General features: G+C 34.8%; 11 protein-coding genes across 14 annotated transcripts; 1 reads left to right on the top strand and 10 right to left on the bottom strand.

Annotated features, from left to right (window-relative positions):
• Nucleotides 1–779: 779 nt before the first annotated feature.
• On the bottom strand, nucleotides 780–2,711 carry LOC145303949 (uncharacterized). The gene is made up of 2 exons (XM_080145619.1): nucleotides 1,685–2,711; nucleotides 780–927 (listed from the first exon to the last, which is right to left on the bottom strand). The coding sequence occupies exons 1-2, from the start codon at nucleotides 2,640–2,642 to the stop codon at nucleotides 839–841; spliced, it is 1,047 nt and encodes a 348-aa protein (XP_080001745.1). The 5' UTR covers nucleotides 2,643–2,711; the 3' UTR covers nucleotides 780–838.
• Nucleotides 2,712–6,479: 3,768 nt separating this feature from the next.
• Nucleotides 6,480–32,199, top strand: Fdh (alcohol dehydrogenase class-3 Fdh). 4 transcript variants are annotated; one of them, XM_080146004.1, is made up of 25 exons: nucleotides 6,480–6,599; nucleotides 8,367–8,432; nucleotides 8,823–8,892; nucleotides 9,239–9,334; nucleotides 10,458–10,539; nucleotides 11,393–11,486; nucleotides 12,314–12,365; nucleotides 13,411–13,491; nucleotides 13,883–13,969; nucleotides 14,669–14,754; nucleotides 17,360–17,450; nucleotides 18,146–18,258; nucleotides 18,628–18,707; nucleotides 19,576–19,697; nucleotides 20,243–20,338; nucleotides 21,222–21,302; nucleotides 21,761–21,842; nucleotides 22,150–22,249; nucleotides 22,709–22,807; nucleotides 23,161–23,243; nucleotides 23,797–23,925; nucleotides 24,861–24,955; nucleotides 25,621–25,784; nucleotides 25,909–25,978; nucleotides 32,054–32,199. In XM_080146004.1, exons 2-24 carry the CDS (start codon nucleotides 8,392–8,394, stop codon nucleotides 25,934–25,936), a joined length of 2,052 nt encoding a protein of 683 aa, XP_080002130.1. In that variant the 5' UTR covers nucleotides 6,480–6,599; nucleotides 8,367–8,391; the 3' UTR covers nucleotides 25,937–25,978; nucleotides 32,054–32,199. The 4 variants fall into 4 exon arrangements, with proteins under 4 accessions (XP_080002130.1, XP_080002131.1, XP_080002132.1 ...); XM_080146005.1 differs by having other exon boundaries at nucleotides 6,493–6,599; nucleotides 8,370–8,432; XM_080146006.1 differs by lacking the exon at nucleotides 6,480–6,599 and adding an exon at nucleotides 6,603–6,832 and having other exon boundaries at nucleotides 8,370–8,432.
• A 14,908-nt stretch (nucleotides 32,200–47,107) lies between these two features.
• LOC145304647 (synaptotagmin-2-like) lies at nucleotides 47,108–52,645 on the bottom strand. Its single transcript, XM_080146578.1, has 8 exons — nucleotides 52,510–52,645; nucleotides 51,699–51,761; nucleotides 51,015–51,065; nucleotides 50,230–50,305; nucleotides 48,629–48,720; nucleotides 48,150–48,239; nucleotides 47,520–47,609; nucleotides 47,108–47,252 (listed from the first exon to the last, which is right to left on the bottom strand). Exons 1-8 carry the CDS (start codon nucleotides 52,576–52,578, stop codon nucleotides 47,205–47,207), a joined length of 579 nt encoding a protein of 192 aa, XP_080002704.1. The 5' UTR covers nucleotides 52,579–52,645; the 3' UTR covers nucleotides 47,108–47,204.
• An 8,086-nt stretch (nucleotides 52,646–60,731) lies between these two features.
• Nucleotides 60,732–62,387, bottom strand: LOC145303966 (uncharacterized). The gene is made up of 3 exons (XM_080145636.1): nucleotides 62,014–62,387; nucleotides 61,713–61,780; nucleotides 60,732–61,344 (listed from the first exon to the last, which is right to left on the bottom strand). The coding sequence occupies exons 1-3, from the start codon at nucleotides 62,028–62,030 to the stop codon at nucleotides 61,097–61,099; spliced, it is 333 nt and encodes a 110-aa protein (XP_080001762.1). The 5' UTR covers nucleotides 62,031–62,387; the 3' UTR covers nucleotides 60,732–61,096.
• Nucleotides 62,388–64,489: 2,102 nt separating this feature from the next.
• LOC145304119 (uncharacterized) lies at nucleotides 64,490–66,204 on the bottom strand. Its single transcript, XM_080145876.1, has 3 exons — nucleotides 65,687–66,204; nucleotides 65,330–65,461; nucleotides 64,490–64,825 (listed from the first exon to the last, which is right to left on the bottom strand). Exons 1-3 carry the CDS (start codon nucleotides 65,773–65,775, stop codon nucleotides 64,711–64,713), a joined length of 336 nt encoding a protein of 111 aa, XP_080002002.1. The 5' UTR covers nucleotides 65,776–66,204; the 3' UTR covers nucleotides 64,490–64,710.
• A 334-nt stretch (nucleotides 66,205–66,538) lies between these two features.
• LOC145335157 (uncharacterized) lies at nucleotides 66,539–70,480 on the bottom strand. The gene is made up of 5 exons (XM_080180888.1): nucleotides 69,856–70,480; nucleotides 69,187–69,714; nucleotides 68,770–68,856; nucleotides 68,089–68,283; nucleotides 66,539–67,587 (listed from the first exon to the last, which is right to left on the bottom strand). Exons 1-5 carry the CDS (start codon nucleotides 70,478–70,480, stop codon nucleotides 66,776–66,778), a joined length of 2,247 nt encoding a protein of 748 aa, XP_080037014.1. The 3' UTR covers nucleotides 66,539–66,775.
• A 341-nt stretch (nucleotides 70,481–70,821) lies between these two features.
• On the bottom strand, nucleotides 70,822–73,196 carry LOC145335156 (uncharacterized). The gene is made up of 5 exons (XM_080180887.1): nucleotides 73,161–73,196; nucleotides 72,761–72,883; nucleotides 72,254–72,451; nucleotides 71,225–71,843; nucleotides 70,822–70,971 (listed from the first exon to the last, which is right to left on the bottom strand). The coding sequence occupies exons 1-5, from the start codon at nucleotides 73,194–73,196 to the stop codon at nucleotides 70,826–70,828; spliced, it is 1,122 nt and encodes a 373-aa protein (XP_080037013.1). The 3' UTR covers nucleotides 70,822–70,825.
• A 564-nt stretch (nucleotides 73,197–73,760) lies between these two features.
• LOC145335155 (uncharacterized) lies at nucleotides 73,761–75,735 on the bottom strand. Its single transcript, XM_080180886.1, has 5 exons — nucleotides 75,555–75,735; nucleotides 75,110–75,261; nucleotides 74,565–74,881; nucleotides 74,111–74,334; nucleotides 73,761–73,903 (listed from the first exon to the last, which is right to left on the bottom strand). Exons 1-5 carry the CDS (start codon nucleotides 75,733–75,735, stop codon nucleotides 73,761–73,763), a joined length of 1,017 nt encoding a protein of 338 aa, XP_080037012.1.
• Nucleotides 75,736–76,719: 984 nt separating this feature from the next.
• Nucleotides 76,720–80,362, bottom strand: LOC145303837 (uncharacterized). The gene is made up of 4 exons (XM_080145476.1): nucleotides 79,105–80,362; nucleotides 78,666–78,840; nucleotides 77,646–78,198; nucleotides 76,720–77,155 (listed from the first exon to the last, which is right to left on the bottom strand). The coding sequence occupies exons 1-4, from the start codon at nucleotides 79,183–79,185 to the stop codon at nucleotides 76,996–76,998; spliced, it is 969 nt and encodes a 322-aa protein (XP_080001602.1). The 5' UTR covers nucleotides 79,186–80,362; the 3' UTR covers nucleotides 76,720–76,995.
• A 100-nt stretch (nucleotides 80,363–80,462) lies between these two features.
• LOC145303953 (uncharacterized) lies at nucleotides 80,463–82,780 on the bottom strand. Its single transcript, XM_080145623.1, has 2 exons — nucleotides 80,862–82,780; nucleotides 80,463–80,609 (listed from the first exon to the last, which is right to left on the bottom strand). Exon 1 carries the CDS (start codon nucleotides 81,185–81,187, stop codon nucleotides 80,882–80,884), a length of 306 nt encoding a protein of 101 aa, XP_080001749.1. The 5' UTR covers nucleotides 81,188–82,780; the 3' UTR covers nucleotides 80,463–80,609; nucleotides 80,862–80,881.
• A 19,431-nt stretch (nucleotides 82,781–102,211) lies between these two features.
• On the bottom strand, nucleotides 102,212–103,324 carry LOC145304182 (uncharacterized). The gene is made up of 2 exons (XM_080145999.1): nucleotides 103,211–103,324; nucleotides 102,212–102,563 (listed from the first exon to the last, which is right to left on the bottom strand). Exons 1-2 carry the CDS (start codon nucleotides 103,283–103,285, stop codon nucleotides 102,264–102,266), a joined length of 375 nt encoding a protein of 124 aa, XP_080002125.1. The 5' UTR covers nucleotides 103,286–103,324; the 3' UTR covers nucleotides 102,212–102,263.
• Nucleotides 103,325–127,982: the final 24,658 nt, after the last annotated feature.

Raw genomic sequence — 127,982 nt, 5'->3', positions numbered from 1 at the left:
ACTTAATTTTTTTAATGATTTTGACTATAAAAATGAGTATATTTATTGTAAAAATAAAATTAGTTACTGGCAACCGAAATGTATGGCAAAAATAAGCTTATAATTTTGTTTCTAGGCCACGTAGTTTAATTTCAAAATTTCTAACATTAGCATTGAGATTCTTTCAAAATTTTCATTGTACGTACATAAAATGTTATTTTAAAATGCCTAGAATTTTTTTTGTTATAGAAGCTGAAGGCTTCATATTTGGGGTATTGGGTCTACTTGTGGCAGTCTTTCAGCAGTTAAAGCGTGGTATTTCTTGCAGGCTTCCTTTAAATCAATATTTTTAAACTGTACCAAAATAATGTCAAATCAAATTTTTGCCAAAGAATTGTAATTTTGCTTTACTTTGTTTAGACTTAAATATACGGATACTATCAATTTTTTTTTTGTATAACAGGTTCTCTATAATTCAATTTGTCAGTTCATCAGATTTGCTCAGTTACTATTGAAGATAGAGAGCTGAAATTTTCAGTAAATATGTATATCTAGGACATAAGCACATCTAGTCCATATATTATTTTGTCCGTATGACTGTAAGTCATGTTTCAAAAGATGTAATCCTTATTTTTTAAATGTTTCATGGTTTACTATGAGTTTTTGAATGCTTTCAATCTTTTTTTCTTTGTTCATTACATAATTCTTGTATGCTTGGCTACTTATGGATGTTGTCATCATTGTTATTGTATTAAATGAAGATTTAAAGTGATGAAATAAAGGAACCGGTGTTTTAAAAAAAAATCATTATTATATAATATATATAGGTATTATACATATATAAATAAATATATAAACATTATATAGGATTATCCTCAGTCTTTATTGAATCAAAATCATACTCTTCTTTGATGGGCGGTTCTAATGGTGATTCCTCTTCATCTGTATCTGAAAATAAAGTAGTTTAATTAAGAGTATTTGCCATTTTTATAGTTAGTCATGATTTACTTGTCATAAAGGGGTAGTTTCACGAAATGCATTTAAAGGGGGGGGGGGGGGGGGCGAAAGTGACACTTTTTGTAACCAAAACTAAAAGTCAACAAAGGAACTCAACTAAAAAAAAGAGTTACAGGTCTGAGATTTTGCATGGCAGTTGCTTTATAGGGGTACAATATGGAACTGTGAAGAAACGGCGGCGCAACCGCCGAAAACCGCCGTTTCCCGCCGAATTTTTTTTGCCTTTTCTCGGCGGTTTTCGGCGGTTGCGCCGCCGTTTTTTCACAGTTCCATATTGTACCCCTATAAAGCAACTGCCATGCAAAATCTCAGACCTGTGACTCTTTTTTTAGTTGAGTTCCTTTGACTTTTAGTTTTGGTTTCAAAAAGTGTCACTTTCGCCCCCCCCCCCCTTTGAATTTAGTGAACTAAATATATTTTCCTTTTCAATGGTTAGAACTTCATTTGTTTGAAAGAATTTGAATTTTCCACCATGTAGTTTTAATAATATCAAAATCGTACTTTTGTGAAATATGCAATTTATATAGCTGGCTTTTTTTCACAAAAGTATCAGGACGACTAATTTATTGATGTCCAATTGTTTATTATTTATTGTAATACAAAATGGTATACTTGTAACTTATGCTTGAAATCGTTTTTCTGATATACACCTCATGCACACACACTTATAAAACCTGTTAGTATTTACCTGACAAAGGATTTTCTTCTTTTATAATTTTGTGTTTCTTTTTGTGTCTATTCAGGCAGCTCGTGGAAGTAAATTTCTTGTTGCATTGATCGCAGCTAAAGGGTGAAACTTTGGATGAATGGATTAACAAATGACTATTTAAATGGCGTTTACTCTTGAATGATTTAGAACATTTGTCACACAGATATGCTGTATCTTTTCTTTTTAAGGCATTTCTTTTTAATTCATATGCTGGCTTTGGCCCATTGGTGTGAGTTATAATGTGTCTGGACAAAATGCTACTGCTAGCAAATGATCTTTGGCAGTACTCACATGTAAAAGGTTTTTCACCGGTGTGACTTCTTTCATGCCTGGTCAAGCTATAACTTGATGCAAAAGATTTCTGGCATGTTTTGCAAGAAAATAAGTTTTCTGAATGCATTTTGTTGCAATGGTAAACTAAATGTTGTTGGGCAGTAAATGATTCATTACATAAAGAACAAGAATAAGGCTTTATTCCACTATGTATTCTTTGGTGACTTTCTAAATTAACCTTGTATGTAAATTTCTTATCACATTTGTCACATGAAAATGGAATAATGCTCTCATGAGATTGCATGTGCCTTTTCAAGACAGGCCTTGAAGAATATTTTTTTTTACAAACCTCACATGGAAATGATCTTTTGTGGGTTAGTTTATGTCTGACAAGGTAGCGCCTGGTGGCAAATTCTTTGTAACAAATTTCACATTCATAATTGGCTATTACTACAGCTTCATAATTATCTGCATCATTTTCATCCTTTTTAGTGATATCTTCAGTCATAATATTATCTTCTGATAAATTTTCTTCACATGAAGTTTTTATGAAATCATTTTCACTTTCGTTTGGAATGTTGGAATTGTCAAAGTCTAAAGAATCACAATCATCTTTGTTTACTTTAATTAATTCCATGGCTTTAGTTGAGTCTTTGGTCTCCATGATTTTATTATATTATTTTTGTATTTCTAAGTTTCTTACATTAGCAGATGTTACATTTTTATACTATCTGAAATTTTTATAAACATTACTACATGAAAATTGATATTGATAAAGTATATACATAAGATTTTGATACTTAAGTTAAAATATCATCATTAGAGGGTAAAACATGTGCAGCTTATTAAAAAGCATTGATTATAATAAAAAGCTTTTTCTGAGTTCATTATTGTTGACTAGAATTTGCGGCCCTAGCATCTAGAGGATTCGTTTTGGACAGAGGAAATAACAGCAGAAAATGAACAGAAAATCTAAAAAATAAAATAGTCTAAAAAATCCCCATACCTATAGAAAGTTTCCCTCAAAAAATTAAAACTCTTTTAGTTATGAAATCTTAAGCTTCAGACAATAACAAAAACCTTAGATTTAATAGGAAAACCTTAAAATTAAACAAAACAAAAGTATTCAGTTTGTTTACATTACATAAATGCCGGGAATTATTTCAATAATAAGATGTCGTCTTTGCGTAATAAAATTTTAAAAAAGAGGCAAAAAGTCTTTATTCTTATTATGTTATTACTCAATAAAATACGCATTTATTAAATTAAGGACCTCTCTCCATAATTTTAAACTTTCCTCATAAGTTAAAAAAACTGTTTTCTTAAACTTTTTATAAGTATAAAATGTCCGTGAAGATTTTGTCGCAAAATTCGTCTGCTAAAAAAAGAAGTACACATTTAAGTGTTCATCAAAATAAACAAAAATATTAAATTTTAATGAAGCTATTTTATTATTGTCCGTAGCTAAATCGTTAAATTCCTCTTTTATTCATACGATTTTCTTTTTAATGAATACTTTTTTGTTATAATGGTCGTTTATTTTAATTTTAATTCATGTCGATATGTTATTTAAAGTTTGCCTGCAGTGGCGTGCGAAGCACTTTGTCTAGGGGGGGGCATTTTGAAGATTTTGTAAAATTTTGCCCCCCCCTAAATCAAAGTGCCCCGGGGGGGCACTTTGCTTTAGGGGGGGGCATTTTGATTATATATATTAATTTTAAATAAGGGCGTTTTAAGGGGTGGGATTATTTGATTGTGGGCCTTCGAGTCCTTATCCCTTCTTCCCCATCCCTATTTCCTATTTATATCCCCCATCTTCCCCCCCCCCATCTCTTCTCCCCCATCCCTTCTCCCCACCCTGCAATGACCGAAGGGAAGGGAGCTAGAAAGCATCTTCAAAAAAAAAGTACAGAAGATAATTTAACCTTCCCCCCCCCCCCCCCCCCACCACAAAACATTTTTTTATGGATGGAAGGGGATGTTGTAAAATCTCAGCAGGAAGGATGAATAACCCCAATAAAAATTTTTTTTTGGGGGGGGGAGATAAAAACACTCATTTTGGAAATAATTTACCAAAAATTAACCTAATATGTAAAACTGATTTTAAATATTTCTTTATTGTATGACAACAGAGATGACAACATCTTTAAGTAGCAAAGCACAAAAAATCATTAATAAGAATACAGACAAGTAGATTTAAAGAGCATCTTTTGAAATAAATATATATTTTAGGTAGAAAAAGTCACAAATCCTTTTTCTGTATGTTGTGTGATGACAGTCAAAGTAAATTACATACTGGATGCTCGAAACAGCGAGAAATTTTATTTTTTTAAATATTATAATCCACAAAAAAAATTTATCGTACCTAAAAACCAAAGATATAAAGAACTATGTAAAAAATAAAAAAAATTACTTGTCCTTTCATCTACAGATATAAAAAATCTCTTAGAAATATGGAAAACTTTGGGGTATAGTCTCTTTTGTGGCAACCCCTCTTAAGGGGCATTTCGTCGTATTTTCATAGTATCTTTTAATAGGTTATTCTAGGTTAAGTTAGGTCAGGTGATTTCCCCGCAGGGTTAGGCAATTAGCCCCGCAGGAGCTATAAATAGGTGAAAAGCTACTGTGAAAATATGATGAAATGCATCTTAAGAGGCAATGTCACAAAAGAGACTATACCCGAAATTTAAAAGATACAAAAATAGCCAAAAACGTTCTGAAAAGCAGTCTGACCTCCATGAATTTTTAATAGTTAATTATACTCCATAATAATGGGAATGTTAACATTAAGTTTTAGCCTTCTATCTTTAATTGCAGTTGAAAAAATCACATTTCCCACTTAGCATCATGTACTGACAGCCATAGTGAATTATAGAGAAGCTAAAAAGTTATATCAAAATACCCTACCCTCTTTAAATGGCACTTTAAAACTCTGTTAATTTTTGATTAAGTGGTGTTTCCAAGGATTTATAAGGGCGGTGCGTGAAGCGCACCTAAAAATATTTACTCCCCCTTTGAACTAAAATCAATTAAAGACAACAAGAGTGGCGTATTTTATCAAGTTAGGAATATAGAGTGTAGTTAGTTTTAAGGGTTTTTAATGAAAATTGCCATAAAAAAAACATGTCTTTTTGTAAGTGTATGTACACAAAAAAATGATAAACTTATCCTGAAAATAATATGACATCATATATAGTTATTCATTTAGACAGACATACAGTGTTGAGAAAAAGGCTTAGATAAATATCAACGCTGTTTCTTTTTTATATAAATAACTTTTTGATTAAATATTTGTTGTTTACACATGTTTTTATAAAAATAAAAACAAAATATACAATGTGTTAAAAAGCAGAAACCATTTGGAAGGGCGCGAAGCGCAAATTTTTTTTTTCAAATATGCAGGGAGGGAAGGGTTTTTGGGCTATTTATTACACTAGTCCCCAATATTTTATATAAAATTTTCTTATTCATTGGCTCAACAACTTTGGGGACTTTAATGGAATTTTATTGGTTGGTTAATTAAGTCGAGTTTCCATACATTTCATCCACTAATTGTAATCTATATAAGGGGTAATTTTGTGTATCATTATTGGGGATGTATAAAATTTCTTTGGTAAAAAGTTTATATTATACAAAATAAAATACTTCCTATTACCTGGTTTGTTATGTTCAGTGAAAAAAGATTATAACCTAATTTCTACACTAATTAAAAAATTTGGTAAGGTCAAATGAATAGTAACTGTCTGTTTGGCGCGAAGCGCCAAAATTTTTTGTTGTTGAGTATTTCTTGATCTTTTTTTTGGGAAACTGGGATAGTTTTGCTTTTTGTAGAGTAGGGGGCAAAAAGGGGCATTTTTGTTGACCAGGGGGGGGCAAAATGGGGCATTTTTCAACATTTAGGGGGGGGCAGGGGGGGCGGTTGCTAGGGGGGGGCAGGGGGGGCATTTTGGTCGCTAGGGGGGGGCGATTGCCCCAAATGCCCCCTTCGGTTCGCACGCCACTGTTTGCCTGAGCCCGCCAGGATGAAGATATTCCAAATGTTATAGCTGTTACAGAATTTGGTATGTCAAGCAAAGGTAAAAAAGAAAAGAAACCAACAGAATACTCATTGGTTTTAGTGAGGAAGAAAAGGCAATAGAAAAGGTAAAAGATTTTCAAATCCTTCTTTGTAGGATTTAAAACTCACCCCTTACTAAAATATAAACATAAACATAAATATCTAATGGAGTATATAAATAAACGGCGGCCAAATCGCCGCTCCCGCCGAAAACTGACGAATTTTTGAAAATCAAACTATAATTTTAAACATTTTCAGACGATTTAAGTTATAATTGTAACCCCCCCCCCCCCCCCCCCTAAAACAAAAACGCGACGGTTAATTTTGAGACGTTATATAATAGTCTATTTAGATAATTTTGCTATATTATAAAATTTGCTGTTTTAACTATATATGCTCAGACACCACACACACACACACACACACACACACACACACACACACACACACAGACACACTCAAACACTACCGCTTAGTAACAAGAAAAACAAGCTTTTAAAACAGTTAACAGCTTCACAATTTTTTAATATTATAATATTCAGGCCCATTTATTCATCTTAACCGGTAAGTTTTTTATTCACATATGCATTTTTACATTGATAAATATATTTTTCATTATATAGGAGTTATTTTCTAACACGTTTAAGCGTTTTTTATCAATGATAATGTTATTTAATAATTAAAATTTTTCTTATCAAAAGTTAACATTGTATATAGTAAAAATCACGTGATTTGAAACGCTATTATAATATATACATCAGTATAGTGAAATTCTAGTTTTATTTCTTATTTAAAAGGTGTGTAGTTTTGAATATTTTTAATAGCGAAGCTTCTCTATAATTCAAGATGTCAGTCTGTATGTCTGAAACGTGAATTTTGCGGTTGCTATTCACGATAAATAGCTGAAATTTTTGGTAAAGATTCCCTGTTCCAATAAGAATCCAATATAAATTATTTTGTCCGTTTGTCTGACCTGTTGGTAATGCTCTACAACTCACTGTGTCCGTTCGCAAATCTACGATTTTGTTGCTTTGCTGCTTTCGGAGTATGTCATCCTTGTTTTTGATGTTTTCAAACCGGTTAAATTTATGTTGTTATGATAAGTTATCTAAATCGCGATTTTAAATCAGTGACAAATTGCATTTAGTTAAGGAGTTATAAGTTTGAGTTTTTGAGTCTATTTGATATAGATTTCTATTTAAATGTGAGTAGAAAATAACCGGGGTCAGACCGACATGATCCAATAAATAGCCATAAACCTGCCTATCTCTATTACTATTAATGGTTACTTTGTTAATAAGATCTTATATTAAAAATTTTTTATTATAAGGCTAAATTTTGTAAATGCAGTCCTTATAATTTGAAAATTCAAGTTTTCTTAATGAAACTTTATAGATTTGGTCAGGGGGGTTAAAACCATTAACATCATGTGGTTGTTTATTTGCTAATACTAGTTTAGTTTAAAATTATTCGTTTAAGTGAAAATTATTTTTGTTAAGTCATTTTAAAGTGAAGCTTTTCTAGAATTATGGTTTGATACTCTATTACTTTTATTTTTGGAGAGTATTTTTTTCCAAGGAAGATTTCTCTTAGGAGGGTGGCAGTACCCTTCCCTTAAATAGTTATTAACCTTCCTTAAACATATAAGAAGCTTCACTGTTAAGTGTAATGGAGAACCAAATCGGTTCAACGATAAGTTAAACCTTCGGTATCTATAGTTTAGCTTTGCTTTTATAATTGTTGTCATTCTTGTTTTGTTATGCAATTTATAATTTACACAAATTATGTTTTTAATTCAAATTTACGCCCATTTCATGTAGATTTTTTTATCTTCTCTAATTCATGTTATTTATACTGAATTTTTGGCTAAAACTTGCTTTTGATATTTATATTTTCTAGTGGCGCGAAGCTACTCTATAATTCACTTTGTCAGTCACTTCGGAACGCTAAAAGGGAGTTGTGATTATCTCGGCTGATATTGAAGATAAATAGTTGAAATTTTAGTGAAGATTCCTATGATGACCTATGCGCATCTAGACTACCTATACAATATACATTATTTTGTCAGCCCTGCTTCAAAAGACACAAACCTTGTTTTTATTTAGGTTGCGTGATTTTCTTTAAGTTTTGCATATTATCTTTTTCTGTTTGTTATGACAACTGAACATCTACTCTATAACTCAAATTGTCCGTTTGTCCAAAATATGTAATTTATCTTTCCATCTAAAGTATTATCTATCTATCTAACTGTTTCTATCCTAATATGTTTCTTTCTAAATATCTATCTATCCCAATGTGTATCTACCCAAAGACACCAAGTATGTTTGTTAGTAGACAGTTCACCCGCGGCAGAAAGATGAGCACAGCCCTTGTTGAGTCATTCAAGGCCACCCAAGGAAAGTTAAAATAATATTCATGGAGATTTTAACCAAAATAATTAGATTGTTGTCCTAGTCTATTATAAAAAAGGTCGTTTGATCATAATCATAATCATGACCATTATTAAACAAGATTCAGCTCAATGATACACCAAAATAAAATTTCGTGTTGTAATCGAGGTTAGCCTATTTAATGTTAGAGGGGATAACTTTTTGGGTTATATTTTGAAGATTTTTTTTACCTGCCTGAAAATAAATCAAAAAATTTAAATTCAAAAGATATGTATTTATTCTAAGTTAAAACCACCTTGCAAAAAACAATTGAAAGAATCACTTTAAGATCCATTGTCCTATCCCTATATCCTGTCAGATAATATATTTGAATATTATTTGATGTGGCGTGCACAGGCAAGACCATCACATGCAAAGCCGCCGTAGCCTGGGAAGCCAAGAAGCCTCTGGATGTCACTGACATTCAGGTATAAAGATTATAGCTTTCATGGGGAGGGGGGGGGGGATTTAAACGTTCTCATTATTATAGAGTGGGAAGGGATGGTACTTATACTTAACTTCAGGCCTCTGAAAGCTAATGCCTGATGTTAGCATCCTTTAAATCTCCTGTTCGTGATTAAACATCCCCCCCCCCCCCCCATCTAGCATGAATTAGAAAGTCCTCTCCCTCCTCCCTCAAATATTAAAATAACAACTTATTAAATTAAAAGTTATCTTTCTATCTATTCATTTATAATCTTCTACCTAACTAGGTTTCAACTTCAACATTCTATATATCCATTTAATAATAAACCTATGTACCTATTAATTAAGGTTGACCCACCGAAGGCTGGCGAGGTTAGGGTGAAGGTTATGGCCAATGCCCTGTGCCATACTGACATCTACACCTTGGACGGACATGACCCTGAGGTAAGAGTTAATTCTAGAGTAGCTACGATTCTCTTTTAAGGTATTCAGGCTCTATAAAAAATGAAATATCAAAATATTTTTTCAAGTAGGTAGTACTCACATTTTAAACAGCTCATAATTATATATAGCTTCGTATAAAAAGGTATTAGGAAGCTTGAAGTAAAAATCTACATATTGACCATAAAATACCTTATTTTATATCAATATTTGTTATGATTTTTAGCCTTTTACTAATATTATAGACAACAATTTTGCAATCAAAGGGTTGTTTATTGTTGCATGTATCAAAATCAAATGACCAATAAACATGTCTTTAACTGCCTTAATACATTTTAATACATAAGGGGGGGGGGGGGAAGTTTGTACAGTTATAGGAAATGAAAATTCAGTATCAAATTTTGCCCTGGCCGTTTGGGCCTGTTTTTATAGTTATCAACCTAATTCTTTTTGTAAGCTCTCTTATATGATTGGATCTACCTGTAAAATTCTGAAAATTGAATTTCGGGACTTTCCCTCTAGGTGCTAGTGGGGCAAAAGACCCCCCAAAACACTAAAATTTTAAGCTATGAGCTTATTTTTTAAGATATCGAGCTGATTTTTTAAATGGAACCTTTTATTACATAGATGAGTTGACTAGCCACCCCATATTTCATTTTTGCACTTTACTTCTAGGGGCTTTTGGGGTAAAACAACTCCCCCAAATACAAAATTTATAAGTTTTGAGCTTACAAGCCCCTAGAAGTAACGTGCAAAAATGAAATATAGGATGGCTAATCAACTCATTTATGCAATAAAAGCTTCCATTTAAAAAATCAGCTCGATATCTTAAAAATTAAGCTCTTAACTTAAAATTTTAGTGTTTGGGGGGGTCTTTTGCCCCACTAGCCCCTAGAGGGAAAGTCCTAAAATTCAATTTTCAAAGTTTTACAGGTAGATCCAATCATATAAGAGAGTTTACAAAAAGAATTAGGTTAATAACTATAAAAACAAGCACAAACGGCCAGGCCAAAATTTGATACTGAATTTTCATTTCCTATAACTGTACAAACTTCCCCCCCCCCCTTACACAAGATTTAAGTTTCCCCAGCAGTCATAGTCAAAGATAACTTATTTTTCTTTTCAGGGACTCTTTCCTTGTGTGCTTGGACACGAGGCTGCTGCCGTTGTTGAGAGCTGTGGAGAGGGAGTCACCAGCGTCAAGCCAGGTTATTGTTTGTTCCATCCATTTAGGGTTATTCAGAGCTGGATCTTTAAATCATTTTAGTGGTGAGCCAGATCGGGGTGAGCTGAATTTCAGCCAATCACAGCTCGGCATTTCATAAAATGCTTTGCTCTCATGGGTGGAAAGTTGACTCACCCCGATCTGGCTCACTACTAAAATGATTTAAAGATCCAGCTCAGTTAAACAGCCCTCTCTGCTTTACATTAGTTACTTTTTAGCTAAAAATTGTGTTATGTCCAGAATATCTAAAACTTTCTGATCTCTCAAAGTAATGAAATCAAAGAGCCTCCATTTTACCTTGGAAGTTAAACCTTAATAAAGAACTGTGTCGGTCCAGAAGTCCAGAAGTAAATTCCAAAGATACTGAAAGACTGATAGACATCCTGTTACTTTATCCTGACTAGCGGCTACGCCCATAGAGGCCTCTAGGGGCACTTGAGGAGGGGGGGAGTCGAATTTGATAACCCAATTTCTTATTTTAGATTTTAAAAGAAAAAGTAAAAATATATATTGGGGGGTAGAAATTTTTTTTTTTTTTTTTGGGGGGGGGGTGCCCCCCCCCCTATCATTTTTATTTTTAGTTTAAAAAATGTAAAAAAAAATTCTTTGAGGGGGATTTTTTTCATTTTTGAGGGTTGGGGGTGTCCCACCTCCCCAAAAAATAGTTATAAACCTTCCCGGGACTTATGAGAAGCTACCCTGTTAAGGAGAACCCGATCGGTTCAGCGGTTAGCGAGATCCCTCGGTACAGACACACACATAGACAAAAAAACAGACAAACATCCTGTTACTTTAGTATAAGGATATGATAGCAAATGATGGTTGATATATATTAGGTGATGTTGTGATCCCGTGCTATACTCCTGAATGTAAGAAGCACGACTGTATTTTCTGTCAGTCACCAAAGACAAATTTGTGTCCTACAATTAGGTAGCTTCATATTTTTATCACGCTCAGTGTTTCATACCTAAAGCTTATCTACTTGTGAATTAGTTACACTTATTGAATATCTATTTATGGGGGGTTAATCAAGATATTATAATTCACTAGCCTTGAGAGGCTTCGCCCCTTGAGAGGAGAAATCAAGGAATTTGCAACATATGCAATGCCAAAGTTGTTTTTTCTTGTAAAAAAAATGAGGAAAGGGGATTATTTTTTTGTGTGTGGGGGAGGGGGCATGACATAGACGTCCAAGGGGGGGGGGGGGTAGAGGGGTAATTACCCCCCCACAAATGAATTTGGGCCCAAAATTTTGAATTTTAATTTTTACCCCCCCCCCCAAATAAAAAAAATGCCTCTATGAAGTAAAGAATACCCCCCCCAAAATTTATATTTTCAAAATTTTACCCCCCCCCCCCTAAATAAAAAAAGCTGTAATCCAACGGAGGACCGTATCTATATTCGTTTTAGCGATTACCGAGATCATAAGCTTCATACAGACGGACGGACAGACCTCGTTCTACGTATCCAGAGTACATGAGAAAACCATAGACAATACAACTGTTGTAACCAGGGAGGACAGACATATTGGGCTATTTATTAAACTAGTCCCCAAAGTTTTATAGTACCTACTCGTTGGCTTACAACTTTGGAGACTTTTATTGAATTTGGATTGGTTGGTTCATTAAGTTGAGTGTCCAAACGTTTCAACAGCTAATAGTAATCTACAGAAGGGGAAATCTTGTTTATTATCATTGGGAATGTAAAGCAATTTATAGGCTATTGTCTTATCCCTAGTTTTAATTGACCTTTTTCAGAGGTACCCAAGGTCAGGGAGTTATGCCCGATGGAACTTCCAGGTTGTCAAAGGTAAGTAAACCAAAAATTACCAAGATGTCTGTTTATATGTATTTACAATTCCTACTTTTAAAAGTCACTTAGGTATTATTTTTATCAAAGGGATGGTTTCATGAAAAGGATTCGATCTCGGAATTTCTCATTTAATATATATGATTTAATTTTAATAAACAAATTACGTTTAAATGATCATTCCATTGCAAAAAACGCGATATTCAGTTTGTTTAAATATTCAATTAATTAGGTTTTTTCAAGAATGTCAAGCGTGGGAAAATTTTTAGAATGTGGGAACCATTTAATTTTCATTTAAATGGTACATATGTTTTTCATTTAATTTCATTTTTAGGACCCGTGAGAAAATTTTTTTAACGTGAGAACCATTTAATTTTCATTGAATTTCATTTTTTGGAAGTGTGGGAAAAAACGTGAGAAAAAATATGTTTTAGTATAAAGAAATGTTCTATCAGTTTCAAACCTTTTTCATTCGATAGATCATACTGACTTTGGAAAAACTGTCAGACCGATTTTTGAAATTCAATCTGTGAAAAAAGATATTCAAGTTTTAATTTTTTGTTTTGAAAATATTATTTTACATGTATTGACGCCATCTTGGATTATGATATTTTTTTTTGTTAGAAGATTTTTTTTCTAAAATATTTTTTAAAAATTAACTTTTTACAATAAAAAAATCTTTGAACTTATATTGACCAATAATTAAAAGATTTTTTCTCTTTGATTTGGAAGATTTTTTATGATTTTTATTTTTAATGTCAAATAAAAACACAACAGTGAAAAAAATGAAAATTAAATGAAAAAACGTTTTATGATTTTATTCAAGAAATTATTTGCTAACATCACCTTTTTGTTGCAATAGAATGTTATTTAAGCAAACAAAATTTAGCATAAATGGATATTTAAATCCCTCGGTATTAAATGATGAGCTAACGCTCGATCATTTAATACCTTGGGATTTAAATATCCATTTATGCTAAATTTTGTTTGCTTAAATAACTCATTGATAATATTGATGTTATTGACAAAAATATTTATTGTTTAGGATGGCAAACCAATTTATCACTTCATGGGATGTTCCACATTTGCAGAGTATGCCGTCATTGCGGAAATTTCAGCAGCAAAGGTAGGGTTTTGAGCGGATTTTATAGGGATAAGACAATGAGCGATAAATTGATTATATTCCCACTGATGGTAAAGACAATTACCCCTCTGTTTCCTGAGACTTATGGAATTGTATTATGCTAATTAAAATCATTAGGTAGGTACTAAATTTTAAAAAGTCTAGGTATTTTAAAGATGTTGATTTTTAAGTGAAAATGACGCCAAATTCTTGTTAAATATCTTATAACCTTGTGTTTTTTTAAAATTTTGATTTGATTACCTACACAGATAATTATGCGGTTTGTGGATTTCTTAAGATTCATTTTTTCAGATTATTAGCTTCTTAATATTGTTGTTTACAATTATTTTTGCAATATTGGTTGTACATGGACATAATTATCTTATTTTTTTAGATTAATCCTGGAGCCGACTTGAACAAGATGTGCTTGCTAGGATGTGGTGTGGCTACTGGTTGGGGAGCTGTTTTTAATAATACCAAGGTATGTTTTTTATTGTATTGTTGCCACACTGGTTGGGAAGATGTTTTTAATAATACCAAGATATTTTTCTTTTGTTGTATTGTGGCCACACTGGTTGGGGAGCTGGTTTCAATAATACCAAGGTATGTTTCTTATGTTGTATTGTGGCCACACTTGTTGGGGAGCTGTGTTCAATAATACCAAGGTATGTTTTTTTATGCTATGTTGTGCCACACTGGTTGGGGAGCTGGTTTCAATAATACCAAGGTATGTTTCTTATGTTGTATTGTGGCCACACTGGTTGGGTAGCTGTGTTCAATAATACCAAGGTATGTTTTTTATGCTGTATTGTAGTCACACTGGTTGGGAAGATGTTTTCAATATGAAAAAGGGCATTATGCTGTATTATATGGTTAAAGAAGGAAATTTCTAATTATTTTTTCCCCATTTTATACATGTGATAAATAGAAACAATAACTTTAACGTGTAATATTTACAAGTAAAGAAGACGCTGATTTTGAAGTTATTTTAAGTTAAATATTTGGACAAAGCAAATATTTATGTTTTCTATTGAATTCACAACAGCTTATTTTTTATCTTTATTCTAATTGTCGTTTAATCTTGAGTGTTTTATGAATAAATATGCTCTAAGCCCCCAAAAACTCCACCCAAAACAAAATTTAAGAAATGATGAATAGACTAATATGGTTATTATTTTAGGTCCAACCTGGAACTACAGTGGCTGTGTTTGGTCTTGGAGCCCTTGGTTTGTCGGTCATCCAGGCTGCAAAGCTGGCTGGTGCCAGGTAATGGTTAACTGAGATATAAGGTGCAGTGTCTGGGCAGCTTTTTTTTATCCAATTTTAAGAAGAAAATTGCCTTAACAACTTTGGAACCTTAAGTGAAATTTGATTGGTTGGTTCATTAAGTTGAGTGTTTAAACGTTTCAACCATTAATTTTATCTACAGAAGGAGTAATTTTGTGTATCATAATTGTGGATGTACTACATCAATTCATCGCAGTGGCGTGCGAAGCACTTTGTCTAGGGGGGGGCATTTTGAAGATTTTGTAAAATTTTGCCCCCCCCTAAATCAAAGTGCCCCGGGGGGGCACTTTGCTTTAGGGGGGGGCATTTTGATTATATATACTAATTTTAATTATGGGCGCTTTAAGGGGTGGGATTATTTGATTATGGGCCTCCTAGTCCTTATCCCTTCTTCCCCATCCCTTCCCCCATCCCTATTTCCCATTTATATCCCCCACCCTGCAATGACCGAAGGGAAGGGAGCTAGAAAGCATCTTCGAAAAAATAGTACAGAAGATAAATTAACCTTTCCCCCCCCCCCCTCCACCACAAAACATTTTTAATGGGTGGAAGGGGATGTTATAAAATCTCAGCAGGAAGGATGAATAACCCCATTAAAAAAAATTGGGGGGGGGAGGGGATAAAAACACTCATTTTGGAAATAATTTACCAAAAATTAACCTAATACCTATGAAAAAATAATTTCAAATATTTCTTTATTGTATGACAACAAGGATGACAACATCTTTAAGTAGCAAAGCACAAAAATCATTAATAAGAATACATACAAGTAGATTTAAAGAGCATCTGTTGAAATAAATATATGTTTTAGGTAGAAAAAGTCACAAATCCTTTTTCCTGTATGTTGTGTGATGACAGTCAATGTAAATTACATACAAAGATATAATGAACTATGTAAAAAATAAAAAAAATTACTTGTCCTTTCATTGTGATAAAAAGCAGAAACCATTTAGAAGGGCGCGAAGCGCAAATTTTTTTCTTAAAATATGCAGGGAGGGAGGGGTTTTTGGGCTATTTAGTACACTAGTCCCCAATATTTCATAGCAGAAACCATTTGCAAGGGCGCGAAGCGCAAATTTTTTTCTTCAAATATGCAGGGAGGGAGGGGTTTTTGGGCTATTTATTACACTAGTCCCCAATATTTCATAGCAGAAACCATTTGGAAGGGCGCGAAGCGCAAATTTTTTTCTTCAAATATGCAGGGAGGGAGGGGTTTTTGGGCTATTTATTACACTAGTCCCCAATATTTCATAGCAGAAACCATTTGGAAAGGCGCGAAGCGCAAATTTTTTTCTTCAAATATGCAGGGAGGGAGGGGTTTTTGGGCTATTTATTACACTAGTCCCCAATATTTCATAGCAGAAACCATTTGGAAGGGCGCGAAGCGCAAATTTTTTTCTTCAAATATGCAGGGAGGGAGGGGTTTTTGGGCTATTTATTACACTAGTCCCCAATACTTCATAGCAGAAATCATTTGGAAGGGCGCGAAGCGCAAATTTTTTTCTTCAAATATGCAGGGAGGGAGGGGTTTTTGGGCTATTTATTACACTAGTCCCCAATATTTCATAGCGGAAACCATTTGGAAGGGCGCGAAGCGCAAATTTTTTTCTTCAAATATGCAGGGAGGGAGGGGTTTTTGAGCTATTTATTACACTAGTCCCCAATATTTCATAGCAGAAACCATTTGGAAGGGCGCGAAGCGCAAATTTTTTTCTTAAAATATGCAGGGAGGGAGGGGTTTTTGGGCTATTTATTACACTTGTCCCCAATATTTCATAGCAGAAACCATTTGGAAGGGCGCGAAGCGCAAATTTTTTTCTTCAAATATGCAGGGAGGGAGGGGTTTTTGGGCTATTTATTACACTAGTCCCCAATATTTCATAGCAGAAACCATTTGGAAGGGCGCGAAGCGCAAATTTTTTTCTTCAAATATGCAAGGAGGGAGGGGTTTTTGGGCTATTTATTACACTTGTCCCCAATATTTCATATAAAAATTTCTTATTCGTTGGCTCAACAACTTTGGGGACTTTAATGGAATTTTGATTGGTTGGTTAATTAAGTCGAGTTTCCATACATTTCATCCAATAATTGTAATCTATATAAGGGGGAATTTTTAGTATCATCATTGGGGATGTACAAAATTTCTTTGGTAAAAAGTTTATATTATACAAAATAAAATACTTCCTATAACCTGGTTTGTTATGTTCAGTGAAAAAAGGTTATAACCTAACTGTCTGGTTGGCGCGAAGCGCCAAAAATTTTTTTTTGGAGTATTTCTTGATCTTTTTTTTGGAAACTGGGATAGTTTTGCTTTTTGTAGGGTAGGGGGCAAAAAGGGGCATTTTTGTTGACCAGGGGGGGGCAAAATGGGGCATTTTTTAACATTTAGGGGGGGGCAGGGGGGGCGGTTGCTAGGGGGGGGCAGGGGGGGGCGTTTTGGTCGCTAGGGGGGGGGCGATTGCCCCAAATGCCCCCTTCGGTTCGCACGCCACTGATCCATCGTTTATTGTCTTATCCATTTAGATCCCTGATTGGAATTAAGAAAGAACAAAGACTTGAGTTTTAATCTAATTATTTTATTCAGATACATTGTCGGTGTCGACATTAATGACGCAAAGTTTGAGGCTGCAGTTAAGATGGGAGCAACTGAATGCGTCAACAGCATGACATGCGAGGTAATACAATTGTTGGACCCAGGGACAAGGAACCAGAATTCTGACAAATAATTCTAATTTAAAATTTCCCAACAACCCAATTTCTTTTCCTCCCCTTCTTAACTACGCCCCTTTAGTAATAGTTACAGAACAAAAAAGTTTACAACATTAAATATCCAATTTTTAACATTTTTAAATGGAATAAATTTGCTGAATCACAGCCCCTGGTCGGACATATTTATATGACTTTTAGAGTAGCTTCGGAACTTTTATCTTTGACTTTTTTTTGTCGTTTCCATAGTTTCAAATTTTTCAAATTTTCTTCCTTCAAGGACGATATTATATAAAAGATGCGAATCTGGGATTTTACATTAATTTGTCGCCAATTGTCTTATCTTAAAGATATTTCTAACATGTCACTACTCAACCCAAAAAGTGTCATATGAAAATATAGGTACCTAAGGTAATTTTTTTTGTCTCAAATGATTGAATATTTTATAATATGGCGAGAAAACAAAATAGATTGTCAGAAAACGTCAGAGCGGGAGTAGCGTTTCCGCCGCCGTTTCTTCACAGTGCCACATTGTACCTCATAAAAGCAACTTCCATACACATTCCCAGTCCTGTAACTTCTTTTTGGTTAAATTTCTGGTGTGTTTTATGTCTGGTTAAAAAAAAGTGGAACACCTGCCTCCTATTAATAAATACATTTCTAGGGTGGAGATGTAAAGAGCTGGCTGCTTGGTAAGGAGAAGTGGGGCTATGACTACACGTATGACTGCACTGGCAACGTCAATGTCATGAGATGCGCCCTGGAGGTTGCTCACAGGTAAAAATTCACTGGGGAAAAAATTATGTCATTTGAGCAGGAGGGGATACCTTCTAATTTACACTAGTTGACAAGATAGTTATAAGTTTTTAAACCATAGCTTTCATATGTCTAAAGTTACATCTAAAATATTAAAGAACTACTTTTATGATAATAACGTGTATTAAATGGTTATAAACCTTCCTTTGACCTATAATTAGCTTGACTGTAAAGAAGAACCATATCGGTTATTGAGATACTTCGTTACACACAGAATACATCCTTTTAATTTTACAAAGGAAATATATTCCGCCTGCATTGGGAATACGGAGTCATCACCAACAATTTAATCAAATCTTCTTCATGGAAATATCCCTGTCTATATTTCAGGGGTTGGGGTGAGAGCTGTGTAATTGGCGTGGCCGCTGCAGGCAAAGAGATCTCCACCAGACCTTTCCAGCTTGTTACAGGTAGTTTAAATAAATGAGGGCGGGGGAACTCGGAATAGTACCTACATATGATATATTTAGATAACACTAAACATTGAGGTTAAAAATGCTTTGGTGTGAAAGCTTCTTAGGTATTATTTATCCGCGAAAGTTCAGCTTTTGGCCATATAAAGCTTTTTTATTTAAAATTGCAACCTACGCGGCCAAGATCGGATTTTTCTACGTTTTCCCTACAAAGACCTAAATTATACTGAAATATTTATTAATCTATCTACGATTTATTTTTAGTCTAACCACTAAGAGATATAAGTTTTCCGGAATTTTAATGTAGGGAGGAGATTTGAAATCTGCATCAAATTTTAAGGATTTTTTATAAAATTCGTTTTTTGTATAATTCTTTATCTAAAAGCGGAAATACAAATTAAGTTAATTAATTTTGGCATCCGTGATTGGTGGATTAAAAAAATCAGCGCTCTGATTGGATGTCGTACATCATTCAACCAATTAGAGCGCAGGTAGTTTAAAATCCACCTATCCTATTGGTCAAAATTAATTAACTTAATATGTATTTCCGCTTTTAGATAAAGAATTATACAAAAAACGAATTTTATAAAAAAATCCTTAAAATTTGATGCAGATTTCAAATCTCCTCCCTACATTAAAATTCCGGAAAACTTATATCTCTTACTAACCACATTCGAAAAACGCTTCTCCCGTTCTCTTATTAAACATTAATTTAAGGTTAAAAGTTCGAGGACTAGCATGATCGTCTGTTGTGTCAACACTCCAATTAATGCCCGCATTCTTCTATTTTCATACCCTAATGGTTTCACATGATCCTATTGGTGAATTTCTATGCACGCCACTGATTTAGTATTGTCTTTTTCAGGAAGAAACTGGAAGGGAACAGCTTTCGGCGGATGGAAGTCCAGAACTGAAGTACCCAAACTTGTTCAAACCGTCATGAGAGGAGAAATGGCCCTAGATCCTTATGTTACACACACATACAAGGTATTGTAGAATAGTTTTGCTGAGTGAGATATGATAATTTAATATTTAGCAGGGGGGGGGGGGGGGGGGGGGGAATCAAAGATCATTTTAAAAGATTATCCTAGTTACATAATAGGTAGTTATTTCTCGCATCGTATTATAAACGGCTTTCCGCGGATATAGAAGGAACCGGCTAAAAAACTGGTTTTAATCTTATGATTGTACATTTTTATATTCGTAGAAAGCTGGATATAATATGATGCTAGACATAGTTTTTTCGTATGGTTGAGAACCGGTTCCTATCCACCGGATTCGAATGAATACGAGAAAGAGTGTTATAAACTACCCATTTTTCCAAAGTAGGGGCAGCGCGTCTAGAATCAAGAGGCTCTATATTCAAACTGGTAGGGAGGGGAGAGAAAATAGCCTAAAACCACCCAGGGATCTTTGTGAAGCTTTTTTTTGCAATAGATTACTAAATTGGTTAGTAGTTTTTTTCATTAAAACTTGCTAAGAAAAGGTCAAACAATTAAAGGTTCTTTGAATAATGTTCCTTTTGTTTTTAGGGTCTGGAGCATGTGAATGAAAGTATTGACGCCCTGCACAGTGGATCCTGTCTGCGTGCTGTTGTACAGATCTCTGATTCTGGTCTCACTCCCCAGGTATGTAACAGTCATTGATAGGATGTAGTCACGAAAAACGGTTTTTACCCTGATATTAGTTTCATTAAAATAATGAATATAGATGTATAATTCAGACAACTACCAGCCCCAAGTGTCCGAGAAACTTTTTTAAAGATAGAAAATCTTTTTTTTGTGTTGTGTTTAAATTTTCGACTCTATTAGCTGATTTCATACAAAATAGCGGCAGTGTTTGCCCTGGGGCGCGAGTTACATATAGCTCATACCCCCTCTATTCTTTTACTTTAATATTAAAATATAAATATTAAGACTTAATGTATTACCTACCATGTTATTTTACCAAAATTAAATACTTTAATGGTAAAAATTCTTATTCTAACCCCACTCATTGCTATGTGGTATCCGCCTTGGTTAAATGGCAGACACCCGAGTTCAAATGACTACGGCAGTGCGAACAGACGTGGACACATATATTATAGAGAAGCTACGCTTCTCTAGCAATCACTAAATAATAAACAGAGTCTATTCAGGTGTTACTTTATTCAGGGTCTAAGGTTTACTAAAGTTATATACAACAAATAATCAATACACAGATTGGAATAAATAATCCTAAAGCAGAATCAATATAAATACATATACAATAATCAGATTGGGCAATAATGATCCCCCATCCCTGGAAAGGGTGGGGGAACCAAACAATACAGCTTAACCATAATAAGGCTGTCAAAATCTATCATTAATTTTAAAGCATAGGGAGGGGTCAGGCTGACCCTTTCCCCAGTACTCGGGGGAGGGCCCTCGGCCCTTCTCCGAACCAAGGTCAGGGTTGCCATAGAACATGGCTCACGGTTGCCGAATACCACAGCTACACCTCTTGTGCAAAATTAAATGTTCCTTTGTTAAGACCCTGCCGAAGCTGAAGGGTAATGTGAAAGTTGAGGGTGGCTGGATGAAACAACTCAGTCACTGGTCTGAAGCATGCCAGGATTGCAAACATTTTTCATAAAAAAATACATATTATGTCCTATTATATATAGCAGTAAGCTTTCGATAATAAAACTACTTAACTGATTAAAATTTTAATTTATGTTTGATTCTTAGGTTCCTGGATGGTTTTAAGCTATTTAATTTACATCTTTAAGTTCAGTTTAGGCTAGTTTCCTACTCTTCTTACTCCTTCAAATACAGAGCTCCTAGATGCTTGAATTGCAGCCGCTATTAGAAAATAATAGAATTTAAAGATAGATTTCTTTAACCAACAAACTAGATTTTAATCTTGACTTGGGTATTATTTTAAAGATATTCGTTTAAATACCGAGGTAGGTACCTACTTTTTTTTCGTTTATATTTGGCACATTAAAATATTGCTGCTTAAAACCATTAAAATATATGTCAGAGGTTTTAAATTTTGAATAAATATCGGAAAAATGTGAACTGCCATAGTGTGAGATGACCTTCTCTGTATTTTTACCTGAGCAACAGTCAAGAACAGCCCCACTCCCACCTGTCCTGTACTTCTTGTCTGGTAAGTCTAGTTATTCTAACCTGAGAAGTACTTCGCGTCTGGTAAGTTTAGATATCCACTACTGTTTTGTACATCTTGTCTGGTAAGTCTAGTTACCCAAACCTGTGTTGTACTTATTGTCTAGAAAGTCTTTTATTTACAATATAATGAATCAAGAGAATAAAATTATATTTACTTTGTAAGAGTTTTAAATGATTTTTTATGTGCCTAATTCCTGAGCAGTGTCCCCAATAATTAAAACATATATAAAACTAAATTTAAGAGAACCCAAAAAAAAGAATATTGTAGATTATTTATTTTTATCCAGGTTTGACCTGCTCTGACGAGAATGCCCGGACCAAGGCCCACTTTGCCCAGGAGGCTGGCCGTGTCGGTCTGGCCGTCGTCTTCCCAGACACAAGCCCAAGGAACAGTTTATTAGAACATCTTATTTTTAGTAGAAAAGTTACTCCGAGGATAGTTGATAACAGCGGAGAGCCAAACATTTATAGGGGATCCTAAGCCAGTATCATTCTAACTATTGCTGACAACCAACCCCTGTATTGCCCGACCTTTGTCTGAAAGTCCTAATACTGTATTTTATGAGATGTACCTGTTTAGGTATTCCCTTACTCTTACTACTAATTTACATTGCAGCAGTTTTTAAAAACTTAACGTCTTTTGTTATGACACGTTGCGGGCAAGTGGGGGGCAATACAATGTTTTTGGAACCCGGCCGTAGAAATAACTAAAAACCACGATGGCAGCAATAGGACGTTGAATTTAATGATTACAGTCTGCAAAGGTTACTAAAATATTTTGCTTTTTTGAAAGCTAAAGACCGAAACAACGAATGAATGCTCATGAACTTTGTGTATGATCATCAGAGGAGTATCCATTGAGGGAGATGACGACTCCTATGATTTTGGAACGGCCGCCGGTTTCTATGTTAATGCCACCACTGATAAATGGAACAAACACTACAAGTAAGTCTTTAAAAGTATTAAGTTGGGTGCCCAAACGATTCAACCATTATTTGTAATCTACAGAAAGGGGTAATTTTGTGTATCCTTATTGAAGATATACTTCAATTTATCGGCCATTATCTTTTCCCTTTAAATCCCTGCATAGCTACGCTTTAATTTTAAATGTCAATACGTCTGTTAGGAAAGGCATGAGGGAAAAGGAACTTTAAAATTAAAACTGAATTAAAATTTTCATCAAAAAACTATATCTAGGTACAAAATAAGTTGTTTTGTAATTTTTTTTTTTTTTGGGGGGGGGGGTGGGAGGAAGAATAATTTATCTTTCATTGTCATATAACCTTGAATCCCTGTAGGATGTATGATTACGTGACCAAGGAGCTTCCTGAACTTATATCTGGCCTCTTCCCCGTGGATCCCGCCAGGATGTCAATCACAGGTAATTTAAATTGCACAACCTTTGTCTGCCAGTAATATGTATATTATTAAAAATTATTATCTGGCCTCGTTCATTTGAAAGAAAACGTATTTTTGATGCTTTATTTAGGTTATTTATAGGTTTGAAGATACATTAGATTTATATCAGAAAAAGAATCAAACTATTATTATAAACTAGTAGGCACTAGTATATATGATGTATAAAATCTCGTAAATGGATAGACCACTAATTTTTCAGAGAAGTTTAACATTGGTCAGGGAAAGAGTTTAAAGGGGGGGGGGAGGGGAGAGATGTGAGATTATCTTTTCATATTTTACCGAAATGTCATAAGAATCCATTTGGTAGATTTTAAATAAATTTTCTTTGTAATCGTTATGTTACGAATGAAACGACCAACCCAAAACTAAAATATAGAAAAGCTTCGCATTCTATAAAAATCAATTACACAAAGGGGATTATTTTTTCGCGTATTTTCCGTAATGCTGGGTGTAACTTTTAAGGCAAACTTTATGGAAAATACGCGAAAAAAATGACCCCCTTTTTCATTATTTAGGACACTCCATGGGTGGACATGGAGCCATGATTTGTCACCTGAAGAATCCTGGCAAATACACCAGCTGTTCAGCATTTGCACCCATCTGTGCCCCCACACAGGTCCCATGGGGCGTTAAAGCTTTTACAGGTAGGAAGTAAAAACATTTTTTGTATCGGACAAAGGGGACTATGAACGAACAAGAACAAGTGATTTTAAGCACCTTCCAGCAGTGAACCGGAGTATTTTTTTTGTCAATATACTATGTTTATTTTTAATATAGTCATATCAACTAAAAAAAACACTTTTCATCAAAAACTTATACTTTCATGTGTAAGGTTTTAAAACAACAATTAGAACTTAATAAAAAAATGCTCTCTTTCGTGCATAGTCCCCTTTAACATATTCAATTTCTTTCATTCTTATTCCCACATATGCATTGTTCTTTAGGGGATTTGTCATTGGTAGAAGTAAGTTTCCATTAATAATTTCTAGACGTTCTTTTGGGTTTGTATATCTGGTCATGAAAGGACAGTAATATTTTTTTCATTTGAAAAAAAGATCAGTTGTCCATATCCACCCTCCTGTAGCTGTATCTAATCCCTTTACATTAGAACAAGTTTACTCTTCACTACAACAATTACAAAGAAAAACAGGATTGATATATATATATATATCTCAGAAATCCTGGAATTTTGTACATATAAGAAACCTTACTGAAAAAAAAATGGCTGAAAGCACAGAACACTATCCCAGTTCACAAAAAAAATTTGAGTTCGACTTATTTTTTCCTTAGGTCAACCTAAAAAAGCACTTCCTACTTTTTTCTCATTTTTAGACTGTTTTGGTTTATAATTACTAAATACATTAGGTAAAATTATTTCTTATTTTGGAAGGAAATATTAAATTCTAGATTATATTTTGCTACATATTGAATGAAATATTTTCTTGTTAAATTATTTTTCCCTCGTTCCATGGTTTAGGGTTGACCTCTGCAGAAAAGGTTGACCTAAAATTTCTACAGGTCAACCTTTTTGCTTCTGTGAACTGGGCTCCTACTTTGTTCATGTTGTCCATGTTTTTAGGTTACCTTGGATCAGTGGAGGCTGGTAAGGAGTATGATGCTACAGAGCTTGTTAAGAAATATTCTGGACCCAAATCCAATATTCTCATTGATCAGGTACATAAATGTATAAAAATAGATGTATAATCCTGCATGACATCTACCTGGTGGAGACCCTTTTTTTTGTCTGTTAGCAAATTGCTTTCTGTTCTTTTGTAGAGACTCGGATGTGTTAATATTTCCACAAAATATGGACAGGGTCCCTGCCCTGAGGGTAGAAATACAAATAGCTCTTGCCCCCTCTATTATATTACCATAATGTTCAAGAACATAATAGTATGCCGCTTTTAGTTTTCATTTAGAATATTTTTCGTCTTCGCTTTACTACAATTATTCACTCTGTTAAGTTATAAAAAAAGTGAACATAGAGTTTCAACCTACAGGATTAAGTCTAATAACTCAAAAGTTTGGACCCTGCTAATCAATCAAGATTTAATGAAAGTAACTAAAAATCTTAGGCCAACGAATGAGAGATTAGGGCATATTTATAAAACTTTGGGTACCGGGGTGATTTACAGTCTAATGTCCGCTTCCTCCCTCATGTAGATAGAAATCAGCTGTGTTGACCTTATTTCTGTGCAGTTGGTAGATTAAAACAAAAGGAGGGTAGTTGGTTGTAGAGATCTCGTAGTTAAGGTGTAAAAGGCACAAAAGAAATCCTCAAATAGTTAAAAACTCATCAGCTATCTAGACTGTGATGTCATTTTTTATTTTCATTTTAGGGATCAGCCGACGGCTTCCTGAACAACCAGCTGAAGCCTGAGCTTTTCACCGCGGCCGCTGCGAGCGTGGGGTACCCCGTGACCATGCGCATGCAGCCCCTGTATGATCACAGCTACTACTTCATCTCCACCTTCATGAGGGATCATGTTGACCACCATGCCAGGTAAGATCTTGGAAACTACAGGTCTGCCTGCATTTTCATTTGTACATGATTGGGGGAAGGTTTTAATATATTTTCCAGTGTCGCTTTTAAAGCTGCTCTATAAAAAGATATATATTTTTTTCAGAGCCCTTGGTTTGAGACCCAAGCTTTGATTTGTGAACTGGTCAAGAATTCTTCAAAACATAAATAGCCAGGTCAGTTGATATAAATCAATATACAGGGTGGGGCAAATAAGACCGGACATTTTTCAAACGGCCATAGCTCCAAAACTACTTGACCAATTAGGACGTTTTACCCCACTATAAAAAGCTTAGTTAATGGCCTTTGTGCCCATAAAAATCTTTGAATCTGCGGTTACTCGCGTCTCGAAGGAGATTTGGCCTCCCAGCAGCCCCTTTCTTATTCCAATGGACTATTGGGCCTGGGGCTAATTTAAAGCATGCACCATTAGACATGCCCATTCCACAAAGACCTCCCTCGTTGCCATTATTAAGGAGAACTTCGCCATCTTGGACAGAGACATGGTGGTCAGAGCCTGCCGGCGGTTCAGGGGGCGGGTAGAGGCGGTGATTGGGGCTGGTGGCGATTTTATTGAATAATCTAATAGTCTTATACCCAATTTGCTTCCCAGTTTTTGAATTTTAATAAAATCTCTAAAATTGACGATTTTATGTTCATTTGTTTAAAAAATAGAATTTGTTCGGTCTTATTTTCCCCACCCTGTAGATGAATAATAGTTTTAAAAAGAATCATCTTATCAATGGACTTAAAGTGTGTACTAATGTAGGTTTATTTGCTATTTTTTGATGAATTTCAGATTTTGCCTAATAATGACCATCTATTTAAAAGTTATTGTGCCTGTCGGTAGACATCAGGAAGTGAGGGGCTAATGGACTGTAAAATATACTTTTACCCAAAGTTTTATAACTAATCTTAGACGTTGAATCAAAAACTTTGGGTTCTTTTATTAAAGGGGTAGTTGCACGAAATGCATTTGAACTTAATGTAGTGAACCGCATATTTTTTCCTAGTTAATGGGTTAAACTACATTTATATGCCATATATTTGAAAGAATTTAAATTTTCTACCACGTAGTTTTTAAAATATCAAGACTTGAAAATCGTCTTTTTGTGATATATGCAATTTTCAAGTCATGATATTTTAAAAAACTACGTGGTAGAAAAAATGAAATTCTTTCAAATATATGCCATGTAAATGTAGTTTAACCCATTAACTAGGAAAAAATATGCGGTTCACTAAATTAAGTTCAAATGCATTTCGTGAAACTACCCCTTTTGATTGGTTTGTATTATTAGTGTCTAAAGTTTCAACCAAAAATTTTATTCTATAGAATGAGTAAGGGGGTGGGGGGGTTTAATGCAACCATCTCGTAATCAATGTATAAATTGCACTTAGAATTCGAATTTCGATCTGTATTTTGCATGAGGAATCCTTGGTAGGTCTATTTTCCCTAAATCGAACACAAAGTTGGAAAAGTAACGGCTTACGGCTGGCGGCTCAGCTGTTTACCCATTTTTTTTGGCTTTTTTCTTTGCAAATCCATCACGAAACCTATCTCCACATAATACTCTTTAATGCTCCAAAACGTTTTCAAACGATTCTAGCCGGTAGTTACTGGTACTAGAAATCTCAAAAAATATTTTATGTATCATTTCACATGATTTAAAGCAAAAATATGTTTTAAAATGTTGATTTCTACTTAATTTATGACAGATTTGCCCTAAAAAAGCCAAAAAACGGCTTAACGGCTGAGCCGTTAGCCGTTACTTTTTCGACTTTTTGTTGTTGTTGTATTGGCTGTTCTTTGTCCATTTCCGGTCCGGGTTGTCATCAGAAGGATGGTGGGGGGGGGTAGATATACCACACTTTTCTGGGATCTTGCTGAGTCAAGTATCAACTGTTGGGAATATCAAAGGATGACTCCATGCAAAATTTGAGCCGGATCCGGCCAAAACCGGCCGTGAATTTTATGAAAAACCGTTTTTTTCCGGTTTTTAGGGGGTATCTGTAAATCGATTCAGCTGGAGCAAAACCGGTTAGAGGTACAAAAAATTTTACTTCACATGAAATTTAGCCAATGCAATTGCCTACAAAATTGTACTTCATCATCAACTTGATTGGACAACTCTTTCCCCTCCTAAATGTCCATTAAAACCTCGGAAACGGCAAAAATCGCCAAAAATCACGCCTTCGGCGGCAAATAACGGCTAAACGGTCAGCCGGAGGCGAATGAAACATAAATAAAGAAATGTCTGCCTCAAAAAGTTGTTCAACATCAAAGAGATGCTTGAAGTCTCTAAAACGACTCCTTCCCCTCCTTTAAGGGGAAAAACTGAAAAAACGTGATTTTCAAAAGTATGCCCACTTCGTGGGTGTGGGGGGCACTGAACCCGTCACCCCAGGGTCACCAAATATAAAGTCTAGGCGGCCCACAATGCTGAATTTTCAACAAGTGAAAGTCTTGTGTCATTATCTCTTATGAGAAAAAAGTTATTAATTAATTAAAATTTCAAATTGTGATTTTTTGATGGATTTCTTTGATGAAATGACAGGCCGGTCAATTTTTAGGCCATTTTTTGCGGTTTTTGGGCCGTCACGCCCAAACGGTTTCAGATAATCTCACGGGACCTTTTGCCCAACCTAAGTCTGGTTATTTGTGAGGTCTAGGAAAAAAAACAGACTTACGCAAAAGATTATAATTATAATCTTTACACAGAAAAATGGCACGAGGTGAGGGTTTGAGGGGGCAAAATGAGCCGACCAGCGATTTTTGACGGCACGCAGCGACGTCGTGCTTCATCCAATCCGGGATTTTTTATTTCTTAGACCTTACAAATAACCAGGCTTAGGTCGGGCAAAAGGTCCCGTGAGATTATCTCAAACCGTTTGGGCGTGGCGGGCCGAAAACAGCAAAAAATGGCCTATAAATTGACCAGCCTGTCATTTCATCAAAGAAATCCATCAAAAAATCACAATTTGAAATTTTAATTAATTAATAACTTTTTTCTCATAAGAGATAATGACACAAGACTTTCACTTGGTGAAAATTCAGCATTGTGGGCCGCCTAGACTTTATATTTGGTGACCCTGGGGTGACGGGTTCAGTGCCCCCTACACCCACGAAGTGGGCATACTTTTGAAGATCACGTTTTTTCAGTTTTTCCCCTTAAAGGAGGGGAAGGAGTCGTTTTAGAGACTTCAAGCATCTCTTTGATGTTGAACAACTTTTTGAGGCAGACATTTCTTTATTTATGTTTCATTCGCCTCCGGCTGACCGTTTAGCCGTTATTTGCCGCCGAAGGCGTGATTTTTGGCGATTTTTGCCGTTTCCGAGGTTTTAATGGACATTTAGGAGGGGAAAGAGTTGTCCAATCAAGTTGATGATGAAGTACAATTTTGTAGGCAATTGCATTGGCTAAATTTCATGTGAAGTAAAATTTTTTGTACCTCTAACCGGTTTTGCTCCAGCTGAATCGATTTACAGATACCCCCTAAAAACCGGAAAAAACCGGTTTTTCATAAAATTCACGGCCGGTTTTGGCCGGATCCGGCTCAAATTTTGCATGGAGTCATCCTTTGATATTCCCAACAGTTGATACTTGACTCAGCAAGATCCCAGAAAAGTGTGGTATATCTAGGGGGGGGGGGGCTTATGGTGGGGGCTCTGGAGGGGGGCGGAGGAGGGGAGGAAGACTAGTAAAACTTGGATAGGTGGAGAGGAAGGCAGCTACATGGGAGGGATTTTGCCAAAGATCCATAGGAGTGAGATTTGTGGGATTATTTGGGCAGGAAAAGAGATGTTGGACAGTTTCTGGGGTAGGATTGGCGGGACAGGATGGGCAGTTGGGGGTAAGAGAAGCGTTGATGGAATGGAGGTAGCTTTGGAGTTTAGGACAATACTTGGATCTTAATTGGGAGAGGATGGTTCTGTAGTGCCTGGGAAGTTGGGTCTCGGAAGGGTTGATGTCAGGGGGGGCGTGGTTGAGGACAGGATTTGGGGGGTAGGAATTTATGGCTTGGGTAACAGCACACGGTTAGACCCTCAGATGTCAAAACTTTATTTTAGTGTTTGGCCAAAATGACTTTGCAATTGTATCTGTAAGTACGTCTAATTACACCCTTTGCTATTTTTAAAATCCTAGAAAATTTTTTTTGCAAGAAAATTGCATAAATTCGCAACCTTTTTTAGAACCACTACATAACTCGAGTTTTAAAACTTTTTATATAAAATCCTTTTTACAAAAAATATCAATAATTACTTAAAATTAAACCTGAAAGAAAAAAAATCTCATTACACGTGTTAATTTGCATGTTTTAGGTCTTTTTTTGAGGAAAGTATAACTTCCACATTTTTGACAATAATTATATTTTTTTAACATTTCAAAGTAAAATATAATAAAACTTAAACGATTTTTCTTGAATTATCAGTTGAAAATTTCATCAAACATGCAATTTAAGTGATGAAAATTTAATAAAATCATTTTTTGAATGTTTAGAATTACCAATTTTCTACATTTAAAACAAAATGTTAACAAAATTTAAAAACATTTTAACATATAACTTCAAAAATCAATAACATTTTATAAAAAGATGTTTCAAAAAATAAATCATTAAAAGGTATTAAAATGCATTTCAAATTACTTAAAATTAAAACGAGAACATCTTTTTACAATGTATTCTGTGTAATAGAGTTTAAATGACATGATTAGTGAATGAAATATTTCCTAAACTCATTAAGCCTTTTTGTGACTATATTAAAAATAATTTATTTTGTTTTATAGTGTTTTTTTATTCAAATATTTGACAAAATTTTCCCTACGTCAATAAAATAAAGTCAGTTTTTTACTGTTTCCAGGTTTTTCTTTATAATTATAACAATTAAATATAATATAAATCTTCATTATCTTTTATTTGAATTATCATACACATTAAAATGTAAAGTATAAGCTAGAATAGCACTTTTTTTAACGAATATTTTAATGACATTATATCAAAATAATTCCTCTTAAATATCACACAACATATGATTGGGAAGTATAGCCATGTCTTGGAGGTATAATATTTACAAAAATACCATTAATTCTGTTTTTATCAGAAGTTAAAAAAATTTAACAATTCTAAAACAATGGTTGGCTGTCTAGATATTGAGTACACTAAGACTACGGCTCTGTTCTATTGAAATAACGTTGCAAAAAGAGGGGTTCTGAAAGTAATCTACCTAATTATTTTTAAAGAACCAACAAGTACTGTCAGTATCTTTTTTCTTGTAATCTAGCAGACAATCAAATCATAACACAATTTTCATGATAAAATATTCAGGTTTCTACTTCACATTTTAAAAAATATACTGATCAATAAAATGTTCAAAATTTTACTTTGTACTAATTGAAAAAATATGTTGTAATTCTTATTTTAAAGTTACATTTTTATCCCTGACAAAATCATAGACGACTTTTAAAGGCATCTTATCTAAACTTTTTGAAGAAAAACTTAAAAACGTTAATTAAGTATTAAAACTATTTTCTTCGATTTTTCTGAAGTTATTATCGCATTCTATGGGTTTTTTATTATCATTTACTTATATCGAAAGTGCCAAACATTGTACCCTAACTTATTCATTTAATAAAAAACCAAGCGTGAGCAGAGGTGTGGAGTCTGGAGATTGTGGATTTGTAGTTTGTAGGAAGGAGGGTGTTGTCGGGTGAAAGAAAAGGTTGTAGGGTAGAAAGGAACATGGATTGAAGGGTGGATTTTTTGGATCTAGGGCCAGGGGGGGTTGTGACGTTGTGGAAGGATGGATGGGAGGGACGGAGGGAGGAGGCCAGGTACTGGGAACATAAAAGGGAAAGGTGGTTCCGTACTGGTAGGATTTTGGTTTCTTGGTGGAGGTGGCTGATAGGAGATTTTTTAGTGGAGCCAGTACAGATGCGGAGGGCTTGGTTTTGGAGGACTTGGAGTTTGTCAATGTTGTTTTTGGAGGTGTTAGGGAACCAAACAGGACAGGCATAGGTGGTGATGGGGCGGAGGAGGGTGTTGTAGGTGGTGAGGATTTAGGGAAAATAGACCTACCAAGAATTACTCAAGCAAAATTTCAGATCTAAATTCGAATTCTAAGTGCCATTTATACATTGATTACGAGATGGTTGCATTAAACCCCACCCCCCCTTGTGTTTAATCATCATTGTGGATGTACATCAATTAATTGTTTTTTGTCTTATCCCTTAAAATATTTTATATGTTTTGTTTAGGATTTTTGTACCTGGTGCAACATTCTTACTCTTCAACAAGATAAAAAACAAATCACAAGTCAAATTAATTTTAAATTTTTGTGATATTAAAAAAAACTGAAATTAACAACTTTTTTTATACATTGAATAAAACTTTAAAATATTAATACATTTTATTAACTAATAGCAAGGCGACTTTATCTTTAATACAATGTAATTGTAATGTATGTTAGTTTGTTATCTTTTCGCTCGAGTAATTTCCTTGTGAATGGTCTGTCGGTGAGTACAAAAGGATCTCGCTAACTGCTGAACCAATAAGGTTCTCCTTTACAGTCCATGGTTCCTAAGAGGGGGGTTTTTAATGCAACCATCTCGTAATCAATGTATAAATGGCACTTAGAATTCGAATTTCGATTTGAAATTTTGCATGAGTAATCCTTGGTAGGTCTATTTTCCCTAAATCGAACAAAAAGTTGGAAAAGTAACGGCTGGCAGCTGGCTGCTCAGCCGTTTTGTGCCTATTTTCAGGGCAAATTCATCATTAATTACGCAGGAATCAACTTTTAAATACATATTTTTGGTTAAATTTATGTTAAATGATAGCACTAACCATTTTTTAAATTTCTAGTACCAGCTGCTAAACGGCTAGAACCGGCTGAAAACGGCTGGGAGCTGCAAAGAGTATGAAGAGTAGATAGGGCATGTGATATGTCTAGGGGTAGGTTTTTATGGTTGCTGAGCTCAAAAATGCTACCAAAAATATTGGCAGCCCATCCATATGGCAGCTGGGTAACAGCTGCAGCTCAGCTGGTAGCGGCCAAGAGTAGAATGAGTAGATAGGGCTTGTAACGTGTCTAGGGGTAGGTTTTTATGGGTGCTGAGCTCAAAAATACTACCAAAAATAGTGGCAGCTCATCCATATGGCAGCTGGGTAACGGCCGCTGCTCAGCTGGGAGCGGCCAAGAGTAGAATGTGTAGATAGGGCTTGTGATGTGTAGGGGTAGGTTTTTATGGGTGCTGAGCTCAAAAATACTACCAAAAATAGTGGCTGCCCATCCATATGGCAGCTGGGTAACAGCTGCAGCTCACCTTGGAGCAGCCAAGAGTAGAAAGAGTAGATAGGGCTTGTGACATGTCTAGGGGTAGATTTTTAAGGGTGCTGAGCTCAAAAATGCTACCAAAAATAGTGGCGGCCCATCCATATGGCAGCTGGGTAACAGCTGCAGCTCAGCTGGGAGCGGACAAGAGTAGAATGAGTAGATAGGGCTTTTGACGTGTCTAGGGGTAGGTTTTTAGCGGAGCTGAGATAAAAAATACTACCAAAAATAGTGGCCGACATATGGCAGCTTGGTAACGGCTGCAGCTCACCTTGGAGCGGCCAAGAGTAGAAAAAGTAGATAGGACTTGTGACGTGTCTAGGGGTAGGCTTTTATGGTTGCTTAGCTCAAAAATACTACCAAAAATTGTGGCCGCCCATCCATATGGCAGCTGGGTAACAGATTTTTTATTTTTGGGAGTAATGTATTAATGAGCTTGGCACCTATAAAAACTTGCACAACTTTGACACATCACAAGCTATGTCTTAAACTGTTTTTAACCTATTTTGAAAGGTATATCAAAAATATACTCTTGGCCGCTCCCAGCTTAGATGCAGCTGTTACCCAGCTGCCATATTGATAGGCGGCCACTATTTTTGATAGTATTTTTGAGCTCAGCACCCATTAAAACCTATCCCTAGACACATCATAAGCGCTATGTACTCATTCTACTCTTGGCCGCTCCCAGCTGAGCTGTAGCTTTTACACAGCTGCCATGTGGATAAGCCGCCACTATTTTTGGTAGTATTTTTAGGCTCAGCACCCCTACCCCTAGACATGTCACAAGCTCTATTTACTCATTCTACTCTTGGCCACTCCAAGGTGAGCTGCGGCTGTTACCCAGCTGCCATATGGATGAGCTGCCACTATTTTTGGTAGTATTTTTGAGCTCAGCACCCATAAAAACCTACCCCTAGACATGTCACAAGCCCTATCTACCCATTCTACTCTTGGCCGCTACCAGCTGAGCTGCAGCTGATACCCAGCTGCTATATGGATGGGCGGCCACTATTTTTGGTAGTATATATGAGCTCAGCACCCCTAAAAACCTACCCCTAGACACGTCACAAGCCCTATCTACTCATTCTACTCTTGGCTGCTCCCAGCTGAGCAGCGGCCGTTACCCAGCTGCCATATGGATGAGCTGCCACTATTTTTGGTAGTATTTTGAGCTCAGCACCAATAAAAACCTACCCCTAGACATGTCACAAGCCCTATCTACCCATTCTACTCTTGGCCGCTACCAGCTGAGCTGCAGCTGTTACCCAGCTGCTATATGGATGGGCTGCCACTATTTTTGGTAGCATTTTTGAGCTCAGCAACCATAAAAACCTACCCTTAGACATGTCACATGCCATATCAACTCTTCATGCTCTTGGCAGCTCCCAGCCGTTTTCAGCCGGTTCTAGCCGTTTAGCAGCTGGTACTAGAAATATAAAAAATGGTTACCTATTGCTATCATTTAACATGAATTAAACCAAAAATATGTTTTAAAAAGTTGATTCCTACGTTATTAATGATGAATTTGCCCTGAAAATAGGCAAAAAACGGCTAAATGGGTGAGCCGCCAGCTGCCAGCCGTTACTTTTCCAACTTTTTATTCGATTTAGGGAAAATAGACCTACCAAGGATTACTCATGCAAAATTTCAGATCGAAATTCGAATTCTAAGTGCCATTTATACATTGATTACGAGATGGTTGCATTAAAAAACCCCCCCCTTATTTTAAGGGAGGGTAACTTCCACCTCCCAAGATTGATAAATTGCCTGTGGAAAAAATACCTACACCTCCAAGTTATTATCTAGCCGTTAGTCTATATTTATAAAGCTTCTCAAAAACTACAGGAATAATCTATTTGCTTTTCATTGAAGCATTTAAGATGTCTTTCTAGTGTTGTCTTATACAGCGAAGGAACTAATTTCTATATAAATTAATAGGGGATACGCCTCTAGCTTCAAAGAGCACTTTTCCCTCCACTTTCTATTTTATTTTTAAAAAAGAAAGTTACAAAATGGGTGTTTAACGGTGATTGGCGGTCGAACAAACCCTAAATTAGGAGTATCTGCGCTACCAAAAATCCGCATAAAACCATTTTATTATAAGTTTCATAAATATTTAATAAGTTTTTGACCATTGGTACATCGTAACATGTACATGAATAAAGGGATAAGTCAGTGAATATAATAAATTAATTATCTATACATGTCTTTTCAGTAAGATCTCGTTCACGGCTAAACTTATTGATATAGGTTTTGAGTGTAGTGGTCCAAGTCATGTTTTATGCTATTTTGTGTAAGAAGCAAAAGTGTAGACCAAGAGATGTAACACTGGTGTATTTAGATTCCCATTTTCCAAACAATGAAAAATAGATTCCAAGGGTCAATCCTACATTAAATTTGTTGATTAGTATTAATTTAGTTCAGTAATCCTCGTCTGCTTGTAGATTGATTTATTTAGCGGCATTCTATGCAAAGTCTTTGAAATTAGCCAAAATAAGAAAAGCTGCTTTAGACCTAGATTTACTTCTTAAATTCAAGACAGCAAAAAAATGAATTTAGACCCATTGTCCCCTCCCTTTATCTTTGAGGGGTGGTAACTATGTATGCATGTATAACTGTTTAATGTAATACTTTCCATAGTGCCTGCTCCTTGGTTACATAACAATAGTCCTTTTAATTAAAAATTCACTTTTTAGCTTCAGTTATATATTTTAAACAATGATTGTAATATCAATAAAATCGAATCAAGTTTTTATGATAGTAGTTGGGCATAATTAACTTTGTCAGTTTGTAACGCTATGGGTTGATAAATGTTATTTTCTCGACTGCTATTTAAGATAGATGCCAGAATTATTTGTGAAGATTCCCCTTACTAATGACCATGCAGTATATAATTTACTTAATCCGTCATTCTGTTATTCATGCTACAAATAGATAGATATTAAAATATATAAAAGCCAGGTATAAGGTATAACCAACAAGCGAAAAAAATCTAAAATAATATTTGGAGGGGCAAATGGAGAGGTCTTTAATTTTACGATGTGTTGCCCCCCATCGACAGCTGAAAAACACGTATAGGTTTCGTGAATTTTTTCCCGAATTAATTTTGTTATTGGTATAAGCTGTGTAAAAGCTAATGTAAAAGGTTTCGTGATTTTCATAAATTTATTCCATTTTGGACAACTGAACATGTGTCAAAAATCACTGTCCATATTTCCATCTATGATTTGCTTGTGCTTATGGATTTTGTCATCCATGTTTTAGAAGTTGAATGTCTATTAACCCTTAACGGTCGGGGGGGGGGGGGGGGGGCGTTGAACGCCCCCCCCTCCGGTTTTTTCTATCTCATTTTCTGTGTGTGAAAGATGAAGAGCCCAAACTGCTTGACTTTTTAAGTATGGGTATGACACATAACTGAGAGTTGGAATTTTTTGAATATCTCCATCCTGGCGGGCACAGGATGCCAGCAAACCTGGCAGGGTCATCCAGGTAAAGAGCAAAAATATTTTTTTGACTAAAACAAAGCATTTTATCATACCAAAATACTAAAAAATCCTCTAGTAGTACATCCTTATATAAAATACAGGTGTTCAAGTCACTTTCAGGTTCCAGGTATGATCCTGCAGGTCCTGATCCTCCAGGTCTCCAGAAATCTTTAAAAGGTTCCTGTGGCCGCAATTTTTGACTTAGAGACTTCAAATTTTAAACTTAAGCTTTTCTTACATGTCTACATAACGTATTAAAATTTCATGAAGATCCGCTTCCGTTTTCCTGCTAACCGCCAACTGCGGCGGCTGGCAGCTGCCAAGTACAGCTGCGGCCACTGAAATTTATATTTTGATATTTCTAATGTAAAATTTACATAAAGATACAAATTTTCTAGAAAAAAAGTTTTCTTCTAGCTTCAAAAATAAGAAAATTACAGCCGTTTGAAATTTTTAAGTAAAAAAGGACCTAAAAACAAAGGTTGTTAAATAAAAGGGTGAAGGAAGCGAAAATTGACTTAGACTTATAAAAGGTCGGAAATTCATTATCAAACAGAGGACTTGCACAAAAAAAATTAGCCCTCTAGCTCTAATAGGAACTGAGATAATAAGGGGGGGCGTTGAACGCCCCCCCCCCCCCCGACTGATTAAGGTGCGGCAAGGGGCCCGACTGTAAAGGGTTAAGTTTTAGGGTTAGTTTTCTGATAATTTTATTAGTAAAAACAAGCAGCAATACCTAGAAATTTGTTGCGCTTTTCTCTTGTCACATCTAAGGGGTTTTTCCGGATTTTCAGTAGCGAAGCTACTCTATCATTTGAAATGTCCGTATGTCTGTTCCTATGTATGTCGGAAACCTTTTTGGGGAAACGTGATTTTTTCGGCTCCTATGAAAGATAGACTGCTAAAATTTTTAGTGAAGATTCCCATTATATATGCCCATCTAATATATACATCGTTTTGTCCATCTGTCTGTTATTTGAGTTGCTAGATCGATTCCTAGATTTTTATGTTTTCATGATTTTCTCAACTTGTTTCCTAGAAAGAGGCCTTTTTTTCAGGGATTAATTATTTTTACATTCTACATATATTCACCAAGTTTTATTAAGATTTTTTCATTAATTTTGGTGCTAGATCGATGCATAGATTTTTAGGTTTCGTGATTTCTTATGGATTTCGTCATCCTTGTTTTCCATACTTATTTGTTAACATATAATATTTCTTTAGTACATTGTTTTTATTTTAATTATAACTTGTTGCTGCGCTACTTATCAACATATTTAGATAAAAATGAAGTATAAAAGTTTGCTAATAATTATTGTCACCTTAAATGGCATGTGCTGCCAGGGAGATGGAACTGGTACTGGAAGTACTGGAACTGGCACTGGAACAGTTGCCCCAGGAAAATTTGTATTTTTTTATTTAAAAAGATTAATTTCTCATTGTTTGATAGAGTTGGACGATTTTGAATGATATTTATTTTGAATGTACTAAATACACCTACTGCTTAAACATTAGGTAAGAATCTCAAAAAAGGAAAAAAAACATTTTCGTCCTAAGGGCGGCCGCAGTCATGCATTTAAATCCTTAACCACCAGATTTTACAGAAATAGCATTAACTTTCCAGTTATTTTAGAATTTCACTTGTTAATATCAATCTTTTTAAAGCGAATTTTTTATCCTCATTCTCCTACTCGACAGATCTGGGAAGGTGCACTGATAGAAAGAAAAAATTTGCCACCTATTAGGGCTACCCCAAATTTTTAGGTGCACGGGCTCCCCTCCTTCCCCCATGGGCAAAAATCAGTTTTTAAAAAATATGTAGGTTCATTTACAATACAATAGTTAAAAATACAAAAAAATGTTCAGACTACACCTACTTTAAAGACAGTATTTCTTTGGTAAAATTTTTTAGAAGTGAAGTAATTCTATAATTCTATCTGTCTGTCCTTCAACGAGTCTGTAATGGTATGTTAGAAATGTTATTTTCTCATCTTGTGTTTAATATAGACGGCTGATTTTTTTTGTGAAGATTCCCTGTACCGATGAGCATTTAATTTACTTTGTGCGTCGGTCATGCTTCAAAAGACATAAATACCTATTATCCTTATACTAAAGTAACAGGATATTTGTCTGTGTGTCTGTACCGAAGGTTCTCGCTAACCACTGAACCGATCGGGTTCTCCTTAACAGGGTAGATTCCCATAGGTCCTGGGAAGGTTTATAACTATTTTGGGGGAGAGTACCACCACCCTCCCAAGAGAAATCATAATAAAATCGAAAAAAATTTAAATATTCCCGCCACATAGTGTCGCTAGCGTAGTGGCGCTGCGTAGAGACTTGAATTTAATTGCTGATTGACCATAGACAAATTATTTCTTAAATTAGATATTTAAAATAAAAATTTAAATTACACTATAGGCCTCTTGGGGGCGTAGCCGCTAGTCCTATTATAAAGGTTTATATTTTGGCTTTAGTAATCATATATTCACAATCACATTTTAAACTGATTAACATTAAGGTATATATATTCCCAGGGAGGTAGAAGACATTGGGCTGTTTATTAAACTAGTTTCCAAAGTTTTACAATATCTTTTGTCTTTGGGGACTTTTATTGAATTTTGATTGGTTCATTATGTTGAGAGTCTAAACGATTTAACCACTAATTGTATAATCTAAAAAAAGAGTTAATTTTGTGTATCATTATTAGAGATGTACATCAATTTCTCAGCCATTGTCTTATCCCTTTTGATCCCTGACATATTCCACTATTAAGACAACAAGGATGTATTTTTTTAAATTTAGCATTACATACATACGAGTTGAAAATGTAAAACGATATAATTTTTGCATTTTAGACTTAAACAGTGCATTTGTTTATGATTCTCTGTATTTTTTAATCAATTTACATTTTGATTTTATTAAGTAGGAAGATTATTTAGTCTGTAGCTTAAGATTTTGATAACTTCTGAATTGATTGAGTTCCCCTATTAAGGGAATCTTTACTTAGGTCCTAGAATGACTTGTGGCTAATCTATTTTTAGATTTGAGTTTTAGGATGGATTTAGGCTATTTTACAGCAGTACCCTCCTCCTTTGAATTCAGAACCCTTTGAAATTAGGAAAGCAGCGGATTATATAAAATAAAATTATATAAAGTTGTAAAGTCTTTTGTCTGTTGCTAAAGATTTTAAGCAAAAGTAGGCAAAAAGAACTTGTTATATGTATTCATCCATGACATGATATTTCGTAGACCAGGACAAGTGATGGAGGTGACACAGTTGTCTCTGGGGATATTCTGTCCTACAAGGTTCAGATGACCTTCCCAGCTATCCAGGCAACAACACCTTCTACCGTCACAATGGAAGCCATTGGCGAGGAAATTTTAGATACCCATTCTTTTAATCATTTTTGGTTGTAATATTATTTTTGTTAATTAAAATTTTCATTATAGCAAAGGATAAAATAATGGAAAAAAATTTAGGTAATTTTCCAGTGAGATAAACAAAATAACCCTTTTTATATAGATTAAAAATGTTGGATACGTTTGAACCAACATCAAGATTTAATACGAAAAAAGTACCCAAAATTTTATGTCAACAAATGGTTCAACGTGTTTATAATTTAAATTCTAATGTCCACTAACTATAAAATAAGTTTTATGTACATTACCGGGTTATTATTAAAACAAGGATGACAACATCCATAAAAGCGAAACTCTGAAACGGTAGGACAAACGGACATTAACACTTGTATAATGTCAGAACTGAATAATCAGAATGCGAATGTATAAGAGTCAAAGCAAAATTGTAAGTAAATTTGTTGAAAAACTGCTTGATACAGGATAATGATTATGGACATACTTACAATTTTAGGACTTGATTATAGAGTTGCTTTGCTTATGATATTGTACTTTGTTGTCCCAGGAATCAGTATACCAAAAATCAGACCAATCGGATAATTAGGTCACATACAAATTTGTTGTTAAAAATGTAAAAAAAATCAACATGTTTAAAATGAACGTACGGAAATTTTGGTAATGATTATAGAGTTGCTACGCTTTCTAACTCGTACCTGACTATTACAGGAATCACCATGCAAAATTTGAAATCGATAGGTCAATTCTAACATGCCTAAATTAACGGAAAAAACTATTTAAAAAAGTAAAAAAATCAATATGTTTAAAATGGACGTACGGACATTTTGGTAATGATTATAGAGTTGCTACGCTTTCTAAATCGTACCTAACTACTAAAGGAATCACCATGCAAAATTTGAAATCGATAGGACAATTCTAACATGTCTAAATTAACGAAAAAAGCTATCTGTGACGGACGGACGTACGGACGGACCGACCCTAATTATAGAGAAGCTTCGCTACTAAAAATGCATCTGACAAAAAAAATTGAGATAACTTTATAATTTAGTTAAGGAAGCTCTTGTTATTTCATACTTTTAAAATATTGTTTACATTTTGTAGAGGTTATAAAAAAAGGGGATAACTACGTTTAGATCACTAATCAGTAAACTGGATTAATAAGAACACAGTTAAGAAACAATCCGGCCTTATTATTGACATTTTTGAATTTATAGTTGAACCTGCGACTGTAAAGTAACACGTAGTGCATTCTCCTGTTGTCAGGAATGTGATAGGTTCGAATCTCATCCCGACACCTCGTCATATTTAAAGCAATAAAAATGCTGTCTTGTGCACGACATTACTAGTTATAGTAGGAAGAATCAGTTGGCCCCTCAAGCGCAACTCATTACCATGCTTAGTTAGGACTTCCAGGCAAAGGTCGTACAATCAAGGGGGGGGGGGGTTGGTTGTCTGAAAGGCTAAAGGCTATCCTATAGTTAGATAATTTAAAACTATTTATAAACAAGGGTATCTAAAGTACTTCTGCTTGACAGGGAGGTCCTCCAGCTAGCATTGTCAACTTTGAAATAAACTGTATGAAACTAAAACTAGGTACATTTTATTTATTCTACTTAAGTCTAAATTAAAGTTTAAAATACAATGGCATAAAATTAAAACCAAAATAATGTTGGCTTGTCATTGCTTTACTTGTGGATAGAATTGTCCTTGTTTTAGATATTTCCATTTAGGATCAAATCTTGTTGTAACGAATGACATTGATGGTTCGACCCCTTACAAGGGCATGCTGGAATTCCAAGTTCATACATCAGGAATTTCATTGTAACACAGCCTATATCAACAACAAAATTAATTTGGAAAAAAATCACCAAACATATACTTTTTTTCAGCTGTCCATGGGGGGTAAAATTGACAACCTCTCCATTTGCCTCCCAAATATTATTTTAGTTTTTTTGCACTTGTTGGTTATACTTGATTAAAACAGCTGTTTTGATTCAGTTTTTTTTTAAATCAGTCAAAGACTAGCCTAAACTAAATCCAACTAAAAAAAACTGACCAATCTAAGTTTCAGTGTAAATTCTATGGGTATAATTCAACCTTTCTGTTACAATCAAATTTTAGGGCTGGATGACCCAACTGGAAATACATTGGAAGTCACATTTCTGGTGTCAGCTAATGTTATCATATTTGTTGGAGAAGCATACCATGTAACATTTGGAATCTCTAAAGATTCCTATGAAAAGATCTGGATTTCAGATCATTCTCTGTCTGGAGGTTCTTTGGTTACTCCAAAGCAGTATAATACTTCTGGAACAATAATAAGTTACCCAACTCAGATGAAAATGGGTGAGGCGCAGGCAATTTTAGTTAACCTCACATCGGAGCTGGCAATTTCTCGGGTAAATATCAGAGCTTTGAGTCCTGACGGAACTTCCAACAAGTTCCATTTATCTCAAATAAATGCTGAATTTGAAGACAGCTATTCATGTACTGATATTGATAGCTTTGAGCATGTAACCAAGGAAAGCACATTTGATAGCAAATACAAAGGATGGTCTCAGCTAACAATACCAAAGCTTGTAAATTCAGAAGCTAAAAAGGCAAATCCAATTCAGTTTGTTGTTCCCATAATGGCAATCAAAGGTGTGGACAGTCCTGGTCTTCATACAGTAGGAGTAAGCTTGGCAATTAGTGATACTGATATTCTCTCATTTCTGGCTAATATTGAGATTTTGAATGAAGATTATCCTCCAGTAACAAGCACACCAGTCCAATCTGTAAGTGGTGGACTGGTGGATAGTGTTATATATTATGGGGGAGCAGCAGTTGTAAGAACAGAGATAAAAATTTCTCTATCACAGGTTGCTGACATAGAAGTAATATCTAGTTCAGCTACAACAGGAGTTAAACCTATTGTTACAACCATATTTAGCACTGGCACATGCTCATTTATAGAAGATAGAGCATCACTCTTAACTGGATCATCATTAACCACAAAGTTGGGAAAATGCACGTGCACAGTTCAAGCCACTACTGTTATAGTGAATGTTGCTTTTAGTATTGCATCTAATACATCTGACTCATCAGCAACAGTTAGTATTTCTGTAGGGGGAGTGTCACTTGCTGGTGATATAACTTTTCCTTTAAGTTATCCACCTATGGTACCAGATACAATATCTGTTGTTGCTGAAGCAATCAGCTTTGAAAATACCAATGTGCATCCAGATACAGGACTTGGCATTTCCTTAAAGTTTACCTTGCCACCAACATCTCTGCCAGGCAAGATCATGATTGAAATATATTCAGGACTATCAGATCCAACCCTCAAACTACAACTTTGCCATGCAGAGATTGTAAGTGTAGGTAATGGATTACCTTGCTTAAAGGGAAGTAAGACTAGTCCTGTACTAGCAACCAATGCAAATAGCTCTTATTTCGCCACTTGGGATCTTGGTCATTCTTGTCCTATTTCCAAAGGAAGCCATAACGGAGAAGCTCATATAGTGTTCCATATTCCTAATCAGGAGTTCTATTCTACAACCTATCAACTAAATCCTTCTTTTGGAATTAAATTAGGTTCTGCATCACCATCCATAACAGTAGTTACTGCAACAACAACTGTTGACACCATTAAGTTATCTGGAATAGAAGTAAAGTCAGGGATGATTGCTTCTGGTATTTTCATTTCTAACTATAACCTACCCCCACTCTATGTTACTGGTCCTGGACATATTCTTCATGACAGGTTTGTTTTGAAAGTAGAGCCCAAGACACGTGCTTCTTACAGTGTTGTTATTACACCTGATAGTGATGCAAGAGTTTGTAGGATTATCACAACACACGTTGGTAAAAATATGCCTTGTACAAAAACCTTTACAGATTATATTGATGAGTACTCAAGTATAAGCAAAGATTATGGAAATAAAGGATATGGAACTGTAGCAACTGCACAATTGGGTGTATTATCAAACTGGGGAGGAACCTCTCTCATAAAAGATCTTTATTCTGATAGAGACACAGTTGAAATATTAGTTTTTGCACAACACAACATTCCAACAAATGACTTAGCAACAGCAAAGATGCTTGATGTAGCAGCAAAGTATGGCAGTATCAGCAAAAAAACAATCAAAGATTACATCCTGTATGCAAACTTAACACTGAATGACAACAACACCTTGAACTTAAATCCTAGGTTTATAAGCACTATTGACAAGATACCCAGTACTGGTGGTTACAAAGGAATGGCTAAAGTTGTAGCATTAATTATTACTGTTCCTAAAACCTTTAAAGGCCCAGTAAATATACAATTTAAAAACACTGCTTTTGCTAAAGAAACATTTGAGTTTGGAGATATCAGAATCACAAAAAGTGGACTTAATGTTCCTTGCATTGATGTCAACATTCCTATCAAGGTTACTAAATCAACAACAATAACTTCTGATATGCATGAGATTATTCAAGCTGAAATCAATCTACAGCATTATTTGTTTACAAAAAATGATGAAGAAAGTGAGGTACACATAGAACTGACTGTTTTGATTCCAAAGACATATAGCAAGACAACTATTGATGTTGAAGCAACTATTGTTGAAACAGCTGAAACTAGTGTGCTTACTTTGGCAGTTGAAGATGCGCCTTCATCTTTGGCAAATGCTTCAGCCATCTATGATGATCTAAAAATAACAGTAGGTAATTTTATTGAAATGGATGTAGGAGAAATGGTTTGGATACCTTTCAATATAACAATACCTAAATATGATATTATTCCTTTTAATTTCGAGGTGGTTACACCATGCTCAGACCAAAGGGCTATACTAACTGTCCAAGATGTTAGATTTGCTCAGAATAAGTCAAATGTATGCTGCTTTGAGCATCATATTAACTTCACTGCTGTTTACGGTGCTAAGTTTCAAGGTGTTAACACTACAAAGTTTATGCAGCACGATAAGGTAGTTGTAGATATGAACTATGTCTATAATGCACATTATTCGGTTAGAAGAGAATTTGGTACACCTGATGACCTGACCTTGAATCTTGAGGTTCTAGTTCAATTGACTGACCATCATCTTACAGCACAAATGTCTACTCATTCTGTGTTCTTTGTGGGAAGAAGTGAAAATACAATTGTTACAGCATATCAAGATATCAAGGTTATACGAAAACACTTTTCTATGAGAACAAAGGAGTCCAGAGCTTTGATTTGGAATAACATGACACTACTAAATGCAGATACAGAATATGAAACATCTAATGAAGTAAATATTGAATCAAGTGTATTTCATGTGAATTATTCTAAAGCTGAGGCACATGATAAAACTGTTGTAAAAATAATTTTACCCACTTGGCTTGAGTTGAAGCCTGGATCTTGTTCAACTAATTACACTGTTGATAGCCAATGCAAAATAGAGCCAGTTACTGATGTAACATCTTTCAACATTATATTTGACACTGGTATTTACTTCAGTAGTTACATTGACCTGAAATTTACACTGAAAGTTGGATCTGGCATTCCAGCAGGGGAAACTTTGATTAATTCTGCCATCATGTCATTCACAGAATGCTCTCAGTCAGCATTTAATTCCTTTCCTTCTGATCCTTTAGTGAGATGTGGGGCAGTTTCATATCTCAATATTAAAGTAAAATCTCCAACCTGCAGTGCTCCAATAACATCTCCTTCTTGTGCATTTTCTGCAAGTTCTGCCCTTGACAATGACACATTGCCTGGAAATGTTGTTACTGGTGACTCAAAGGTTTGGTCACCAGCAGTAAGATCTGCAATTTTTGGGGAATTTATTATAGTTAACCATGTGGAAACATTGGAACTTACAGCAATAGATATAAAGTTTACTGGTGAAGCTGGCTATAGTCTACCTACCAATATAATTGTTGATAGCAGCATGACTGGCTATAGTTGGAAGACTGTTGCAGAATTAGATTCAGTTTCATTAGTGAACAACATAATGTTTACATCACAAGAAAAGGGTAAAAAGTGGAAAATTACATGCATGGCAACAGGCAACCCTTTTGGAGTAAGTTATGTTTCATTGAAAGGCTGTCCATTATCATCATCAAGTGGAACATGTCCCAGCAATATACCTAAAACAATGGTGAGCACTCAATCCGGTTCTTACAGACATCTAGCTTTAGATAGCATAAACCTAATTCTGTACTTCTGTGATGTGGATCCAACACATGGAAGATTGTTCTGTTATTCTATCAAGTCTGGAGAAACAACATTTAAAAGGTTACCAACATATGTGGCTGCAATAGCTGGCTTCAGTCCTTCAACCAAAAAAATGTATCTCAAGGAAAAAGCTTTATTTCTTTATATAGTAAACAAATATTCCCTTTGAGATATCATTTATTTATTCTGATAATATTTCTGTTCATAGTAATGTCTCAAATAAGCTTATTTATAACAGGATAAGAGTGATATTTTCTTGGCTTGTAAGGATGGACTCAGAGTTGAATTGTTACCACTTAATGCAATGGCAGCTGTTACAGATTTAGGTGAGAAATATCAGATTATTGAGACCAGATTAATTCATGAATTGAGAAAATATTTAATGCCAGGTTCTTCTCCACTAAGTGCCTATCAAGCCCTAACCCTGTTTGGCTTTTAATTGCGGTGCCCTAACCCTACAGGGCTACTCAGTAACAATATAACTCATTCAAAACTGTCCTGAAGTAATAACCAATCAAATGAAAACTTTGATGTTTGACATTTTTAAAATAAGGAGGGGGGGGGGGTTGAATCCATAATTTGGGAAAACCAATATAATAATCATACAATATACCCAATTTTTCATCCAACTGTTTGTAAAACTGTACTGGAAAAACAAGTAGTGAACAAATTAAAATGAAATGAAACAACACTGTATATGTTTATATGTCCAAGATTTTTTCTAGGATCAATAACAGATTTACCTGGAAATGGACCTACCATGCCACCAGTTGTTCTTGGTCCATTTACAGCTGACTTCTATGGAATTAAATCTGCTGGTGTGCAAATTGTCAAATGGTGATGATACCTTTAATTTAAAAAATTTCTCACAAATCAACTAATTCATTTTCTGTTGAGTTTCTTTGAATCATGTAAATCAAACTTGATATGACAATTTTAAAACTATTAAAACTTATTTATTTGTATAGTACATTTATCATAAATTAATCATACATATTGGTTTTTAAAACAATTTTGATAGATTTTTCAGTTCAAATAGGATAGGACCAACCATCTCCATACTCTAACATTGGCCTGGGCTAAATTAAGAAAAGTATTAATTTTTTTGTTGATCAGATATTCTACAACTCTCACAAATTTTTCTGAAGGATGGTAAAGTGTTCAATTTGTTAGATTTAAAGAAAATAAAAAGAATATGATATATGCATATATTTAATAAGTTTTTATAAGGGAATAATCCTATTTTGTCTCTAAAATGAGTGTTTTCTCTATAAGCCAGACTTTTTTTTATGGCCCAGAACCAGTTCATATCCAGTGGAAATGAAATATGACAAAAAAAACCTTACATGTCCATCAGTATGAGGTTTCTGAAGAGGTAGAGTGATACCAGCCTGGAGCCTGTCATAGCTGATCATGTCAAAAAAGGGTACTCGGATCTAGACAAGGACAATACTGTCTCTAAAAATCTCAAAGAATTATAATTGAATGAATCTAATAGTGAACATTCACTCTTCAAGTTTTTAGCAATACTTTGGTGGAGGTTGAAAAAGAACAATTTGACCTCTGTAATTTTGTCCAACCTCCCCCCATATTTTTATCTTTTAAAATTAAGCTTTGGGTGAGGGTAGGGACCAGTGGGCATGTTGTAAAAAATAAACTGTGGGTATAAAGATTTATATCTTCATCCCAGATTTTTTTGAGTGATGAGACAATTGACAATAAATTTATATACATACATCTACAATGACAAATAGAATTAATTTGGTAGATGAAAATTATTGGTTTAACAGTTTGGACACAGCTAGTTTTGAACCAACCAATAATATTCAATTGAGGCCAAAGTATTTTAGCCTGCAAAATAGATATATTGGTACTAAAACTTTGGATTCTAGTGTGATTTACAGTCCAAGTAATGGACCAATAATTGAAAGAATTCAGCAAAATACTGCAATTTAAACTTTACATGATACACTTACCCCTCCAATGTAGTCATCTGCAGAAGTTGGATCTTTATCCCAAACATTTATAACCAAGGTGCATCCCAGCACTTCTGCAACACTCAAGGGCTGAAAAATAAGAAAATTTTGTGCTCTCTCTCAAAGCAACTTGTTGATCACTGCTCCCCTTCTCCCCTCCACTTAATTTATGTAATAAATTTTGAATTAAAAAGGTGATAGTTTTTCGTTTATTTAATACTATAGGGCAGGTTGTGTTAGGACATTGCAGGTATAGTCCTTGTAGTGTTAGAGCCCCCTGTTAGTCCCTTATTTTTAAATCAATTGAAAATAAGGAGGGAGATTAGTTCTGAATAGGCAATTTGTGGGAAAGAGCCAAAAATTTTATCAAAAAAGTCCAAAAAACAAGAAACTGTAATAGGGTAAAAAAGATTTTGGACTCCATGAAATTTATATATCTTGTTTAATAATAAAGATAGTTTAAATTTTAAATAATAAACCTGGAAGTAAAATTCTTCATGAAAATCTGGGTTAGGTTGATCCTTGTAAGTTTCTGTAACTTCATGGCCAGGTATAACAATTCCAGTGGTACCTAGAATATGATTAGGTTGATCCTTGTGAGTTTCTATAACTTCATGGCCAGGTATAACGATTCCATCGGAACCTAAAATATGATTAGGTTGATCCTTGTGAGTTTCTGTAACTTCATGGCCAGGTATAACAATTCCATTGGTACCTAGAATATGATTAGGTTGATCTTTGTGAGTTTCTGTAACTTCATGGCCAGGTACAACAATTCCAGTGGTACCTAGAATATGATTAGGTTGATCCTTGTAAGTTTCTAAAACTTCATGGCCAGGTATAACGATTCCATTGGAACCTAAAATATGATTAGGTTGATCCTTGTGAGTTTCTGTAACTTTATGGCCAGGTATAACAATTCCATTGCTACCTAGAATATGATTAGGTTGATCCTTGTGAGTTTCTGTAACTTCATGGCCAGGTATAACAATTCCATTGCTACCTAGAATATGATTAGGTTGATCCTTGTGAGTTTCTGTAACTTCATGGCCAGGTATAACGATTCCATTGCTACCTAGAATATGATTAGGTTGATCCTTGTGAGTTTCTGTAACTTTATGGCCCGGTATAACAATTCCATTGGTACCTAGAATATGATTAGATTGATCCTTGTGTGTTTCTGTAACTTCGTGGCCCGGTATAACGATTCCATTGGTACCTAGAATATGATTAGGTTGATCCTTGTGAGTTTCTGTAACTTCATGGTCAGGTAGAACAATTCCAGTGGTACCTAGAATATGATTAGGTTGATCCTTGTGAGTTTCTGTAACTTCATGGCGAGGTATAACAATTCCAGTGGTACCTAGAATATGATTAGGTTGATCCTTGTGTGTTTCTGTAACTTCATGGACAGGTATAACAATTCCAATGGTACCTAGAATATGATTAGGTTGATCCTTGTGAGTTTCTGAAATTTCATGGCCAGGTATAACAATTCCAGTGGTACCTAGAGTATGATTAGGTTGATCCTTGTAAGATTCTGTAACTTCATGGCCAGGTATAACTATTCCATTGGAACCTAGAATATGATTAGGTCGATCCTTGTGAGTTTCTGTAACTTCATGGCCAGATGTAACAATTTCATTGGTACCTACAATATCACTTTTGAATTGATTAATTTTTCTACTGTCCTTATGATGAAATTGGCACAGGGTCCACGGGATGGGGACATACAGTTATTTAACCCCTTCCTTCTCTAGTGTTTTACTTTAATGTCCTTCCCCTTAGTACTGTCATGTTAAGACAAGGCCTGATTGAACAATGCTCTTTAGCATTACCTACCAATTGACCAAGGAAATACTGGATGTTCATTAAAATAGAGAATCCTTACAAGGGGTTTAGCCAACATTTTTATAAAGTGGACGTGAAAATCAGTTTCAGACGAACATATCGAATTATACAGTAGCTTCGCTACTAAAAAGTTACGTATAAACATGGATTATAGAATGGAATAGCCACTTGTAGCACCATGTCAAAATATAATGTAGTCATTCGATTAAATGCCAATGAAAAGTTTTACCTTGTACTTTATTTTCCAACAGGTAGACCTGAGCGTAGGGATCACTTTCTGATAAACTGTCCATCTTTTTCAAATTCTAAACAAGAGTGAAATACTTCATACTTTCTTCTAGACAATCAACATTCAAATCTCTGCCAAACATCGCATCATAACAAAAGATGTTGAAAATGGGTCCAACTGCTGGTATGTCAGATGCGCGATATAAACAGTAAGAGTAAGGATAATGCAATGGCAGAAAACAGTTGGAACTAATTACAATGTACAGTTAGGACTTCAAGACAACTGTAAAGCAATTCTTTGATTGCGTGAACTTTGTCTGTAAGTCCTTACAGTGCATTGTAAAGGTATCTAAAGGGATAAGACAATGGCCGATAAATTGATGTACATCCCTAATGATGATACAAAAATTATCCCTTTTGTAGATTACAATTAGTGATGAAAACGTTTGGTCACTCAACTCAATGAACCAACCTATTAAAATTCAATGAAAGTCCCTAATGTTGATAAGCCAACCAATAAGAAAAGGATATTATAAAACTTTGGGGACTAGTCTAATTAAAATGTACTGTTAAGACTTCTAGACAACTGTAAAGCAATGCTTTGAGTGCTCAAACTTTGTCTGTCAGTCCTTACTGTGCATTGTAGTAAAATATGCCTGTTTTGGGCCATGACATTTCCCCAACTCTGACTATTAAAATTGCGCACCGGACATAGCAGCAGTAGCAATTATTTATAACACTGTGCTTGGCCGAGATTCAAACCTATCACCCAACTGTATATCGTACCTCTGCTCTTTTGATTATGATGGTTAGTAACTTGTTTCCATCATGGACAACCTATAATAAATAGAACTAATATATTCAACGTAACAAACCCTGTGTACGTCACTGTATACCAGCTTATACCAAAAACGAAATTAATTCAAAAATAATCACGAAACTTACACACAAATGTTTATCAGTTATGGTTGGGGGCCAACACATAGTAAACTTGACGACCTATACATCTGCCCCCCAAATATTATTTTAGATTTGATTCGCTTGTTGGTTATACCTTTCGTTGTGATATAAGATTGTAATATTGATAAATTATCCTTAGAAAAAGTAACAGGATCTCTGTCTGATTGTCTGTGTAAACCAAAGGATCTCGCTAACCGCTGAACCGATATCGTTCTCCTTTACAATGTAGCTTCATTACTATTTTGAAGGAGGTGGTTACCATTTGTCCTTGGAAGGTTCATAACTATTTTGGAGGAGGTTACCACCATCCACTCAAGAAAAATTTCCCCTAGAACCCCCCCCCCCCCCCAACATTTATTTAACCTTTTATTTGTAAAACTCGAAATTAAAATAATGGAGGGAAAGGGGGCTTAAGAGCCCTTAAAGGCCTCTAGGAGGCGTAGCCACTAGTATTAGAATAGAATTAGAAACAAATTATTTCAATTTTTTTTATATAAATTATGAAATTACCTCAAATATTATTTTTCCTAGATTTTCAGTTTTTGCTCCATAAGTTTTCGGACTTTTCTTCAGCTAATAAATTAAACTTCTGTATTAAGTAATTTAACTATTCCTTACTTGGGGGGGGGGGGGGGTGAATCAAATTTCATCCGCTTCCCCCCCCCCCCATCCTATTATAAGTCGCATTTTTAACATTTTGTCAAGATTAATAAAATAAAAACAAAGATGACAATATCCAAAAAAGCAAAGCTCTGAAATGGAAGGACAAACGAACAAACTGAATTAGCAGAATATTAAATGCACCAGTACAAACAATATTGTAAGAAAATTTGTTGAATACTGCATAAATAGACGATACTGTTTAAGGACTATTATGTTACTTGTTTATAGAGATGCTTCGCTTATAACATTGTACCTTGTTGGAATAGGAATCAGATTTTTAAAAAAAATCAGAAGAATCGGATAATTTTAACATACAAAAATTTGTTGTCAAAAAAGTTAGAAATTCATGTTTCGAATGGACGTACGGACATTTTAGTATTGATTATAGAGTTGCTACGCTTTCTGAATTGTACCTAACTACTACAGAAATCATCATGCAAAGTTTAGAATAGATAGGACAATTCTAACCTGTTTAAACTAACGAAAAGAGCTAACTGTGACGGACGGACGGACCGACCCTAATTATAGAAAAGCTTCGCTTTTAAAAACCTATTTGTAAAACAGCTTTACTACTAAAAATAAGAAGGGAAGTTAGAGGTTGCTTTTTATAAAAATGTCATAATTATTTAATGAAATTATATTAAATAAAAAAACTCACCTTTTCTTTGATTTTTACAGCGGTTGTAATCTCTTTTCTCGTAAAATTCTCCTTGTTTTGACCCGACATTCTTAATTGTACTAAAATAAATACTTCTATATCATATTTTCATTGAGATAAGAGAGACTTTTTATTCCAAGGATAATGGAATAGGTCAATTAAAATAATTAGTAATATATAAAATTATTTTTTGTTGTTGTGATTTTCTAACGTTTGCAGCTGGAATGTATTGGGAGAAAATAAGCTGTAGATTAATTGTATCGCAAATGTCGTCTCCCCTTTCTTGGCAATTTTTCATATATTGCCATTTTGTGGTAACTTACCAAGGACGTACAACTTTTTCATTTTTGGGGGGGTTGGGGTAAAAAATACAATTTTTGGGGTGCCTACAGCACACCCACATTCATTTGGGGGGAGGAGGTAATCTCCCCTTTGATTCCAAAAGGTTAGGTTAATTAAGGCGCAGTAGACCCCTGCAGGATTAGTGTCTTTGTAGGTTAGGCCACTGTGTACTGCTATTTGATTAATAGAAGGGGGAGGTGGCTAATATTGGCGTTCTAATTGCTTTCTAGTTGTAAGAAACAGCTGAATTACTCAGATGCTAATTACGATAGACGGCTGTAACTTAGGATATCATAAGCATTCATTATTTAGTCTACTTTGTTTGACAGTCTGTTGGCTATACATATTTTTTTATTTTATACTATTGTGACAATGATTATCTGCATTATAACTTACTTTGTCCGTTTATCCATTAGCAGATATTTTGTGTATTGATTTGAATTTTACAATAGTTTTCATATTTTACAGTTAAGGGGACGAAGGTACAGACATACATAGTTATAGAGCAGCCACTCCTGTGAAGAGCTTCGCTTATTTTAGACACTAGTGTCTGTGCCTCTATCATCTTTAACCTCTGTATTGGAAGGGGTAAGGTAAGAGCAGAAAAGTTAGTAAAAACCATACCAAGGCTTAAAGATCCTCATGTTTTCTGAAATGGAGAACTCAATCGGTTCAATAATTATCAAAATCTTAAGCTAAAGACAAAAAACCTTACTACTTTACATAATAGGATAATTGTCCAAAATTAGTGTGTAACCTATCACTATTAAAATATGACTAGAATTGTAAATCCGGCGTCGAGATTTTTTTTGAATTAAACAAAAAGACTGATCTTCAAAATAATTTCGGGGATTGTACAGCATAAAGATGATATTTTTTGCTTGGTGGACATGTTTCGTATTTAACTTACCGCTCGCAAAATAGCTTTAAACCTGTCTTGGATCACAATTTAAAATAATTTCAGAATTACAAAGTAATTTAAAAAAGGATGATAACATCCATTACAGCGAAGTTTTAAAATCAGAAGGAAAGAAAAACTAATAATAACTCTTGTATAGTGTCAGAACTTAATAAGCAGAGCATTAATTTGTAAGTCTAAACAAAATTGTACATAAATTTGTTGCAAAATTGTGCGAATACAGGATACAGTAAAATTACACACTTTCGTTTTGAGTATTTGATTATTAAGATGCATTGCTTGTAATATTCTAACTTGTTTTCCTATGAAACTTTATTCCAAAAGTCAGATGAATAGGATAATCTTAACATACAAAAAGTTGTTGTAAGAAAAGTTTTAAAAATCAGCATGTTTAAAATGGACGTATGGACTTTCTTGTAACGATTATCCTAATTCGTACCGTACCTAACTCTTGAAGGAATCACCATGCAAAATCGATAGGACTAATTTATTAAATTGTTGAAAGAGCTAACCGTGACAAAGCCAGAAGGACGTTTTAAAAAAACTAGATAAGGTATGAAGTACAAAACCTAATAATAAATATATGTAATTAAGTAAATATCCTAATTCTTATCTTATATTAACAATAATGAGAGGATTTATAATGGATATAGAATATACGTTGATATTATGACATTGGAAAAATTGTCGTCAATTTAGACTGCTAACATGGACATTACTTATTGGTCAGTTCTTTCATCCAGTAGGAGAGGAGGGAATGGTTTGGATTAGGGGGTTCGTTATTTTTGCTAGCTACAAGTTTCACCTTATTAGAGTACATGATAATCTGGTGTAAGGTCCAATTGTTATTAAATCCATTGGATTCACCAAAAAAAATTTTTTTAATGAAAAATGGAAGGACAAACGAACTTAAACACGTGTAGATTGTCAGAACTGAATTAGCAGAATAGTAATGCATTAGTACAAACAATATTGTAAGTAAATTTGTTGCAAAAACTGCATAAATAGATGATACTGTTTAAGGACATACTTATATTTTGTTAAATGTTTATAGAGATGCTTCGCATATAACATTGTACCTTGTTGTAATAGGAATCAGTTTTCAAAAAAATAGAAGAATCGGATAATTTTTAACATACACAAATTGTTTTGTCAAAAAAGTAAAAAATCGACATGTTTAAAATGGACATACGGACATTCTGGTACTAATTATAGAGTTGCTACGCTTTCTAAATTGTACCTAACTACTACAGGAATCATCATGCAAAGTTTAAAATCGATAGGACAATTCTAACCTGTTTAAATTAAAGAAAAGAGCTAACTGTGACGTACGGACGGACGGACCGACCCTAATTATAGAAAAGCTTCGCTTTTAAAAAAGTACTAATTTATTCTGATTTAGCAAAACAGCAACTATCTAACAATATACCTACTAATATGCGAAGTAGTTTTTTTTTGCTTGTCTGTTAAGATCTCGATACTTCTAATCTGATGAAGTTCTCTATATTAGAGGAGAGTCGCTTTGATCCCCAGATGGTTTTAGGCTATATCTGTAGTACATATTCGAACAATGTCTGAAGCTTAAGATCTTGGTAACCGCTGACACAATGAACTACTCCATTTAGGGAATGTAGCTACTGGTCCTGTGGTGTTTTTAGGCCATTTTATTAGTGGTGGGACAACCCAAACTCCTTTCAAAAGATAACTTCCCCCCTAAAAAAAAATTAGTCGGGCTTAAACTTCCGATTACTTCTTAGAGCGAAGCCTAGACACGGGCTACTTGTAAATAATAAGATGCAAAAAAAGACCCCACATTTAGAATAATATGAATAGTGAGATTCTGAAAGGAAAATGCACAAAAAAATCTCCCCCTAAAAGTTGAAGTAAAAAATTCTAGATGTTATTACTAGAAAATATCGGGGAGATTAATTAAATCGCCATTATCCCCTCCCTTCCTTAGCTGCGATGGCGGAATTAAACTAAAATTAAAGAAAAAGTAAAACTCTGCCGCAATGCATTATTACTTGCTTGCGGGCATAATTTTCATAGATAATCGGTGTGCACATAAAGTTACCAAAAATTAGACGTGCAAATCCGCATAAAAACCTAGGACATTAAAGTAGTTACATACAATTATATAAATGCCTTGGCCTATAAACAGTAACTACTGAATACTATTTACAATAAGGACTTCAAGACAAGGCTATACAATCAAAGGTCGTCTACTATATTAGGTTTTCGAAAATGGCACAATAAGCATATGCTAATAAAAATACCTCTTTAAACTAATTATCTGTAACAAGTTAACACTTGGAAAATTATTTTGTCTATTTTTATAAGATTTAAATTTTGCAAAATATAGAAAACATCTTTTCTGATAAAGGAGTTTCATCACTTCCCCAAATTGTCATAACTGCAAAATGTTTACTGGTATGGGTCCGATACCAATTAATATCCTAGGTATTAGAACTGGTTCTCAACCATACTGAAAAATCATGTATAGCATCGTATTACAGACAATTTTCATCGAAAATGATAAAATTAAAACCAGTTTTGTTAGCCCGGGCCTTCGGATCCACGGGAATAACAAAGCTGGTTATAAATCTTATAGTTTGTTATTTTAATATCTGTGAAAAGCTGTCTATAATGGTATGCGATAAATAACGAGCATCTTATTCGCAAAAATACACAATTATGAATTATTTTAGGGAATGTTAAACAATGCACGAATCAAAAGCTAATGCATAATATGCTGGTTTGGCTAATTGAAATCTGATTTTGTGGAATTGATAGGACACCTCTTATAGATGATAATCGAGCAATTATTTGGTTGCAGGCTACCTAGCTAAAGCTACCCCCAATTTTAGAGGGTTCTACGTAACTGCAAAAAAATATATAAATCTACCATGGCAATCTTTATTACTATTTCAATAAAGAGGCGGGTTATCAAGGATTTAAAGGGATAAGACAATGGCCGACAAATTAATGTACATCCCCAATGATGGTACACAAAATTGTCCCGTCTGTAGATTACAATTAGTGATTAAAACGTTAGGTCATTCAACTCAATGAACCAACCTATCAAAATTCAATGTAAGTACCTAAAGTTGATAATCCAACCAATAAGAAAACGATATTATATAACTTTGGGGACTAGTCTAATAAACAGCAAATGTCCCCTCCATCCCTGTGGGTTTCCCATCACCTTAAATTTTCATAGAGAAATTTTTTGGAAGAAAATTATGGTGGCTATTTGTATATGGATCAAGCTACTCTTTCATCTAAAATAGATAGAAAACCTTCCTATGATCTATATGTAAGAATTCCTGTAAAGGAAGATTTATAGGTCAAGCAGTTACCGAGATCTTGTGTTTCATATACGCAAAAAAAAACTATGAACAAATATCATACATTTCTATATAATGATAATTATCTTATAATTTCATTAGAATATCGACATGCCGACGATAGAATATCAGCTATGACCTCTTTTATTAATTGTCATTAGTCGACATGAATGATTTATTAGGCCAAAAAATGTTATCAATACAATTAATTGTTAAAAAGGCAATAAAAATAAATCTAAAATAATATTGGGCTGGGGGGGGGGGGGGCAGTTAAGAAGGTCGTCAATTTTACTATGTGTCCCCCAACGACAGCTGAAAATCACGTATAGGTTTCGTGATTTTCCCCCCGAATTAATTTCGTTGTTGGTATAAGCTACATACAGTCTCTAATTTAATAATTTGTAGTACTCATAGCTATTTTTCATTTTTAGCTTTTTTGTAAGAACATTTCATTCAATCCCGCTATATATACTATTACTACTATAAACCAAATCAATCATTGAATAATCTACTACCTACCCACGAATCAAAAGGGATAAGACAATGGCAGATAAATTAATGAATATCCCCAATGATGATACACAAAATTACACCATCTGTAGATTATGTAAAATGTTTGAACACTCAACCTAATAAACCAACCAATCAAAATTCAGTAATAGTCCCTAAAGTTGTTAAGTCAACGAATAAGAAAACGTTATTATAAAACTTATGAAACTAATGTAATAAATAGCTAATTGTCTCCTCTCCCTCTCTCTAAATCTACCTTTATACCTCAATAATGGCTTCGTCCTTAGCCTCAACCTAAAGGGGATTTCCTGGTATAAGAAGCTCCATTATTCCAATTTTAAAGTTGTTGACCTAACTATTTTAAAATTCTTAACTTTTAAATAGCCGAAAACCTGCCCTTTGACTTTACTAAACTCACTTAATTATTGATGACAGCCGCTTACGAGATCTTACAAGTCATGCAAACAAATTAAAAATTTGTATTTTTAGGGACAATGGATGATAAACAAAATAGCCCCATTTATGCTGATTAGAATTATTGGTGCAATATTTTAGACACTGCTACTTTGTATGGTCCAATCATAGATTAACCCTCAAAGTTTTTAAGCCAACGAATAATAAAACGTGTTTCTAAAAGCTTTTGAGATCAGTATAATTTACAGACTAATCGAATCCAAACTTTGCATGATGATTCCTGTAGTAACTAGGTACAATTTAGAAAGCGTAGCAACTCCATAATTGTCAATAGAATGTCCGAACGTCCATCTTTAACATGTTGATTTTTAACCTTCTTAACAACTAATTTTTATGTGATAAAAATCTTTATAATCAAGTCCTAAAAATGTAAAGTTGTCCTGAAACAATATTCAAGCATGTCCTTAAACAATATGTTTTATTGTTCTACAAGTGTTTATATCCGTTTGTCCTACCGTTTCAGAGCTTCGCTTTTATGGATGATGTCATCCTTGTTTAATATGTATTCTTATATGCAAAAATTTAAATATTTCTAAACCGCAACTATGCCTTTATGAATAAATATTAATTTCTTTAAAATTTCAAATAAGATACCGCCAGGTTAGGGAAAGGACAATAGCACAAAAATAATCTAAAACGATCGATAGATAGATAAATAGATAGCTGAACAGATAGATAGTTAGATAGCTCGATAAACAGATTGATAGATAGCTAGCACGGTAGATAGATAGATAGAAAGCTGTATGAATAGAAAGGTTTATGGATAGATAGATATAAAGCTAGATAGGTAGATAGAAAGCTGGATAAATAGATATACATCTGGATAGATATATATAAAGCTGGATATATAGATATAAAACTGAATAGATAGATAGCACGTTAGTTAGATAGTTATATAGCTCGATAGATAGATAGATAGAAAGCCGTATGAATAGACAGATACATTGATAGCTAGATAGATAGAAAGCTGTATAGATATAAAGCTGGATAGCTCGATAGATTTGGATAGTTAGATACATAGCTCGATATATAGATAGATAGATAGCACGAGAGATAGATAGATAGCTCGATAGATACAAGATGGATAGAATAATATATAGATAGATATAAAGCTGGATAGATAGATAGAAAGCTGCATAGATAGATAGATAGTTGCATTGAAAAGTGCATATGCTTTAAAGGTTATATTACATTCAAAGTATTTCAAACAAAATATAAAAATATTAGGTGCGCCAAAAATAGCTAAATTTTAGAAGTTATTATTTCAAATGTAATTTCCTTTTCTAGATATGAAAGAAACTGGATGTATGTGTGTGTGTGTTTGTGTGTGTGTGTGTGTGTGTGTGTGTATGTGCATGTGTATGTGTGTGTGTGTGTTAAGTTGGAGCTCAGAAACTGTTAAACTCATACCATAAAAGAAAAATAATTCATTGAGAATATTGTATCTTTTACAATATGAAGTAGATTAATTTTGATATTCATAATACAATATATCTTTTTTCAATGGGGAGGATTTCTTCAATATGTCTAAAAAGTACCCGATTTGCCAAAAAGTAATGACCTTCAATGACACATTATAGGTTTGAATAAAATTTGATTCAAGGTGCTTATATCTTTTTTTGTAAAAATTTAGCTTTACAGACAGACAAATAGACCGATAAAGGTTATTGTAGATTAGTTGATACAAAAAAAACTTAATTTTTGTATACTTCGAAAATGAATTCATGAACTTTAACATACAAACTTTTGTATGCCTCAGAATTTTTCCCTCGCTAAAGGGATCTTTTTTCTATCCTAGCTCTGTTCTGATATACGGATGCATTTTAGGCTTAGTTTTTGTCCTAAGGGCTCTTTTTAGCATAAAGCCCTTTTTAGTAAGGCAGGCTGGCAGCTGCTTTCTGTAATTATTCATACACGTATGTAGGGGTGTGCAAGAAGGGGATGTTTGGAAGGGGCCCAGGACGGAATTAATACCATAAAAAAACCTAGTTTTTACCACTTTTATGGTAAAATTTTACCAGCCTATACGATTTAAAAGGTGGTAAAATTTTACCGTAACCGTGGTAAAAACACTTTTAGTGGTACTTTCTCACGCTTTTTACCATCGATTTTTACCACAATTATCGGTAAAATTTTACCAGATTTCCGGTAAAATATTACCATTTTAGGACGCAAATTTATACCAGATTTTGACCAATTTTTACCACTTTTTTGGTAAAATTTACCGCAAATTTCTGTAAGATTTTACCGAAAAAGTGGTAAAACTGTTCAACACCTGGTAATATTTTTGCCCTAAATTGGTAAAATTTTACCAGAAATAGGGTAAATATGGTAAAAATTTACCAAAAATTGTGGTAAAAACGGGTGGTAAAAATCACGAGAAAGTGGTAAAAAACTACCTTAATTATAGAAAAACTTCGCAAATCGCAAAAATAAAAAAAAAATTGTTTTCATTATTATCTTTATTGATTGAAACACTTAAACATATTTTTTTACATAATGATTTACATAGGTACGATAGCGCGATACTATATAGGTATATATTCACAGAAATTTTCTTAATTAGTCTATAATTCTAGACGTGGTTTAAATGGCCAAATATTACATAGTTTTATTCAGATAATATAACTGCATGTTTAATCGGTTTAAGCTGAGAAATTAACACAAATATACATAGGTTTTAATTGCTGAGATCTGGATTCTAATTGTACTTTATACTAGAACATTTTTATACACAAGAAAAATATATTACGAAGTTACTTTCCATTATTAAATTTTCAAAAATTTGCTATATAGGAATAGCGGTTTCAAATATAATATTATATGAATATTCTCATCGTCAGAACAAAACTGTCAAAACTGTCATATAGATTAATGTACGTACAAATTAAAGGTGGTTAAACATATTTTTGACTCAAGATATCTTGATATATATCACTTTTTTATCACAAATAGTTTATATATGATCTGACTGGAAGGACTATTATACATCAGCTTACTTTTGTCCTTCTTTTCTTTCCTTTTGCCTCTTGTGAAAGAAGACGCGGCAGTCTGGACACAAATAGGTGCATTCGATGAGTCTTGTGTTTGTTGGCAGCTCGCTTCGGGGATTGCGTCCATGGGCGCAGGTCTTGATTTTCCCCGGTGTTGCAGTTCTTTTGCGCCTACTCAGTTTTGATGCTGGCGGGATTGTAGGAGGGGGTGGTTCAAACATCTCCTGCTCATCATCTGACACCCGATACACTGAAATTAAAATATTTTTTAAAATTATTTTTTTTTACAAAAAAATACTTCAATTTTACAATAGTTTTTTTTTCTAGCCTAACCTAACCTAGTGTATTAATAGAAAGAGTAATATTTCTAGTTTTAGCCTAGCCTAGCCTAGCCTAGCCTAGCCTAGCCTAGCCTAGCCTAGCCTAGCCTAGCCTAGCCTAGCCTATTCTAACCTAACCTAACCTAACCTAACCTAACCTAACCTAACCTAACCTAACCTAACCTAACCTAACCTAGTGTAATAATACAATGTATTACGGCATTTTCTTAGTGCCTAGTACAGAAATGTTTCACTATATGCTTTGGGCACAGTCGCTAGTATAAATATTGTACTATACCTGGGCTTTTTGGTCCGGGATTCTTTATGTTCTCATAAATTATATCAAAATCCGGTTTGTCTTCCATCCTGAAATTAAACAATCTATACTACAAAGTAAAACGATTTTTGTTTGTATGTAGCGAAGGATCTTGTTAACCGCTGAACCGATCGGGTTCTTCTCATAGGTACCGGCAAGGGAAGGGAGTGGCAAAAGAAACTTTAAGGATATACTTCATATTAGAGGGTTTAGCGTACAGAAAAATCATTTACAACACAGTCGCCAGGATAAAGTAGTAAAAACAATTTTTAAAAAATCTTACTTTGCTGGTGTTTCCATAACAGTGACTTCCTTAACCTCGTTCTCATCCGAATTTTCTGGAGAGCCAGCTGCAGCTGTTTTGTTCCTGAATTAAACAATATATATATAATAATCTATTTAAATTAAGTAGTTAACTTTTTGGTTCCACATTTACCCCTTCCACCTTACCCAGCTAGAGGCGTACTTGCTAGTACTCGCTTTTAATAAATAAAGGAACACGTTGAATTTGTCTTTACAGAAAAATCATTTACAACACTGTCGCCCGGATAAAGTATGAAAAAATAATATTAAAAGAAATATCTTACTTTGCTTCTCCTTCCATAACAGAGGCTTGTCCGACCTTCTGGTCATCCTTTTGTGCCGCCGGACATTTCTCGGGTTGCTCCCTGAATTAAGCAATCATATTATTATTAAATAGTAAACTTTTTATGGTCCACATTTACCACTCCCACCTTACCCCTAGAGGCATACTTGCTATAGTTTTGTAATATATAAAGGTGAATTTGTCTGTACCGAAAAATCATTTACAACACAGTCGCCCGGATAAAGTATGAAAAAAGATTATTAAAAGAAACTAGTGGCTACGCCCCTAGAAACCTCTAGGGGCACTTAAGGTTGGAAGGGGAAAAATCAACATCTTCCCATTTTCAATTTCAGTTTCAGAAGAGTAAAAATATTTTTTGGAGGAGGGGGTGAAGACACCCTGCACAAAAATAGTTTAAAACCTTTCCAGGACCTATAAGAAGCTTCACTTTAAAGGAGAACAATATCGGTTTAGCGGTTATCCTTCGGGACAGACAAAAAACGCTTACTACTTTATATAATAGGATATCTTACTTTGCTTCTCCTTCCATAACAGAGGCTTGTCCGACCTTCTGATCATCATTTTGTGCCGCCGGACATTTCTCGGATTGCTCCCTGAATTAAGCAATCATATTATTATTAAATAGTAAACTTTTTATGGTCCACATTTACCACTCCCACCTTACCCCTAGAGGCATACTTGCTAGTTTTGTAATATATAAAGGTGAATTTGTCTGTACCGAAAAATCATTTACAACACAGTCGCCCGGATAAAGTATGAAAAAAGATTATTAAAAGAAACTAGTGGCTACGCCCCTAGAAACCTCTAGGGGCACTTAAGGTTGGAAGGGGAAAAATCAACATCTTCCCATTTTCAATTTCAGTTTCAGAAGAGTAAAAATATTTTTTGGGGGAGGGGGTGAAGACACCCTGCACAAAAATAGTTTAAAACCTTTCCAGGACCTATAAGAAGCTTCACTTTAAAGGAGAACAATATCGGTTTAGCGGTTATCCTTCGGGACAGACAAAAAACGCTTACTACTTTATATAATAGGATATCTTACTTTGCTTCTCCTTCCATAACAGAGGCTTGTCCGACCTTCTGATCATCATTTTGTGCCGCCGGACATTTCTCGGATTGCTCCCTGAATTAAGCAATCATATTATTATTAAATAGTAAACTTTTTATGGTCCACATTTACCACTCCCACCTTACCCCTAGAGGCATACTTGCTAGTTTTGTAATATATAAAGGTGAATTTGTCTGTACCGAAAAATCATTTACAACACAGTCGCCCGGATAAAGTATGAAAAAAGATTATTAAAAGAAACTAGTGGCTACGCCCCTAGAAACCTCTAGGGGCACTTAAGGTTGGAAGGGGAAAAATCAACATCTTCCCATTTTCAATTTCAGTTTCAGAAGAGTAAAAATATTTTTTGGGGGAGGGGGTGAAGACACCCTGCACAAAAATAGTTTAAAACCTTTCTAGGACCTATAAGAAGCTTCACTTTAAAGGAGAATAATATCGGTTTAGCGGTTATCCTTCGGGACAGACAAAAAACGCTTACTACTTTATATAACAGGATATCTTACTTTGCTTCTCCTTCCATAACAGAGGCTTGTCCGACCTTCTGATCATCATTTTGTGCCGCCGGACATTTCTCGGATTGCTCCCTGAATTAAGCAATCATATTATTATTAAATAGTAAACTTTTTATGGTCCACATTTACCACTCCCACCTTACCCCTAGAGGCATACTTGCTAGTTTTTTAATATATAAAGGTGAATTTGTCTGTACCGAAAAATCATTTACAACACAGTCGCCCGGATAAAGTATGAAAAAAGATTATTAAAAGAAACTAGTGGCTACGCCCCTAGAAACCTCTAGGGGCACTTAAGGTTGGAAGGGGAAAAATCAACATCTTCCCATTTTCAATTTCAGTTTCAGAAGAGTAAAAATATTTTTTGGGGGAGGGGGTGAAGACACCCTGCACAAAAATAGTTTAAAACCTTTCCAGGACCTATAAGAAGCTTCACTTTAAAGGAGAACAATATCGGTTTAGCGGTTATCCTTCGGGACAAACAAAAAACGCTTACTACTTTATATAATAGGATATCTTACTTTGCTTCTCCTTCCATAACAGAGGCTTGTCCGACCTTCTGGTCATCCTTTTGTGCCGCCAGACATCTCTTGGATTGCTCCCTGAATTAAGCAATCATATTATAATTAAATAGTAAACTTTTTTTTGGTCCACATTTACCCCTCCCACCTTACCCCTAGAGGCATACTTGCTAGTTTTGTAATATATAAAGGTGAATTTGTCTGTACCGAAAAATCATTTACAACACAGTCGCCCGGATTAAATACCAAAAAAAGAAGTGAAAAAAATTTCTTACTTTGTTTGTGTTTCCAAACAAGCGATCTCCTCTTCCAAAGAAGCAATTTTTTGCTTTGCTGCCCTAAGGTCTTGTTTTATTTTCTGCATTGTCTCCCATCCATCGTCGTCCCTGAAAAATAAAAAAAAATAATACTAAAGTAACAGGATGTCCGTGTTTATGTACCGAAGGATCTCGATAACCACTGAACAGATCGGGTTCTTCTCATAGGTACCGGCAAGGGAAGGGAGTGGCAAAAGAAACTTTAAGAGATATACTTCATATTAGAGGGTTTAGCGTAGCTGCTAATTTGAAATATCAGGGGTGTATATCCTATATGGGATCCCCTGTTCAGGTGGTGGGGGGAAAATAACTAAAATATGTGTGGTAGGACCAAAAATTTTAGTTCTTTCAATATTTCTCCATTTCCGTCCCTACTTGGTGAGATAAAAATAGGTGGGAAAAAAATACAAAATTTTGTACCACGGGAACAAAATAAATCTTGTGCGTAATGTACACCCCTGAATGAAACTATAATTATTCGCCATAACAATAATGTTTATCCTACTCTTTTCAATCCGGCTACTACCACCTTCCGAACAGAAATAGAATGGTAACAAAAATAAATAAACTTACGTAGTGCAATCCAAAGTTAGGTTCAAATCTTCTGTATCAGACGATTTAGGAGGGGTATCAGGCAGGTCAGCCAGCTTAGCAGGCAGCTCAGGCTCAGACACACTCATTTCGTTCTTCTCTTTTTCGCTATCACTGAAATATATAAATATATATTATATATCCCAGGTAATCGGACCTTTGCCCAAAGAAGTAATTACCAAAAAATATGTAATATGTATTTATGTAATTATGTTGTGATGGATTGTCGAATCCGATTCGATGAATGGTTACCAAAATATAGCTAGGGACGGACGGACGGACAGACAGACAGACAGACATCATTCTACTTCGTTTTATACATATTAAAATATTACTCACCCACTTGTGGTTTCCGGCTTCTGTTCTTCGTGCTGTTCGTCTCTCTCTAAGTCGGCTGCTGCTGTGGCTGACATGGACATGTCGGACATTCTATATTAAATTTGAAAAGAAACAAATTATCACTGGTAATTATAAATTTTCATGAATAAATGTCCAAAAAACTGACGTAGGGAATTTTAATATAATAGGGTCCAGCAAGATCACATATTGGTATATCTTATATTGTAAACAAGTATATAGACAAATTTCATTTACAAAAAGTTAATACAAATTTGAAACGTTCTCTTTTTTAATTACAGCACATAAACATTACGGATTTTACCATGGAAATCTACCACCGTATTAATTAAAACATTCCCTACGATAACTGTCATATATATAATATTTATATACAAAATTAAACAAATATATAAAATTAACAAAAGCTAGTTGTGAATACTTTTTTTCCTTAGTTTAGGGGGTAAACTACAACTGCTATATACTGAATTACAAAAAATGCGACAGATTATACAACAAAAAATTTTCAGTATAAGCTCTTAACTTTAAGCTCATTAAACTTAATTGGTGGAAAGGGGTAGTTTCACAAAATGCATTTGAACTTAATTTTGTGAATTGCATATTTTTCTTTGTTAAGATGGTAAAAGTACGTGGTAGAAAATTTAACTTTCTTCAAATTTATGCCATATAAATAGAGTTTAAACACATTTAAACAGGTTCAAATATACGGTTCACTAAATTAACTTCAAATGCATTTTGGAAAACTACTCCTTTCTAGATATTATAAAAAAAAGTTGAAGATGAAACTTATGAAATAAAAAAAAATTACATATAAATATATATATACGTAAAGTCCTGGAATTATTGGGATTGACTGGGAGCTATCAGGTCTTCGTCTTGTTCTTCGTCTTGTTCTTCGTCTTGTACTTCGTTTTCAGACGAAAGTTCCGACGAATAATACTTGTCTCCATTCTGCCAGGGATGTATATTCTACATGGTTCGGATGTGTAATATTTTTTCCAAGTCTGCACAGGGATGTATATTATATTTCATTAAATATAAATAGATGGAGGTAAGAAAAAAAGGTAATAATTAAGAAAACTGAAAACATTTGTAAATTTTAAAAATTTTTAGCCGTGGACAAACAATATTTCTTGTGCAGAATATACACCCCTTTCCCGAATCAGCTGTAATGTAGCTGCCAAAGATACTGTAATTGTTTATGTTCTGAGAACATTGTTGAGAACTTGCTCTCTGTGGTGGTCTGGAGCTTGATCTTTTCTTCTTCTCTAACTCTTCATCTTCAGGCCTGATTCCCTGTTCCCACAATCTTTGCTTCTTCATGTTGGCCTTTACTCGTTTGTTGGCATCTCTTCTTGTCCGAGTCTCACCACGCTGGCCGAAATCGGGCAAATGTGTATTTGTTCTGTTCAACATTTGCTGCATCCTAATTTGGTTAGGTTGCTCACTGAGTTGACTATTACTACAACCTGGCTCTGGACTGAGTTGACTATAACTACAACCTGGTTCTGGGTTTACGTCTTCATCAGGATTTGATGTGCCTGCGCAACTTTCAGCATATTCCCGGCTTTCATTTTGTGCTCTGCTCGTGCTTGCTCTGCTCTGGTTTCTGTACAACACCGCTTCAATTTGATTCGTTGATGGAAATTTTGTTTGTTTTCTGGGACGTTTAGGAACTTCTTTGGTAGGCTTTGGCTTTTGGGCCACTTTTGCTTTTGGCCTGCGTTCATCTTCTTCTTCTTCACTACTACTACTACTGCCAGTTCCAGTGTCTGGGTCTGATTGATGACCTTGATCTGTATCATCACTTTCTGGTGCTTCTTCTTTGATGTCAGAAATTAAATCACCTTCTTCTTCATCTTTTTTCCACTTTGCTTTTTCTCCTACAAAGAAATAAAAAATGTTAAAGCAAATGTACATAATTGTAGCTTCAATATTATTTCCATACCTTTATGAACATTAGTTACTATTAATCAGATTCAAATGAAAACAAGCAATATTTTTTACCCTATATTTATATGCCAATCAAAGATAAAAGGGGGAATTTTGCATTGGCAGTTGCTTTATAGGGGTACAATATGGAACTGTGAAGAAACGGCGTCGCCACCGCCGAGAACCGCCAATAAAAGCCCCAAAAAAATTAGGCTGGTTTTAGTTTTGGTTTCAAAAAGTGTCACTTTCGCCCACCCCCCCCCCCCCCCCCATTTATTACATTAAGACCTGTAACTTACCGTCAATGTTGATGAGTTCTAAAATTTCCCTTTGGTTGTGTATAGAAACATTTGAGCCTACTGCAACAACCTCATAATGACCCGTGTGGTTTTCAATTATAATGGCAAGTTTGGGTAATATTATTCCACATGGATGTATCCGAATTTCCTTACTTGCATTGCCGTCATTCTTGCCCTCAATGTCCTCAACCTCCAAAATTTCGTCACTCTCGTTTCCGTCATCTTCGTTATCCACCTCGAATGATGGTTCATTTGAGTCCAGCTGTAAACTTCTCTTGGTTTTTGCTTCGGCTTCCAATGCGGTTTGCCTTCGCTCCCGGTTCTTCTTTGGAATGATCGGCACATCATCTAAATAATTATTATAGTCATTATTTCAAATAGTATAAATGTTACCCAACCCCCCCCCCCCCCCCCCCCTCCAAGGAAATAGCTTAAAATCACCGCAGGACCAATACACAGAAGAGTAGAATCCGATCTCCAGGACACAATTAATACCATAAAAAACCTAGTTTTTACCACTTTTATGGTAAAATTTTACCAGCCTATACGATTTAAAAGGTGGTAAAATTTTACCGTAACCTCGATCGATTCAGTGGTTACTCAGATCTTAAGCTTCTGACGGCCGGACAGACATTAAGCTACTTAGTATTATAGATAGCGGCTGTGCCCATACAAATTTTAGCCTAAAACCCTGTCAGGGCCTGTACGAAGTTTCCCTTAAAACAAAATTAATCCACAGGGTTTTTATCTAAGACTACTTCTCAACTAAAATATTAATAAACTTAAATTTAGGTGATACAGTTCCTACGTTTTTCAAACTATAAATAACAATACCTTCGGCATCCTCATCATTCTCATCACTGCTGCTTTCCTCCACGACACTTGTTGCCTTTCCAGTCACCTGTCTCTCGTTACTGTTGCCTGTAAATAATTAATTTATACATTAATTTTATACGTTTCCAAACAAAAAGCAAGTACTGAAAACATTTTTTCCACCCCCCACCCCCCCTACTTGGTGGAAAAAAAATTTTAAAAGGAAATGTGTTGTAGGAGGGATAGAATAAATAAATCATAGAGTTCTTTAAATATTTTTCAATTTTCCCCCTACTTGGTGAAAAATAACTAGGGGGGGGGGGGAAGAAAAATTTAAAAAAAATTAGTAGCAGAGGAAAAAAAATCTTGTGCAGTATATACACAATACGAGGAAAGATAAAACTTATAAATAATAATTAATGTTCAACAAATATGTACCTGTGATTGAATTATTTCGTCCATAAAATTCTTTCTGTCTTTGCAGTGGTGGAAAGTTTGGTGGTGGTTCATCATCTTGCATTGGCACTGTATCATCAAGATTTCCCACATTTTGGCCCTCATCGTCTGTTTCACAAATAATTATCTTCTTCGACTTTTTCGAGCCCTTTCCATGCTTCTTCCTTTTGGAGCTTGTGATGTTTTCAAATACATTTACTTTGGGTTTATTATTGGACTGGCTGTTGACAATTGGATCTTCATATAACCTACGTGGCTTTACTGGTTGCTTTACTGGTTCTGGAGTTACTGCTGGATTCTCCGCGGGTGGTATGCGTAACTCATTCCCAATCTGATCATCATTTGAATTCATTTCAACGTCGTCGCCTCCGTCATCAATTACAAGCTCCTCACCATTGTTGCTTTCTTCATCAGCAATGTTTTCCATACCATTTTCTTCAACAGCATTGCCTTCAGCATCATTGTCTTCAACAGCATTGCCTCCACCATGATTGCCTTCACCATCATTGTCTTCACCATCAGTGGATTCATCAGCAGTGGAATCATCAGCAGTGGAATCATCAGCAGTGGAATCATCAGCAGTGGATTCATCAGCAGTGGTGTTCATTCTTCCGATCTTTCTATTTCTGGAAATTTTTGTTGCTTTCTCACTGGCATTGTGAATCTTTGTCTGTTCTTCACTCATTTCTGGTTTCAAATTTACTGTGGCGTACATATAATACATTACAGCTCTTGCTATAACCTTCTTATCACTATGGACTGTCTTGAAAAATTGCTTGGATTTCTTTGCATTCCCAATGTCTGCATAATTTTTGATCTGAAATGTAGTACTCGACCTGTCATTGTTTCTTTTCAAGTAAATCTGGTTCTTTCCTTGAACTTCGTGGGGTAAGCAACCCATTGAGTGGGCACCTAACATGTAGTAAAATTTCTTGTCTTCGGCTGTAACACCTGGTGTTGAAGTTGTGATTGTCTTCGGTTTAATACGCCGCTTAATTCTTTGTATCTCTGCAGGGGCCAGATACAATTCACACATCTGTAAGGCTGATCGTTTCTGTGGCTTTTCCTTCTTGTCTTTCTTGTCTTTCTTGTCTTTCTTGTCTTTCTTGCCTTTCTTATTGCTTGTCTCCTTGCTTGGCTTGAGTTCAAAAACCTGTTCGAACTTGTAGAGGGGGGTTGACAATGCGCGTTCTTGTTTTCGCGTTACCAGCCCTCGAAATAACCTCCAGCAGACAGGATCATCATTAGCAATCATATAATCTTCGGCCCTCTTCATATTTTCACAAAAACCAGTCGCGTCCTTTTTAAAAGTGTGTTCGAAATTGCGCTTGAACCTAGATAAAAAAAGGGTTTATATCAAAACAGTCTCAATATATAACATATAACATATATCAAGAAAAGATGAACTAAAAGTCTTGCCACATAAAAAAATACATGGTACAAAATTGAAATTCTTTGAAACATATGCCATAGAAATGTAGTTTAACAATTTAACAAGAATACAATATGCAGTTAACATTTCGTGAAACTACTTTTTTAACTAAAGAACATTGAAATGCATTTTGTGAAACTACCACTTTCACATTTAATAGACGCGGAATAGATGCGATAAATAATTGAATTACCTACAAGCTTGTATGTGGTTCCTCACTAGAAAAAGGTCGCTTGAAGACACATAGGTTCCTGTTCTCCACAAATTTGGTGGGATAGCTTCATGTAGGTACGTCTCGTTAAGCACTAACTTACAATGATCCAAGAAACGTTCCACTGAAATAGTAATGAAATTTTCAATTAACTATGCATAGGTACATGTTTATTATTGTACCAGGGGTGTATATTCTGCACAAGATTTATTTTCACAAATAAAATATATATATAAAAAGATTATTGTACATGGTCACCTGCTAGCAAGAATAGCAATGCCCCTTTTATTCGGTTTATTTCCCTTGCCCCCACCTCCCTTCTCCCTGTTTTAAACGTTTTCTCATCATGTCAAATTTACAAAATAATATTTACTTACCAGTTTCGTCATCAATAAGTTCCGGAGCAGTCCAAAAGGCAGCGGTGATGCGGGCGTCAAAGGTGAACTGCTCGAACACGACATATAGGAAGGTTATGATGTCTCGGCATACTTTCAGTAAGGTTTGCCAGCCTTTATCCACTTTCAGTGAGTCTTCGAAATTTTGGATGAAAAAGACAATTTCTTCTCTTCGCATATAACCATCTTTTTCCAAGGGGTCATGGTTCTGTATTCTTTCTTTGTAAAATTCTGGTGAGAAAATACGGTCCACGACAACATCCTGATTCTCACTAGGCCCTTTATTCGCCTCCTCCTCATCAAGCTCATCCACATTGGTCAGTCTTCTTAGATCAGTCACCAAGGTTTCCACTATTTTTCCGGTTTTCTTCATTTCTGTTGTCAGGGTTACAGTATTTTCAGCCATATCTCTTGATACACTGTCTTGCAGGTCTTTGATTTCATTCTTCACTAATTCATGGTTTGTGGACGTTTTGTTTACCAAGTTTCTGATGGACGCATTAATGGGCTCTATTTGATTTTTCATGTGTGAGGTCAAGAAAGTACGTAGCTGCTGAAATTGGTTCTGAATTTGGTTCATAACGGCCCCGGTGAACAAATCCTTAAAATTAAACACATTAAACCACATATTTTCAAGTCTTGGTATTTTAAAAACTACGTGGTAGAAAAGAAGACTATCCACAAACAAGAGCAAGTGATCCTAAGCATCTTCCATCATTTTTGGACTTTGACAAACAAAAAAACTTGGTAAAATTTGACCAACTTTTTGGTAAAAATTGACAAGGTAAATTTTTAGGCTAAGTCCAGATTTTTGGACTTTGACCAAAAAATCAACTTGGTAAAATTTGACCAACTTGTTTGTAAAAATTTACAAGGTAAATTTTTATTGGTCAATGTTTACCAAAAATTTAGTCAAATCTTACAAGTTATTTTTTCCAGGCTAAGTCGATATATATCCTAAATAATTGTAATTTGTATCCTCTGGATGACAAAATGAAATAAAAATAATACCTCGCTTTCTTCCATCTCACCAGAAGGGCCAGATGATCCCTGGGGTCGTGATGACTGGGACTGGGGTCGTGATGATGTTGCAGGAGGAACTACAACTCTCGCGGTCCGTTGACTCGCGGAGGGGTGCCGTGCCCGTGGAGATGGAGGTGGGGTAATATTTATTGGCCTTATTGGAGATGTTGTGGTTCTAGTTGTGTTCTAAAAATAATATAGATAATTATTGTAAAGCATTACTTACCGAGGATTATAGTTTTAAACAACACCGGCATTATCCTAATTTTTTTCTTCTATTTTTTAAAACTTTACCCTCCCCCCCCCCTCTCCCGACAAAATGACTGTGTTAGGTTAGGCTAGGTTAAGTTATATGGTTAGAGGGACCCAATTTGTTCAACGGTTAACGAGATTTGTTGGTACAAACCCACAAACAGACATCATGTTAGTAAGTTTAGTTTAACAACAAAACACCAACAAACCAAAAACCGATAACAATAAAACTTAAAATCCTACCTTTGCTGTTGTACCTTTGCCACCTCCAGTAGATTTGTTGCTTCCAGGTTTGGCACTTGCAGCTTTGGCACTTCCACCTCTGGCACTTCCATTAGGTTTGCCACCTCCAGTAGGCTTGTTGTTCTAAAGCAAGAAATAATTGTTGTATTTACAATGCATAATAAGATATTAGATAGCAGTGGCTACGCCCCTAGAATTTTAATTACTAATATCAAATGTTAAACACACTGTGGAAAATTAATAAATAATTATACTTGGTCAATAATCTTTTGTGGTCTGTTAAGCATGAACCGATAAGGTTTTCCTTTCGATCCGGTAACATGCGAATTTATAAGTTTTAAGAGCGAAGGGTAGCAGCAATTTGTACAATAGTAAATTAGGCCTTAAATATAATTTTTACCTTTACAGAACTAGCACTCTTTCCAGTCCTCGTCATTTTGGGATCTAGCTTGGTCAATTGCCAGTCGAAATTACGCTGTTGTATCCAGGTCGTTGGCATGGGCAATTTGCATAGTTTTAAATCTGAAATGTGTAGACAGAAATTAAAATTTTATGTAAAATTAAATTAAATTGCAAACATGTACTCTTTCAAATTACAGACTAGACTTATAACACTTTAACTTCATACCCATCGATGGCCAAAAAGGTAGGGTTTTGCTAAATAAAGTTGACATGCCTTTTTTAAAATTAGCTATAAAAAATAATTTTAATGAAAAAAATATTTTAAAGTACATTTCACATAAATTCCAAATAAAGAGGGAAGGGCCTTCAGTTGAATTTTACAACATTTTACATACATATTATAACAAAAGGGGGGGGGGGGAAGTGACACTTTTTGAAACCAAAACTAAAAGTCAAAGGAACTGAACTAAAGAAACAGTTACAGATCTGTCATTTTGCATGGCAGTTGTTTTATAAGGGTACAATATGGAACTTTTAGTTTTGGTTTCAAAAAGTGTCATTTCCCCCCCCCCCCTTTCTCTGCTTTCAATGTACAAAATTAAATTCCGATAGGAATTACGATGGAGACATCTTGATGCAACAGGTGTAGGGAGATATGTGCTACTCTGTACTTCAGTAGGTTGGAGGCTAGTTGTGTTGGAGGATGGCTATAGTCTTCGGGATCGTCAGTCTTGCCTACTCCTAATACCAGGGGTGTATATTTTCAGTGTTTAAAACCATAAAACTTAATTCATATTTCCTAGACCCCCGCTTTACCACACTCTCCTCCTGGCATGACAAGAGAATTACAAATAAATTGTGGTAGGTTAAAAAGGAATTAGATGAAATGTATAGTTCATGAAATATTTCTATACAACAATTAATCATGTGCAAAATATACACCCCTACCTATTATTCTGGAATCTTCAGGAAAGGTGTATGCCGGAAAAAATGTCCTCACTTTGTGGACCAACCATACTGTTTTATCACGACGGCAGTCTGGGACAAAGTAGAGGTCTTGGCAGTCTGTATAGAATTGATTACTTTCGAACTTTCGTTTGTTGGCATTCCTTTTTCCCCTGACAGCCAGCTTTTCATTTATGTACGGTTTCACTGTGTGAAATATCAACAATCTAAATATGTCATTTATGTCATTAATGGCTGTTAAACGGAAAGGTATGTTGCTGGTGAAATCGTTATAGCTTAAGTGTTTGATCAGCAATACACGGAAAGAAAGTTATGTTACATTTTTAAAAATTACATTAAAATTTGTAAAGAGTGGGGGGGGGGGGGGGGAGAAGTGACACTTCTTGAAACCAAAACTAAAAGTCAAAGGAACTCAACTAAAAAAAAATAGTATTACCTGTTTGAAACCTCTTTAAGGCCAAAATTATATCCTCGGATGTAAGTTGATATCACATGATTGGCACTTTCGAAAGCATAACAACTGAACGCCATGGATGGTCCAAATCGGCGGACATGTTCCGGCATATGGTAAAGCATGTGAGTATTGTAACTCAAGCACGATTCGCCGTACATCTCCGCCAATTTTGAGTTCAGGACCATTATCATGGTCTTGAGCTCAGCCACACGTTCAGTTGTTATATGCTCTTCGAGACTGCGCAATATGTGGAATAAAAACTTGCATATCAGACGTTGTTCATCTTTAAGATTTGCCAACTGGAAAAAAAAAACATTGTAATAATTTAAGGTAAAACTAGCTCTTTCGCCCCTAGCCTCTAGGGGCTTCGCCCTATATACTTATTGGAAGTCCACCCTCCTCAATAGAAATATATATATAATATAGCACACGTGCGCAAATTTAAAAAGAATGTTATTGCTATACAATATAATGAAACTGAAATAAGCTTTAAATTCTAAAAAGATTATAATATGGTAAAAACCTACCTCTGCATAAAATATCATATGGTAGAAGCCCAGTACTTTGAATTCAGAACTTTTCAAATTGAGGGCTAGCTTCTTCTCTGTCAGGCGCATGATGGACGTACGGGGAACGCGATCAAAATCGCCAACAAGCTTCAATTGATCGTTGATTTCATCTATAATTGGAGTTACTGCAGTTCATGGTAAAATATGGGTGATAAGGAGAAAATTTTCAAAATTTAAGTTCTTTAAACTTTTCAAACTAACACTCTTTTAAGCGGCATAACAAGGCGTACAAATAATGTGTAATAGACATAAATCTAAAAATGCAGAATTTTATCGCAGTGCCGAGAAATGCGCGAAGAAAACACCTATTTTACGCGTCATTTCTTTAGTCAAATGCAGTACATCCCTGTAATTCTCTCCATTTGAACTAAGTCTTCTTCTTCCAATTCTGGATAACTATTACGTCCTTTCTTCAGGTACGTCATCACTTTCTTTACATAGCCCAGGTGCAACGCGTGCATCGGATCACTGGGGGTATCTTGTATTAAATCCAAGCTCGGGTCAAGGTCAGAAAAACTGGTTTTCATGTTCTGATTATTTTCCTCTAACTTGCGGAATTTCTCGTCAGACCTCGGCGTACCCATATTTTGACTGTCACTGGGGTAAAATACATTCATTGATTCGAACAATACCAAGTTCTTTTGACGGAGATAAGTCTGTGAAAAAGCCATCCCTGGAAGGTCACAGTGTGGGCATCCATTTTTTGATCCATGGCCAAGAATGCCGAATACATCGGCTCTGGCAACGGCATCGTGGATGATGGTTCTACATTGAAAGGTATGTCCAGGTAATCCTTCTTGAATTAGTTTGTTGATGAATCGGGTAACATTATCCAGAAAGTTGTAACTGTAGGGACGCCTCCTCGTCTTCTCAAATATGCTGACTGGCAATATAACACTGAAATCCTTGTTGAAGAATAACCTGAAATAATAAAGAAGAATTAATAATAATAGCATTTAATACCTTAGACTTAAAATTGTAGTCACTGATTTATAAAACGTAAAGGCTGGTAAAATTTTACCGTAAAAGTGGTAAAAACTAGGTTTACTTATGGTTAGGGATGGGAATCCGTCGAATTTTTGGGCCGGATTCGGATTCCGGATTCTGAAGGAATCCGTCAAAAAAAGTGACGGATTCTTGCGGATTCCGGATTCTTATTTTTGGCGGATTCCGGATTCGGATTCCGGATTCTAGCAGTATTTTAAAAGGCCGTCCGTCACAGAGGGATAGCTTTTTTCGTTAATTTGTCACTATGTTACTTGGTTGAAGCCTTGATTTGTTTAAAGTGTTGACTTCCAGCATAACTAAAACATTTACATCACATTAGTAATTATTAGTTATGTAGAAATTTTTTTTTGTTCTTTGCCTTCAAACAGAGGGAGTTGTAAGAAAAAAGACGGTAATTTTAGCCTACCAATTTAGAATCCGGAATCCGCTATAAAAAACGGATTCCGGATCCGGATTCGGATTCCAAAATTGGCCGAAAATTGGGCGGATTCCGGATTCCGGATTCGGATTCCGGATTCGGATTCCGGATTCGGATTCCCATCACTACTTATGGTATTAATTAAGTCCTGGTATACAGTAAGACAGATTTTTATATATGTATGCAATAGAAAAAAGTATCAATTGTAAACTTAGTTTTCTTTCTTATTTGTTTATTGAATGGTTTCCTAAACTTTGGCTTTAAAAATCTGGGCTGTCAATTGATGTAAAACAAATATTTTGATATCCTTTGAAATATAGGCTGCCAATCCTAAAAAATATTTTTTCGAGGGTCATGCTGTATATGAAAAGAACTTTATCCCAACCCAACCCTTTCAAATCCACAATATATTAATTACTTACCTAATCCAGACAGTATAATAGGAGATATGAGATCCCTGAGCTGCTTTCACTCCGTCGCCCGAGATGTCAAAAGTTATATGATCATCAACGGCCTGTTGTCCATTCAACCGTTTAAAGTCTGTGATGGCGTCTTGGAGGATCTCATAGGTAGGGAATCTGGAAAAAGAAATATATTTTTAACTAAAACTTGCACAATTCAAAGAAATTTTGCACCATCGGGCTCCAAATAATATTACGATGAAAAGTAATGGAACAAGGATGACAACATCCATAAAAACCAAAGCACTGTAACGGTACGACAAACGGACATTAACAATTGTGAAGTATCTGAACTGAATTTAAAAATATTAAAGTCGAACCAAAATTGAATGTAAGTAAATTTGTTAAAAAAAAATACTTCAAGAAGGATAAGGTTTATGCACATACTTAAATTTTAAGGAATTAATTATAGAGTGGCTTCGCTTATAATATTGTTCTCAAGTTGTCGCAGGAAGCAATATACCAAAGAATGATCAAACTGATAATTAGAACACTTGAAAGTTTGTTGTTAAAAAAGGAGAAAAATCGACATGTTTAAAATGGACGTACGGAAATTCTGGTAATGATTATAGAAATGCTACGCTTTCTAAATCGTATATAAACATACCTGCACTCAATCAGTGAACCAGGAGCATTTGTAGGATTATATTTGTTTTCTTTGATTTCAACTTTGTATTTGGGTTTGAATAATGTATTATATGACGGAAATTTGAAAATACACGAGCGTTTCAGAATCGCCAGGATGATTCTAACTTTGTTGTGAGAGATGGGGTTGTCTAGAACACAAACGCTTCTGAAATCATTAACAATTTCTTTCTCAAGTTCTGTAAGATGTTTGAAGCGATCCCCGTCATGATCGCCATCAGGTTCGCCATCAGGTTCGTCATCAGGGTCATCGTCATCATCTGGGTCAAAATAATCTTCAGGTATATCAAACAATTCGACGTGGTCCCAGTCCTCGGCATCTTGAATGCTGTCATTGTCTGCATCATTATTATCGTTGGTATTATTGTTGTTAATATTGTCTACAACAATATTAATGTAGTTTGTTTCTTCAGGATTGTTATTTAATCGCTCCAAAACTTGGTTTGCGTAGCATTGATAACATATACTTTCGGTTTCCTTTGTGAAGTTGGTATTGCAGCCTGTACAAACTTTACCTAAAAAAATACGATGTTAAACATGGTGTTTTATAGTTATAAACCTTCCCGGGACCTATGTGAAGGTACCCTGTAAAGGAGAACCCAATCGGTTCAGCGGTTAGCAAGATCCTTTTGAACAGACACACAGACATCCTGTTACTTTAGTATAAGGATAATGCCGTAAAGAAAAACTAGTCAAATTAGAAAGTTAAAAAATTAAAAATTCCAGAAAAAGTAGATAAATGTAGAGAGTGGGTGAAGGTGGGTTAGGTTAAGGGATCCCATGTAGAATATACACCCCTGGAACAAGGATATCTTGAGACAAACTTAACTAACGTTTGATCAAACCAATTGTTTGAAATTTAGATTGAAAGGAAAATAAAAAACAAAAATTGGGAGACAATGTTTGTGGGAATTTGGACAAACAAACAACAAACAGACAGACCGACATCGCTCTACTTTATATTACAGATATTGTAGGTTACCTTTTGACGATGCAGTTTCGTTCTCATATTCCACATCCATCAAATCCTCCTGCTGTTCTTCTTCTAGTAATGGCTGACTGTCTTCACTTTGTTGATGTTTCTTGCGCCAGTATTTACTTCTGGCTCTCGTTGCATTACAGAAGAGTTTTCTTATGGACCTCAGTTTATGCTGCAACTGGAAAAAGATTACATAATTAGTGAATTACTTATTTAAAATAATATAGGGGAGTTGTTATGGATCGTTATTTGGGCAAGCTACACGTGTCAATTGATTACAGTACATATGACTATACTGGTGTAAGAGCAAGCATGTTTATAGTGCGCTGACTGCAAGTGAAAAATAGAAATTAAAGTCGAGCATAGATTATACTTTAAGTACAGTAATGAAAAGTAAGGTCTCATCTTAAATATGTAGAAATAATTAGTTGTAAAAAGTCACCTGTACATTTTTCCTCTTATCTCCACTTCTTATACGCTTCAGTAGAGCTTTAGAGAGTGTACCAATCAAATTGTCTCCCATTTCAATAACGTCTAACAGGGGTGTATAGGTAACTCCTGAAATAAGAAGTATATGTTATAATCAGGGATGTATATTCTGCATGGGATCCCCTGCTCAGGGGGGGGGGGGGGAATAAAAAATAAGTGGTTGGAGGAAAAAAAAATGTAAAAATTAAGAAAACTGAAAACATTTTTTCCATTTTGCCCCCCTCCTTGGTTAAAAAAACTAAAAAAATGTGTGGTAGGAGGGATAAAATAAATGAAATATAGAGTTCTTTAAATATTTTTCTATTTCCCCCCCTACTTTTTCAGAAAAATCTAGGGGGGAAAAAAAATAAAAAATTTTGTAGCAGGGGAAAAAAAAATAAATCTTGTGCAGAATATACACCCCTGGTTATAATAATAAGGTTATTACTTGTTTACATATAACGAAAGAATGAGAAAGCAAAAAAGGGGGGGGGGGGAGTGACACTTTTTGAAACCAAAATTAAATGTCAAAGGAACTCACAAAATAAAGAGTTAGAGTTACAAACATAAGAAAATACCCTTATTTATTCTTTGATTGTCTATAAAATTTATTAAACTTACCTATCAAAATTGTGATCCAATTATACATACGTCATCCAGCGTTGGTCTGACATTTTTTTACTTTGAAAAAAATAACTATATACAATATATACATAAAATTTTGTTTGTTCCAGTCCTGACCTGGATAATACCTATATAAATTTCCTGCCTTCCCTGAAAAGCCGACGAACGCATATATAATCGAGCCCCACTGGTCGTGACTTTTGCAGAATTCTGCAGTTGCATGGAGTTTTATTATAACAACAATGTTGAACCCAGAAAATTTGTTAATTTGCTATAAAATAAATAATAATAAATAATATAAAACAACATAACAAAAATATCAAAAAACAAAAACAAAAAATAAAACATATCAATTAAGATCTCCTAGAGAGCTATAGCCAGAAGCTTAAAAAACTGTACACGTGCATACGTAATCGTCGGCTTTAGGGGTAAATAATGTTTATTAATGTTTATATGCAGGAAATTATATATCTGCACGACCAGTGGGGCTCGATCACTGTCACCATGGGTACTTAATTATAAAATATATGGGCGCTGCAATCAAAGAGAGGTTAACGTAAATGTTCTGAAAGAACAAATTGATGTTATCCTCTTAGGAAATACCCCCCCCCCCCCCCCCCCCCTAGAAAAACGGCGCCTGGCCTCTACCTAGCCGTATAACTTAACCTAGCCTAACCTAACCCAGCAATTTAGTTTGGGGGGGGGGGGATGGGGAGTTAAATAATACAAACAAAATTTTCTAAGAGGATAACGCCACAAATTACAATTAAAATTCGCTTTCAGCATGGATATCCGGAGGCTGGATGAAATCGCCGGCGGCGAGCTCGGCTTCTCCTAGCTTCTCCTTTCTCTTCCCTGAAAGGAAAGAACATTGAATTAAAAATGAGAAAACTAAAGCGTTTTTTAATGAAGAAACTCAAAGAATTCTGAAACATTTTTTGGTTAAAAACAATTTTTTCCCCTGCTACAAAAGACAACTAGCCATGAACAAGAGCAGGTGATTTGAAGCAACTTCCATCATTGATCCACTTATTTCTTTTTTCCCCCTCCCCTCCCCCCCCCCCCGGAGCAGAATATACACCCCTGCAATAATTTCGTAGTTTTTACCTTGTTACTCTGGGTTTTATTTAGAAAAAAGGGCTGACGTTGGTGAGGAAAGGTGCACAGTCGGCTTCATGGTCAATGACATATCTCTCGGTATCATCCAGGCGGGGTCTCTCGTTCTCGTAGAGATTCTCGGGCATAGGTTCATTCTTCTTTAAGTGTGTCTCTACCCAACCGTGATGGTATAACAGTTTTACTATTTCAACAGCGTCATCAATGCCACATGATTCTTCTTGAACTCGAATATTTAGCTTGGAGAAGAGTCTCAACATCCTAACCATGAGGGCGTCCCATCTGTCATGCAGCTCGTGGTATTGGTATGGATCCATCCTAATTTGAGGAATGATTATTTTGTTTGTCTTGTTTATTTTTGGGAGGGGTGTGATTAATGTTTTTTAACTTTCCGGTATTTTATTTGTCCTTAAACAAGGGGGGGGGGGGAAGGCCTGGAGCTCCGGAACCTGGAGGCCTATCCAAAAAATATTAAAACTTGGGAAAATTCATCATATAAGAATGATTTTATCCCTAATAACCTATACTCTCAGTCCAAAGATAAAGCCTATACTCCCTGTTTACGCAAATGTGTCAAAACTTCCCCCCCCCCCCCTATTTATTTAGAACAAATTTTGTAGCAGGAGAAAAAAAATAAATCTTATACAGCTAATATACACCCATACCTGTTATTATGATGTACGCGTACCCAGGTGATTGACTTGAATAGCCTGTTATTCAGAACTATCTGAAAAGGTAGAATATTTAAGAAATAAAAAATTACAAAATAAAAATAGCTCGTATTCATTCGAATCCGGTGGATAGGAACAGGTGTTCTCATTCATACGCAAAAAAACTAGGTAACTAGCATATCGTATTATATGCATGGTTTTCTACGAATATAAAAATCTAAAAGCATAAGATTAAAAACAGTTATTTTTAGCCAGTGCCTCCGGCACCTCTGGGCCAAAAAAGTAGTTTCATTCTTATAATTGTACTCCTATATTTGCGACAATCCGTTTATACTACGGTGCAAGACATATATTTATTAATTTTACATTTAAAAAAGTCCTGTATATTACGTAAGCTAAAAAGAGTCCCAAAAATGGGAGAAAAAACGAATACGAAGAATATTTTAGAAAGAATTTTCAATAATTAATGATAAAATTTGAATTATAAAACAGAATGTTACATATTAACTTCAAAATTCACTGTAATTTCACTAAAAATGATTACTAAAATACAAAAATGCACCGTAGTCATATAGTCCAGTTGAATTATTGCGCCGATGGAAAGTTACGGTTGCCAACATACAGATTGAATAGGTGGCAAAACACTTTGCAAGACAGTTATATTTTTAATCGTAAAATTGCAACGAATAATAACATTTCATGAATTATATAAGTTATGCAGTTTTAATTAATTAACCGGTAAAATATTAAAATGATATTATATACATAAGGTGTTTTTTAAAGTTTGGCAACTTTGTCCAGCACGTTGATTTTATCATCTGAAAACAGGGTTACGAAAGTTAAATTAATGTAAATTTTTTTTAATGTGAATGTAATATATTTTTGCAATGACTTAAATGAAATATCATCGATAAAATATAAAAAAATATATTGCAATGGATATAAAAGAAATATTTTTCAATATAAAGTTGTATACCTGTACAGAGCATGTGCATGAATGCCGCTATACCGATTGAAAACTATTGTAAACAATGAGTGTTATATTTCAAGTCTCTTAGAGAAAATACGTGTTATATCCAAGTATGATTGACAGGAGATGGTCCATGTCACAAGATTTATATGAATGTCAGTTAAGAACGCCTAGAGAGCTATATATTCAGAAGTTTAAAAAAGTACTTGTCTACCAGTCTTGGCTGTTAGTGTTGATATATGGACCCTGCAATCAAAGAGCTGATAGTCAGAAGTTTTAAAAAGTACGTGTCCACCTTCAGTCTTGGCTGTTAGTATATGGACCCTGCAATCAAAGAGTGGTTTGCGTAAAAGTAAGTGTTTAAATAATTTTAATATAAAAACATTAATAATATAGGACCTTGAGCGTACGGTTTTAGGCTGCCTTCGATTAACGGTTTAAGTTTTACTAGCGGCTATGCCCCTTAGAAGCCTCTAGGGGCACTTAAAGTAGGAAGAGAAAAGTCGAGGCCTCATCCTATTTTTAATTTGAGTTTCAGCTATAGATTAAAATAAATAAAAAGAGAACAATATTAATATATTTATATAATAGGATAATTGTTTTAAGCCTTTTTTAAGCCTTTTTGATTTGATCTAAGAAACACTTTTTATCCTATTCTTAATATTAAATAATCCGGGTTTAATATATATGAATGTAAAAGAAATATTAATAAATTATATTTAAATTGAATATTGTTTTTCAGGTTCAGCAACACTGATTCATCAGAAATAACTATTTGGGCGCTGCAATTAAAGATTGGCGAGATAGAAGTAAGTGTTTAAATAATGTAATAAAAAATCAATATAATTTAGGACCTTACGCATGGTTTTAAGCTGCTTCGATAAACTGTTTGTTTTATAATTTTTTAAACCTTTTTGATATATGATATAAGAACGACTTTTTATCCTATTCTTAATATTTAAAGTATTCTACTATTAATATATATAAATAATAATAGAAATATTAACAAATTATATTTCAATTAATATTGTTTTTCAGACTTAACCAGGAATCAGATTCGTGAGAAAATATATGGGCGCTGCAATTAGTGAATGGTTTACATAGAAGTAAGTGTTAAAATAATTTTAATAAGAACATGGATATTTTAGGCCATGTTATTAAGACTATCCTTTAACGAAGCCTTTTTAATTCAACCTTGCTACGAAGCCTTGTGTGATGGTAGAGTGTTTGAGTTCTTAGGGAACCACACTAATTACATAATATTATCTTGAGTTAGACAGGTTTTATAAGCTGTAAACAGACTAATACAATTAGATATGTCATTATCTTTAAATTATTTATTATAATCTATATAATAGCACCTTTGAAATAAGCTCATATTATATCCAACCTATATTCGCCCTTTAAGGTTTATGATTGTTTTAAGCGTAACGAATTTTTATACCCTTAATAGAAAGATATTATAAGATGTGTTTTATGTAAAATAATATTAAAAATATATATAAATTATATTTCAATTAATATTCTTTTTCAGCTTTAGCTTCGCACACAGCTGGGTTTATTCTCTGATTATAAGCTGACCGCAATTCGACCGTGGAACATTTCTTACACCAACATGAAGCTGTTGCCATCAGAAATTCATCCGTTAAAAGTAAGTGTTTAATTATTTGTAATAAAAGATAGTTGGAATAATCCTACACGCAACTACGGCAACACCTCGGCCCCAAAAGGTAGTTTCCATGTATACAAGCATAACAAATATGAAGTTAATATACACAGACACACATCGAACTACCTTTATGAAACTGTATACTAAATTATATTAACAATGAAGCTATTATTAAATTTATTAGATAGATATTAAACTGGTTAGACAAAAGTTAATACATAAAAATAATGTACTAGATAGGTAGGTATTTAAAATTAGATTTTACTACTTTATATTATTGAAACAGTACATTCAGGATATTATTAAAATCTAAACAGCATTACATTCATCCTCGTGCATGTTTACTTCGTGAAGAACAGCTGCCAGTTCGGCAGCCTGGGCAGCGGCGGGCAGCAGAGGGGAAGGACGGCAGCGATTAAGATGTGTAGTAATCCATCCATGTTGATATAACCTCTTACAAACCTCCCTCTGGATCTCGACATTGTCAGTTCTGGCTCTAATCTCTAGACTCTCTCTTAAAACTAACATACGACTATTTAATTCATACCATAACTCCAAATTCCCGTTATAAGACATTCTTAGTTTCTCTCAGTCTGGTTATGTATTGATAACTGAATTAAACTTTCTCTAATAAGCAGGCACGTACACAAGCTGTATCTACTTTCTCCATGAAATTTTCCCAAAACCGTTAACTTTCCTTTTTGTAAGGCCTTTTTGATTTGTTAATCCTTTAATTGCTTAATTTAAAAATGAATATTCTTTTTCAGGATTTTGGAGTTGAACCAGTTTTGAAGTGTGGAGCTTTGCAGTTCCATGGAGAACAACTAGAGTTCCATCTCAAGATGTAACAGTCACAGATTATACAAAAAATTTCATTATTTATTATGACGACAATGTTGAACCGAGAAAATATGTTAGTCAGTTAAAATTAACAAATAATTTACAGAACGATACTAATAAGTTTTATTATGACGATCAATGTTGAACAGAGAATATTCTGTTAGTCAGTTAAAATTAACTTAAATAAAGCGTATTGATTACAATCAGTGTTTATTATGACGACAATGTTGACACCTAACATTCCACAAGCTAAAATTCTAAAAAATATTGACTTTAACATATAAAGCGTATTGATTACAATCCGCCCAATCGGTGTTTATTAATTAAGTTCTACTCGAGAGCTCCAAACATTCCACAAGCTAAAATTCTAAAAAATGTTATTTACAGAAACGATACTAGTAAGTTTTGTAGTTTCAGTATTGACCTGGATAATATCTATATGACCTGTTATGTTATAATATGAAATAAATTCTAAATAAAATCATTATCATCATTATATTTTATTTGCGATTTTTATCATTAAGTAGAAGGATGTTTGTTTGGAAAAATCTGGACTTAGCCTAAAAATTTACCTAAAAATATTGACAAGAATTTAATTAACAAGTAAGAATGGAAAAACCTACCTTAAATACTGGAGATCTTGAGGCAAGTATAAACTTGTGCACTTTTAATTTGGAGGTACTAGTTTCTATCAAACAATCAGTAAACTCTGGATCCTCAAAACAATTCTCCAGGTCACCAGAGAGACAGGATACTGCACTTTCAGGTCCAGGTTTTATAACTTCCAGCCAAATAGTCAGAGTACCTCCAGGTAGGAGACTTGCCTGATTGTTCTTCAGTACATTAATCTCCATAAAAGCAGCATTACAATTTCCCTCTCCAGGTGGCACTGTTATCAATCGACATTTAGGCATCAGTACTAGACTGTTGTTATCTTGGATGCCAATCTTTTGTAGTTTCAGTATTGACCTGGATAATATCTATATGACCTGTTATGTTATAATATGAAATAAATTCTAAATAAAATCATTATCATCATATTTTATTAATTTCATATTCCATATAACGAAAGCAAATAGTGCTGAGTAAAAGGATGTTTGTTTGGAAAGTATTAGGTCTGAATATTTCCTCATTATATTTTATTTGCGATTTTTATCATTAAGTAGAAGGATGTTTGTTTGGAAAAATCTGGACTTAGCCTAAAAATTTACCTTGTCAATTTTTACCAAAAAGTTGGTCAAATTTTACCAAGTTTTTTTTTTTGGCAGAGTCCAAAAATCAGGACTTAGCCTAAAAATTTACCTTGTCAATTTTTACCAAAAAGTTGGTCAAATTTTACCAAGTTTTTTTTTTTGGCAAAGTCCAAAAATTTGGACTTAGCCTAAAAATTTACCTTGTCAATTTTTACCAAAAAGTTGGTCAAATTTTACTAATTTTTTTTTTTTGGCAAAGTCCAAAAATCTGGACTTAGCCTAAAAATTTACCTTGTCAATTTTTACCAAAAAGTTGGTCAAATTTTACCAAGTTCATTTTTTTTGGCAAAGTCCAAAAATCTGGACTTAGCCTAAAAAAATACCTTGTCAAATTTTACCAACTTTTTGGTAAAAATTGACCAAATTGTGTTTTTTTGTCTAAGTCCGAAAATTCGGACTTAACCTGAAAAATAGAGTTGTAAAATTGACCACATTTTTGGTAAAACTTCCAAAAGTGGTAAAATTAAAAAAAAAAAAAAAAATTTAAATTTAGGCTTCATTGTATAAAAGTCATTATTTTAAGGTACTACAACTGATTATGAAGAGCTGTTTTTTATTTAAAACACCAAAAACGGGTTTTTTTGTTTCGTCAAATTTTACAAAAAAAATGGTAAAATTTGACTAATTTTTTGGCTAAAATTTTTGCTGGTAAAATTTACCACGAAACTGGTATATTTTACCAGGTTGACCAGCTTTACCACTTTTCTGGTAAAACGACTCTTTTTTTATGGTATTTCGTAGAACCTGGGGGTTTTGGGGATTATCTGCCCCCCCATAAAATTAAATCATTTTACCCATCCTGACAACCCTAGGGTAGATCCCTAATAACTCTTATTTACGAAAGAAGGGGGGGGGGGGGGGGGAGGACGAGACAAAAGCGCCTTATAAAAGAATTAATTTTCTATAAAAAAAAAATTCAATACCAAAATATTAATTTTAAAAGTTTTGTTTTTTCAAATCATTGCATTAATTTTTCCAGTATAGCTTTGAAGCAGATTACTGTCCGATGGATTGGAACCGGTTCTCAGCCATTTTGAAAAATTATGTATATCATCTTATTACAGATAATTTTCAACTAATATCAAAATAAAAATCATAATATACGCGAAAAGCTGTATATATACGATGCGATAAATAACTATTTACAGTTTACACACACTAAAATATTCTATTGGAGTATATTAAAAAGTATGAAAAAATTAATAAATAGCAAAGCTCATTAATATAAAGTATATTAACATAAAAAACATGAAAGGTCACAGAGACGATCGGACGAAGTTAGTTATAAAGTAATTGTAAATTAGCCATTGTATTTTGATATACCAGCAGAGAAAATCGTGTTTCCCCGGAAAAAAACTGACGGATGGACAGTCGGACATTTTGAATTATGAGTAGCTACGCTACTTAAAAGAAGCCGAAACGTATGCATATGCATACCAAATATGTAATTATGGTTTTATAAATATGTATACATAATATAACAGAGAGAGAGGGGACAATGGGCTGTTTATTTCACCAGTTCCCAAACTTTTATAATAATGCTTTCTTATTCGTTGGCTTAACAACTATGGGGACCTAAGTGAATTTTAATTAGTTGGTTAATTAAGTTGCAACCATTAATTTTATTCTGCAGAATGAGTGATTTTGTGTATCATCATTGCGGATATACATCAATTTATCTGCCATTGTCTTATCCCCTGAAATCCCTGTGTTTTATGAATGTGTACATTATAAGTAGAACTTTAGAAATATATCGCAACAACGATAAAAACCTTATCCTATAATACTATAACTACTAAACCGATCGAGTTCTCCATTTTATGGAAGCTTCTTATAGGTCCCTTGAAGGTTTTAGGCTATTTAATCCTTATATCTAAGTTTGTTTTTGGGTTATTTTTCGACTTTTCTTACTACTTCGAATACAGAGCTTCGAAATACTAGGAGCGCACCCGCTAGTATCCTATAAGGGAGTATTTTTTGTCTGAAGCTAAATATATTGGAATCTGCTAGTCTGGATTGATTATACTCTTCAGGAAAGCTTTATAAATGTCTGATTGTTTTTAGACCTCCTTCGCTCTCCCCTAATGGGTAGAGGCGAAGCAACTTGTTTGAGACAAAAAAACCTTGAATAATTATCTAAGCTAACAAAACGGGTTTTAATTTTATGATTTATATTTTAATATTCGTGGAAATGTGTCTGTAATACGATACAATACATGATTTTTCAGTATGGGTGAGAACCGGTTCTAATCCAGAGGATTTTAAGCGGTTTTGAAGCCATACTGGAAAAAAATAAGCTAATTGACTTATTCTCTCTGGTAAATCTAAAACAGTCGTAGGGAAAGAAGTGCGGTTCTGACAACTTTTCAAAACTTAGCGCCGCCGCTTAAAACAATGAGTATCGTCAGGGAGGGAGGGGACTGTAAATTATTTTGGTACCCAAAGTTTTATAATCACGTTCTCTTTTTTAATGACTTAAAACATTGTGTACTTAAAAATTAGACAATAATAATACAGAGGTGGATTCTTAAATAAAAATTAGGGTCGCTGCTCGCTGGTAAGGCAAAATTATTTTTGTAAAAAATCCTCCAAAATCGCATAAAAATCTACAACAATTTTTTAAAAATCATAAAAGGGTTATTAACATAAACATTTGTTTATTTTTTGTAGATTTTTTATGTGATTTTAGAGGATTTTTTACAGAAACAATTTTACCTCCCCAGCGTGCAGCGACCATTAATTTTCTTTTAAGAATACACCTCAGGTGTAATTTTGTTTATCATAATTGAAGAAAATAAATTTATCCACAATTGTCTATCCCTTAAGATCCGTGGAAAATATTATTTGTAAGTTATGATATGGTATTTAACCCCAATAACCTTTACTAAGCATACTTCAGTGTATTATGAATTTATAAAGATATTTCAAACTAATTTGCAATATAAGTATAGTTTGTCAGAGAGAAAGATAGATAGAGAGAGAGAGAGAGAGAGAGAGAGAGAGAGAGAGAGAGAGAGAAAAAAAGAGAGAAAGAGAGATAGAGAGAAAGAGAGAGAGAGAAAGAGAGAGAGAGAGAGGGAGAAAGAGAGAGAGAGAGAAAGAGAGTGAGAAAAAGAGAGAGAGAGAAAGAGAGAGAGAGAAAGAGAGAGAGAGAGGGAGAGAAAGAGAGAGAGAGATAGAGAGAGAGAGAGAGGGAGAGAGAGAGAGAGAGAGAGAGAGAGAGAGAGAGAGAGAGAGAGAGAGAGAGAGAGAGAGAGAGAGAGTGAGAGAGAGAGTGAGGGGACAATGGACTGTTTAATTCACTAGTCCTAAAAGTTTTCTAATAACGTTTTCTTATTCGTTGGCTTAACAACTTTGGGGAATTTTAATGAATTTTGATTGACTGGTTTATCAAATTGATTGTCCATTCGTTACAATCACAAATTGTAATCTACAGAAAGGGAAATTTGGTACTTGCTTACATGTGGTAGACTGGAGCACCGAAACCCCCCCCCCCCCCACTTAGTTTTGACAAAAATCAAAAATAAGGGGGGGGGGTAGTTTTTTAATGTCTGGAAAATGGCAAGGAGGAAAAGTGAAGGGAAAGGCATAGACTTTTTGTTCAAAACCCCCCCCCCCTTAATTTTGAAGAAAATCAAAAATAAGGGGGGGGATAGTTTTTTCACTGTACATTATGCCAGAAAGTTGAGTGAGGTAAATCAAGTAAATCCAGTATACCAGAGGGGAAACCTTATTACAGGGATATTCATGTTTTGGGGCATAATTTATTTATTTTAGTAATTGATGTATCCCTGAACAGAAAATAAGGAGGAGGGGGGTCATGTTTTGGGGCATAATTTATTTATTTTAGTAATTGATGTATCCCTGAACAGAAAATAAGGAGGAGGGGGGCCAGTAAAAGGTTTTAATTTTGTGCGCACAAAATTAAAACCTTTTACTGGCTTTAGCTCCGGTCTTCACATGTAAGCAAGCACCGGAAATTTTGTGCATTATCATTGGGGATGTACATAAATTTATCGAAAATTGTTTTATCCCTTAACCCTTACAGATCGGGCCCCTATTCCCACCTTAATAGATTGGGGGGGTGGGTCATATTGACCCCCCCCTCTATCTCGGCTTGTGTTACAGATAAAGACGTAAAAAATTTTTCTGTTGGTTCATGTGTATTTTTAGAGTAAATTACTTTTTCTAGTCATAGCAGTCAGGCCGCTCCTTAGCCGCTTTTTAGCAGCCAGCCGCTAAATTTTAAAACAGCTGTAGAGCGGCCAATTTTGCAGCTAGGATGACCAAATTTTAGGACGAACTTTTATTTTTCATAACAAAAAAAATTACTTTTTCTGATCATCGCCAAAAAAAGGAAAATAACGGAAACCGCCATTTTCGGCGGTTACGGCAGTAAAACGGCGGTTGGCGGCGCCAATTAATATTTTTATCTGTTTATTATTGCTCAAGGATTTACCAAAAAAATGTATAGGTCTCTGGCTGTAATAGAAGCCATGATATTCATGATATATGTCTGTAGTAAAAGCCGGACAAAAATCGGTCATAAAGTCGGTCAGGGTGCGGTCAAACGGTCATAACACCACTTTTCTCATAAGGTCATTGATATTCACCAAAAAAAATTTAGGTTTCTACCTTATATACAAAGTCATAATGTAGAAATTAAGATTTATTTAGAATTTTTTAAATTTTGGTGCTACCCAACCGACTTTGACTGGACACCACGACCGACACAGACCAGATATCCTAATAAAATCAACTCTTGCTGACGTGTAATTACTAAACTTAAAAAGTCATGAAGTCACAACTCTCTATCTTACCTACAAAAAAAATGACATTGAAAAAATAGAGGGGGGGGGGTCAATATGACCCCCCCCCCGATCTGTAAGGGTTAAAACCCCTCCAAAATGATACTGAAATTGAATATCTGGCAAAAGTACATATTACACAAACACAAACTTAAAGTCTTGGCGACCACTTATTATAATATAGGCAGATTAAGATAAACTGAATTTAGTTTCCGAAAGTGTGCGAAGCTTCCGCGTCCTATCTCAATATTTGCTACTAGCTAAAAAAGCTTCAAACTTAAAAATAAATCAAAATTTGAAAAATTTAAATTTTTTAATGTATAAATCGTTTATACATTAAATCGCTTTTCCATTTGACCGGAGTCGCTGAAAATAGGGTCTGCAATAATTGGGTTATCTGCTGTACACTTTAGGAAACTAGGGCTCGAATAGGAAATCAATTTCAGCTGATCCAGATTAATATGTACATGAACGTATTTATTCAAGACTAGTTCATTTAGAAATATCTTTAGTTAAGATTTAGTAATAATACTTTCTCGTATTCATTCGAATCCGGTGGATAGGAACCGGTTCTCATCCATACAAAAAAAACTATGTCTAGCATCGTATTATATCCAGCTTTCTACGAATATAAAAATGTCCAATCATACCGGGCTAAAAAAAATGGTTTTAATCTTATAATTGTACATTCTATATCCGCGGAAAGCCGTTTATAATACAATGCGAGAAATAACTATTATCGTTGTTTACAAAAAATGTGTTGGTTTTGGTAACGAAGCTACTCTATAATTCACAATGTCCGTCTGTCTGTCCGTAAGAGAGGAATTAAGGGAAACGTGATTTTTTCGGCTCCTATAAAAGATAGAAGGCTGGTAATTTACAACATTACCATCAGTAAGGAGCAAAATATTAAACTGTTTTTAACCTATTTTTTTATCATATATCAAAAATATACTATGACACCAGTAGAATCAGACTGCAGAGCCCAAATTTGAATTAAGTCCCCAATAAACTTTTTTGGGGGGATTTAAAAATCAATTTTATATGTTGCTGTGATCATTTTGATGGAAGCAAAAGCATTTTTTAGTTTGGGGTTAAATTGTTTCTTACAGAACAATTTGATGTGATTCAGATTATATCAATACAATAATAAAAACTCTACTCTGTTCGATGCAAATAATTTTTTTCTAAAACAATAATTTATATAGAAGAAATTTAACATTAAAATAAAACATATTATTCTGAAGTCTGAACCAATTAAAAGTCTTGTTTCATTTCAGTTTTTTTCAATTCAAAAAAGAGTGTTTTCACAAAGTGACTTATTTCCAATGTAGTTAAATAATTTTTATTTAATTAAAATGAAAAGAATGAAAACTATACACATAAAAGATACATGCTTTTTAAAAATATTTAAAAAAATAAGTTTGAATAATCTTATATTTTATCATATTTGTATATGTGACAAAAAAAAATTTGTTGTATTGCGTAAACATTTGTTGTCATCTTTCACTATTTAACCCTTTACAGCCAATTTTTTTGTGTTTTAAATAAGTGATGGAAAACAAGCACGATAAAGTTAATTCATTGATATATTGTAAAGAATTAAGTTTTTAATGAATTAATTTAGATGAAATCAAAAGGCCTAATTTTACTCTATACCAGAATACTATATATATGAAGCAAAACACTCTAAAAGCTACGAATTTTACCCAAATAAAAAAAGACCTTTTGCTCTGATCAAAAAAGACCACAGCAACAGTAAAATTAATTTTTAAATCCCCTCAAAAAAGTTTATTGGGGACTTAATTCAAATTTAGGCTCTGCAGTTTAATTCTACTGGTGTCATAGTATATTTTTGATATATGTTTTAAAAATAGGTTAAAAACAGTTTAATCAACTATAAAACACTTATGACCTTAGGACTGCTTTTTAGCAGGGGTTTTTAACTATATTTTTATTTTTCACATTTTGTCACCCTTGTTTAAAAATTAAGTAGTAAAGGGTAAAAAAATCCCTCTCCCCCCCTTGTACGACCCTAGTTATCATCCTTAACTCTGAAGATTAAAGAACTCGTCAAATTGTAATCCTCTTCTAATAGGTCGTAAGAATTCAATACAAGAAAACACCGCTCCTCAATATATGGGCAATTTATCAGGGATCTAAAGGGATAAGACAATGTCCGAAAAATTTATGTACATCACCAATGATTATATTTATAATTACCCCTTCTGTGGATTACAAATAGTAGTTGAAACGTTTTGATACTAAACTTCATGAACTAAGCAATATAAATTTAATAAAAGTCCCCAAAGTTGTTAAGCTAACGAATAAGAAAACGATGTCCCCTTCCTCCCTGGTAATTTATAAAGGTTACAGGGATAGGACAATGGAGGTTAAACTTAGTTTCTGGGCAATACTAGCCTACTATTAGGCATGTTCCTTGGTCTGCTTGTCCGTCTGTCTGTACCGAATGATCTTGATAACCCCTGGAACGATGTGGTTCTACTTTAAGATGTAGCTTCTCATAGGTCCTGGAAGGTTTATAACTATTTTATGGTGAGAGTGCCATCTAGGGGAAGAATATTCCTAGCTCTAATAGTTGATCATAAAGTAAAGAATTTAAAATTTTTCACAAAATTAATTTTGCTCTTTTTGGCTGTATTTCAAATAAATATAGTTGTTCTTGTTTTGCAATTAAACCATCATACAAACTGACTCACAACTTCAATTCATAAATAGTTTCGCTATAAAAAAAAGGGAATTTATTATTACTTGGATCTTACACCAGATTATCATTTTCTCTAATAAAGTGAAACTTGCAGCTGGCTAAAATAATGACCCCTCAATCATCCTCCATATTAAACCTAACCCCTCTTACTGGATGAACGAACTGACCAATGTTAGGAACCTAAATTGACGAAAATTTTTTTCATGCCATAAAATCCACGTATATTTTATTTCCATTGCAATGAAAAATAAAAATTAATGAAAAAACAAGGATGACAACTTGTACAAAAGCGAAGCTTAGGAAAGTAGACAATAAGATAAACAAACATTAAAAGGATTAGGAATCACTATTTTTTTTCTTCCAAAAAGGAGAGGGGGGGATATTTTCTACCCCCCCCCCTGGCATATTTTTCATTCAACACTTCTATATAATCCTTTTAAAAGCGAAGCTTTTTTACACTAGGGTTGGTTTTTACATAGCGGATAGATCAGATCGTTAACGCATGGTAAAATTGTACTATCGACTTTAAACTTTACATAATTATTCCTAAAACATTAAGGATTATTTCGATAAGCGTAAAACTATATAATCATTACCAAAACGTCCGTCTGTTTAATTTAAATATATTCCGATTTTCTGTCAGTCTGTGCTTGTCCGTTTGAATTGATAAACTTCGTTTTTGTGGATTCATCATTTCTTGGATCTTACATAAGATTATTATGTACTCTAATAAAGTGAAACTTGTAGCTGTTTAAAATAATGATTCTCCACTCCTACTAGTTGAACAAAATGATCAATAAATGTTGTCCTGTCTTAACCTCTTTTCGAGGAAGCTTTAGTTTTTCAAGACCAAAATTAATTTCCTTATGCCCCTAGAGTCTTCCTTTTAAAATGTCGTCTTTGTGAGTGTACATTTCCGGGAAGAGAAATGAGGCTTGGGTGTGCAGCATTTATTGTTATTGTGGTATCCGCCTAGGTTAAATGGCAGACACCCGAGTTCAAATGACTACGGCAGTGCGAACAGACGTGGACACATATATTATAGAGAAGCTACGCTTCTCTAGCAATCACTAAATAATAAACAGAGTCTATTCAGTTCCTTTATTCAGGGTCTAAGGTTTACTAAAGTTATATACATCAAACAATAAATACACAGATTGGAATAAGTAATCATAAAGCAGGATCAATATAAATACATATACAATAATCAGATTGGGCAATAATGATCCCCCATCCCTGGCAAGGGTGGGGGAACCAAACAATACAGCTTAACCATAATAAGGCTGTCAAAATCTATCATTAATTTTAAATCATAGGGAGGGGTTGGCTGACCCCTTCCCCAGTACTCGGGGGAGGGCCCTCGGCCCTTCTCCGAACCAAGGTCAGGGTTGCCATAGAACATGGCTCACGGCTGCCGAATACCACAACTCTCCCCTCGGAAGGCTGGGAGGGGGTTTCCCTGCCAGACTTCTGACAGTGGTTGAGGCCTTCGGCCCGCTCATTAGGGGCTATTATGTACAAGAGATAATGATTCAATGGAATCCTAGTGGTGATTTTCAGGGCTGATGGGCCCCCAACGTGGGGTAGAAGGTAGAGGCTGGCTTTTGTTGGGCACGTAGCTCGGCGCCAGCGGGTGTCAGGTTGGCATGGGGCGCAGCCGCTGCGGGACCGGTCAGCAACGGGGCATTCTGGTTGGTGTTGGCAGCGGCTGGGGCACTGGCTACCAGGTTGACTGTCTGGGCAACAGCCTGGCCTCCCGAGGGGCCGCGGGGCTTTCCAGAGTGTGGCCCAGGCCTGCCTGGGCGGTCATTTCCACTATCGGCTGATTTCATGGATACCATCTCCTCGGCTGCTTCCCGGCCAATAGGAATGGCATCCCAGTCCACTGAAAAGTCCCGGGACTTGGCATGGGTGAGCCTGGCCCTGGCCAAGGCCTTACGATACAAGGTTGGGTGATACAGGAATACTTGTGACATCGCGTTCAGGGCGGCTCGTACACCTCCTTGTGCAGCTGCCAGGGAGATGATGGTTAAGTCTCCCAGCAGCTTGAGGATCAACAGCAGCAGACACAGTATGGCTGCGCCATCTCCCCCCTCGTGAATAGCCTGTCTGAACCCAGCCCAGACATCCAGGGTTTCCTCCCCTTCCTCCGCCAGTCGGTCAATATTGTAGGACACGATCCCATGGTCTCCAGTGGCTGAACAGCTGCCTTGCTGGACGCATGAGCCATACGACAGGCCGGTCAGCATGGCGGCCTTATACGCCGGGAACGCTAGTAGCTGCTGCCAGTCATTCAGCTCGGCCTGAGAATACAATCCTCCCGAGCTAAAGTCATCCAAGGGCTCGGTCAGCAGCTGCTTGGGTGTATCCAGCGGGGGCGGCCTCTTCTTAGGTGCAGGAGTTAGCTCTATCCACCCTTCCTCGGGGTGTACAGTTAGGGGGTAGGTGGAGGAGCAGGGAATCTTGGTGGCGTGGCCGCTATACACCTTTGTCACGGCATCTACAAATCCTGTGGGCTCCACCGGCACCTTGTCCCAACATTCATTGCTCTCCCTTACCACGTACTTATTACGTTGGCAGGTAAGCTGGAGCAATACATCTCCCCTCAAAATAGAGAATGTGCTCCCCTGGACACGCACCGGATGGGCCGGGTCTAGCTGCTGGAGCTTCCAGCAATTGGCCGCTACTTCTTCTGCTGCTGCGCTTCTCATTCGAGTTTCCAGGGTAAATCCGATGTAACCCGCGTGTATCTGGGCCTGGAGGGGGACATCCACGTCCCTGGCCGATACTCTGGGCAACGCTGCCGCAACCGGATCGGCTGCCACGAACAATGCTGGGTGGTTGGTGGCATGGGCCTCAAAGTCGCAGTTCACTATCGAGGTGGGGGTAGTCATGTTGATGAAGAATTGGGCCTGATGGTCAACCAGGAACGCATCCATCACCAGGCTGGGCTGGAGGCTGCGGATCAGCCTCAAGGGGCAATCTCTCCCCAGGTGGTCCCACACATATGTGGAATCTCCAGTGACACAGGACAGCTCGGACTGGGGACACTCTAGGGTCAGGTGGTCAGACTGGGACTCCACCCGTCCGTTCTCAACTACGTAGGTCTCTTCCTTGACCAGCAGCCGTCGCTCCTGGAGCACTAACTCATTTCGGTACAGCTGGCCTTCAAAATGAATGTCCTCCCCTTCACAACCCACCCCCTTGGGGCTGTTGACCAATGCGCCTACCATATCGAGGGTAAAGAACAGGGGGTGGTTCAGCTGGAACGTCAATGGCTTGGTCTTGCCTGGCAGGGTGTAGACTCGGCTCCGGGCCAGGTCCCGGCACGTTTCTGGGTCAATCTTGGTTGGCCGCATGAGGGTGGAGACCGAGGTCACCTTCAGGTGGCCCCAGACTCCACACCTAAATGTCCACTGGGACACTGTGAGTTGACAGCTATATCCCGTGGTCTCCCGAATCTTGACTTGCTGCAGGACATGTACCTCATGGCCCAAGGGCACCTCCTGGTGTAGCGGCTCCTTGCTACACATCTGCTCTGGATAGCACCCCCCAGTCTTCACAGGTGGCGGCGGCGGTTGCCGCCCCAGACATCAGCTTATGGGTGCGGGATCGCACCTCTCGTCCTTCCCAGGTGGCGACGCCGGATGGCGCCCCATACATCGACTCAGATGCGCTGGCTAGCGCCTCTCGCCTCTCCCGCTCGGCGGCCGCCAGGGCCTCCCCGTACACCGTCTCGGTGGCGCTGGGTAGCGCCCCTCCGCTCTTGCTGGGGGGACTCGGTCTGGCAGGCCCCATCATGTTGAGGCTGAATGGTAGAGGCCGCAGGACTTCTGGCTCCGCAATGTTGGTTGGCTGCACGAACTCCAGTCCCAAGTGGTTGAGGCTGAAGCCCAGGCCAACCCGGTTGGGTTCAGCTGCTCCTCCCAGCACGTTGATCCTGGCTGGGATAGTCCCAAACTGCGGCATTCCTTCTGATTGGCCCACAGCGCTGGGGGCGGCTGCTTGCTGGAGTGTTGCTGGGGGCGCGCTCCCTTCCATGTTGGCTACCCGGCTGGGCTTCCCTGAGTGAGCGCCCTTGTCAGCTACACGTCTCCTGCCGGCTACCTGGTCCCAGTCAGCCATGCACTCGGCTGCCGTATGGCCTGCGTAATGGCAACGTTCACATTTGGCAGGAAGGTCACGGCGTGGCTGGGTGCGTCGCTCTTCTAGGCTGACCTCCATAGGCGTAGGACAATCTCTGATTCGGTGGCCCTTCCCATGGCAGCGGTAGCAGCAGCCTGGAATCTTGTCGTCTGGTGCAACCTTCCCCATCTGGTGGAGACCCGGAGCCAAGGCGCCAATCTCCATTGGCTCCGACTCATCGTACTGGGGCAACTGGACGCTGGCCGATCCCATGAGCCCGTCGGTGGCGTCCACTAGGCACACACCCTCCTTCAGCTGCTTGGTGATCATGGTCACGGTGAACATGGCTCGCCTCGTGTACTCAGGTACCGAGGCGATCTCATGTCCCATCATAACGCGTTTCACATTGGCATTGCGGATGCCGCGGTTAAGTTCATCTATCAGTAACTCCAAGTCTTCGTGGCTGTAGGCCTCCCGGTACAGCGCACACTTGGTGGATATGTAGGCTTGTATAGGCTCCGTCGAGTGTTGCCTGTAGTCTCTGAAGGCTTGCTTCAGGGTCTGAGACTCATAGGCTGGACGAAATAACATTTCACACTCGGCCTTGACTTGTTCGTATGTCAAGGCTTGGCCTGCCTCTCCAAACAGATAAGAGGCCATCTCTGCCGCTTGCCCCGCCAGGGATAGTAAAAGGGCGTTGCGGCGGTTCAGTGTGTCATGGGGGGGTACACGGTAAGCCGCCCATGACATCTCCAGCCTCCGGATGTGGGAGTTCCAGGACTGCTTGGGCGGTCCTCGGTACTCCGGCAGGTTACTCAACATCAGCTTGCGGTACTCGGCTGGAGCCGGCTGGGGATCGTCCTGGAGCCATCCTTGGAGCTGGTTGCCTCCTTGCGCTTGTGGCTGCTCCATCGGGTCAAAGGTTCAGCGGTGGGACACTAAGTTTCAAGTCAATACTATAGGCGGTTTACACTTATGGCTTCTATCCTAGCAGCCAATACCGTTTATCACTTGGTTGGTAGTTTGAACTACAAAGATCTAAAATAGGTGTACACTAGGATACTTGTCACTAGCTTCTAAGCTTTAAGGTAGGCTGGTAGGTGTAGATAGTTGTTGAGGGTCTGAACTGCTGTCAGGAACTGATTTGGTTTTCCTTATCACACTGTAGATAGGAGGGAGGAGCTTGCAAGTCTTTTTTTCTAAAAATATCTCTGTTGTATGCTATAGAGTAGCTCCTCTCCTGTGTGTGTGTGTGTGCGTGAAATCTCCTTTCCTTGCAACGAGCCTACGCGCCGTCAGATCGCGCACACAGGTAAAACGCGCATCTATCCCTCAATTTGCTCTCTCATTGGTCCGCTTTATCTCCTTTGTCCGTTGAATTTTTGTTGCGTCCCAAGCTCCGCTGCGCAACCCGTGAATTGCGCTCCGTTCTCCCGGTCGCTATCTCCGCACGGTGGACGGACTTATCCAAGTGTGGGGAGAAGGGGGAGTGCGTGAGGGGATGGGGTAAAGCCGTCCTTCTCCCTATGGGGAGGGGGGTGCTGCAGGTTTGAGGTGACTGGGTGGTGAGGTAATTGTGCTTCTTCCTTAATCCTTGGCTTATTCTTATGTCACCTCAATTGTATTTGCTTCAATTTATGGTGGGCCCCTCCCCTTCCGTTGGGATAAGGGGGTGTATTTGTCGTGCTGTAGGTTTGGGGTCAGATTGTTTACCAATGCATTGTTATCTTACATCTAGGTTCTATTTTTGGCTTTATCACAATACACAACAAATTTGTTTACCAAGCCCTGCCCATAAATCTATTGTTCAGCTTTCACACCAGGGTGGTAATCCATAAAATTTGATATAATATCTGTTTTTCTCAATGGGTGGCTGCGCTGTAGCCTCTCAGGATACTTGGAGTTGACGTAGTTTTTCTTCTGCTTGGTACACTACACTCGTATTTTCGCTCACAGCTTGCAGCTATTTTGCTTGTTTCAGCCAGTTGGCGGCAGGGAATGTCCCGTCCTGCAGCGCCGTGGGTCCGAATCCGGTTGTTGGCGGCAGGGAATGTCCCGTCCTGCAGCGCCGTGGGTTCGGATCCTGCTATCTTTTGCAGTAAATGTTGGCCTATTTTCAGCCGTTTGCAATTATTTGGCCTGTTTCAGCCCGTCCGCAGGCCTGTTTCAGCCCTTGAGCGCTCAATCCTCCGTTAGATTTCGGCACTCTTCGCGGTTCTCCGTCAAGTTTCGCTGCTCTCCGCAGTCTCTCGTCCGATTTTGCTACTCTCCGCAGCTCGGGTTCCGCCACACTCAGTGGTCTTTCGCTAGGTTTCGCTTCCACAACTGCCGGATACAGAGTTAGACCTTGCTATCCAGGGTGGGTAATTCAGGTTGCTTGTGTCAGTTTTGCCAGTTTCACTGCTGGGAGTACCTTAGCCTCAGCTGCGCGTCTGCTCTACACTTGTGGTTTGCCGTAATCTCACACAGCTGTCACCAAAAGTTGTGGTATCCGCCTAGGTTAAATGGCAGACACCCGAGTTCAAATGACTACGGCAGTGCGAACAGACGTGGACACATATATTATAGAGAAGCTACGCTTCTCTAGCAATCACTAAATAATAAACAGAGTCTATTCAGATGTTCTTTTATTCAGGGTCTAAGGTTTACTAAAGTTATACACAACAAACAATAAATACACAGATTGGAATAAGTAATCATAAAGCAGGATCAATATAAATACATATACAATAATCAGATTGGGCAATAATGATCCCCCATCCCTGGCAAGGGTGGGGGAACCAAACAATACAGCTTAACCATAATAAGGCTGTCAAAATCTATCATTAATTTTAAATCATAGGGAGGGGTCGGCTGACCCCTTCCCCAGTACTCGGGGGAGGGCCCTCGGCCCTTCTCCGAACCAAGGTCAGGGTTGCCATAGAACATGGCTCACGGCTGCCGAATACCACATTATGATGCTACTTGCCTATAAACTGTGTCGGAGTACAGACGTGTTTTGAGATTTCAGTGTGGCCTATCATTGGTCTCAAAGAGCGTGATAACCTAGTTTACCAGGGGTTTGAACCCAAAACACTTCAGGTGAAGATTTTCTATCCTTGAAATAAAGTGTGTGGTGTATAGGGTGAAATTTATTAGGTTTTAGGCTTTAGCCAGCTACTAAAAGAACTTTATTATGATTTCAAGATATATTATTTTATATGCTTATATTTAAGCATTCAACAATGATCTATTACACCAAATAATTTTCTTTTGAAGCCAAAGTACCCAAAGATTCCTTTACCGTAGAAAAAAAGATTTTTAAAAAGTAATTTGAATTGGTTTTTAGCTAACGGATATTTTGTGGATATACAAACTGGAATTCTGTATTAATTGATTTTTGTAATTTCAGGAATTTTGGAATAGATTGCATTAATAAATCTATATCCAAACCTGCTGTTGAACTGTTGATGGGTCCTGGTAATGGGGTTTTGCCTGGAATGGCTTAAGATCTCTAGAACTTCCTGCAGATAGGAAGTCATAGCTTAACCAAAGTGTTACATGGTTAAGACATGTCCATATTAGAAACCTGAATTGCCGACAATTTTCCTCCTATCATATTATCCACGTATATTTTATATGCATTGATATTATCATCCTTGTTGGTTCTATGAATAAATGTCACCTCGATTATGAACCCAAGTGTGAATTATAGACAGAATAATACCAGGGAGGGAGGGCACATTCAGCAGTTTATTACTCCAGTCCCCAAAGTTTTATAATAACGTTTTCTTATCTATTGACTTAACAACTAAGGGGACTTTTTATTAGTAGGTTCATTAAGTTGAGTGTTTACACGTTTCAAACACAAATCTACGCTACAGGGGTGTAATTTTGTGTATCATCATAAAGGATGTCCATCAATTTATCGGCCATTGTCTTATCCCTTTAGATTCCTGGAGTAATACCCAGGGAATAATAACTTTGCTTAAATGAAAACAAGGATGACAACATCCGTAAGTAGCGAAGCACAAAAAATATTGATGAGGATACGGACAAGAAGATAAAAAGAAAAAACGCGAAACCTTTCTCACATATTTGTATATTCCTAATATTTATATTGTAAAGCATGAATGACAGATCAAAGCACAAAGTAAATTACAAACGCTTATCAGTATAGAGAATCTTCACTTAAAAATTTAGCCGCTTATCTTGAATAGCAGCTGAGAAAATTACGTTACATGACGGACGGACAATGTTAATTGTAGAGTAGCTTCAGGTACTAAAATACTACTAAAAACATTGAATTTTTATATTTTTCATTTTTACTATGGTAAAACAATATTAACATTAATTAGCTCTACACTTTCTTCCATGTCTTGATAAATTTTGAATTGTGAACTGTAGACCACAGTTTTCACATGGAGCCCTTCTGTACCCCAGAGCTTGCCCCTCATTTTCTGCGTTGCACTTCTTTTTGTGCCTGGCAAAGTTTGACTTGCTGACTATCTTCTCACATTTATCACACTTCTTTCTGCTCCACATATACTGCTCCTCTATGTTGGGACCTGATACAAGAGCAGTTATTAACCGTTCAATAACGATAACGATCATAGCCAAGACAGCCAATATTAGGGCAACAGGGCCAACCTAAAATAAGAAGTTGATAGTTATTTATCGTAATTCCTGATCGTAATGTATTATTATTCTAGCGGCTACGCCTCTAAAAGCTTCTAAGGGTTGGAATAGGGGAAGTTTTAAAAAGAGACAAAATCTTCTTAGAGGGGTGGCATTTTTTATTGGGAGGGTGGATATACCCTCCCCCAAAATAGTTTTAAAAACCTTCCCTGGACCTATAAGAAGCTTCACTGTAAAGGAGAACCATATCGGTTCAGCGGTTAACGAGATCCTTTGCTAGAGATAAAAAAGCTTACTACTTTATAAAATAGGATATCATAGTCAACTCTCTGCGGATATTATTAAAATTATAATATTAAGCCCAGTTTTGTTAGACTTGGTTTGATTCGAGATTTTAACCATAGTAAATTTCGTCGATTTATTTCTATTATATTATATTATATTATAAAGTTTTTGGGTTGACATTATTTAGAGAATTAAAGGGCTTGACAGTTGCGCCAAAAAAATAATAATTTTTTTTTGTATAAAAAGAAAGTATATTTAATCAAATTGAGATTTGATTTTTAATTTTAAAAGTTTCCATCAAATTTTCTTTATTTATGTCTTTAAATAAATACTATGAAGCATTTATTAAAGCGATTAAATAGCACAACACTTACCACATCGTCGACTAAAACAGCTAGGACAGCTCTGAAAACAAAAACAAGCCCTAGCAGAATCAGAGACTTCAGCATTTTGATTTGTTTGTATAGATCGTAAAGTTAATCACGAACTAAAGTTGGTTGATTTATAAAAATTAAGTTAACAGATTTTTTATAAAAAAGTTTCGAAGATTTTTTTCCAATTTTAATTTTTGAAAAACAAAATATCTTATGATAAAAAAGTAAAAGTATGATGATTTTTAAGAATTATTCCCAGAATTTAGTTATTTATCGCAACGTATTATAGACAGCTTTCCGCGACAAATAAAATAAAAAAATTAAAAGAATGAAACCAGTTTTGTAAAATTTATTTTTACACAGTATTTTTCAGTGTGGCTGAGATCCGGTTCTATTTAATTGAATATTAATAGGTTTCGTAGCCGTACTGGAAAAAAAATTTCTCGTATTCATTCAAATCCGGTGGATAGGAACCGGTTCTCATCCTTACGAAAAAACTATGTCTAGCATCGTATTATATCCAGTTTTCCTCGAATATAAAAATGTACAATTATAAGATTAAGATAATTTTTTTGCCCGTGCCTTCGACACCTCGGGGCTAAAAAACTGGTTTTAATCTTATAATTCTATATCCGCGATAATACGATGCGAGAAATAACTATTCCCTGTTTGTACGAAGGTGTGCCTTCAATGCTGCAAAATATCACGTTCAAAAGTGTTTTCATGGATAAGGGGTCATTGGGCTGTTTATTACACTAGTCCCGAAAGTTTTAACGTTTCCTCATTCCTTGGCTCAACAACTTTGTGAACTTTTTTTTAATTACGATTGGTTGTTGCATTAAGCTGAGTGTACAAGCGTTTCTACCACTCATTGTAACGACAGATGGGATAATTCTGTATTTTAGACATTGCATTTTTAATCCCACATCCGCAAGAAAAGAGAGAGTAGTCAGTTGTGATATGCGGTTTTATAAAGTTATTGAATATGTTTAAATGTAGGAACACCAAATGAGATTATTGGAAAAGGATTTTTCAGTATGGCTTCGTAACCGATTAATATTCGCTGGATTAGAACCGGTTCTCTGCCATACTAAAAAATCATGCTTATCATATTGACAATTTTCTAACAATATTAAAATCAAAATTATAAAATTAATTTCAGTTTTGTTAACCCGGTCCCCACGCGGCTAATCTACTGGATTTTTCATTTTAATATCCGCGGAAAGTTGTCTATAATACGATACATTAAGTGACTATTATAATGCTAGAAAGGTTTCCGATATTTCTTGACACTTCAATTTCCAAATAATTTTGGGGATAAAACTTTAGTATTAAATGGATGTTTCATATGTAGAAAAATTATTTCTGTCTGTTTAATGTGATCATATTCATGGCTTAATTTTTTCTATATTTTATAGTATGTTTAATTCTCATACATGATTTTTTTTTAACAATAATCACATGATGCTTTGCCTCTAGAGTTCTCAGCTTCTAGACAAAAAGGCTGCAGAGAATCTCAAGAATTTAATTTCGAAATAAAATAGCTTAAACCCATCCTAAGTCAATTTGAAGCTTCCCAAAAATTGTTTCACTAGATAGTGAGATCCTAACTGACAAGAAATAAAATCTATATAAAAAATAACAGCATTATAACATATACAAAAAGACAAAAAAATAAAGATAAAAAGTCTTTAAAAATTGTTAATGATCCGAATTTCTATTTCCTATTTCGCTATTATGGATGTTGTCATCCTTATTTTTATAAAATCTAATATTTTATAAGATTTTTACATTAATAATGTTGTAAAAAGACCCATATTGATATTTTTGTTAAAACCCACTCAATATAAAGAATATTTAATACAAGTGACAAAGCGGCCTTAGGCCGCCTTAGGGTCCGAGTTATTAGAAAAAATCAGAGGGATATTTCAAATTATATAGTAGCTTCTCTACTAAAAAATATTTTAGCGGAAAATCTTACATGAACTTTGTATGTCTGTCTGGTACACAATCAGAATTATGTTTTACTTTAAAATAAAAATAGAAAGCAAATTTGTCTGTGAGGATTTCGCTGACTAAAAACCATCATATATTCAATTAACTTTGTCAGTCAGTCCGTCCATTATACTAAATTTTTTGTAATTAGATTTTTATGGTTTTAGAGATGTATGTTTAAAGTTTACTGTATATATTTCTATTGACATCTGATGTTTTAACCACATTTTCTATCTTATTAGATTTTTATTGACTTCACAAAGTTTATGGATGTTATCATATGTTTCTTTGTACTCTAATTGAAATGTCTGTCTGTCTGTAAGAAACCGTAAAGGAGTAAACGTGAATTTCTCTTCAGTTATTAAAGATAAATGGCTGGAATTAAAAAAACATCCCCATGCTGATGATCATCCAGTATAAAACTTACTTTGTCCGTCCGTCTGTTGGAATGCTTTGATATGCATCTACTATCAAAGATATTGTATAAATTCTATTGTAAACCTTTCCATATTTTTTAGCTTTACTAAGGACTTATAAATGATGTCATCCTTGTTAAGCTTTAAAATTTCTTTGAAATTCTATATATTCTATAATTAATCCTATCAAGAGTAAAGGCACATCAAGTGTAAACCTCGGTGGGTTAGGGCCCCCTGCAAGAGTTAGGCTTATGGGAAAAACCTATCCCTTCTAATTTACAATTTATTTATAAAATATGGAAGTGTATTTTCAATGCTTGATATGTACTCGATATGGGAAAGCACCCTAAACCTTACTTTGGCTGTCCTTGCTTAATTATTATTAAATTTTTTAACGCAAAGCACCTCTAAAATTAGAAATGTCCGTCTGAGGGTAAAACACAATTCTTCATCTGCTATTAAAGATAGACGGCTTTAAACTTTGAGAATATACTCTATACCTTTGAGCATCCAATATGTGATTTACTTATTCCGTCAGCCTGTCGGAAATACCCTGCAAGGCATTTAATTTAAAATATAAAAATTTTATTTATTAAATGCTAAATTAGATAGGTGATAGATTTTTTCTAGAGAAGATTTTCCTGAGAAATGAATATCTCCTCCCTACCTTATTTAGTCGGTTAGTCTGTATGTAACCCTCCATATGACATCAATTTCTGTAGGGAAATGTGCCTTTTCTTTTATTGAAATGAAAGTAACAGGATCTCGCTGTGTGTGTGTGTGTCTGTCTGTATTTAAAGATCTCTATAAACGCAGAATCGATACGGTTCTCCTTTACAAATAAGCATCCATTATATAATTTACCTGGTCTGTCAGTCTATCGGTAATGCTTTGATGGTCATTTGATTGATAGAAAGATGATTTTTACCCAGGTAAAATTTTACAGGGCTATGAGCACCTACTCTACATCTCAATTGGCTGGTCAGTCTGTCTGCAGTAGTCTAGAGGCCACACATTTTTACTGTCGGCCTGTCAGTATAGTTTTTAGTATTTCCAGGGAAGACTTTATTATCTTAGCTTCTATTCAAGTTTTGTATGATTTACAACATACAACAATAAATAACTAATAAAAATATTTTTATTTGTAAATATATTGTCAATTTGATTTCAATGTCTCATTCTTAATATCTAATCTACTTAACTGATTGGGTTCTCTATTTTATATAAACTTAACATCGGTCTCGTGATGGTTTTAGGCTATTTAATTTTTAGATTTAAGTCTTGGGATGGGTTTAAGCTTTTTTTCTAGTCCGTAGATGATAAAGGGGCAAACGCTAATAATATATAAAGTTTTTTTGCCTGAAGGTTTAAATCTCAATAACTACTAAAGCGATTGGGTTCATAATTTTAGGTAAGCTTCAAATAGGTCTCATGAGGGTATAAGGCTATTTCATTTTCAGATGGTTTTAAGCTATTTTTTCTAGCCATTTTCTGCCCCTTTAATTACAGAGCCCCTAGATGCTAGGTACGCATCCGCTAGGTATGCATTTTTTTATTTAGAATTAGAAATATGGATTTTGTTAAAATTTCCCTGACAATTCCTATGCCCCTTTTTTTTTTGGGGGGGGGGGGGGGTTCACTGTATATTCACAGGGGAAATATTAGAAAATAAATATAAATATATTAACTTGCATATAAAGATTACTTCAAGTTCAACTACTTACGTTAAAATTTCTGTCCGGCTGATTTTAGTTATTTATTTTATAATATAAGCCTTTGATACTATGAACGTAATAACATTCTGCCTTAGCGTTTTCTTGTTTTTTTTAAAATCTCTCTCACACTTGCTTTTTCTTCCATTTTTCTTTTGATTTCTTTATTTAATCTTCAGATACGTATTTATAACAATGCTTTTTTCATTCTTTCAAAATTGCAATTTGAATTATGGAATTTATTTTCCAATATATATTTTTTTATATAACCGTCATGAAAGGGTTAAAATGTTTTTAATTTTTGTTTGTAAATCTGAACACATTAAAAGTGGCGCTAGAATCAATTTATTTTAAAACTAAGTTTTCTTAAATTTACTATATTATGAATTTAAATTTTCTGTTTTAAGAATAGTAATTAAATACTTCAATATTATGTAAATAGCAACATGAAATAAAAAAAATGAATTTATTCTTAATAAAGTAAAATATTGGGTCTTATCATTCTGGGCAATGAGAGTTTATTATGGATTATTGGAGCACTATGAGTTATAAACATTCATCCCTTGGAAGACTTGAGCTCATTTATAGACATTTATTTCCTATATAGATCTGTCATGGATCTTGAAGCAATAAAGCAGGCCATTTTGTAAATGTTAAAAATTGGAAGAATCTATTAAATAAAAGTTATCGCAAATATACTTAGTAAATAAATTTTTACACACAATATTAAGAAGAGCAGCTACTCTAAAATCAGGTTCTGTACAGTGTACGCCAGAGAGTGAAAAAGAGTGACGATTATATAAAATCTTGGGTATTTTTATTGAATTTTAATTAGTTAGTTTCAGACTAGGAGTATCCAAACGTTTCAACCATAAATTTTTAGCAAGATAATGAGAAATTTTGTTTATTGTCCATGGTCTTTTACGGTAAGATCCCTACTATTGGGGGGAAATAAACTAATTTAACGATAAAAATAAATATAAACATAATGTATCCTTGTACCTTTATAAGCTAGGGTAGATTTATATTAAGCTTTTCTTTAGAAAACTAGGCGAAGCTCTATACATATAGTGCCTATACAAAAATGACGTCATTCAATACACATGACCAATCATAGGCCAATACACAGACTAAATTACCAATAGCAGGCCAATATACATTTCAGTTGACCAATGGTAGGCCAGTATGGCGTCAACTTTTATAGGCTTCAAACTAGATTGATAATAGTTATTTCTCGCATCGTATTATAAACGGCTTTCCGCGGATATAGAATGTACAATTATGAGATTAAAACTAGTTTTTTTAGCCCCGTGGTGACGAAGGCACCGGCTAAAAGAACTGGTTTTAATCTTATGATTGTACATTCTATATCCGCGGAAAGCCGTTTATAATACGATGCTAGACATATTTTTTTCGTATGGATGAGAACCGGTTCCTATCCACCGGATTCGAATGAATACGAGAAAATATGAAAGTTAATTTTTAACAAGGATGATCAGTAGTATGTCCACAAGAAGCGAAGCAACGTAAGGTAACAAAATAAGAACCTACCAGATTTGCTACGTTAGATATATACATGGTTAAAACTATCCTATATATAAAAGTAACAGGATGTTTGTCTATGTGTTTGTATCGCTAAACCGATGTAGTTCATCTTTATAGTGAAGCTTTTTGTATGTTCAGGGAAGGTTTATGACTAATTGGGGGAATGGTATCTCCACCCACTAAAGGCAAATTTTTAAAAAAAATCCCCCAAATTAAAAAAAAATCTTTTAAATTATAAATACAGGGTGGGCCACATAAATCCGGACTTTTTTCAAACGGCCATAGCACCAAAACTACTTGACCAATCAGGACGTTTGACCACACTATAAAAAGCTTAGGTAATTACCTTTTGGCCCATAAAAATTTTTGGAGGATGGAGATATGGGCCCACTAAATCTGATCTCAGCCCATCTGTAGCTGAGATAGACTTATAAAACTTGCTGGATATACTGTTAGATACCTAATGAAGGCACTAGAAAAAACTAAAGCTCTCTATCACTTCTGGTTTGTCTGTAGTACTCCGGCAAAGTGAAACGTGGCAGATTTTAAGGTGTCAAAAATGTCAATAATCTTGATAATTTCTTGGTTTTCGACTACATGGGTCCATTTGGAACCTTAAAAATCGTATTAGACTATGTGTTGCGATAATAACCATAGCTTAATCTTCATGCCATTTCCAAAAAGGTATAAAACGTTGTTCTAGCTTAACTGTGGCCAAAATAAGAGCCGCCGTGTCGAATGGTAGCTTGAAAGATGGGTATATTTGGATCCTGCGGTTACTCACGTCCCTAAGGAGATGTGGCCTCCCAGCAGCCCTGATCTTCATACAATTGACTTATTGGACTGGAGCGCCATTAAAGCACAAACTAATAGACGCGCCTATACCATAAAGACCTCTCTCATTGCCACTATCAAGGAGAACTTCGCCATCTTGGACAGGGACATGGTGACCAGGATCGGGGGCCGGTTTAAGGGGCGGGTAAAGGCGGTGATTGAGGCTAGCGGCGATTTTATTGAATAATCTAATAGTCATATACCTAGTTTACTTCCCAGTTTTTAAAATTCAATAAAATCTTTAAAATTGACGATTTTATGTTCATTTGTTTAAAAATAAGAAAAAGTCCGGATTTATCTGGCCCACCCTGTATAAAGACATAAAATTATCTAGATAGATAGATAGTTAGTAGTACATAAAAGTTATTACGCGGGTTCTTTACATACCCATAAACATCGCAGTGTCCAATTATTTTATATTGGACCAATTACCACCCCCCCACAATACCCTTTCAAATTAACATTTAAATAATCAACATTATTCATAAGTCTTATCAAAATTTCGTCTAAATCTATTCCAAAATGCAAAATATGGCAAACTTACATTTTAATACTTAATTATAGAGATACTTTGCTTATAAGATTGTCCCTTACAGAGTTGCTACACTTTATAAATTAAATCACGTGAATAGTTACTCTTTTACAGAGTTGCTCACTTTATAAATTATATTTGCCTGTTACAGGAATCACCATGCCATGTTTAAAATAAGTGGGACAATTTTAACATGCTCTTAAATTAAAAATAAGAGATATCCTTTACAGACGTACAGACAAAGCATAATAAAAGAAAATCTTATCTTTATAATATTATTTTATTTGTTTGTGAATTTGAAACCCGAATGAGCAAAGTTAGATGAATGTGTGTGTCCAGTAACATCTCGAAAACCACTTGGGACATTTGGCTTTCAATTTACATTTTTTAAGGGGGGGGGGGGTGTCATATCAACCCATAAATTATTAAACATGCATATCTTAATCTTATTCTTTTAATCAGATACAAACTTTTTCGAAGCAATACTTTTCTTATATATGATTTAGTAACCAACACTCTAAATTACCAAGGTTTTATTATTATTAAAACTAATTTTAGCATCGTATTATAGACAGCTTTCCACGAATAGTCAAATAAAAACTAATTCTACATTCTACATAAACATTCGGAAGCATTCTTAAAAATGATAATTTTGACAACTAAGTACAATGTTATAAGCAAATCATTTACCTAATCAAGTTCTAAAATTGTAAGTATATCCTTAAACAGTATCCTCTATTTAAGCAATTTCTCAACAAGTTTATATACTTTTTATGTTTAGACTTATTCTACGAAGTTTCGATACTCTATAAGTATTAATGTTCGTTTGTCCTACAATCTTATTTAGGAACTTTGCTTATATCAAAGAAGATATATGGATGTTGTCATCCTTGTTTAATGTAAGTCCAAAGTCCATTTATGTAGATGAAATAAGAGTGCTTATCAAGGAGAAGCAAGCCAAAAAAGTCTTTAAAGATATTTATTTTAGCCAAGCTACTTTATAACTTACTTTATCGGTCAGTCTATCTGTACAACCCTTTAAGAAACAAACATGTCCAAGCTTTTTATTTTTGGGAGGTAAAAATCATTGTGCGAAGCGCTATACTTTTCTTTGTGTACTTTAGAGGTTTTTAGAGGGTAGTATTTTATTAACTTCAGGGAAAAGGGAATGTGATTCTGACAAACAATTTTAAGTGAAAATTTCCCCTCAACCCTCAACCCTCTTTCCTTTTTTCACCCCTTCTTATCCACTTCCCTTTCAGTTACACCAAAAAACAAGTTTTATTCCAACTTTACTCCAACAAAATATTTAATTTTCGGCAATTTCAAATTAATTGGCTGAATAGCAGCCCCTGATTAACTTTAACCCACACAAAAAAGAGTCTTGAGATAAATGAGCATATACTTTAGAGGCTGGGGGTGAAGTCTGGTCTATGTAAAAGGCACCGCTTAATAACTTTTCCGCACAACTCAACTAATTCACTTTGGGCTAGAACTTTTATTTTTGGCCAAAATTTAAATCTGTAACTGCTACTTCTTATACTTATTTGAAACTTTAAGATATGTACATTTTTGCTTTTCCTTACTGTGTTTGGCCCTCCCTTTAAATTTAAATAGATTTAAAATCTGTCGGGGGGGGGGGGGGGGGGTGTAAAGTTTTTTTTTTTATCTTGACTAACTCCTGCGGGGACTATACCTTAGCTGATCTAACCCTGTGGGCTTCCCAGTATACAATTCAACCTTACCTAAAGTAAAGTAATAAACAAATAAATGAAAAAGTAACATCCCCCTCTATTTTCATTTTTTTCTAAATAAGGGAAAGAGTTTTTATACTCAACATGGCAGATGAGGGAAATATCTGAGGGAAATATCTATTTTTTAGAAATTATCTGAACGCGAGCAGTTAAGGGTGTTTTTGTTCTTTTATACACAAATATTTTTATTTTAGAGTAGCTTCAATCAAAATTTAGCATATTAAACTTATGGTTTGATGTTCTTTTATCTTTCTTTATGCATATTTTTCTTTCTCTTAGTTATAATCGTAGCTACTCTATAAATAATGCATGTATATACGTATGTTCTTTTGTCACGGATATTTAACTTTCATGATTATAGGTGGATTTCAAAGTACTTTAATTTGCTTTGAAATTTTTTTATTATCTAATGAAAATGTGATACTTAGTGAATATTGATTCATGCATGTAACAAAATTAATTCATTGATATTTTTTCGACTGACAATCACATCTGTAGAGTAGCTTCGCTACTTGTGGACGTATTTAGCTTTGATATAGTTTCAGTAGGAAGGAAGGGGGGGACATTGGACTGTAAGTTTAACTGGTCCCCAAAGTATTAATTCTTTTCCGTTCGTTGGCGAAAAAACTATTCCCATATCGCTTCTAAGCCGATTAATATACGGTAGATTAGAACCGGTTCTCAGCCATACTGAAAAATTATGTCTAGCATCGTATTATATCCAGTTTTCTGGTGTTAATCTAATTTTTGTACATTTTTATATCCGCGGAAAGCTGTTTATGATATGATGCAGGTAATAACTATTATTAAATCTCGATTGGGTGGTACTAACTAGCAGTGTCCAAACTATTCTAATATAAGAGGGGTTAATTTTATGGTGCAAACAAATTTATGATCCATTGTATTATCCCTTAATATCCATGAGATTTATCTCTTGTTAATATGAGGTAGTTAATTAAAGATTGTAAGATATTAAAATCTCGGTAGGGCGCTTTATCTACCATTTTATTTTGCCGCTTTTAAAAGTGAAGTTTTCTGATAATTAGTGTTTGCATGTTAAAACTAGCGGATCCGCCCCTAGCATTAGGGTAATCTGTACGAAAAGGGGAGAGGCATCAGAAATTTACTCCATGACTTCTATGAAGCTTCTCTAAAATCATTCGGTTCTGTGGTAAGAAATATCTTAACTGACAAGCACAACATAACGTGGTTATACTAAATAAAATATGCTAATTGAATTCAATATAAAAAAAAACATTTTCAACGCAAAATTTAACACTTTTTCAACAAGGATGATGACATCCTAGAAAGCGAAGCTCAACAAACCAAACGGACGGCGTTATTTAGCTTAAATATAGAGTATTTGATATCGACGAACATGATTCGACTGCATTATAGAGATGCTTAACTTAACTTAAACGCCCTAAAATAGTTTTTTTAAATCTTGCTATCAGGAAAACTACATTATGCCAAAATGTATGTCAAAATATGTTTAAAATCAATATGTTGAAAATAAACTAACAAAAATGGTTATTATTATAGAGTTGCTATACTTTCTAAATTAGACCTATCTCTTTTGGGAAGATTTATAATGCATAGTTTCAAATCGAAAGATTATCGGTAATAATTACCCGTTATGGACTCGAGTGCGAGATGAACTTGAATTTAGAACATCTCCACTTTTAATAATATAGTAAATTAACGTAAAAAATGAAAAATAATCTTTATATCAATAATATGGATATCAAATAGCAAAAATAAAAAAATAATATTCTAATATGTAAAGTAGTTTGTCTGCAGCGAAGGATCTTGCTTACCGCTGAACCGATATGGTTCTCCTTTACAGGTGAAACTTCTCAGAGGTAGAGGTAAGGATTTTAACTATTTAGAGGGTGGGTATAACAACCCTCCCTATATAAAATCATCCCCCCCCCCAAAAAAAAAAAAAACACAAAAAGTTTTTTACTTTTTCTTTTTAAAACTCAAATTGTAAATGGGTTGGGATTGGGGGTTGGATGCCTTTTCCACTCCCACCTCCTAGCCGCTAGTTTCTAAATTAATTAATTAGAATTAATTAAACTTGTCACTGGTTAAATTTAACACCTATGTACAGAAATTAAAAATCTAAGGTATATAAATTGTATAAGGTTATCAAATAGCAAAAATAAAAAGAAAGATATATTGTAAATTAAATTAGTTAGAATTTATTAAACTTATCACTGCTTAAATTTAACACCTATGTACATAAATTAAAAATCAAAGATATGTTAATTGTATAAGGATATCAAACAGCAAAAAAAAATAAAGATATATTGTTAATTATATTAATTAGAATCAATTAGAACTTGTCAATACTTAAATTAAACACTGTCCGACAAAATTAATTATAGAGTAGCTCACCTACGAAATTTAAAAATCAAAAATATATAAATAAAAATTAGTATTGTTAATTCAGTTGCACATGTGCTCCCAAGAAAGGCACATCTTATTTTGAAGTGTGTAATTAGATCTATGTCAAAGTATATAATGATCTAATAGCTCCTAACATAGTATATTTTCAATATTGCATAACCCTCATCTAACTAAGTGATACAAATAAAAATAGTGCAACCAAGCATTTGACCATCAATGCATAGATAAAAGACAATTTTCTATATTTTTTCATCATATTTTATAATATTATTAAAAATTATCCTCAGCAAGAATGTTTAATAAGATCACAAGAAATATTCTTGAAAAAAATAATATGTCTAATGATGTTGACATAGAGTCACTAACTACAGAGTCTAAAGATACCAAAACTGCCCCTAAAAATGACTCTGTTAAATCAGTAAGAGCAAGTCTCCAAGAAGCTCTGAAGGTAATATCTTTACTCCAAGACAGAATTACTGCCCTAGAAAAGGTCAACAACAACACATCTACAGATAAGTGTTCTACTTGTCACTCAGACATAAAAAGAATAAAAGATATCCTAGGTATCAACGACGCCCCCAAACCCAAATGCACACTCAACTCTCACAATTCTGAACCAGAACTTGCTAAGATCCACAAAGCCAGACACATTGTGAACATAGGTGACCTCATTCATGTCGACAAAATCACATGGAAATATGGAGGAAGCCACAGTGAACAGATTATGGCATTGTTTGGTAATAGCCAGGCTATAGTGAAAATATATCAATTAAAGCCTAAAGTTGTGAATGGGAAATCCCTTTATCCAGTGAATATATACTTCAGTTCTGAAGTTGCAAGTGATAAAGCTATCTCAATACTGAAATCTGTTTGTGACAAGGCTGGTAAGAGAATGCCAACTGTTCAATACGCCCTAACAGGCTTCCCAACACTACAGAAACGTGTCAGAGATGTTTCTTCTATTCTCAGCTTGGCAAAACAGAACAAAGAAATTACTGCCTATTCTATTATGAATTTCTCTATGGCAAAAGACAAATCCATAATCCCACTATATTCTGTTAAAGTTACTGAGAATGGACCATGGAGCAAGTATATAGAGAGTCGAACTATCAACCCAGACAGCGCAAGCAACGGACATATATTTCAGGAAAGCACTAACACAGAGGAAGCGCAGATCCACATTCAAACATTGACTGGAAAGATTATGGAACACATTCAGTCATTAGACCGCACAAACACTTCTATCAACCCTAAAAGGAACATCCAACAGAAAACTAACAAACACAACACTCCCTCAGATTCTGTGGACGGCATCAACAATTATCAAAACTCTAACCCTTTTATCAACAGTACTCATCAAAGTAAACGCGGACGCTCTTCCTCTTCTAGCCCATTTCTCCATGCCACAAAAAAACAGTTTTACAATATTCCCTCCAACGATCATCACAATACCTCCCCCTTTCTATACTCTCCACCACAGCAAACCCACATCTCCACATCCCCCCCTACCCTCCAACAATTATATCCTATCACAAGCGTTCCTACAGTAACACAGCACCCCAGTCTAGCACCAGTCCACCTACACACTGGCATAGCCCCGCAGGGATACAACCACAGCAACTTCCAGACACACCAACAAACCTACAACCAACAGCAAAATCCAGGCCTAACTTATAATAGCTACAATGTGTAATATGATGATTTAAAATGTAGAATATGTTTTTACATAAGTTGCATTTTTAGGAGAATCTTTCATTGATTTGCCTTTAAATTTTTGGCTGTTGTCCAAAGCCAATTCTCATATTTAAATTTGGACTAAGAATTTCAAAAGTTTGGCTTTTGATTCCCTTTTTTATAGGAACACTCATTGTTTGTTTCTTCCCCCCCCCCCCCTTCTTCTTATTATTATATAGTTATATTATTAGTTTTAAGTTAAGATTAGAATGCAATTTGACTCCTCTTTTAACATAAGATTTGTTAACTGTCGTGGTCTAGGGCTCCTCTCAAGTAACAGCAAAAGGCATAGACTAAATAGGATTTCACACAAAATCAAAGAACTGGAATACTCCAATAATGGCATACCTTCCTTATATGCTCTCTTAGAAACAAAATTAAAACCTAGCAAAAATACCCCAAATCTCCCAAATAATTGTAGTTACATCGGGGAAACGTCAGGAGGAAAAGGAGGGATACTATTATATTCTCATAATAGCTTGGAAACTGAAAATTTTAAAGTAATTTCATCAAAACATGCATGTTACATTAGACTGAAGATAAAAGAAAAATATATTGAGAACATTATAGTGTATCTCCCATGCGACATATTGGAGTGTTTTACTGTTCTTTCTGAAATCGAAAAATTCATTGTAAACAATAATATAAGCAATTTTTGCATATATGGTGATTTCAATATATCATTTGATTCACCTCACCATTCTTGTAAAGCTAAGCGGTTACAAAAATTTCTAAGCAAATTTAACTTGTTTGATCTAGCAGACAAATTAGGCAGTAATCATGCATATACTTGGTCCACTATTCGAAATAAAAAATTACATACTAGCAATATAGATCATTTTTTTGTCAATTTCGATGGTTTTACTTCCATAAGATTTGAGCACAATAGCTTTAGTGACCACATGCATGCGACAGTTAGCTTTAAAAAACCATACGTATATACATCTCCTAAATGGAAAAATTATTTATTTCGAAATAAGGACTTTACCTCTATGCTAGAAAAAAAAGCTACTGAATTTTTGTTCGATTACGCAGATCCCGGCATTTTATTAAAGTCTAAAGAATTTTATGTTGAAAACCCAACTTGCTTAGATAATGAAATGTCATTTAATAGCCTCGAGTATAAAGATACAACTGCTTTTTTTAAACTTCTGAAGCATCTTAAAAATGAACATGATCGTTTTTTCTCTAAATATAAACTGAAAAATTTTCATAAAACACAAGAATTTAACAAGCAAGTTAACATGTTGTATGAAAATTTAAGTAGATATAATTCCAGAGATACATTAAATCAAATCCAAAATCTAGTAAAAACCCAACAAGATTATTTCAAAGGTCTAGTTTTTACACAAGCGGAATTTAAATATATGCAAAGATTAAAAGTTGATGGGGCAAACAATAGCTATACATTTAAACATATTCCAAATCTTAAGAAGCAGAATTACAAATTAAAAATTGATGGTAATACAGTAACATGTCCCCATAAACTAGCAAATATATTTGCAGAAAATCATGCCAAAATTGTGTCCCCTGAAAACATCCCCCCCTCTGAATTAAAGGGTTTACTAGAGGACTATGATTTGACATTAGATGAAATATTTCCGCAAATTAAAAGTCTTACTTCTCCTTATTCTACATCTATTGAGTTTAAGAATATAATTAAGTCTATGAAAAACTGTTCTGCCCCAGGAATTACTTCAGAAACAAAAATTCTATTTGAGTTCTTAATTAATATTTTTCCAAATTTTATAACAAGAGCTTTGAATAACTTATACAATATCGACATTGATCAAAGCCCCTTTAAATTCATAAAAGATAGAAATATAATTTTCATTGCCAAGAAAAATAGTGACCTTTTGTCACCTGACGACTATCGTGGCATAGCGTTATTGGAAACTGTGTATAAAATTCTGTCTAAGGCACTGAATAAAAAACTTAATGTCCATCTTCATAAAATTATTCATAGTCAACAATTTGGCTTTGTTCCTAACAGAACAATGTCCAATGCATCAATTAACATTACAGCCGCCATAAACCACATTGTTAAAAAGAAGGACAATGCTCAAATCATTGCACTTGATTGGTCACGTGCCTTTGACACAATTTTACCCTCAGTTATTGACTCAATCTTATTGCATATATTTCCCAATGGTAGTTTTGCAAAAACGTTTAATCAACTTACAAATAACGGTAGATTTAGAGTAGCTATAAAAGGAACATTCTCCAAATTCTACAAGTTAAAAAGGGGGTCAGCTCAAGGTGACCCACCCAGTGGAAGTAAATTTATAATTACAAACCATATATTTATAAGATGCTTAATCAGCGAAAAATTAAAGCATATTTTCTATAAGATTGGAAAGAAACATACCAAACCTAAAAGTTTTGCTGATGATTCTATTTTAATTTCTCAATTGAAGACAAATAAGGATGTTAATGATTTAAAACAGTTATTGCACAAACTTGAGAAAGGTATCGGGCTTCATATAAACTTTAGTAAGACAAAAATTTTAACCCATGGCACCTTCCCCCCCGATCTTGCTTCTATAGGGAAAATTGTCGACAAACTTAAACATCTTGGAATTTACCTCTCCTTTAATCAAAATTTAGCAAGAATTCATACTTATGATGAATTATGTAGTAAACTTGAAAAAAAAGCAAAGTCAATTCCTCTAAAAAGCAGTTATAATTTGATTAAAAGACGCAATCTTTGTAGCCATTTATTATCAGCCTGTGCTTACCATGTATACAGAATTTATCCCCCTGACGAGAAATATTGTAAATCAATTTGGAAAATTATTTCAAAGTTTTTATGGTCTAGTAGAAATCCTGATGGAAAAATATCATACAGATATAAAATTTCACAAAATCGTATAGAACAAGATTTCACTCAGGGTGGTTTGAACTTTCTAAAACCTGACACCCAAGCATTTTCAATATGGTTAAATAGTTTTATGAATTGTCTAAGATTTTCTTCCCAACATAATGATACTACCATTAGCTTAATTTTAGAACATAAACATCTAAACATTCAAGCAATGTTACCTACATTTAGTTATAAAACAATAATTGAGCATCAAAATTTCTTTAAGAGTCTTTATCCATGTGCAGGTGGTAATTATTTTCATAAGCTAAGTGAGTTTTTTTATGATTTAGAACATGAACCATCCACGTTTTTCCAATCCCCCATTATTTCATCCAATTTTGCTAATATTTCAACACCTTTTAATAAACACGATGAAAATATATTACTTAAAACTAAGAAGCTAACCATCGCTTCCATATTTGAAACAAGAAAAATTGATGAAAAAGTATTGTTTTTGCCATGCATAAAATCTGATCTATCGAATATAATTAGAGATGTTTCTTTAATAAATAAATTGAGTAAACTAGTAGAGTCAACAAAAACAGCTTTTCCTAGAGATTGTGTGTTTAACATGAAGAGAGCAAAGCAACTTTTGATTCCAATTGGAACAGTTTTTTTAAAGAACAAATCTGTATTTTCTCTCCATTTTAAACTAATTCATAGAAATAAAAACTCATGTGAGCTACCTGCACTAAAAACTAGAGTGAGTGATAAGTTATATATTCCAGACAAAGAAATGCTTTCTATGTCGTTAAAAAAAATATTTAGCATGCCAATTATTTTATATTATAAAAATTTTATCCTTGAACAAATGAACAGAACATTAAATAGTAAAAATAAACTATATAAATTTAAATTAACTGATTCAAATTTATGTTCAAAATGTAATATAATAAGTTCAACAGAACATGCCCTCTATTTCTGTGTGTTTCCTACCTATTTTATACATAAACTTGCATTATTTCTAGATTATGTTCTAAATGATAGTAAGCCAGAATTCATCTTTTTAAAAGAAAACTTTTACTTATACAATATGTTTTATGAAGGCTTTTCAAACGATTTCTATCTACAATTATCCCATTTAATTTTAGTTGCAAAAGATAGATCTTTAAAAATAAGCATAGAGGACGATTTCATTAAGTGGGATGACAACAATTTCTATGCACACTCTATTCTTTTATCTCAATTTACTTGTAAACTCCTTCATAATGCTGGCTTGAATAACAATATAATATATGATTTTATTAATTTCATATCAAACTAAGCCTAACATACACATTGTTTCTTTTATTCGTTCTATGTGGATCGATTTATGTCTTAATTTTATCTTTTTATTATTATTATGTTTTAACTATGTTTGTATATTATTTCGTATTGGAATAAATATTTAAATGTAAGTATTGTTAATTAAATTAGTAAGATTTAATTAAACTTGTCAATTCTTAAAAATTAACTAAAAATTGTAAAAATACATATAGTTTATATTCTTTGTAGCGAAGCTACTCTATACTTTATTTTGTCTGTCCGTCTGTCAGTCAGTCCGTAACGCTATGAAGGATATGTGGTTTCCTCAACTGCCATTGACGGCTGAAATTTCTATTTAAGTTTCCTCTGACGTGTGCACATCTAATCTATACATTAGTTTGCGCAAAATTAATAGTTAGAGTAGGGGAATGCCTATGCCCCAAAGCAGGCGCAACTCATTACCATGCACAGTTAGGACTTTACAGAAAGAGGTCGTGCAATCAAAGGTTTGGTTGTCTGATGGATGTTACTCAACCTAATATCCACCAGTGGGTGTTAGAGTATTGCTTCTCATTACATGTTTGCGAGATCTTTTAGTACAAACACATACAAACAGACAAATATTAGAATAGTTATACAATATTAGTTGCTTCGCCCCTCCCACACTTTAATTTTATCAAGTGGGATCGTAGGCTTCAAACGGGGCGTATAAAGAACAGACAGACATACTGAGAGACATCATTATACTTTGTGCTATAAATATAAATATTCACGCAACCTTAAATTTGTCACTTAGTATTTTTTATAGGTATTCAATTCATAGCCTCGTTTTATACATATACTGCTTTCCGCTGATAGTAAAATAAAAAATTGGCCTTAATCTTATTCCGTGTAAAATTGAATAAAAAAATGTATTCATCCTGTTGTATAACAGTTATTGCCCGTAGCTCCAAAGTGTCTAAAAAATTAGCCATGTGACGTCATAAAAATGAGAGATTATCCATCTCTTTTTAGGGATTTTCCTTTCCTTTCATCTCCCTCATTTTTATGACTTCACATGGCTGTATTTTTGAGACACTTTCAAAGTTACAGCTCCAAAGCTAGGACGTCCAAGCTTTTTACTTTTTTGAGCGGGAAGATGGGGTTTAAAATGATTTAAAGGCGGGGTTATCTGATACAATTCCAACATTTTTTTTGGTGGATGTGAACCTTCCCCCCACCCCCCTCTTGACGTCCCTGTAAGGAAGGCAATCTGGTAAATTGAAACCAATCTAGCAGAGTAAACTAAACTCATAAATCAGGATATGGGTTACAGCGTTTTTTAAAACAAACAAAAGTTTTTTTTTAGTAGCAGCGAAGCTAATCTATGATTCCAGATGTCAGCCTGATCTATGTGTCATTCTTTATCTTCAAGGGTAAAATAAAATTGAATTTCTTAAAAGAAGCTTAATTCTATGTATAATACTAGTTGCTTCGACCCTTACCTCTAAGGGATGGCGGAAAAATAGCCTTAAACCATCTTCTATGAAAAGTACATAACATTCGGACCAGCAATTTTCGAGATCTTTTGGTTCAGACAAATAAAACCTTACTACTTTTTTATTAAAGGATTAATTCAAGTTTTAATTTAAACTTTTTCTTATTCTTAATACCTTAATTTAAGTTTAATAAAAATAGATTTTTTTTCATTTATTTTCCATTTATTACCTGGACATTCAAGAACTTTAAAGCTAAATAAAAGAATTTACTTTTTATAGTTACTTTGTATTAAGACCAAATAAGCCAAACCTTTTATATAAAATGGAACTATTTTATTTATACGACATAATTTTAAAAGAATATATCTTTTATTTACAGTTTGATTCTGGATTTTATATGATTTATATCTATCTATCAATTACCTCATGCGGGCAGGGTGATGTACATGACACTCTAACGTCAGGTCCAACAACCCAGAATTACTAAGGGGAGCCAAACCATCCAAGCACCCAGGGTATTGGGTTAAGTAATAACCATCAGACAACCAGCTCTTTTATTGCATTACCTTTGTCTGGAAGACCTGTGAAGAACTGTGCATGGTTATGAGTTACACCTGTTTTGGGCCAATGCATTTCCCATGTATGTTGTGTTGTAAAGCATCCTTGTTTAGAAACTAATGAATCATGACGCATATAAATAAACAAATTTGTGTTATCAAGATTTCAAACAATTGAAATTATATAGTGGAGTATTAAGCAAGGCAATATAAAAAGTTAGTTATATTTGCCAAGCTTGAATACTAATTAATGTTTACCCTTGGTGGTTTTGTGATAAAATAAACCTTGGTGGTTAACTATATTATAGAGATTGATTAAGTAATACCTTTGTGGTCAAGGCTGAATCTTAGTGGTTGATCAAGGGACCTTTGTGGTCCAAGACATATTCAAGGATGAATCTTAGTGGTTGATCAAGGGACCTTTGTGGTCCAAGACATATATATTGGACCTTTGTGATAGACTGGACCTTTGTGGTCAAGGATGAATCTTAGTGGTTGATCAAGGGACCTTTGTGGTCCAGGACAAACCTTTGTGGTTTTGTGCAAAGACCTTAGTGGTCAATTGAAGTGACCTTTATGGTTAAAGACTTATCTTTGTGATTGAAGAACTTAGTATACCTTTGTGGTCAAAGAACAAAACTTGTGTGATAACAAGACTATGTATAAAGGTGCAATAAAACCTTAATACTCTTCACATTCTCTATTGTAAAAAGTGCAAAGATCAATAAAAATCAATATGCATGTTTTGAATGAACTCTGATACACACATACTGCATTTTCTGATATCCCAGCATTGAAAATGAGCACACACAATAGATTGAATACTAGTATCATAAATTTTATGTATATAAATGATATGTATATGATGTATATAATGTCTATATTGATGTTCTGATATTCTTATTGTCAATTCAAATTTTGTTAACAAAAGGCAGCCATTTTGAATATGAAGGCAGCTATTTTGAATCATGGAAGCAGCCATTTTAAAAATGAAGGCAATATTTTGTCAGCTGATTTGAATTGACGGGTATAAAAGCTGAGATATTTATTGTAATAAATCAGTTCTGTATTTGCTTTGAAACTGTTAACAGTCAAAATAAATATATAACTCCAAAGAAATCTTTGTTATTCAAAAAATATTATCTTTGTAATATAACAAGGAAGTAGCAGTCCATCAAGTAGACCTTCCTGCCTGAAGAACCCTCACCAAGCTGACCTTCCATCCAAGAAGTCCTCCCAGCCTACATCTTCCAAGTACCTACCTAGTGATAATAAGGTTCCCTAGTTCATGGGATATCTTAAGGAGGTACTTATTGTGGTAAAGAGTGGCTTTACCACAGTTGTAAGTTACAGTACAATGTAACATTACATTTTCTATAACATGAACATAAAGGATGTAAATGAAAAAAAACCATCACTTAAAATTTTCATTATTAACCCTATAAATTTGGTTCAAAACTAATGAAAAATTCATGCTCAAATAATGGCAATAAGACAACTATATGATTGAATACATGTGAACTGCAAGATGTGTTAATGTCATTTTTCAGCGATGCCTCTAGTCATGCCAAATCCAAAGATGATTGGAGAACCTTTGTAACGAATAGATAACATATGATATAGTTCCAAATTTGTCCGCTAGATGACTCAATTTTGTATTTTAGATTTAATAGTTTATGCTATGATCAATGAGAAGTTGTTTATTAAATTGATTTACTTAGTTCTTTTTTATACGTTTCAATAATTGTTTTGATAATTTTATGCTTAAATCGAATTCTGATTTACACCAATTTAAACAATTTAAATATTAAATAAGATTTTTCAATGTTTGTACCACAAACTACTCCATTTATTTGATTTAAATGTATACAGTTTCACCTGTTGCAATAAACTTTTTTGCAGTGGTCTTTGTCTTTTAAGGGAATGTGTTTTAGAGTAAAGCAGATGGATGTATGCTAGGGAGGAAGGGGACATTGGACTTTAATTATACATGTTAATTGTAAATGTATTCTGTTTAATTAACAACAAATAATACTGCCATCCTTCTATCTATCCTTATAATAAAATAACAGGGGGTTTGTCTGTTTGTTTGTACCGAAGGATCTCGCTAACTGGTGAGGTTCTCTTTTACAGGGTAGCTTCACATAGGTCCTGAGAAGGTTTATAATTAAAATTTAGGGAGGGGTGGTCGACTTCCCCCCGCCCCCCTCCCCCCAATAAAACCTGAAATTTTTATTTCTTTTTAATTCTAAAATAAAAATATGGTTATCGCATTCAACTCTCCCCTCCTCAAGTGCCCTTAAGGCCTCTAGAGGCGTAGCCGCTAGTCTATTACATAATGCATCAATATTTTTACCGTATACGTACTTAGGTATAGGACAATATTTTCCAATATATTAATATCAAATCAAATCTTGCTATCTATTCATATATTTCTATCTAACTATCTACCTGTATAATTATATATCTATCTATCTATCTATTTCTTCGTAAGACTATATAGACCTTGTGATTTATTGCTTTAAATCCTTCCGTACCCATTTAAAGTATTTTTAGCGGCGAAACTACTAACCATAGGTTTAACATTGCGTCATCCTATTATATAAAGTAGTAAGCTTTTTATGTCTGTAGCGAAGGATCTCCTTTACAGCAAAGCTTCATATAGGCCTTTAGATGGTTTAGGGCTATTTTATTTATATAAATAAGTGTGGTTATGGTTTTCAGATATTTTTCTACCCTTCCATGTCCCTTCGAATATAGCGCCCCTATATGTTAGGGGCGCAGCCGCTAGTACCATTATATTATGTGCATTTAAATATTTAAAAAATAGCAAAGAGCCATCACAGTGGCTCTATGAAACCTTTCTACAGTGGCAGTTGATATAAGTCTAACTTTGACCCGCTGTCACTGTGCAGAATTGAAGGAACATCTTACTATGACCCCAAGAATCAAACGGGATAGGACAATAGCTGATACAATAGTGCACATCACCAATGATGATACACAAAATTACCCTTTCTGTAGAATACAATTAGTAGTTGAAACGTTTTGACACTCAACTTAATGAACAAACCAATCAAAATTCAGTAAAAGTCCGCAAAGTTTTTGAGCCAACGAATAAGAAAACTTTTTCAAAAACTTTGGGGACTAGTGTAAAAAGCAGCTCATTGTCCCCTCCCTCCTTGCTTTGACCCGCTGTCACTGTGTTTTCTTCTTGGCCAAATTTATTACCCAACAAATGAATCCAAACATTTTGTCATTTCCCCAGTTAAGTTAAAATGTGCTGATTTACCAACCCCTAAAAATTTAACCAAAAGAACTAAAATAATCCCAGGACCATGTAAAGCTTCCATGAAAAGCAAAGTATTATGGCTTTAGTAGCTTTAGAAATTTTAAGTTACACACAAAAAAACCTCACTGCTTTATGATGTACAAAGGGCTATGCCCCCATAAGTCTCTAAGGTTAATTAAGGGATAGGGGAAAGTCAACCCCCAACTTCCTATTTTTTTAAGAAAAAAGATTACTCTCGGGAGAGTGAAAGTAACCTTCCAGGAAAACAGATATAAGCCTTTTCTGGACCTATAAAAAGCCTCACTGTAAAAGATGACCTATAAAACAGACAGATATCTTGTTACATTTCTATATGAATGATAATAAACATTTTTTATTCGATAGTGAGGGGAGTGGTAGGAGGTACAATTCGATTTTGCTGGAAAATGACTCAAATTCTTTTTTTTTCTATCCGTCTCTCTGTCACACAGTCTTATATGTGACAGACAATGTAATTTTAGACTAATACTATTATATAAAGTACTAAGGTTTTTTTGTATGTAGATTAAGATTTCGATAACTACTAAAGCGACAGTGTTCTAAATTTCATGGAAACTTTACATAGGCTTTGGGAGGGTTGAAGTTATTTTAGTTCTTGGAATGGTTTCAGACTATTTTTACATTTTTTATAAGAATAAGAATAAGAATAAGATTTATTTTCAAATCGGTTTACTTATGATAAACATATTACATAGCATTTTTAGATATTATAAATCACATCATTAATAAACTTTAACTAATGTGTTATCTACGATTATGAGGCATTCCATAAACCAGAGGTGTATTAAATGGGGCCTTCAGTGTTCAAAATAATTTAAGTATTTACATATTTTAAAAATTATTTTAAAGATTGAAATGATGTAATTGAAAAAAAAATAAATAAATTGTTTTTTAATCTTAATCTAAGCTCTCTCACAAGCAGCATCATATAAAATGGCTCAAATTTTTTGCTAAATAATATTTAAAAAAATAAAGAAAATCCGAATTGTAGGTGTAAAATAATCAAAACCATGGTTATGCAAAGATTAAATAAGATTGTTAGGAAAGCATTCGTTGCAGACAGCCTTATTACATACTGTTTCAACTTGAATCATTAAATAAGCTGTAAGGTTTTTAATAAACATTTTACGTGGTTGATAAGAATTAAGAAGGTCATTAAAGCAATTTTTATTCCAAAGGTTAGGTAAACAATAGTATGGGAGATTCTCAATGCTTTTGTATCTAATAATAGGGACATAAAAATGATCACCATCCAATCTCCTGTTGTTTCTTATGTTATTATAAACCTCGTTTTTTCTTTTCCATGTCTCCTGGAAAGAGAGTGGAAGCTTGTCATTTATATAATCATACATGAAAAGAAGTTTGGAATAATCTACTAATTGGGGGAGAGGCATAATATTTAATTTATTAAACTTTTCTGCTGTATGTGAGTTATATTTAGTACCAGTAATTAATCTTATTGCTTTTTTCTGTAATTTAATCAATGGCTCAAGGTAAGATTTAGGACAGGATGACCAAATTGGTAAACAATACAATAAATGAGAATGAATGAATGAATGATAAAGAGTGGTTAATGATTTTTTGCAAAGAAAGTTTTTAGCTCTATTTATCATATACAAAGAACTAGAAACTTTTTTTCTAATAAAATCTATATGATACTTGAAACTGAGATTAGAATCAATAAATACACCTAGGAATTTTATTGCAGGTATTTTACTTCTGCTATTAACAACACCAATCTTATCTATCAGCTCAGGATTGTTTTCATTATCATTATTAGAATCAATGAATACATTGATATCTTCCCAGTCTATTGTGTCTTCTCTTTTGTTGAAAATCATGATTTTTGTTTTCTCTGCATTTAAAGATAATTTATTTGCCCTAAACCAATTGTTGATTTTTTTAAGTTCATTATTTAGTTTAATAATAATATCATTTAGGTTATCTCCCGACACAACAAAACTAGTGTCATCTGCAAAAAGCAATGTAAATAAATCAGTAGCACTGGGAAGATCATTTATATAAATTAAAAACAAAATTGGACCAAGTATCGATCCTTGTGGCACTCCTTTTGTTATCTCCAAGTATTCTGATGATTCATCCCCAATGACTACAAATTGTCTTCTTTGATTTAAGTAATTTTTAAACCAATCCAGTTCTTTATTTTTTACTCCTATTTTTTCTAACTTTTTTAATAAAATGTCATGGCTAATTGTATCAAAACCTTTGGAGATATCGCAGAAGACTCCAATTGAAACCTTATTATTATTTTTAGCTAAAGCAAGTTCATTTATAAGGTGCATTATGGGATGTAAAGTAGACTTTTTGGCCTGGAAACCATATTGGTGTTTGAACAGAATCTCA

This window comes from Acartia tonsa, chromosome 13 (assembly GCF_053477335.1).
Source record: "Acartia tonsa isolate MP-2025a chromosome 13, ASM5347733v1, whole genome shotgun sequence".
In the NCBI taxonomy this organism is placed as follows: Eukaryota; Metazoa; Arthropoda; class Copepoda; order Calanoida; family Acartiidae; genus Acartia; species Acartia tonsa.
The sequence above is the reverse complement of the archived record's forward strand: the minus strand, read 5'-3'. Positions and strand labels throughout refer to the sequence as shown.

Coding starts and splice junctions, on each gene's coding strand:
- LOC145303949 (XM_080145619.1), bottom strand. CDS start 2,642: ATGGAGACCAAAGACTCAACTAAAGCCATGGAATTAATTAAAGTAAAC. Junction 928..1,684: donor AGAAGAAAATCCTTTGTCAG/GTAAATACTAAC, acceptor CTTTATTTTCAG/ATACAGATGAAGAGGAATCA.
- Fdh (XM_080146004.1), top strand. CDS start 8,392: ATGAGCACAGCCCTTGTTGAGTCATTCAAGGCCACCCAAGG. Junction 14,755..17,359: donor GCAAAGCTGGCTGGTGCCAG/GTAATGGTTAAC, acceptor TATTTTATTCAG/ATACATTGTCGGTGTCGACA. Junction 17,451..18,145: donor TCAACAGCATGACATGCGAG/GTAATACAATTG, acceptor ATACATTTCTAG/GGTGGAGATGTAAAGAGCTG.
- LOC145304647 (XM_080146578.1), bottom strand. CDS start 52,578: ATGTCGGGTCAAAACAAGGAGAATTTTACGAGAAAAGAGATTACAACC. Junction 50,306..51,014: donor TCATAATCAAAAGAGCAGAG/GTACGATATACA, acceptor ACTCTTGTTTAG/AATTTGAAAAAGATGGACAG. Junction 47,253..47,519: donor AACCTCATACTGATGGACAT/GTAAGGTTTTTT, acceptor TTCTTAATTTAG/CCCAGGCCAATGTTAGAGTA.
- LOC145303966 (XM_080145636.1), bottom strand. Junction 61,345..61,712: donor TCCCGGACCAAAAAGCCCAG/GTATAGTACAAT, acceptor TTTTAATTTCAG/TGTATCGGGTGTCAGATGAT.
- LOC145304119 (XM_080145876.1), bottom strand. CDS start 65,775: ATGTCCGACATGTCCATGTCAGCCACAGCAGCAGCCGACTTAGAGAGA. Junction 65,462..65,686: donor AAGCCGGAAACCACAAGTGG/GTGAGTAATATT, acceptor TATATATTTCAG/TGATAGCGAAAAAGAGAAGA. Junction 64,826..65,329: donor CTAACTTTGGATTGCACTAC/GTAAGTTTATTT, acceptor TTTATTTTTCAG/GGACGACGATGGATGGGAGA.
- LOC145335157 (XM_080180888.1), bottom strand. CDS start 70,480: ATGAAGAGGGCCGAAGATTATATGATTGCTAATGATGATCCTGTCTGC. Junction 69,715..69,855: donor GACAAAGATTCACAATGCCA/GTGAGAAAGCAA, acceptor CTGATGGTGAAG/ACAATGATGGTGAAGGCAAT. Junction 68,284..68,769: donor GAATGATGAGGATGCCGAAG/GTATTGTTATTT, acceptor ATAATTATTTAG/ATGATGTGCCGATCATTCCA.
- LOC145335156 (XM_080180887.1), bottom strand. CDS start 73,196: ATGACGAGGACTGGAAAGAGTGCTAGTTCTGTAAAG. Junction 72,884..73,160: donor AGAGTGCTAGTTCTGTAAAG/GTAAAAATTATA, acceptor TTCTTGCTTTAG/AACAACAAGCCTACTGGAGG. Junction 71,844..72,253: donor GTGAGATGGAAGAAAGCGAG/GTATTATTTTTA, acceptor TTTAATTTTAAG/GATTTGTTCACCGGGGCCGT.
- LOC145335155 (XM_080180886.1), bottom strand. CDS start 75,735: ATGGGTACGCCGAGGTCTGACGAGAAATTCCGCAAGTTAGAGGAAAAT. Junction 74,882..75,109: donor ATATGATATTTTATGCAGAG/GTAGGTTTTTAC, acceptor TTTTTTTTCCAG/TTGGCAAATCTTAAAGATGA. Junction 74,335..74,564: donor CTTAAAGAGGTTTCAAACAG/GTAATACTATTT, acceptor TGACATATTTAG/ATTGTTGATATTTCACACAG.
- LOC145303837 (XM_080145476.1), bottom strand. CDS start 79,185: ATGGGAGACAATTTGATTGGTACACTCTCTAAAGCTCTACTGAAGCGT. Junction 78,841..79,104: donor ATAAGAGGAAAAATGTACAG/GTGACTTTTTAC, acceptor ATCTTTTTCCAG/TTGCAGCATAAACTGAGGTC. Junction 77,156..77,645: donor GGTTCACTGATTGAGTGCAG/GTATGTTTATAT, acceptor TTCTTTTTCCAG/ATTCCCTACCTATGAGATCC.
- LOC145303953 (XM_080145623.1), bottom strand. CDS start 81,187: ATGGATCCATACCAATACCACGAGCTGCATGACAGATGGGACGCCCTC.
- LOC145304182 (XM_080145999.1), bottom strand. CDS start 103,285: ATGCTGAAGTCTCTGATTCTGCTAGGGCTTGTTTTTGTTTTCAGAGCT. Junction 102,564..103,210: donor CTGTTTTAGTCGACGATGTG/GTAAGTGTTGTG, acceptor TTCTTATTTTAG/GTTGGCCCTGTTGCCCTAAT.